At 32.2% G+C, this 125,985-nt stretch overlaps 13 protein-coding genes, 2 long non-coding RNA genes and 2 pseudogenes across 23 annotated transcripts; 6 read left to right on the forward strand and 11 right to left on the reverse strand.

The window, feature by feature from the left end:
• The first annotated feature begins 6,287 nt into the window (after positions 1 to 6,287).
• LOC106421236 (auxin-binding protein 1) lies at positions 6,288 to 7,873 on the forward strand. Its single transcript, XM_013862084.3, has 5 exons — positions 6,288 to 6,517; positions 6,657 to 6,763; positions 6,916 to 7,116; positions 7,345 to 7,409; positions 7,506 to 7,873. The coding sequence occupies exons 1-5, from the start codon at positions 6,400 to 6,402 to the stop codon at positions 7,609 to 7,611; spliced, it is 597 nt and encodes a 198-aa protein (XP_013717538.1). The 5' UTR covers positions 6,288 to 6,399; the 3' UTR covers positions 7,612 to 7,873.
• A 3,525-nt stretch (positions 7,874 to 11,398) lies between these two features.
• LOC111209014 lies at positions 11,399 to 14,195 on the reverse strand. The gene has a single exon (XM_022708726.2). The coding sequence runs from the start codon at positions 14,155 to 14,157 to the stop codon at positions 12,898 to 12,900; it is 1,260 nt and encodes a 419-aa protein (XP_022564447.1). The 5' UTR covers positions 14,158 to 14,195; the 3' UTR covers positions 11,399 to 12,897.
• A 9,342-nt stretch (positions 14,196 to 23,537) lies between these two features.
• Positions 23,538 to 23,984, reverse strand: LOC106421250 (ubiquitin domain-containing protein 7SL RNA1-like). Its single transcript, XM_013862101.1, has one exon. It carries the CDS (start codon positions 23,982 to 23,984, stop codon positions 23,538 to 23,540), a length of 447 nt encoding a protein of 148 aa, XP_013717555.1.
• Positions 23,985 to 26,925: 2,941 nt separating this feature from the next.
• Positions 26,926 to 29,680, forward strand: LOC106421375 (elongation factor Tu, mitochondrial). The gene is made up of 12 exons (XM_048751049.1): positions 26,926 to 27,210; positions 27,298 to 27,373; positions 27,469 to 27,561; positions 27,635 to 27,709; positions 28,007 to 28,111; positions 28,188 to 28,278; positions 28,360 to 28,565; positions 28,643 to 28,726; positions 28,813 to 28,878; positions 28,955 to 29,017; positions 29,096 to 29,336; positions 29,429 to 29,680. The coding sequence occupies exons 1-12, from the start codon at positions 27,020 to 27,022 to the stop codon at positions 29,497 to 29,499; spliced, it is 1,362 nt and encodes a 453-aa protein (XP_048607006.1). The 5' UTR covers positions 26,926 to 27,019; the 3' UTR covers positions 29,500 to 29,680.
• A 906-nt stretch (positions 29,681 to 30,586) lies between these two features.
• LOC106421358 lies at positions 30,587 to 33,344 on the reverse strand. 2 transcript variants are annotated; one of them, XM_013862202.2, is made up of 5 exons: positions 33,010 to 33,344; positions 32,312 to 32,489; positions 31,802 to 32,219; positions 31,662 to 31,712; positions 30,587 to 31,341 (listed from the first exon to the last, which is right to left on the reverse strand). In XM_013862202.2, exons 1-5 carry the CDS (start codon positions 33,100 to 33,102, stop codon positions 30,828 to 30,830), a joined length of 1,254 nt encoding a protein of 417 aa, XP_013717656.2. In that variant the 5' UTR covers positions 33,103 to 33,344; the 3' UTR covers positions 30,587 to 30,827. The 2 variants fall into 2 exon arrangements, with proteins under 2 accessions (XP_013717656.2, XP_048607007.1); XM_048751050.1 differs by having other exon boundaries at positions 32,306 to 32,489; positions 33,010 to 33,228.
• Positions 33,345 to 38,554: 5,210 nt separating this feature from the next.
• On the reverse strand, positions 38,555 to 42,804 carry LOC106421323 (CSC1-like protein At4g02900). Of its 2 annotated transcripts, none has more exons than XM_048751051.1 (11): positions 42,354 to 42,804; positions 41,780 to 41,929; positions 41,457 to 41,616; positions 41,272 to 41,373; positions 41,061 to 41,180; positions 40,908 to 40,988; positions 40,491 to 40,831; positions 40,175 to 40,420; positions 39,407 to 39,731; positions 39,085 to 39,318; positions 38,555 to 39,000 (listed from the first exon to the last, which is right to left on the reverse strand). In XM_048751051.1, exons 1-11 carry the CDS (start codon positions 42,665 to 42,667, stop codon positions 38,740 to 38,742), a joined length of 2,334 nt encoding a protein of 777 aa, XP_048607008.1. In that variant the 5' UTR covers positions 42,668 to 42,804; the 3' UTR covers positions 38,555 to 38,739. The 2 variants fall into 2 exon arrangements, with proteins under 2 accessions (XP_048607008.1, XP_013717615.1); XM_013862161.3 differs by having other exon boundaries at positions 41,457 to 41,592; positions 42,354 to 42,803.
• Positions 42,805 to 43,600: 796 nt separating this feature from the next.
• On the reverse strand, positions 43,601 to 46,011 carry LOC106421366 (bifunctional protein FolD 4, chloroplastic-like). The gene is made up of 4 exons (XM_048751052.1): positions 44,764 to 46,011; positions 44,446 to 44,682; positions 44,185 to 44,352; positions 43,601 to 44,108 (listed from the first exon to the last, which is right to left on the reverse strand). The coding sequence occupies exons 1-4, from the start codon at positions 45,232 to 45,234 to the stop codon at positions 43,938 to 43,940; spliced, it is 1,047 nt and encodes a 348-aa protein (XP_048607009.1). The 5' UTR covers positions 45,235 to 46,011; the 3' UTR covers positions 43,601 to 43,937.
• Positions 46,012 to 52,333: 6,322 nt separating this feature from the next.
• LOC106421365 lies at positions 52,334 to 55,346 on the reverse strand. 2 transcript variants are annotated; one of them, XM_013862212.3, is made up of 9 exons: positions 55,190 to 55,346; positions 54,906 to 54,974; positions 54,568 to 54,733; positions 53,866 to 54,434; positions 53,618 to 53,791; positions 53,422 to 53,538; positions 53,161 to 53,340; positions 53,034 to 53,080; positions 52,334 to 52,835 (listed from the first exon to the last, which is right to left on the reverse strand). In XM_013862212.3, exons 2-9 carry the CDS (start codon positions 54,951 to 54,953, stop codon positions 52,541 to 52,543), a joined length of 1,596 nt encoding a protein of 531 aa, XP_013717666.2. In that variant the 5' UTR covers positions 54,954 to 54,974; positions 55,190 to 55,346; the 3' UTR covers positions 52,334 to 52,540. The 2 variants fall into 2 exon arrangements, with proteins under 2 accessions (XP_013717666.2, XP_013717664.2); XM_013862210.3 differs by having other exon boundaries at positions 53,866 to 54,437.
• Positions 55,347 to 58,305: 2,959 nt separating this feature from the next.
• Positions 58,306 to 63,188, forward strand: LOC125583682. 5 transcript variants are annotated; one of them, XR_007320723.1, is made up of 10 exons: positions 58,307 to 58,442; positions 58,528 to 58,734; positions 59,228 to 60,657; positions 60,758 to 60,817; positions 60,918 to 61,053; positions 61,120 to 61,217; positions 61,586 to 61,708; positions 61,813 to 62,027; positions 62,211 to 62,470; positions 62,574 to 63,188. It is a non-coding gene; the product is annotated as an uncharacterized LOC125583682 (long non-coding RNA). The 5 variants fall into 5 exon arrangements; XR_007320725.1 differs by having other exon boundaries at positions 58,308 to 58,442; positions 62,211 to 62,655; positions 62,776 to 63,188; XR_007320724.1 differs by having other exon boundaries at positions 58,309 to 58,442; positions 62,211 to 62,857; positions 62,938 to 63,188.
• A 4,042-nt stretch (positions 63,189 to 67,230) lies between these two features.
• On the forward strand, positions 67,231 to 69,159 carry LOC106388588 (uncharacterized isomerase BH0283-like; the record flags this gene model as incomplete). The annotated part of the gene is made up of 6 exons (XM_048749462.1): positions 67,231 to 67,395; positions 67,500 to 67,706; positions 67,781 to 68,101; positions 68,427 to 68,588; positions 68,675 to 68,758; positions 68,850 to 69,159. Coding segments are annotated over 6 exons (1,047 nt in total), but the record flags the coding sequence as incomplete, so codon positions are not given.
• Positions 69,160 to 72,156: 2,997 nt separating this feature from the next.
• Positions 72,157 to 72,816, reverse strand: LOC125583683 (small nuclear ribonucleoprotein SmD1b-like). Its single transcript, XM_048751053.1, has 2 exons — positions 72,460 to 72,816; positions 72,157 to 72,347 (listed from the first exon to the last, which is right to left on the reverse strand). Exons 1-2 carry the CDS (start codon positions 72,635 to 72,637, stop codon positions 72,274 to 72,276), a joined length of 252 nt encoding a protein of 83 aa, XP_048607010.1. The 5' UTR covers positions 72,638 to 72,816; the 3' UTR covers positions 72,157 to 72,273.
• A 3,364-nt stretch (positions 72,817 to 76,180) lies between these two features.
• LOC106386285 lies at positions 76,181 to 77,790 on the reverse strand (annotated as a pseudogene).
• Positions 77,791 to 83,797: 6,007 nt separating this feature from the next.
• On the forward strand, positions 83,798 to 84,625 carry LOC106388589 (annotated as a pseudogene).
• A 1,211-nt stretch (positions 84,626 to 85,836) lies between these two features.
• On the reverse strand, positions 85,837 to 87,498 carry LOC106385591. Its single transcript, XM_013825502.3, has 5 exons — positions 87,302 to 87,498; positions 86,922 to 87,221; positions 86,622 to 86,837; positions 86,376 to 86,540; positions 85,837 to 86,280 (listed from the first exon to the last, which is right to left on the reverse strand). Exons 1-5 carry the CDS (start codon positions 87,344 to 87,346, stop codon positions 85,993 to 85,995), a joined length of 1,014 nt encoding a protein of 337 aa, XP_013680956.2. The 5' UTR covers positions 87,347 to 87,498; the 3' UTR covers positions 85,837 to 85,992.
• A 5,832-nt stretch (positions 87,499 to 93,330) lies between these two features.
• On the reverse strand, positions 93,331 to 95,767 carry LOC106388590 (DAR GTPase 3, chloroplastic). The gene is made up of 8 exons (XM_013828692.3): positions 95,503 to 95,767; positions 95,288 to 95,434; positions 95,092 to 95,208; positions 94,775 to 94,918; positions 94,598 to 94,684; positions 93,981 to 94,096; positions 93,655 to 93,894; positions 93,331 to 93,555 (listed from the first exon to the last, which is right to left on the reverse strand). Exons 1-8 carry the CDS (start codon positions 95,641 to 95,643, stop codon positions 93,432 to 93,434), a joined length of 1,116 nt encoding a protein of 371 aa, XP_013684146.2. The 5' UTR covers positions 95,644 to 95,767; the 3' UTR covers positions 93,331 to 93,431.
• Positions 95,768 to 98,005: 2,238 nt separating this feature from the next.
• On the reverse strand, positions 98,006 to 99,536 carry LOC125583684. The gene is made up of 2 exons (XR_007320726.1): positions 99,178 to 99,536; positions 98,006 to 98,338 (listed from the first exon to the last, which is right to left on the reverse strand). It is a non-coding gene; the product is annotated as an uncharacterized LOC125583684 (long non-coding RNA).
• Positions 99,537 to 103,544: 4,008 nt separating this feature from the next.
• On the forward strand, positions 103,545 to 125,061 carry LOC125583685 (ent-copalyl diphosphate synthase, chloroplastic-like). Of its 2 annotated transcripts, XM_048751054.1 has the most exons (15): positions 103,549 to 106,770; positions 110,102 to 110,173; positions 110,320 to 110,399; positions 110,678 to 110,984; positions 111,283 to 111,466; positions 112,984 to 113,198; positions 113,317 to 113,437; positions 113,518 to 113,630; positions 113,712 to 113,938; positions 114,116 to 114,231; positions 114,926 to 115,024; positions 115,211 to 115,453; positions 121,358 to 121,493; positions 123,262 to 123,438; positions 124,684 to 125,061. In XM_048751054.1, the coding sequence occupies exons 1-15, from the start codon at positions 106,683 to 106,685 to the stop codon at positions 124,891 to 124,893; spliced, it is 2,388 nt and encodes a 795-aa protein (XP_048607011.1). In that variant the 5' UTR covers positions 103,549 to 106,682; the 3' UTR covers positions 124,894 to 125,061. The 2 variants fall into 2 exon arrangements, with proteins under 2 accessions (XP_048607012.1, XP_048607011.1); XM_048751055.1 differs by lacking the exon at positions 114,926 to 115,024 and having other exon boundaries at positions 103,545 to 106,770.
• The last annotated feature ends 924 nt before the right edge of the window (positions 125,062 to 125,985 follow it).

A 125,985-nucleotide genomic window follows, 5' to 3' on the forward strand; every position in this document is an offset into this window, starting at 1 on the left:
CCCAAAATATTTCGGTTCGGATCGGATTAGGTTCCAGTTCTTCAAATACCAAAATTTTGAATAATTCGGATATTTAATCAATTCCGGTTCAGATTTAGTACTACTTATTCAGATTGTGATCGGTTTGATTCTTCGAATTCGAGTTTTTTGCCCAACTCTAAATAGTGACATAAAAAAAAATAGCATTATATTTTTTAAAAAAATACACCCGCACGAGCGTGCGGATCAAAATCTAGTATATATTATGTTTCCAAACCAATGCTTACCACTTTTATCATGATTCTTGACTTATATTCTTTTGTTTTCTTTGTTTTTAAACATGAATCCGGTCTAAATAAATGTTTGTTCTTTGATAACTACGCTATTGTTTAAAGTTTTAGGATCGAAACTAACTCTCTTTTTTTTTTTTTGCAAAATTGAATGTTCTAAAATGATAACTTTTGCCTATTCGATGGTTTAAAATGAGTTTTTTAGTGTGGATAAAGCTTACGTGGTTGTAGACTTGTGGTTGTTAGATTCTAAGACTAGTTACAATAGGCTTATTGAATATTAAATTCAATAGCTGAATTAAAGATTTAACAATTGAAACATTACAATAAGCATGTTGAAAAGATTTAGCATGTTAAATAAGAAGGATGTAGAGAGACCGACAAGCATCACATTCTAGAGTTTTTTAAATATTTTTATATGTTTCTAATTATTTAAATTCAATTACTTATTATAAATTAAATAATTTTATTTTTATATGAATTTTTTATTTTTATTCTCTATAAATTGATACTAGATTTATTAAATTTGGATATATCAAAAAATAATCAACTAGTAAAATAATATGTTGAATTTAATTCAACAAATTATTGTAGTGTGGAAAATTTAAAGTGTGTTAAATTATAAAGTAAAAAACGATGTTCGGAAATGGGGTTGGACACAGATCGGATATCATAATTATTGGAGGTATTTATGAACCTATATGTTTTGTCCGAATAATCAGTTATCCGATTCGATATGTAGCTATCCGGATATTTAATGTCCAAATATTTAGATTTTTAACCGGATATCTGATTTTATTCATATAAATATAATAATAATAATATAAAATAATAATATTTTATTACAAAATAAAAAGTTATTTACTTTTTAAAAGTTATAATAACTAATATAGTACTTTAATAAATAAAAATATTGCAAAACTTATATAAAATATAATATTTATATATGTTAAATATATAATTATTTACATATATGTATATATATGCATATAACGGATCTCCGATCCGTTCCGAAAAATATTAGTATATGTAGTTTGCTTTGTTTCTTACATATATTACATATTAGTATTTGCTTTGATTTGTAAAACTACGGATATTTTGGAATTTTTGTTTGAATAATGAATCATATCAAAATTTACGAATATTTTGTCCACCTATATTTGGAAGTGTTAAAAGGTGAAAAAAAGTTAGTTGGATCTCAAAGTACGTCGACAAAAACCAAAGTTGTTGGATCTCGAATAGTCTCAATAGTCTGAATGCAATTCTAAACATGTGCAAGCGATGTCCGCGACATGTCAGCTACTTGTGTTTTATATATTGTCTCCAAGCTAATTTCTTTTTCGCAATAAAACACACATATGAGTTCGACCGGAGATCATTCTGGAAACAAAAGGAACAAATATGAATGGTGACCAAAGAATGATGAGGAATAATGCATTTCCTAACGTTCCTATAAAAAATCACTATTCACAAGGAATAATAATTCTCTTTCATTCCATTTTTTTGTAGAGAATTAAAGAACAAAATCATTCCTCTTTAAATTTGAGAAATAATAACTATTCCTTTCCATTCCTGCTATTTTATTTCTATATATTCTTTTTCTATTCATTCCTCTTGTTTCCCGAATAGACCAGTCAGACCCATAGAAAACGAACGTAAAAGAATAAAATTGCAAGAATGAAAAAGAATGATTGTTCTTTCTTAAATTTAACAAGGAATACTTTTGTTCTTTATTTTTTTACAAAAAAAAAGAATGGTAGGAAATGAAAAAAAAAATTATTCCTTGTGAATGTTGATATTCTTCACCGTTCTCTGATCACCATAAACCTATTAATGAAATTTGGCCAATTTTATGTACGTTTCTGGACTTGTCATACATTTTTACGATAAACCCCAAATCATGTAATGTGCTTTGATCGCCGTAAACCTAATTAGATTTTATAGAATTTCTCTTAATTTCTCAAAATTTTATTTTATTTTTATTTTTTATATTCTTAAATACCTTTTTTGTTTTGTTTTGAATAGTAACTATATGAATGAAAAAGACATTAAGTTCTTTATCATTTCTAAGAAATAATACAATTTGTTAGGAATAGTTTTCCACTTTTGTGTAGAACATTATAAAAAAAATTATTTCTTACTAAATTTGTAAAAACAATCATTTATCTTCATACTTTTTGAACATAATTTTAATCATTTTTCTTCATACTTATTATTTTATTTGTATTCATTATTTCATACCTATGGATACCAGCTATAAAGCCTTTGTTCATTCTATTAGAATTTTGGGAAGCCAGTTAGGTGAAAAACACAATCGTTCAGAAAATATTATCTTTTATCTTTTTTTTTTTGTAACACATTGCACCATCCATTTCACTTTCATTGGGAAATACGTGACGTGGACCAGCATTTTTCTCTCTCTTTGATATAGACTAGATTTTGATCCGCGTTTTAAAGCACGAAATTATTACGTTGTGAAAAACCAAAAAAAAAATATCTACGTCACTTAGTCACAAATGTTAAAATAGATACATTTTTTTTATCATGAGTTAAAATAGATAAATCTCTCATATTTACACTCTTCTCATTTTTGACCGATTCTTTTTAAATTTCAAACCCGTTTAGATCCGTTTTTAATAGGATTAAGCATTTAGTTCTGTGTAAAAATATTTTTTACTGAAAACTTAAGTAGAAAAATGTCTAGGGGTGGGCGTTCGGGTACCCGAAAACCCGAATAGATCCGAACCGAACCCGAACGCCCACTCCTATCTCACAACATAAAATATTATGCGGTAACCGATACCTTTTGAACCGCAGAATATTTTATGTTTTGAGATAGGGGTGGACGTTCGGGTACCCATTCGGATTCGGTTCGGATCTATTCGGGTTTCGGGTTTTCAGAGTCAAAGATTTCAGCCTCATTCGGATATTTCTAAATTACGGTTCAGGTTCGGTTCGGGTTCGGATAACCCACTAAAATTATTTTTAAAATTTTAAAATTCATTATATACTTTAAATTTCTCAAAATCTATAAACAAAATATTATATTACATAAAAATTTGAATAATATATGTCAAAATACCTACACTTAACATATAATTTGATTTGGTTTGAATATTTGGATATATAATCAATCGATATTTCAAATATTTTTGGTGTTTTGAGTATATTTTAGCTATTTTAGACATTTACTTTTGACTATTTGTATATATTTTCAAGTATTTTGGACAATTTAAAAATATCTTATATATTTTGGATGTTTTTAATAGACATTAAATCTAAAATATATTTATATAAAGGGGGTATAGAAATCAATTTCGGATACATTCGGGTACCCGGAATACTTCGGTTTGGGTCGGATTCGGTTCGGTTTTTTAGATACCAAAATTTTGAACCCGTTCGGATATTTAATGAATTTCGGTTCGGGCTCGGTACTACTTTTTCGGGTCGGGTTCGGTTCGGTTCTTCGGATTCAGATTTTTTGCCCAGCCCTATTGTGAGAATTCAGAAAAAAAATATCTAGGACTGGGCTAAAAATCTGAACTCGGAGAACCGAACCGAATCCGATCCGAGAAAATAAAACTAAACGGGAACCAAAATTTGTTGGATATCCGAACGGATCTAAAATTTTGGTATCTAAAAAACCAGAACCAAACCAAAATATTTCGAGTATCCGAATATATACGAATTAGATTTATATACTTGAATATACTAGCTATTTTTATATTTAATATCCAAAAAAATATCCAAAATGTATAGAATATTTTGAAGTTGTTCAAAGTATTTGAAAAATATATAGAAATAGTCAAAAGTAAATATCTAAAGTAGTTTTTTTGTTCAAAATATCAAAAGTAGTGAAACTATACTTAAAACACCAAAATACTTAAAATATATATATTGATTCTCTAACCAAATATTCAATTCAAACCAATTTTTACGTTAGGTTTAGTTATCCTAGCATACAATACTCAAAATTTTATGTTATATATAATTTTAATTTTTACATTTAAAGAAATTTAAAGTGTATATAATTTTAAAATTTTTAAATAATTTAAACGGTTATCCGAAATCGCAAAGATCCGGACCGAACCCGAACCAAAATTTATAAAAATTTGAATGGGGCTAGAATCTCTTGCCCGAAAATCTGAAATTCAAATAGACCCGAACCGAACCCGAATGGGCATCCGAACTCCCACCCCTAAAAATGTATATATCACTTTTTCCTACATTTTAAATAAATCTATCATGATTAAACCCGTCTCTTTTTGACCTTTTAAATTTCAAACTCGTTTTGATCCATTTTTCCTAATAGGATTATCATTTAATTCTATATAAAAAATATTTTTTTACTGAATGTTTACATAGAAAAATGTTAGTACACAACGATTATTCATTTTTGTTTATTTTTGAAACATAATATTATAAAATAAAAATAAGTATATTGAAACAATAATTTTAATATTGTTAATAATAATATGGAATTAAAATAAATATATCTTTTAATATTTTTATAATAGGAAAACATATATTATTGAAAAATATATCATAAATGAAATTCTTAAGAAAAATATTTGTAATGACATATTTCTTAGATTACATGATAAAACATTTTTTGTAGAATATTTATGTTTCAATACGAAAATGAATTGTTTTAAAAAATACAAACGTTTATAATTAATATTTCAAAAAAACAATATTTTAAAATACATAAATCTGTCATGTACTTAAACCCGTTTCTTTTTTAACTGGCCTTTTTTAAAGCTCAAACCCGCATAATTTCATTTATTCTTTCTAATAGGATTAAATCATTTAGTTTATGTATAATTTTTTTTGCTGACGACCTAATTATTTAGTTAGGAAGATCTTTCTAATTTTTTTTTATGTTATTGTTAGTTAGCATTCCGAAACTGATGCATTCAATTGAATGCTATGAAAAATATGATTATTATAAATATCTTATCTACCATTTAATTAGGAAAATATTAATTGTTGTTAATGAATATTCCCGCACCTATTTCGCTCATATATTTCATATTTATTGTTTATATATTCGTTTCTTTAAGTGTGATATATCGGATGATGTTATTCATACCAACGTTGGTTTAGTTTTCTATAGAACATTTAGAACATTTGGATTGGTATCCTATAGGAATTGAAATGCTGTAAATTGTTTGTTAATACTTTTTCAAAAAAGTAAATTGTTTGTTTATAAACTTGATATCAAGCTAAAGATGTGTATTTATTATGTTGGTTTCGGCATTTAAATATATAGAATCATGTACTTTATAATTTATACTTCGATGGATTGAACCAGCACACCATTTTATTATATTGTTAAGTATGTTGGATGGTTTACGTTCGTTGGGTAAGTTGGTTTATTTATCCAGTTATGGTCGTCTTTAATAACATGTTGATTCATTATATGATTTTCTGTTGTATAAATAAAAGGAAATTCAGAATTTAATTAAAATAATAGGTTTTTAATATTTCAATGACAGACATCTGTAAATATTGGTGAAACAGAAGGGCACCTCAAAAAAAAAATCTTATGTTTTAATAGTATTGATAGAGTTTTCTTTTATTTACCAGACATACTAGCATTTTTTTTCTTTAATAATAATCCTTTGCTTATAAGAAATGTCATTTAAACACATTTCATACATAAGAAAATAATTAAAATATATTTGTATTTATATTAATTACATCTGTTTAACCAATACTATTTGATATAAAAAATTGTATTTATTAAAATTAATACATTTTGCAGTTAATATTAAAGTAAAAAATAAAAATAAATTGTATTGGAATTCTAAAATGACATGTTTGTATAACAAAAAAAATGATAATATAACACTTTTTAGAAAACATAAAAATGATAAAATGACACTTGACATGTACTGGATTTTAACTAATTCTTCGCAAGAATAGTACCGACGAATAATTCCTATTCGCTCCCGAGTTTTCACATGAAACCTAAATCATAGTTTTATATCGTTTGGCCTAATATAGTAACAACTTTAAATTCATTATACAACCAATATATTGCTTAGCTCAAATCAGTCCCAACCACTTTGGTTTAATATAAGAAGAGCTGTAAAAGAGTAAAAACGGTTACAAGAAGCATCTAGATATGATCCTCCTTTCGGTTGGTTCCTCTTCCTCATCTCAGATCGCCGCCATCTTCTCCGTCACGCTTCTTCTGTTCTACTTCTCTGAAGCTACTCTAGGATCTCCTTGTCCGATCGATGGTGAGTTTCCCGCTTTTCCTTCTTCTACTCGCCATAATAAAATTGTTTTCTCTCAATCTCTAGCAACTTCATCGATATGTAGCTTTATATAATTCTGATGTTAATACTTGTTTTTTTAACTATTGAATGGCGAATCCAGGCTTACCAATCGTGAGAAACATTAGTGAACTTCCTCAGGATAGCTATGGAATACCAGGTCTTACCCACATGACAGTTGCGGGGTCCGTATTGCACGGAATGAAAGAGGTGACGCATAAGCTGTTTACAAACTCTGTTTATATGTTTCTTATTACCAAACACTAAGGTTTCCTTTTCTTGTTGTTCTGTCATGATTGGAAATCGTGTTGATGGAGATTTTGCTGCAAGTTACCCACATTGGTATATGTTTGGTTTTTCAGGTTGAAATATGGCTTCAAACGTTTGCTCCAGGTGCAGCGACACCGATTCACAGGCACTCATGTGAAGAGGTTTTTGTTGTACTAAAGGGTAGTGGTACTCTGTATCTCGCTGAAACGCATGGAAGTTTCCCTGGCAAACCAGTTGAGTTTCCAATATTTGCCAACAGTACGCTTCATGTTCCAATCAATGATGCTCATCAGGTATGTCTTTAACTTCCCAAATAGTTTCAGATGATTTGGACCCTAAGTTTGTTACTATATATATTGTTATATTGATTAAATGTATTGGGAGTTTCGTATATATATATATCAGTTAATATCTAATACAATCCTACTACGGATATTCTTCCATGTGTATATAAATGTAACGTCTAAGTGAAAAAAGTTCTCATATGTTTAATTTAAATTCATCTGTTATTGTTCTTACAGGTCAAGAACACCGGTAATGAGGACCTGCAGGTGCTGGTCACTATATCTCGGCCGCCTATTAAAATGTATGTAACCGTCTGTTCACAAGAATTTGCTTATTGATATTATATGTGCATGTGTTCTTTTTTACTAATCACTGCTTCTTCTTTAATTTCTAACAGCTTCACCTATGATGACTGGTTTATGCCACACACTGCTGCAAAGTTGAAGTTTCCTTTCTTTTGGGATGAGCAATGCTTCCAAGAATCTCAAAAAGACGAGCTCTAGAGAAAAGTCCAAGGCCAAAACCAAGAACGATCTTTAAATAATAAAACCATATTTAAGTTTTTTTTTTTTTTTTTTTGTGTGTGTGTGTGGGTGGGACAGTTGATGCTGGTAAATTTGTAAGTGTTACATAAATGGTGTGAAGTTTAACGAGTGTTTTTAACTCTTAAGTCAAGTGAGTCTTGGTTTTGAAAATATGTAACAATGATTGAACACATCTTGATTGGAATTGTGGTTTAAATATATGTATACATATCTTAGCATATTTGCAGAAAGCTGTGAAATTAAAAAAAAAAACTTTGAACAAAGCTTGAAAACTTGAAGAATGACTAAAAAACTATATATTAAGGGAAAGATGAGACTCTCACTGGAATCTGGCAATGCCATTACTCTAAGATTCTTCAACGGTTTTTTTCTGCTCCTCTAAGGCGAATCTGTAATGTTAATGACCTCTCTGATCGGTGGAGAGTTCTCGGTTTGAAGCATTTTATTGCTACTCCCAGCCCTCGAAGGTAATTAGTGTTGATCCTCTGTTCTGTTCAGTTTGAGGTTACTGTAGACTACTCCTATTGAAACACTTGATTCTTGTCGATGATCTCTTCGGTTGTACTCGCTGGCTAGTAACTTTGAACGTTAGTGAAAAATGCTCGGTTGACAATGGAAGATCCTCACCAAACGAGAAATCTCCAAATGTGTTTGTCGTAGAAGGTATCCCTTTGAAGTAAATCTTGACCGTTGTCGATTCTCCTCGACTATTGTTAAACTTAACTTTTGATTGAGGGTTTAGCTTCTTGAAGATTGGTCCTGAACAAGTGCATTTATTAGGTCTGAACAATGTATCATGGATTCATGGGTTTTGTTCTATGTATAGATACATATCTTTTCTTGCATCCAAAATTTTGTGTGGCAATTAGAGCCACCAGAAACATTTTCGTTCAAGATTCTCAATTGTATCGAAGTGATCAACATGGTGCCACTAGAATGAACCGTCATCATCCTTCCATTACATTCTGTTTATATGTAAACTACCCTTCTCAAGGCAGACTTAAAGACGTTGGATAAGCTTGATAACACAAAATTGTGATGCTGATGCTCTAAGGCCATATGCGTTAGGCCACCATCTGTAAAGTACTCTACTTTTAAAGACCTTATTTTAAGAAATGTTTGATGGTGCATGTAGTGTCTACTAGAGAAATGGGAGAGTTCTTCACTTCTTCTTCTACTATTTTGGTGTACTTTCCATTAACATATTTGGTTTCTACGTATTTTCTTACTAATTTTTGGTCACATGTCTTATACTTACTCCATTTTACAAAAATATTATTTTCATTTTTTTCACACATATTAATAAAATAATTAAAATGCATTTATATTCTTAATAAATACATCAATTTCACCAATAAGTTTTAAAATAAATAAAACTATTATAAAATCAAAATATTTTGTAATTAATATTGAGCTCAAAATAGATATAAATTATAGTATTGATATTTTAAAATAACATTTTTATGCAACAAAGTTGGTCAAAATTACACTTTTTATAAAGAGTATTTTTTTCGGTTCACAAACCAATAATAGTTTGTCACTTCATATTCAGTTTTTGAAAAGAAAAAAAAAACAAAATAGTACGAATTTGCCAAATTATATCAATTCTATTAAAGGAGGAGCATGACCAATTGATAAATTATTAGTCCAACACCAAAATATGCACGTGAACTACTTAAAAAACTAACTAACTATGCATGTTACGAACCTTTGTTTTTTTTTTAAGTTTCTCTCTCTACCTTATCCCTTCGGTCGATAAAAAGTGAGCTCTCCTTCCTCCGGCCGGACGGCGCGTGGCGGCGCATACCGACGACCGAAGGTCTCTGATCCGTTTAGATTTCTCTCTCTCGTTTTGCTGCCGCTCCTCCTATCCGCTCTCCTCCAATATGCGTGTTGTCACGTGTTAGGGTTTCATGACGCCGGGGAGTACTCCGCTGTAGAGGGGTTTTCTTCTCCGGTGGTCTCTCAGCTCTCTCTAGGATTATGGCGAGGAGGTCGAGAGGTCGGTGGTCGCGGCAGTTGGCTTTTTGGGGTTCGATGGTGGTCGATTATTCTCTCTTAGATCACATCTATGTTTTCTTTGTTTGAGAGGAGGAGGAGCGCTGTGTTAAATCTGGATCTTCGGCGGTTCGCTGCTTCGGTTTCAGGGCGCCATTCGGCTTGGGAGGATGTATCTCGTCGGTTCATAGAGCATGGGTTTCTTCTCCTTAGCGCAGTGAGTGCTGGTGGGTCTCTCTTCCACGGCGGCGAGCTGTGGGCTTGAGCACACAGGCGGGTTGGTGCTTGAATTCAGTGGCCGGCTCGCATAGGTCTCGTCAGTGGTTTAAAGAGCGGTCGTCTATTCCGCTTAAGTGGCCTTCTTCTTGGCTCCCCATCTTCGGTCCTCTTCTTCGTGGTTCCTACTATGATTAGTATGCCATGGTTGTTTTCTCGTCTTTGCTGAGGCAAGTGACGGCTCTAGCAGCTCCAGTTTCAGTTAGTCGGTTCTCGGCGATTACGGGCGTGTGGTGGTTCGAGTCTTGACCGCCACTTTGAAACTTTCGGTCTTCGCTCACATCCCAGCATCACTTAGGTTTGCTTGAGCTTCTTGTGGTGGTGTGTGACAATTGTGTGCAGGTTGGGCTCGGGGCAGGGAGTACGGAGAATTCAACCCTTTTTACTCGTTGCGACATCGTGTGCAGGTCGTCTTCGGGCTAATAAATGCTCAGTTTTGGTTGTTGCGGGTTTGCTAGGCCTTTTATGTTGCTGTTTGTTCATGTAGGCGGGTGCTATGAAGCCTCGGCGAGCTGTTTTCGGATGGGTCATTATCTTTAAGAGCGGATCACCGAGGAGACTAAAATTACCGGGTTCTGACTCTTGGTTAAACTTGGCTCATTCTTTTGCGTCAAGTTGTTGTTGGTGCGGACTTGGTCGAGCTTCGGGAAAGCGGTTTTGGTTGTTGTGTATGCCATATCTTAACTAAATTGAGTTTGTGTTTAGTTTATTTTTTGTTCTCTGATTCTTGTCAACTAGGTGTTTTCCTGCACCATGTGCAGTAAGGAATTTTTTAAATCTAACTTATATTTAAAAATAAATTTTATTAAATATTAAAGATTTTACTATTTTCTTACTAATATTTAATATAGATTTGATATATATTAAATCAATTTGTATAAAACTAATAAAAATGATATAAAATTGTATAATTATCAAAAATTTAGCCTAAACAATATTTATAAAATTTGTAGATATATAAGAAACTAATGATCTTACGATTAGATATTTAAATTTTTAAAAAAATTGTAGAAATTTTTGAAAGCTTTAGTAATACAAATTGTATAATTAAACAAAATAATAATATTTCGAAATTTGAATTGTTATATATGAATATATTTATTTTATAGATGATGTATGAACTATTACCATATTTAAAAAAAATTACCAAAAAGAAATATCAATATTGAATGTAATATATGAATTATTACCATATTCTAATAAGTTTACCAAAAATATAAATCAACATTAAATGAAATTATTCATGTCATATTTTTCTAAAAGTTATGTCATCAATTTTAGTAGTCTTGTCATATTTATTTTGTTAAATTAATTATAGAGAGGACATGTGGCAAAATCACTTCGCAAATATAGTCTAAGGGATCTCTGTAATTTTGTCAAAATCCTAAAAGCCTAGTAATAATATCTTTACATTTTTAACCAAAAAAAAAACTGTGCACGTTTCAATATATATTTTGTAATCATTTTTTAGTTCCGAAATAATCGGGTCCCCTTCTTCCTCTAGATTTTTTTTTAACGACCTATACAGCTAAATCTCTGTATGTATCCTATATTTCTGCGTAGGTCGATTTTCTTTTTACCAAATCTATGCATCTATTCTATCAAATTAAATTAATATTAAACACAAATATGATTATAAAAGAAACAGAAAAATTAAATTTTTTTAAAAAAATTAAAACAAAAAATATACTCGTCGTTTCAGAGGACGGATCACAATCTAGTTATGTTTTGAAATAAATAAAAAAGTAAAAATAAATTAAAAATATTAATAGCTGCAGAAAAAAAAGAAATTATTGTTAACATGGTTAACACCTCCAGCAAAACACTAAACCTTAAATCCTAAACACTAAATCCTAAACTTTAAATACCAAACTCTAAACTCTTGCGTAAACTCTAAACCTTTGGGTAAAGTCTAAATTCTTGGATAAATCCCCTTGGATAAATCCCAAACCGTAGGGTTTAGTGTCTAGGGTTTATAGTTTGCTGGCGGCATTTAGGGTTTAGTGTTTAGTATTTAGTGTTTACGATTTAGGGTTTATGATTTATCCAATGATTTAGAGTTTACCCACAGGTTTAGTGTTTAGTATTTAGGATTTAGTGTTTTGGATTTAGAGTTTAGTGTTTTGTTGACGGCGTAAACAATATTAAAAAAAAAATTGAAGCTATTAATATTTTTATTTATTTTTATTCTTTTTTTTATTTTCAAACATAATTTAACTCGATAAATTCGAAATATTTTGTTTCTTTTTTCCCAAAACTAAATATGAAGTGGTAAACTATTATTGGTAGGGAGTGAACCCAAGAAAAACACTTTTATAAAGCAGAGAAAGTTTATTGTTTACTTAACAAGAGATTGTGTAATTCTGATTGTTCTCTTTGTTAATCAACTAAACAATAGTTGTTTAGTTGTTTGGTTAAACATAATCTTCAAGACAAAAATGTAAAGCTATAAGGAATTAGAGGAGACTGGAGAGAGTCGATCCTTGTTGATTAAAGATCAGTTTAAAGACAGTTTTTTTGTTTTTTATTTTAATATGAACCATAGTTTATGTTGTTGTACATGTGAATGTGTGATTCTACTAAACATCTTAACTCGTATTTTGTTTTTTTTGATATGATCTTCTCTTTACCTTTTGACCACAATATGATTCTACAGTATTGCCATTTGGTGTTGTAGGAGGAGAATTTTAATTTCTAAGTGTTCTTCTAGCGAAATTTGAAAGGTGCATCCTCCATTACACCACATAGGCTCCAAATGTCTTATCTAGCTTAGACCATCCAATAAAACACAGAACTTAAAGTGTTCAAAAACAATAACAACAAGTCATTCTTCTTTCAGCTCATTTTAGTACATGTCATTTAGCATATTTGAAGAAAACTATAAAACAGAAAATGCCAAAGGTTGAACAAAGCAAAAGAACTATGAAGAAAGACTTAAAAGCTTCAAAGACCAAATGTTCAATCCATTCCCTATGTATGGTAGTCCTCGATAACAGGTCCTGGAAAAATCTCAATGGTATCACCGTTAGCTACTCGGTTCATGCTGAAGGACTTATCATCGTCCAACACTCTCTCTTTGTGCAGAAGGAAATATCCTTCTGCAGGCAGGTCTAACAGATACTCCAGCTCTTTCTTCAGCTCTTCAACGTTATCACTCTCGTTCACATCAACCAGAAACTTACTCCCAGGTTTATCATACTGTGTCATGATAAGAGTCAGCTTCGGCGGTTGTGGAGACTTCTTGGTTTGAAACACTTGACTGCTGCTCTCTTCTGTTGAGATTGACTTTACTGAAGAATGCTCCGTTTCAAACACTTGGTTCTTGTTGATGATCTCGTCGAATGTACTCGCAGGCCAGTTACTATCGGTTAAAATATGACGATAGTCACCAAACGAGAAGTCTCCAAATGTGCTGGACTTATCCGTTCGAAACATATGGTTCTCGTTGGCGATAGCTCCATAAGTGTTAGACGGAAGATATGGCTCCTTCTGAAGAAAATCTTGATTCATCTTGTTTCTCCTCAATGATTCTTGAATCTTGTTGTTGTCTCCAAAGGTTGTCATCCCAGGCCAGAAACCTTGCTTCAGGCTGATATCTTGAGGCATCTCTGGAAACAGACGATCGTTGCTCACAAGCCTATCTTGATTATAGAAAGCTTCACTTGCATGTGACAGTGGTGGCACTTGGTTGCTCCTCGCCATCGTACGCGGATCTTGATTAAAGAAATATGCACTTGCATGTGACGGTGGCACTGGAGATATCTGCGTTTGATGAAGAACTTGATTGCTCCTCTGCATCATACGCAAATCTTGATTAAAGAAAGCTGCACTTGCATGTGACGGTGGTAGCACTTGGTTGCTCCTCGCCATCTTACGCGGATCTTGATTAAGGAAAGATGCACTTGCATGTGACGGTGGGACTTGATCGTAGCTGCTCCTACCCATGGAAGGGACGAACCCTTGGATTGCATATGGAGATTGATGGAGCATTTGATTGTTGACGTGATCATCACGTAAGAAAAGGATGAGGCGAGAGTTGTTGACGATACGATATACTCTGAGCTGATAATGATCTACAACAAGTTTCACGCCATTGAAGTAAAGGGTTTGCATGGAAACAGGGATACCTTGAGAGTTCTCGATACTCTTTTTGATATCAAACACTTTATTACGAGGATCAAGATCAAAAGAAAACGTTGAGCCAAACACAGTGCCTACGAACACCTTCATAACTGTATCATGGTTTTCTTGTTAGTACGCTGAGTATCCGGATTGAAAATTTCGAAACAAAACGTGATGGAAACGATAATATAAGGCCGTAAAAAGTTTGAAAAAAAAACATAAGGAAATAGACGAATACGCGGAGTCGAGATCTGATCTCTTTCTTTAACTCAACAAATCGTTCGTAGGTGAGATGGTTTCTGAATAATTTTTGAGTCATAGGATAAAACCATGTGAGACTGTTTTGAATCACCCAAACAGAATCTGTAAACTTAACATTTACTCAATAGTTTCGAGACTTACATTAGAAAACTTGAGGCACTGTTGGGACTTCTGTATATGGGAGATTATCTTGTGCAAGATTTTTATTCATGAGTGTATCTATGACGGCGAGGATAAGATGTCTATTTATACGAGTGATTTACAAAGCTTAGTCACGAAGTAATTTGGACATTTGTCACTAAGTTTACTAAGCTTTGGCCATTTGTCATCAAGTCATTTGTTAATTAAGCTTAGACATTAAAATAGCTTAGTCACCAAGTTTAATAAGATTAAGCTTAGTCATCAACTTAGGGTCTGACTGGTGTAACCGCAGCGATTAGAGATGCGGTTGCGGGCGGTTGTGAATGCTGGTGGTTGCGGTTTTAAGCGATTTGTACTACTGGTACAATGGTTAGAAATTGTTGCGTTTACAGGATACTTAGGACTCGTTAACTATCAAATGCATCAGCGATTAAATAATAAATTAACAATATTTACATTTTGTATAATGATAAAAGTATTAGAAACAAATTCTCCAACCTCTCTCTAGAAGAATCCACGCCTCCTTTCGTTTTCCGGCTCCGGCTGCTCTCATAGAGCCGGAGTCGGGTATAGATTCTCTATATTTTCTAGTTTTTTATAAAATCTTCAGATTTAACTTCTTTTACTCATCGATGGATTCCTTCTCTAGATCTCGATCTAGTTTTGATCTGTTTCGGAGTGACTGTTAGTGGTCTGTTGATCCAGTTCAAGCTCCATCTAAACATCTCCAGGTTAGACTTTGTTCCAGCCGTTAGATCTGATCCAGTTTATTTTGCCCTCCGTTGGATTGCATGTTGGATTTGGGTTCTCTTGGTTTCTTCACCGGTTTGATCTTCTGCCTCCTGTCTTTGTGCATGCGACAGTATCTGGTGTTGATTGCATTCGCTATAGAATCACAAACTATTTCAATAAGAAGTCCCTCTCTTATTAATCAATCACAATATCACAATAACTCAAATCGTAAATCACACTTATGCATCACAAGTTGCATTCCCTATATATAAGACTAGATAAATCCTAATCTTAATAGGATCACCACAAATCATATTTCCTAATCCTTTTTTAGATTTTTCATAACACAAAGAGAAAAGGAAACTTGGAAGTCAAGCTTATCCAACATTCTCCCGCCTAAGCTTGAACTCGGTTTCTCCCACGACCACCATGCCAATAAGAATTCTCATCGACACAAAATTAGTCCTAGCAAGTGACTTGGTAAGAATGCCAGCTCGTTGCTTTCCCGGAACGTGTTCAACCTCCACTTGATCATTCTCGACACATTCCCTTATGAAGTGAAAACGCCGGTGTATGTGTTTGCTTCGACCATGGAATACAAGATTTCTTGAAAGAGCAATGGCAGACTTGTTATCAACTTTGATTGTTACTCTCATACAAGCCTTCCCAATGATCTCTCCAAGCAACTCTTGTAGCCACACCGCCTGTTTAGCTGCTTCCGTAGCAGCCATAAACTCTGCTTCGCAAGAGGATAGAGCAACAATCTCTTGTTTCTGCGAACACCATGATATTGGACTGTCGTTGAGGTAGAAGATATGTCCCGTAGTACTTTTCCCATCATCATCATCAACATTGTGCGACGAGTCGCTATACCCAATGAGCTCCATCTTTTTTGACCTCCCAAATATGATTCCAAGAGAGACACTCCCGCGTAAGTACCTCAAGATTTGCTTCAAGGCGGCTCCGTGTGATACTTTTGGTTCCTGCATATACCTGCTTAACACCCCGACAGAGAACGAAAGATCTGGTCGTGTGTGTAGTAAATAACGTAAGCAACCAATCTGTCTGCGCTACTCTCGCTCGTCAATACTCTTTTCCTTTAGATCCTTGGACATCTTCACATTAAACTCCATAGGGATATGAGTTGAATTGCATTCACTTATCCCGCTCTCTTCAAGTATTTTTAATGCGTATCGGTTTTGCCTCAATGCAATGCCTCCATCGAACTGATCAACTTCAATACCTAGGTAATAAGTAAGCTTTCCCAAGTCACTCATCTCGAACTTCGTTGCCATATCCGCTTTAAACTCATTAATCATGGTTATAGATGATCCGGCCACAAGTAGATCGTCGACGTATACCACTACAACTAATAGACCGGACTTATTCTTTCTCTGATACAATGACGGTTCTTTAGAGCACCGATAAAACTTCAGACCAACTAGTATTTGATTTAACTTGACATTCCACGCTCTCGGTGCCTGTTTCAAACACTTCAGACCAACTAGTATTTGATTTAACTTGACATTCCACGCTCTCGGTGCTTGTTTCACACCATAGAGGGCTTTGTTTAGCTTATAAACTTTGGTTTCTTGCCCTGCGATCACAAAACCTTCCGGTTGACTGACATATACATCCTCTTTGAGCTCTCTGTGAAGGAAAGCAGTCTTTACGTCAAGATGATGAACTTGCCAACCTTTAGAAGCGGCTAAAGTATTAACAAGTCTAATGGTTTCTATACGCGTAACAGGAGCAAACACTTCGTCATAATCAATGCCGTGTTTCTGAACATAACCCTTTGCCACTAATCTTTCTTTATACTTGCTAATACTTCCATCTGCATTGCGCTTTATCTTGAAAATCCACTTTAGGCCGATCGGTTTTATGCCTTTAGGCAGATCAACAAGAGTCCAGGTGTTGTTCTTCTCGATGGAACTGATTTCTTCTCCACATGCATTAACCCAAACAGCCAGTTCTTTGGCATCATTGAAGTCCCACGGTTCATCATTGATCACCATCAGAAGTCTCTCACATTCGTATTCGGCAAGGATGATATAATCATCTAGGTAAGCGGGCTTTGTGATTACTCTGGTCGACCTTCTCAGTTGTGGTTCTTGTAGATCATCTTCTACTTCTTCATTACTTCCATCGCTTTCGTCGTTACCCTCTTCATCACTCTCCTCAACTTCAATGTCTTCATATGTTGCTTCATTGGTGGCGTCAAAGCCCTTTAGGTTGATAGAGAAGGTGTCAGAGCTTCTCTCACTTTCTGGTATCTCTTTTTCCCACTTCCAGCTTCTTGTCTCGTCAAAGACAATGTCACGGTTTACTATAACCTTGTTGGTCGTTGGCTCTAGAAGTCGAAAGCAGGTGCACTAATGTTCTTGACCGATCATCTAATTTTTTCGACCTGTACCGTTGGTTATAGCATAGCATACACATCTGAAGACCCTAAGATGTTCGATGTTAGGTTTCTTGTTTCTCAAGGCTTCATATGGAGTCTTCCCATCAAGCGATCGTGTGGCTACTATATTAATCAAATACGTCGAATGGCGTACTGCTTCTCCCCACAAGAGGTTAGGGACACTCATGTGTTTCAATATACTTCTCGTCATCTCCAGAAGAGTTCGATTTCGTCTCTCCACCACGCCATTCTGCTGCGGAGAGTATGGTGTGGTTAAGTGTCTTATAATGCCATTGAGATTGCAGAAAGTGTTGAACTCGTGTGAGTTGAATTCCCCACCTCTATCAGTCCGAAGAGTTTGTATCTCAGCTTTTGTTTCTTGTTCAACAAGATTTTTGAACCTTTTAAACTTTTCAAACGCCTCACTCTTCTGTTTCAGTAGAATTGTCCACATATAACGTGAATAGTCATCGATGAGCACAAAGACATACCGTTTGATACCTGGTGTGGTTGGAGTTATAGGACCACATAGGTCCGCATGTATGAGCTCAAGAGGGTGAGAAGCACGGTAGGAGGTAGCTTGCGGGAATGGTTGTCTTGTTTGTTTCCCTCGAAGACAGGATACACACGTTCCTTTATCTACTGCGATCTTCGATAAACCAACAGCCAAATCTCTTTTAATCATCAGCTTCATTGTTTCAAAATTGACGTGACCAAGTCGAGCATGCCACTTTTCAGTTTCTGTTGATCCTTAGACTTGAAGACATTGGGTATTATCGACACTCAGCGTCACTTTATATAACCTGTTTCTAGACCTCATGGTTTTGACCATTAGGCGTCCTTCTCGATCATATAACTTCAGTAGATCATCCTTCATTCTTATTTCACAGCCCGCCTCCGTTGCTTGTCCAAGGCTCACAATGTTACTCTTTAAAGCAGGTATATAGTACACGTCTTTTAATATTTTCTTCGCGCCACCAGAGAATGGACCCTTTGCCTCTTATATCAACACGCGAGTCATCTCCAAACCTAACTTTGCCCGTAATCTTCTCGTCAAGTGTATAGAAGAAGGTTCGATTACCACTCATGTGATTACTTGCACCATTGTCGAGATACCATAAGTTTTGTGTGTCTTGATCTGCCTCAAAGATAGTTGGGTTTATCTTCTTCTCGTTGAGATAGACCACCTCGTGCATCATCAACTCTTCAGCCTCCTGGGTATCCTCGTATTTCTTCTCGGTGTCCTCTTGTAGTTTGAGCACTTTGTCTGGACAATCGTTAGCGTAATGTCCAAGTTTATCACACTTGAAACATGTGATGTGTGAGAGGTCGCATTGAACTCCTTGTCGATAAGCTTCGCGTTGCTGTTTAAAGTTGCTAAACCTTCCACGACCTCGTCCTCTCCAGGAGTTGTATCGACCTCCACGTCCGCGTCCTCCACATCCTCCAGACTGGTCTTGGTGAGACTCTGTATTGGAATACAAGAGTTTACTTTTATCGTCATGCTCCCCTTCTTCCTCATCTTCTCCTATTCTTTCTTCATATGCCTTTAGTCTTCCAACTATATCTTCAAAGCTTGTGGAGTTTAGGTTAAGAACTTGTTCCAACGATGCAACAATGTGGATGTATCTCTTCCTCGGTAGGCTTTTAAGGAATTTTTTCACTAGCTTCGGTTCTTCGATGATCTCACCTAGCGAAGCTGACTTTGAAGTGATTTCAGCTAGTTTCCCAACAAACATATCAATTGTATCATCTTCTTTCATCTTAATCCTATCAAACTCTGCCATTAGAGTTTGTAGCCTTGCCTCTCTTACCCTCTCAGCTCTAACATGCCGTGCTTTGATCGCATCCCAAACTGCTTTTGCTGTATCTAAGTCACCAACTTGTAGTGTCAAGGCTTCAGAGATGGACTGAAAGATCAAGGCAATGGCCAAGTCGTTTTTTCCTTCAGTTTTGACAACAGGGTCTATTGCTTCCCATAGCTTGTTAACCTTAAGAGCTATCTTCATTCGCATAGCCCACACCGTGTAGTTCGTAGTGGTTAGCATTGGAAACTTTATGGAGGAGGAGCCGGCTTCTTTGTTCTTCATCACGAATTCTTCCTCTTTAGATTCACTCATCGCAACTGATCTTGTTTGTTAGTTCTTTGTTTGGCTTTGATACCAAACATAGAATCACAAACTATTTCAATAAGAAGTCCCTCTCTTATTAATCAATCGCAATATCACAATAACTCAAATCGTAAATCACACTTATGCATCACAAGTTGCATTCCCTATATATAAGACTAGATAAATCCTAATCTTAATAGGATCACCACAAATCATATTTTCTAATCCTTTTTTAGATTTTTCATAACACAAAGAGAAAAGGAAACTTGGAAGTCAAGCTTATCCAACATTCGCTCCTTGTCATTAACCTTTAGATCTGATCGAGATCTGTTCTTTCGTTAAGCTTGAAGTTGGCGTTTCCTGTCGTCTTTTCTACGACTTCGCCGTCTCCGGTTTGTAGACAGGAAAATAAACTGTTCCTTTGATCTCCCGGATCTTGCTGCTTTGGTTTATCAATTGTTTGGACCATTCACTATAGGAGGTTTGTAGGCTCGATGGTTTGATCAAGTTTGTCTCCATCGATATGTCTCGCCAAGGTTCTCAAGTCTACATGCAATCGGTTCTATCTCCCTTTTGGATCTGTTTTTTATTGTTCTTGATGGTTTTTTATTGTTCTTGATGTTTCTAGATGTTAGCTTGTGCGGTAGTTATCTCTTGGTCAGGTTTGATGTCTAATATTGTCTCCATCGTGTGGGCTTCTCTTTCCGGGGATGTAAGTCTAATCCACGGGACTTGTATACCGGGATTGCATGTAATCTCCGGTCTGTAACTTGGTGTTGATGTTAATATAATCATCTTTAGTGTGAAAAAAATAATTATAAAAGTATTAAAAAATCATTATATTATAATAAATATAAAAATTATATTTATAAAATATACTATTAAATTTTTAAAAGCTATAGAAAGTATTTGTGTTTTAAAGTTTTATAATATAAATTAAAATATAATATATATTTTTTATTATTTATATTATTTCAATTTAAAAGGTTTATTGAATATTTTTATTTTTATATTGTTTTTCTTTTTAAATTTTTTTTTTATCCTCCCGCAACCGCAACCGCTAGATGGAAGCAGTTTTTGAATTTCAGAGGTTTAAAACGGTTTGAAGCGATTTATAGTGTTTTATGTGATTATTACAAAACGCCAACAACCGCCATCAACCGCAAAAGCTGCGTTGCGGGTGGTAGAGGGGAAATGAGTCATGCCTTTAAGGCCCGACTGGTTCAAACACATCGGTTACATGTGCAGGAGTTTGCGGATGTGGGTGGTAGCGGTTTCAAGTGTTATTAAGCGTTTTGTATGACTGGCACAACGTTTAAAAATTGTTGCGTTTGCGGAATATTTGTGACTAGCTGATTATAAGATATTACAGCGGTTTAATAATAAATTACCAATATTAACATATTATAACATTATAAAAATTTAAAAATATACTATTGTAATAAAATATAATAATTATCAAATATAATATGACTAATAATAATATTATGTTTATTTATTTAACTTTTTAAATTAGTTAAAATTTATAATTTTAATTAAATTTTTTTGAAGATTTATATTTAAAATTTTAAAAGAATATTTTGTTTCGTTTTATATATGTGTATATCTTTATATATGTATGTATATTAATTTTTAAAAGTTCTAATGAATAGTTAGGTAGTTTAAAGTTTTTATAAAAAAAATTATGATACTGCTTGTGAATTTAAATTAATATATATTATATATGTATATATTTTTATTTATAATATTTCCATTTTTAATTTTTAATTTTAAAATATTTTTGAAAATTTTGTTATATTTATTTATCCGCCCACAACAGTCCGCAACTGCATCCAACCGCAAACACTAGATAGAACGAGCCATTGATTTTAGGAGGTCCGGAGCGGTTTGAAACGATTTGTAGTGATTTGTATGATTATTTCGAAACGTTGTGAACCGCAAAGCTGCGTTTACGGGTGGTAACAGAGAAACCAGTCAGACCTTTTTACTAAAAAGCTTTTACATTGTCCAAAGACAACTCAACATTGCCCATGGACTTGCAAAAATACGGTGGCCTTTCTCCATTTAAAGTGAAACATTTACTTTATACTAGATTATATTTTTACACTATTCATTAGACTTGTAAAAATTCTATTCAAACATCCGTACTTATTATACTAGGCCCAATCGACTTGTAAAAATTAGTATCCTCCACATCAATAAAATTAATCTAAACACATGTAAAGACTCGGAAAATTATGCAGACTCAACTAATTAGACATAACTAAGGTCATGTGCATCGGGCGTTTTGGGAAGGGTTTTTACCCAAAAAATAGTGGTGGGCCCACAAAACACAAAAAAATCGGTAACAAAAAGCTCACGACTATTGTTGAGGTTTTGGATTGTTTGCGGGTTCCACTGACGCATGGCGGTCCATGATTGGTGCATTTTTTAATATTTTTTTTAATCAGAAAAAAAAATAAAAAATAAAAATTTAAGAAACCCATTAAAGGTTTTATGGGATAAACATGATTAACCCGGAGTTCTAAGACTCCACGCGCAGACTTTTAGAGCATAAACGAAAACTAACTATATATGATGTTGTAGCATTTTTCACCCTTGAACTACACTGTTAGTATATGCCGAATTTAATGTCTTAAATCCTCCAAAATTTTACATCCGAATCAACAAATATAACACAGCTGTGGGTCACAATAGTTAGGGTTCCGTCTTGCTTTCCCATGCATCCGATTTCAAAGATAGATCCTTTTCTGAAGGTATCAGTAGGTGCTTGATAGAGTTATTGATTTGTATATAGACAACTGAAAACCTAATAATGGGTCAACTCATGTACAGCATGTTCCATTAAAAAAACTCATCAAACTAAGGAGGAAGTCCAGACTCGATCCATTACTCACCGTGTTGCCTTTTAATTGCTTGGAAACCTTTGATAATGTGATATTTGGTTTTATTTATGAAGAAAACATTAATCTTCAAGAAAAGAATGTAAAGCTATAAGGAATTAGAAAGACCGGAAGTAGATCCTTGTTGATAAAGATCAGATTAAAGACAATTTATTAGTTTATTAACAATGAACCATAGTTTTTGTTTTGTTCGATATGATCTGATCTTTAACTTCAGTCTACAGTATGGTTAAAGGTACATACACGCCAAATGTGTTCTTTAGCTTAGACCATCCTATCAAACACAGAACTCAAAGTCCTCAACAAAACAAAAACAGCAAGGAATTCTTCATTTAGATCATATTAGTAATTACATGTCTTTTAGCATATTAGCAGAAAATGCACAGAGTCAAAGACCAAATGATCCATTCCCTATGTATAGAAGTCCTTGATATCAGGTTCGGGCAAAATCTCAATTGTATCACCGTTAGCTACTCGGTTCATGCTGAAGGACTTATCATCGACCAACACTCTCTCTTTGTGCATAAAGAAGTAGCCTTCTGCAGGCAGATCTAACTGATACTTCTGTTGCATCTTCTCCAGCTCTTTCCTCAGCTCCCCAACGTTATCACTCGCGTTCACATCAACCAGAAAATCACTCCCAGGTTTATCATACTGCGTTATGATTACTGTCAGCTTATGCGGCGGTGGAGACAAATCTTGATTCTCGTTGTCTTTCCCAGACGATTCTTGAATGTTAACGTTGTCTCCGGTTGTCCCAGGCCAGGAACCATCCATTTTTCTGGTTTCTTGGGATGTCCAAGGCAATGGAGCTCTTTCAAGAAACTCGTCCATGGAAAATGACTCTAGTACATCGGGTTGATGAAGCACTTGACCGTCGTTGCTCACAAGCCGATCTTGATTATAGAAAGCTTCACTTGCATGTGACGGTGGCACTTAGTTGCTCCTCGCCATCGTACGCGGATCTTGATTATAGAAAGGTGCACTTGCATGTGACTGTGGCACTTGGTTGCTCTTCGCCATCGTATGCGGATCTTGATTAAAGAAAGATGAACTTGCATGGGACGGTGGCGCTTGATCGTAGTTGCGCATCGCCATGGAAGGGACGAAGCCTTGAGTTGCATATGGAGATTGATGGAGCATTTGATTGTTGACGTGATCATCACGTACTTCGAGGAGGAGGTGAGAGTTATTGACGATACGATACGTTGGGAGTTGATAATGATCTACAAGAAGTTCCACGCCATCGAAGAAGAGCTTTTGCGTGGAAACAGGGATACCATGAGAGTTCTCGATCCGCTTTTTGATATCTGACAGTTTATTGATGCGACTAAGATCAGAGGTGAACGTTGCGCCAAACTTAGTGTCCACGAACACCCTCATAACTGATGAACAAGAAAGAGAGAGCCAAGAGCGAGAGAGGGAACGTACGTGATGATAATCTGTAACGATAGTTTGATTTAAATCAAATTATTCACGTATCAAATGGATTACGTGTCCCTTAAGTTAAAGAATCTTAAGCGTCAACAACTAAATTGATCCCGCGGTTAATAATAAGCATTCTTTTGTGTACGATTTACAACCTGCAACTAGATAGTAATCTGGGCTATACGTGAAGTGAAATAGTTTATTAGATTATTTATTGTATGTTGTAATAAGAGATTTGTTGTATAGTTTTTTCTGGAGATAAACATATATTCATTCGAATTCAGTTAATTTATTCAGATTTCGGATTTTTACGGTTAGAAATTTAATCGCATTCGGATATTTACAATTTTTGGTTTGGATTTGGTTCGAATCATTGCGGGTTCAGTTGAGATTTGAGTTCAGATACCCATTTTAATTATGTATTTTTTAACAAAAATCCAAATATACTTAATATTAAAATAAAATAATATAAACATAAAAAATTGAATAATGTATTTAAATTTTCATAAAAATTAGTTCAATTTAAATATTTGGATGATGGAGAACAAATAAATATTTTCAGTATTTATTTAACATACATAATTATTGGACTATACTTTAATACCACTAAAAATGGTTGAGAATAATGTCGACAAAATTAACGTAGTCTAAAACCAATAACGTGTATTTTCTTATAATGTGATCTCTTCACCCAGCACCTGAATTCTGTTTTTTCAATCGATTTCACGAATTTTCTTCTTCTTTTTTAAACTTTTCTGATTTCTGATTTTTTTTACAATCTGATTATGTTTCTAATTTTTGGTCTGATATGAAAACTCCGTAAAGAAAAACAATATTTGGCTTAACTAAAGATCCAACTTTTTGTGTGATATTTTTTACCTCAATGTCTTTAACTCATAACCAGTCACAATTATTTTTTGCCTTCATGTACAGAAAGCCTCAACCATGGCTAAGTTCGGCAAGATATAAAACTTTCAATTTCTAAAAACATTCACATTCCATCATTTTAGTTGATGTGAATCTTAATCATTTAAAAAAAACTCTTTCAAAATGATATTATTCATTAGTTGTACGGAGAAAACTTCAGTTCACTAATACAAAGGTTAAAAATGCAAAAACTAAAAATGAGCTGATTAAAAAAAATTAGTGTGAACACATTAAATTGTCTGCAGTAGAATTAAAAAAAATAGTATGTGAACACATTAATTGTTAAATGATTGTGAGGCCAATAGGTCAGCTACTCAAATTGAAATCGATGTGAGGCTGACACTTGTCAAATATAGTGTGAAAGCATTAAATGACAATGTTTGTCTTTTAATATATATTGTCTTTTAATATATAGGGGATATATAGGGGATGTTTGAAATGCAACGTTTTCTCAGAACAAAAAATTAAATCTGACCCATCGTCCAGGCCCAACCAGTGTCTCATTCCGCTTACGACATATATCCAAACTGATACTTGAAACGCTAATCTCAAGAGTATGGATGATAGGTAGTCATGTGATCTGCTCGTAAGCTGATGTAACACTGTATCCCAGTCTGGACTAGCCTTCGATGCCATGTTACTTATATCCAAAGAGTAAAAGTGTATGAGTAAGCAAATACTAATGATCCCAAGATTCAACAGGTTCATAGTTCACTACAAGATCAAACAAGCTTGAATATGTCCCCAGTGTGGCATTCTTGTACCCGACTATAACATATCCTTTATTGCAATCCAAAGGGAACCCTGATAGACTATAGTTATCCCAAACTTTGTAAATCTCTGAATATTGATAGATTGATAGCTTGGAGTATGTAACAATTACAATCTTAAAGCGAGTAACTGAGTGATCGAGAGAGAAATCTCATAACAACTTACAACTACAACAGTCAAGCATAAGGAATCAATCTACAAATCTCTGTTTATTAATAGTTCTTCACTCTCCAGCTCACTGACTCATAACAACAAACCCTCCGAATGAGATAGAGTTGTTACTTGACTCTTCCTCTTGAGCTGAGACAACTTCCTCACTTGCCACGTCATTCCTTTCCTCTAAAGTTACTCCTCTTTTCCCTTTGCGATAGTAAATCTTCTTGTACCTATCAATACTCCCTCCAACGAAATCCAATTTACCCTTAAGTTGGTAAGAAGGAAAACTGTTGTGAGTGGCTGTAACTATTATGGTCGTAAGCTTTTTAAAAAATTGATTGACAAAAATTAGACTCTAAAAATTGATTATAGCTTTAAAAACCTATAATCACAAATTACTGGTTTCTTAAAAACATAAAACTTAAAAAGCAATAAAAAGAACAGTACAATTAATAAAATCTAAAAAAATCTGATTGGCTAAATACTGTAAAAACTTTGGAATGAGTAAATGTTTCAACAGCCTAATATAAACTACAAAACTCAAATAAAAATTATAAAATTTCGATTGCGTTAATCTGATTTGAACTAATATGAACATGGACAGTATTGGATATAAGTAATATAATGAAATATTTATCTTAGTCTCCAAAATTCAATAATTAATATGTATAAGTTTTATGACTTTTAAATTATAAAAAGTTAATTTTAATTATTAAAATTTTCCTTTAAAACATTTACAACCTCTAAAATTTCAGAGCCGCTGTAATTGGGTTTCGCTGTTTCCCTTTTCTCGGTTGGTTAAGTATAATATAGAAGTGTTTCTTTTTTACATCAGAACCAGAAGATTAAGTGTTGATTATGTGATTAATCCTGAGATAACAAAAAGTTTCACTTGGGGGGGTATTCTGATTTTGTTTTAACAAGTTCTTCTTCACAGAAACTTAAGGCCCAATAGTAGTTTATGAACTACTAAAATGGGCTTATTCTGACTCGGGTCGGGTTTAAAAGAAACCGGGGCGGGCATTTCAAGAGAAACCCTCAGGCAACTAAAACCCCATCTCGCCTGTTTAGCCGATTTATCTTTCTTCCTCTCTCTCTGTGGCTCTAGCCATTTCTCCCTTCGCGTAAAAGTCAAAATGGCCTCCGTCGCTCTTCGAAACCCAACCTCGAAGCGTCTACTTCCCTTCTCTACTCAGATCTACTCACGCTGCGGTGGTTCCATCTCTTCGTCTCCCTCGATCTCTCACTCGATCGGAGGAGGAGATGATCTCTCTCCCTCAAGCTTCGGAGCTTCCCTGTGGAGATCCATGGCCACCTTTACACGAAAGTGAGCTCCTTTTTCTTGATTTGGAATTGGTTGGTGTTGATTCGTACCGACATGAACTGTCCTCTGTTGTTGTTGTTGTTGTTGTAGTAAACCTCATGTTAATGTCGGAACGATCGGGCATGTGGATCACGGGAAGACCACTTTGACTGCTGCAATCACAAAGGTCTTTCCTTTATTCATTTTTTTTGTTTAATTTTTGTCAATCAATAGTGAAGCTCTCTTTTCAAGTTGATATAGGGATCTTTACTTGTTGTTTAGGTTCTTGCTGAGGAGGGCAAAGCTAAAGCTATTGCCTTTGATGAGATTGATAAAGCTCCTGAGGAGAAGAAGAGAGGAATTACCATTGCCACGGTTTGTGTTTATTTATCTTCTTTTCTCTCTGTTTTTCGTATCTTCAAGTCAGCATTTTTACTTGGTTGTGTAGGCTCATGTGGAGTATGAGACTGCTAAGCGTCACTATGCTCATGTTGATTGCCCTGGACACGCTGATTATGTTAAGGTAAGACGCCAACATTTCTTTCTACTTCATATACTAGCTTCCTTGGTATATTACATGTTATGCATTTTTGAAGCTAGTAACTCCAGTTAAGTGATCATGGCTTTGAAGTATGATTATTTGAAGAATTGTTATCTAGGGATGATGCATCATAATCTTAGTATATGTTAGCTGTTTAGTCGAGTAACATGCTTTCAGTATTTTGGGGTTTAGTAGAAATACTTTCATAAACGCTTGAGCTTCATTGCTTCTTTTTTTTTTTTTTTTTGCTTCATTGCTTCTTCATTTGCTAAATTTCAGAATATGATTACTGGAGCTGCACAAATGGATGGTGGGATTCTTGTGGTTTCAGGTCCAGATGGACCCATGCCTCAGACCAAGGAACATATCCTACTTGCCCGTCAGGTTCGCTTCTTTACAATCGTGAACACTTGAAGTTTACTCAAAGTGAATTAGATATTAATTATGGGATGTTCCACAGGTTGGTGTTCCATCACTTGTGTGTTTCCTGAACAAAGTCGATGTGGTGGATGATCCAGAGTTATTGGAGCTTGTAGAGATGGAACTACGTGGTTTGTAAATCTTTTATGTCACATATTTTATTTCTTTCAGTTAAGTTCAAGCATCTGAGATCAACTTTTGTCTTGATCCAGAACTCCTCAGCTTCTACAAGTTCCCTGGTGATGATATCCCAATCATCCGGGGATCTGCTCTGTGTGCACTTCAGGGCACAAACGATGAAATTGGAAGGCAAGCTATATTGAAGCTTATGGATGCTGTCGATGAGTACATACCTGACCCTGTTCGTGTGCTTGACAAGGCTTTCTTGATGCCTATTGAAGATGTTTTCTCAATCCAAGTATACTAATCTCTTACTCTTGGCGTTCATTTGTTTTTAAAAAAAAATCAGTTCTGATAGTTTTCTATATCTTGAAGGGACGTGGAACTGTTGCAACCGGACGTATTGAGCAAGGAGTCATCAAAGTTGGTGAAGAAGTTGAGATATTGGGTTTAAAAGACGTGAGTGTGCCTTTATTAAGCCAAAGTGGTGATTGATTACTGAAAGCTACTGTAACTTATAAGCATGTTCTTGATTTGATTTTCAGGGACCTCCAATGAAATCTACTGTAACTGGGGTTGAGATGTTCAAGAAGATTTTGGATAATGGACAGGTAAAAGGCAATACTGAGAGACTACAAAGACTAATGATACTTGTGATTAATTAAACTTTGGATTCCATTATGTTAGGCTGGTGACAATGTTGGACTTCTTCTGCGTGGGCTCAAGAGAGAAGACATTCAGCGTGGAATGGTAAAGCTTTAAGCATCCTTATAATGATAGCAAAGCCAACTTTACTGATGCTTTTCTCTCTCTCTCTCTCTCTGTTAGGTGATTGCTAAGCCTGGTTCATGCAAGACATACAAGAAGTTTGAAGCGGAGATCTATGTGCTCACAAAGGACGAAGGTGGACGTCACACTGCTTTTCTCTCCAACTACAGGCCTCAGTTCTACTTGAGGACTGCAGATATCACTGGGAGAGTAGAGTTACCAGATGACGTGAAGATGGTTATGCCTGGTGACAATGTCACTGCTGTTTTCGAGCTTATCATGCCTGTCCCACTCGAAATAGGTCAAGAATCTTTCAGTCACTCTACCTTTTTGTGATTCAACAATTTTAGTTTCTGACTTGCTAACATTTTTTTTTGCACTATTGTGAAACAGGTCAAAGATTTGCCCTGAGGGAAGGAGGTAGAACAGTTGGAGCTGGTGTTGTATCAAAAGTGATGACTTGAAGAGTTCTCAAAAGGCTCTAGGAACCCATCAATGATGTGATTTATTTCTTCTTTTTGTTCCTCTGCTTTGAGATTTCAGCTATATCAAATAACACAGAGAGAAGCATAATTTAAGTTTCCAACTCTTGATTTGTTGCTTCCTACTCTGAAAAAACTATAAAATAGTCTCTTTAAATTCTCACTTTCTGCATTGTTTCTAGCAATTGGATTTTGAATGATTCCAAATCTTCCTAGTGTGTTCATCAATGTTCAACAAGACGCTAAGCTATAATTAGAAGATAATTGATTATGCGGATGCCTAAACCATTTTGTTTAACACTCAAAACCAATTTTTTTTTACTCTGTCAAGACCTATGTTACATGGAAACGGAAACGGGTACGTGGAAGCGAAAGCGTATGGAAGCGTAGCGTGGAAACGAGATTTTTAAAATAATTAGGAAGCGGGTACGTGTAGGAAGCGTATTCACACATATATATATATATACATATATATAAGATTTTTAAAAATCTAGAACTAAAACTTATATGATTTAAATTTAAAATAAAGTGTTTATTCATTTATAATAATTTCGAAATGATTTCACATTAAAACTGTGAAAATACACATAAATTAAATTAAAATAAATTATTATATTAATTATTTTTAATACTTTATAATTAATTGACATAATATATTTGAATATATGATTATCTTTAATAAAAACCTCAATGCATAAAGATAATTTATATTGTTAATTTTTATACTTGTATATTTATATTCTCTCTATTCAATATTATTAAAATTTGGATTTTATATAAATTAAAAGCTATAATTTTATATTTTTATTGATATAAGACATTGTAGTTTTTTCTTTAAAAGAATGGAAGCGCGATTCCAAAACGGAATCGTAAGCTTCCAACGTGTTTTGAAGAGAATATTTTAGAAGCGTTTTGGAATCGAGATTCCGTAAGCTTCCACAAGGTTCCGATTCCGATTCCGGTTCCGAAGCGGGAAGCGGACCGATGAAGCTTCCGTGCAACGTAAGTCAAGAGAGCAACTTCCTCACTCTCTGCAATTTGATTTTGAATTATCCAAAACTTTATAGTGTATCCAGGAAAACAATTAATGATGAGATCTTGCTCATCAAACAAATGGAAGAGATTCTTACAAAACATTATTTCATTCTGCAAAATTCTTAGACCTCTTATATTAGGTTCTACAACAAACAATACCATCTTCACATTTATATGTTCAAGTACCAAACAAGTTTTAGTCATTTACAAACGACCTTAAAAGCTTTCCACTGAGTAGTAAAATCAAGATTCTGAAACCTTACACTGCTGAGTCCTCAACATGCAAACCTAAGTGCAAACACAGCGAGTACAGTAGCAGCTCTGAAGTACACCTCCTTGATGCTCCTCTCCACACTGTTCATGATTTCATCACCCTTCAAACTTGAGCAAGGCTTGTTTGCTTTCCTATTGACATGAACAATCACCTCCCTCAGTCTATTCACAGCCCAAGACAGTATCACCAAACTGAAACCAAGTCCAGTGTCGAAAAACTTGTTTGCGCAAAAGGGCACACGCCTTGAAGCAATGCTACAGACCACTGAGAAGAGCACAGCCATTCCGGTTCCAGCAGCGGTGATAGAGAACTGAGTGAGAAGCTCTGAGAGCTCTCCGCATGATCTCTGTAAAGTGAGTATTGTAGTCTGTTTGTTTTGATGATCATTGCCTATCATTAAAGAGAGAAGGCTCTCGTAAGCGTGGAGATGGTTTCTTTTGTAGAGGTCTCTCTCTTTGGCTTTCCGCTTTGTGTTTTGTTTCTTTGGTGAAGGCTTGAGCCTGGTTTTCTCAGGACTGTTGGAATCAAAAGAAACCATTGTTAAAATATGAGTAACACTATTACACAAAACGTAAAATGATATGAAAGCAAGTAAAAATGATAATCCATCCGTTCCATTTCCATAATAATTTACATAATATAAAAGATGTTTTGCTTCTTTTTTTGATAACTTTTAACTTTATTGAAAAATTAGTTGACCAATAATACTTTACTACATTATTTATGATTTGTTAACTCATTTTCAATTTATATTATTAATAATATTATTATTTTTTATGTAAGTTTTTTAGTTCTTGTGCTTTTAATCAAAACATCCATAAGTACTAGATTTTACCTCTTCAAAGGTGCTAATACTGTAACCGGTGTTAATACTTCACTGTCAAACCTGCTTGCATGAGACAGCAAAAGCCTTTTAAACACCAAGAATAGAATCACACACAACAAGAAAGTATAAACTGTGTGATGATCTATTACCTTTGGAAGTGTGGGATAAGTGGAGAGAGCTGTCTCCATTTAGTTGATTCTCTCAACAAACTGAACTCAGAAGCGATTGAAAGTATATCATTCAGCTCAGCGTTGCTACTTGAGGAGAAAAGAAGGTGACCACTCGATTTCAGAGGGAACTCTGGATTATCCATCATATCCCTGACGAGATCCAAAACCGGTTTCTCTAAGTCTTGATTGAAGTAAAGAACAGCGGAAGCGCCATATGGAAGCAGCTGAGAACTTGATTTCATAGCCTCTAGCTCCATCAGTTCGGAGAGCATATACATATCAAACCCTCTTTCCTTGAATTCCTCTGACCGAGAGAGGAGAAACTCCATCATTTTCTCTTGTCTCGCGTACTTCTCGGCGATTCCAAAGCTCAGAACCAGAGATTCTGGTGCCTTATCTGTACCCAACCACAAAGAAAGTTTATATAAATAACAAGAAAAGCTATTAACCAATTTGAGAGTAGTAGACGCAAATGAGCTTTACCCTTACCATGAACATCCATGAGAAGAGGTTTCATCATGGCTGAGTCAAGCTCTACGAATTGGCTAGATTTGTTCAATGAAGAAACCGGTTTCCATGGTTCCAAGTGGTCTGGATTCAGGTTGAAGGAGCTCGCGGGTATGATCTCTTGCTTTGCTCCAGGGTTCATCAGATAAGACCGGCTACTCTGCATCATTCATTGACAACGAACGTAATCAACAAGAGACATTCGAACACAACAAGATGCTAAGTTACAAATGAAAGACACCAACTTTGCACAAACCCATATAAACTGAATCATTCGAGATGTCGAATTCAACAAGATATACATGAAAGACACCAACTTTACACGAACCCATATAAATTGAATCAATCAAGATGTAAAACCCAACACAATACAGATGAAAGACACGAACTTTACACGAACCCAGATAGACTGAATCATTCAAGCTCTCAAAATCCAACAAGATAAAAGATGAAAGACACGAACTTTACACAAACCCATATAGACTGAATCATCAAAGCTCTCAAATCCAACACGATATAGATGAAAGACACCAACTTTACACGAACCAAGATAAACTTGATCATTAAAGCTATCAAATCCAATAAGATATAGATGAAAGGCACCAATTTTACCCGAACCCACATATATTGACTCTCTCAAATTCAACAAGATAAACTGAAGCAATAAATCAACTAGTTACCTTGATGATTTCGGTGTTACTGAGCTCGTGAGGAATACCAAGCCCACCAGGGATTGAATAGCCATGAGAAGTCATGAAGCAAAACTTCATCATTTTCTCCTTGTTGAAGAGAAACCAAAATTCAATTCCTTTGGAAGAAAACTCTCTTTTTCTTCTTCGTTAAAAATCCATAGGGGGGGGGGGGGGGGGGGGGGGGAGAAATACGCAAAAAGCTTATCTCTAAGACTCGCCTAAGCCGCAGAAACGAGATTTAAGAATCTTCTCGATTTTTGGCTGTGAGAGAAGAAGACAGGTTGAGTTTAGATTTTTTTTGCGGCCTACGTTTGTTCAACCAACAAACAAATTGTAAATACACAGCTAATTAATTATTTATGTCGACCACAAGACACACAAAATACTTTAGTTTTGACATCATAAATATATTTTTAACATCATTTTAATTTAAAAAATGTATTTAATTTTTGGTAAAATATAATAAATGAAAACAAATAAATAAAGAAAAAAAAAATTATTTTTTAATGAGATTAATATTTAGAATGTGTTTTGAAATTAATAAATTTTAAATATCATTATATATATTAACGTTTTAATTGAATTTTCAAGTTAAAAGATGCTTTCAGTTTTCATTGTAAAATATTAATGAGTTTTTTGCATAATTGACCTATAACTTAAAGTCACACACAAAACTAACCTCTTTTTTTTTTTTGAAAATTGGTTTTGCCCTATTCACCCCACAAGTTCATATAATTTACGAAAATGCCATCAATTTTTTTTTTTTTTTTCGAAAATGACATTTTTACTCTCTTACCCTCATCATCTTCAAGTAATTACAAAATTGTCATCATCATCAATACCACAACCACCATGAACAACCAATTTGAAGTTCTTAATGCTCCCAAAATCGATTTATCCTTCTTCTTTTTTCATTCTTGTGAACTAAACACAACATATCTCTCACTTTCTCTCCACAATGAGCTAAAAAACCCCAAGATTTTGATTCTAAATTTTTTATGGTTCATAGAGTCATAGAAGCTAACGATTCTGGGTGGGTTACTTTCGTTTGTGATTCTGTGTGCTTGGAGAAGCCTTATGTATGCTAAGGAACTTATCTCACCAATTTAAGGTATGACATAGAGTTTTTTTCCAGATCTGTTCGTCAGACGACTTACTTGGGAAGTCGTCTGGCTGTAGACAACTTACCTGGAAGTCGTCTGGTCAACGCATAAGTTATTTTTGCAATTGACTTTGAAATCTGTAACCTGAGACGACTGAAAGTTAAGTCGTCTGTTTTTGTTTGGTTTCAAAAAAAATTCCAAAGAACCTAGACGACTTACATTTCAGTCGTCATAGGTTAGTTTTGCATTTGACTGGATAATTTCAGAAGTTTGACTTCCCCAGACGACTTACATTTCAGTCGTCTGGCGAAAATTAAAATAATAATATTTTTTTAAAAGTAGACGACTTACAGTTAAGTCGTCATAGGTTAGTTTTGCAATTGAAAAAAAAAACTTCAAAATTTAATTATACACAGACGACTTATAATTCAGTCGTCCACGAGACGACTTACTTGTAAGTCGTCCAGGATTTTTTTCCGAGATTCTGGTCAAACCTCGTAAATCCTGGACGACTTACATTTCAGTCGTCTCGTGAATGACTGAATTATAAGTCGTCTGTATATAATTAAATCTTGAAGTTTTTTTTTCAATTGCAAAACTAACCTATGACGACTTAACTGTAAGTCGTCTACTTTTAAAAAAATATTATTATTTTAATTTTCACTAGATGACTGAAATGTAAGTCGTCCAGAAAAGTCAAACTTCTGAAATAATCCAGTCAAATGCAAAACTAACCTATGATGACTGAAATGAAAGTCGTCTAGCTTTTTTGGAGTTTTTTTTTTAGCCAAACAATAGTAGACGACTTATTTTTCAGTCGTCCGAAATAACAGATTTCAAAGTCAATTGCAAAAATAACCTCTGCGTTGACCAGACGACGTATAGTTTAGTCGTCTGGACAACTTAGATTGAAGTCGTCTGCGTCTTCTCCGCTAGTTTTTAAGTCTTCTACGTTAGTTTTTGAATAACTTGTATTTTTAAGAGTGATAAGTAACTTCAAGATATGTAAAACTCATATTTACAAAATATGTTCTCTCCCTTAGTTTTACTAAATTTGACTAAGTTTTTCAACGAAACTTATAATAAAATATGATATGCTTTGATTAGTTACTATTGTTTGTTTCCATCTCTTAAGTATTATTGTTATAGACAATAATGATGACTATTGTTATGAGTTGGAAGAAGGGTTAAAATGCTTCTTAAAATGTTGTATCAATATAAAGCTACCAACATTCTTGTTTATTAAGATGAGAAAAAGGTCATTGGAGTTTATTATTGCATATGAGAGATCCAAAGATAAGAAAAAGGCTACTGAAGTCTATTATTTTATTGATTTGTAAATGTGTAAACACATTGTTAGCACATTTAATACATCTTGGAAAACATTATTACTGATTTTACAAAAAATTCACAACTAAAAGAGTAGACATGCAATTCACAAAATAGACCACAAACAAAACTATTATAGATCATTCCTCGACAAAGACAAGCTTGGATTCCACTTGAGTAGACAAGACCACACGACTTTTAAGAAGTCCGGACGACTTCTAAGAAGTCCAGACGACTTCTAAGAAGTCCAGACGACTTCTAAGAAGTCCAGACGACTTCTAAGAAGTCCAGACGACTTCCAGGAAGTTCAGACGACTTTGTCAGAAGACTTTTAGGAAGTTCAGACGACTTCCAGACGACTTTACAGGAAGTCCAGACGACTTTGTCAGAAGACTTCCAAGAATTCCAGACGACTTCCAGACGACTAACATGTAAGTCGTCCCAGAAGTCTTCCAGATTTGAAAAACCTGCATATCCAAAAACGTTCAAATGGCTTAAAAACAGAAAAAATGAGTGAAAGATTAGATAAATCTACCTTTACAGAACACACAAAAATACATATCTAAAAATAATAGATCTACCTTTAAATTAGTGGAAGATAAGTACCATCTAATTAAAAACCTGCAAAAAAGATAGATTACTAAGAAAGACATGAGACAAAACTGGAAAATTCATATAAAGTTTGGTGTTTTCAAGTCAAAGAGATTAGAGTGGGTTTGGAGAGTTTTAGTTTGAGAAAAAAGTAAGAACTTTATACAACAAGAAGTTACCAAATGAAGAAAAATCAGACATAAGAACTTACCAAAACGCTCAGATCTATTATGAAAGGGAGACTTCGTCAGAAGACTTCCATGAAGTCCAGACGACTTCCTGGAAGTCCAGACGACTTCCTGGAAGTCCAGACGACTTCCTGGAAGTCCAGACGACTTCCTGGAAGTCCAGACGACTTCCTGGAAGTCCAGACGACTTTGTCAGAAGACTTCCAAGAAGTCCAGACGACTTCCAGACGACTTCGAGACGACTAACATGTAAGTCGTCCAAGAAGTCTTCCAGATCTGAAAAAGCTGCATATCAAATCCAGATCTGAAAAACCTGCATATCCAAAAACGTTCAAATGACTTAAAAATAGAGAAAATGAGTGGAAGATTAGATAAATCTACATTTATAGAACACACAAAAATACATATCTAAAATTAATAGATTTACCTTTAAATTAGTGGAAGATGAGTACCATTTGATTAAAAACCTGCAAAATAGATAGATTAGTAAGAAATACATGAGACAAAACTGAAAAATTCATATAAAGTTTGGTGTTTTCAAGTCAAAGAGATTAGAGAGAGGTTGGAGAGTTTTAGAATGATGAACATTACATTTTTGTTGCAGCCATTTGAGAGGAGGAGAGAGAATGTGTAAATTTTTCTTTATATAGGGAGACAAAAAATCCAATTAGGTTAAATATTTTTGACTCAGACGACTTCCTGGATGACTTACATTTTAGTCATCTGGTGAAGAAATTAAAACAGACGACTTACATGTAAGTCGTCCAGAAGAGTTTAATATTTTTAGCGGGAAATTAAATATTTTTAGCGGGAAACTAAAATAGAAAACTTTCCAGACGACTTACAAGTACGTCGTCTGGTTTAAATTATTTAAGCGGGAAAATAATTTTTTTTAAAAATTTTAGGCGGGAATATTTGGACGACTTACATGTAAGTCGTCTGTTTTAATTTCTTCACCAGACGACTGAAATGTAAGTCGTCCGAGTAAAATGATCCGGTTAGGTTAAAACGTACATTGGTAAAATTAAAGGTTCGGTACGATGTGGATGACTGAAATATACGTCGTCCGAGTAAATTATTCAACAGACGACTGAAATATAAGTCGTCCACACCCTAAACACAACCCCTAAACTTAATTATCTAATTAAAGACTTCATAAAATCAAATCAAACTTGAAAAGTGTTTACTATACACATAAATAAACACATATAGGTGAAAACTAATTTTTGAAAAAAAACATTTTAGTTTTCCAAAATCTAACCCTAACAATACATACAATACTACAATATATGTTTGTCAAACTCCTAAACCAAGTATTTCATGATTCACTACTTCCACTCATCTATCTTCAAAACAAATCAATTTTATCATATCTTAATTTATATCACTTAAAACTGTTTATAATTACTTGATTTTTTATTTTTCACGCATCAAAATATTTTTTTACAAGATTTATAAATTATTTTTAAAATAAACCGATACCAGACGACTTACACTTCAGTCGTCCAGACGACTTTCAACATCTCAGACGACTCAAACGATTTACTAGGACTATATTCGTAAAAATGGCTTCTGTTTTTTTGTTTGGTCACAAGGGGCTGAGCTGTAATTTCACTAGGCTTTTAGGTTAGTTTTGCATTTGATTCAAGTTTGGGTATAGGTTTGGGGTTAAAATCAAGTTGTGAGTTAGTTTTGGCAAAAACCCCAATATTAATTTTATGTCATATATTTTTTGTACTTTTAATTTATTTTATTATTAATTTTAGCAGAATTAAATAAATAATTAGTGATATTTTTTATCCAATTTTTTAACAATTCAACTAACTGAAAATGGAGAAAGTATAGATTTGTCAAAAAAATTAAAGTTTTGTAACTTAACTAGGTGTTTCGTCGGCACTTGCAGGCATAAGCATTTTATAATTACTTATTAATACATACATTATTAAATAAACTATTATAATGATAAGTTTTTTTTTGAAAATTCTTACTAATTATAATTTTTTTGAAATTGTATTTTGTATACAATATTCAACATTATTAGATAAATCTTAGAAATCAGTTATCTTTATCTTATCTTATATATATATAGGAATTATCGTTTATTTTAAAATAATTATCTTTTATTTTAAAATATATTTTTTAGACTTTGGATGATTCTTATTATTATTAATATTAATCACTTATATTATAAAAAAATAAATTCGTTTTTATTTTATCTAATTTATATATTTAATTAATTAAGGGTATAAACGATATTAACCGCTTTTACTTTTAACGTAAGAACTCCGTTGCGAAAAATCACTTCGCAAATAATAGTATAGATTGTAGGAAAAGTTAGAATCTTTGATAAAGCTGGCAATTAGTACACAACAAGCAAATGTCTTGACAGTTTAATTAATGTAATGAAACAACAATTATATATCCAAATGACCAAACTTCCTAAACATATCATCAAACAAAATTTAAAACTGTTACAATATCAACAATAGAGACACAACAGGAGCGCGTTACATTGTTCCAGGAGAGCCACTATGCTTGTTGGCTACAGGAGTGTTCGTAGTGCTACTAGCTTCTGAGTTGTATCTGGTCGTGGATTGAGAAGTCCTTCTTGTTGGTACAAGAGGATTGCTCTCTTCTTCATCTACTACTCGTGGTCGGTCAAGGTCCTTGCCTTTGAAAACCGGATGCACGTAAGCGTCTTTCAGATATTCCTTGAGGTTTAAGTTTGGTTCTGTCGCTTTTTCTAGTGTATCCTTCACCATTGCTTCCTGTTAATACAAAAATAAATCAGTTTAAGCAGTTACATATATATCTTTTGGACAGCTATTGTCTCAAGAGCCTTGACTTATCACCTGCAAAGGGAATCTTGAGAAGGCTGACTCAAACCGTCCTGCACAGTATCTGTAAAACCAGATGGTCAAGATAGGCTGAGGGAGTAGCAGAACTGTTACTTTAGCTAGTTTCTTTGTACTGAGCAAACCCATCATCAGAAGCTGTGATATTATTAAACATATGGTCAATCGTCTATGCACGTCTGGCCAGTATCTTGCACCACTCTCATATTTCTGATCATAGACATTTATAACCTTGAAACAAAAGAGAAAGAACAAAGAGCTTTAAGTATACAGTCTCAGGCGCATAATTAATAAAAATGCTCTCTAGATTTTAAGGTACCTGATGCCGGAACACAACATAGGAGAAGGCGAAGAAGACGATAATGAATGGAAGAAGGATGGGAGCAACAGCAGCATATACAAGGCCTAGCAAGAAATAAAACTGAATCCTAGGCTCAGATGTCGCAAAGTCCAGATGACCTGGATCCATTGCTTGCTGCCTGTCTTGTTCAGTCTTGACCAAAAAGGCGTTTTTCAGATGAAAAACAACTAATGGAACAAGTCTGAGTATCTCAGCTGCAATGCCAGCCCAACCATCAACCATGATATATGTGATGAAGAATGTGGCTTTCATTGGGATTGAAACACCAACTGTTTTAGGAATCCTGAAGTAAAACGAGAAAAAGGTAGACATCAATGTTTTGTGTAGGCATGCGGATTTTGTCTGAACCAAACCAGCCGAACCAAACCAATTTTTTTGGTTTTTAATTTGGTTACAATTTTGAGTTTGGTGGGATTTTGAAAATACGTTTTTGGTTCGGTTTCGTTTTTGATGTTGAGAAGAAAAAACCGAATTATCCAAAACTAGCCAAAATAACCGAACTGAATTGACCGAACTAACCACATTTAACCAAAAATATATGATTTTTTAGAAAATTATACTGAATTCTAACTGAAACCAAACAAATCAGTTATTTCGGAAATAAAATTAAAACCGAAACTAACCGAAAACCGAACCTAACTACCCAAGACCGAAACTACCCGACCCGAATAAACCGGCATGGCTAGTTTTATGTCTTACAATTCATGAACATTTCTAAGTACTTACTCTGTTGGTGGTTGCTCAAGGAAAGATTTAAGCTGCTGAAACGCTGTCCCTGTAATGATACTTCCAAGAAACACATTGACAATAATGAACCAGAAGTACTTCTCTGCTGATCTTCTATCTAAATAAGAAAGTGATGTATATCCTTCAATCTGAGACATAGTCATCAGAAGAGTTGGAAGTATGATGAGAAAGATCTTCAAGGCTATTCCTGGAAGAAGCCCTTGGATTACAGACTTCACAGTCTTCCTGCATATCAACAAAATGGTAAATAGAATACATGAAAATGTACTAAGCAGTGGATAACTGAATGACTTACATCTCTATAAGGGGCTTCAAGAAAGGGAGAACTTTTTGGATCCCTTCAAGATTAGCAAGAGACTGAACGAAAGCTATAGGAATCATGAAGCAGAAGATGAGAAAGAAGAGTGCAATAGTTGTGAGCAGTCTTCTTATTGAGAGCTCAACATATGGAATAGCAAGATTATCCCAGAACACATCTCTTGGTTCAGGAGCCCATTCTGTCAACCATATTGTGGGGTTATGACATTGTTGTGTCTGAGCACAAACAGCTGTTCCCCACCGTGATCTGAAAGAAACAAATGCCGCTGGAACTATAGCCATTGGATCGTTCATGATCTTTTCTCTTTCTACAGCCTCCTGTGAACCATTTACAAATTCACCTGATAAGCTTATCATCAACATGAAAATGTTAAGTAAAAGGTAGTGTACATACTTGCTCGGCTAGGTTCTGGAGCTTGGAAGTGTAGAAGTCAATTGCATCTACTGTAGTTCCCCAGAAGCCTCCGTAACCTGTCTATATAATACACTAAGTAACTAATGATGGTTGCAGTGTGGTCAAAAGAGGCTTGCAAGAGTCAGAGAGTACCTTTGTTGTTGGTCTACTTGATGGCTTCCTCTCGTATTTGTTCTCGTAATAAGTCACCCAGTTTTGCATGGCTTTTCTCTGTGCGACTAGTTTTGCAAGATCATTTGCATTGTACACTACCTAAGAACATGCATGACATAGTTTCTTTGATCTCTGTGTCAAGCAATGAATTACAAATGTTCATAAACCTAATCCAGTTAAAGAAACATACCTGATGACAAAGATAATGATCTGGATGATTCACACAGAAGAAATGCTCAACATGCTCGTTAACTGATTCATCAGGATCTGGAGGAACATTTCTCACAAGTACCTGCAAAAACATAAATTGCTAACACTTCAAAGAACAAAGCAAAAGGCATATAACATATAGATAAAAAAGATGGAATAACTCACGGTGAGTTGATCAGGACGACGAGTTTCAGATGCTAGATGTCTCAGTCTCATAGTAGCCACAGTCTTGTACTCCATATATAACACGTAACAAGCCCATACTGAGAAAACGTATGTCATACTTAAATGTGCCCAAAACCTGCAACCGATAAACTTTAGCCGTCTTAGTTGATAAAATACACAAAACCTGTTGCTAATACCTCAATGGAAATCAAATCCTTTTTTTTTAATGGGAATATATGTTAATGAAACTGTATATAACTTGCAGATAACAGTCCACCAGATATAACAAGATGGTAACACATGTGGAGATATGTATCTAATACCTCGGTGATCCTGGTGGAACATTTGATATTGACAACTTGTCTACATTACTAAATGTCAAGTCATCGATCTTATCCAATGTCTCTCCAGTCCAATTTACAGGAACCAACACTCCGAAAGCAAATACTGTTATAGGTACGAACATTTTCAACCTGCATTTCAACAAAAGAACAAAGAACCATCTAAAACACGTTCTAAGCCTCACTAGAAACTGTTCTTGGAATATAGTTACGTACCCAAGAAGGTAACAACAAAAAATTACAAAAATATCTAAATACTCTAAAATATCTAAACTACCTTAACACATATGTAAAAAAAGATTATTAGATTTAACTAACTTAGGATATTTTCGGAAAGTATCTAGCTCTAAGGCTCCGTTCCAGTATTTTTTTCATAACGACTCAGATCGGATTTCTGTTTTTCAGTATGGGTTTGGTTAAAAATGCCGCAGGCCTAGCGAAGACAATTCAGCTGAGAAACCAAAGGAGCATCTAAAACATGTTTCATACCTCAATACAAAGTGTTCTGTAACTATAAAAAAAAAAAGAAGGAAAGAACATATACTAGTTTACGTACCCAAGAAGGTAGATGCGGATATATACAGCAGAGTCAAGCCCTGCGTGTTCTATCAGCTCAGGCTCAGGCATTCTAAGAGCTGCAGGCATCCAGTTAAGAAACTTGACATAAGTAGTCCAATCTAAGTTAACGAATCTGTTCATGACTCCTCTGGAACGCGTGGGGCTTCCTCGTATCCCTTTGAGATACCATTTAGGGAAGTAGACTCTGTCGTTAACAGGTTGAAGCCTAAGCATAGCGAAGGCAAAGAGGAATGCAAATGCAGACATGAGGTTTATAGCTGCTGAGAAACCAATGTCTTGTAAAGAAGCCATCTCTTTGGTAAGATCAAGAAAACCAAAAGGTCGAGAGATTGGGATTCAACCAAAAAAATGGAGAAACTTGGTGATTGGGTTATGTTTTTCTCAGATATTTTCCCGAGAAAATGGCGTTTTGGGGAGAGAAAGAGTGTTGGAGAATGGATTCATGGGAGAAGAGGAGGAGACGAGAGAGAATTGCGCCTTTGAAAATGTTTAGGTTTGAAGATTTTTGTGGACCTCTCATCTTTGCTGAATCAACCAACGGTCTCGAGGAAGGAGATGATGACATGGCGTAAAACAAGACAATACAACAGTACATTCTCATTTGTTCTGTCCCGTCCTCCAACAGTCCAACATAATGCTTCATGTTTCTCCTTCGATCATCCCTCCGAGGATAAAAATCATGAAAAAGCAAAAAAAAAACGGTGTCGTTATAGTACCATTGTAAAAATTCTAGTATCAGTCTAAAAACAATTTCAATATTACCATTGTCAACTTAGAAAATCGAAAAAAAATTATGCTTGGTTAAATCGATGTCGTTGAGTTTCTCATCACTGATTTCATATGCGAACTAAAAATAGAAAAGGCAATTAACACAAGTACATAATAGTGATTGGTCGGCTCTATATCACAAAGTTGATAAATAAACTTAATATTAAGAGATTCATCAACATGTGCGATATAATAGTGATTTCTCATCACTGGACAATGTCTTAACAATCCTCATGTATGCAAGAAACATAAAAAGATAATTAGTAATTTGATTACAAACTAGCAAGGCTTTGTTTGCTACTTCCAATAAGAGTAACAAAAATAAAATAAAAAACAATGAATAAAATGCTCAACGATCCAAGTTTTGCTCTATAAAGTGAAGAACAAACGTATTTTTGGTTCGTATCTGATTTCACTCAAGGTCCTTGGAGATAGGCAAGGGCTAAATGCAGTCGAGATAGCTGCTGCTTACTGGTTACTGTCGTTTGGCGTAGGATACTATGTCAACTCTATAAACAAGCCAAAAGGTTTTGGCCCTTCTTTTAGATACCAACAAAAATAAGTCATCGTTAATGGTGTAATTTAAAATCTGAGTTTAGGATCAGTTCAAACTAGTTCTGAATCAAATGACAAAAACAAATCGACAAGAAGTAAACAAATGTAAAACAATAACAATTTTATATCCGACCTAAAACTCTGTTGGGGTGCATTTTATGAAAGACCAGATAAAATATTGGATCCAAAAGAGCAAAACTGGTTAATTAAAAAAAGTGCCATCAATCTTCCTCAAAGGTCACTCGAATTCGTGAATTCTCTTAGCCGATGTTAATGTGTTGGATAGAAGCATCGCTATGGTCATTGGTCCTACACCACCAGGAACTGGTGTGATGGCTGATGCAACTTTGCAAGCCTCCTGATAGCAAACGTCTCCAACCAATCGACGGCCACGCGGAGCACTTGGATCCTTCAGTTCATAGTATATTAATGTCACACACTACATTGATTTAAACCGCCACCGTATAACTGCTTTGTTCACTAACCTCAATGTGATTAATCCCAACATCAATGACGACTGCTCCCGGTTTAATCCAGCTTCCTCTAACCATGTTTGGTTGCCCAGCCGCTGCGATTAGGATATCAGCTTCCCGTGCGATTTCTTCAGGGTTCTTGGTTTTTGAATGGATAGTGGTAACAGTTGCATCCTCATTCTACACAATTTACCAAAAAAATGTAACAAATTAATTATCAAATATCCAAATGAAAACAATAACAATACCAATATTATGCATCATCTTAATTACCTGCAGTAAGTGAGCAACTGGCATACCAACAATGTTACTCCTTCCGATAACAACAGCTCTTTTTCCTTCCACCTCAACGTTGTATCTGTGCAATAACTCGATGCATCCCTTTGGAGTACACGGAACAAAATCGGGTTCACGTCCCCGCATGGCTAGAAGTCCCATATTTTGTGGGTGAAATCCATCAACGTCTTTCTTTGGATTAATCGCTTTCAAAATGTTGTGTTCATTCAAATGCTGCATATACATATAGCATTCCGTTTGACGAAAAAATTATGATGAAGATAAAAACAACAGGAATGAGAGGAAATATTGTACCGATGGTAGAGGCAACTGAACAAGGATTCCATGGATAGAAGGATCCTCGTTGAAGCTTAAGATATATTTCAACACATCTTCCTCGGAGGAATCTTCAGGTAGACAAACATCAACCGATTTGATCCCAGCAGATTCACAAGCTTTCTTTTTTTTGCTTACGTAACTTGCGGAATCTTGTCTGTCCCCAACGAGGATTACAGCTAATCCAGGAACCACATGTATTGATGCATCCATTCTTGAAACTTCGATTTTGATTTCATCTCTAATACTTTTTGCCTCTTTGTTTCCATCTATACGGGTAAATCCAGTATCCGGAGAAGAAGAGGAGCGAACGGAGAGAGTGCAGCCACGGATAGATGGAGTGGTGTGTAAGTGGATTTGGTCGATGCATCTGCGGGGCATGAAAGCATTGTTGCGGATGCTAGGATGGATGAGAGGAGACGTCGAAACGGTTAACATCAAAGACGCCATTATAGATTGCTCGGTACTTAGGTTAAAGAGAATGAGATACGAAGATCGTATAAACTAACAACGTAAGTCTCAAGCTATGTTTATGTTAAAAAGCAAATTATCCCTAGTCCAATTCCTTTAGGGCTTAACAAAAGCAAATAATTATCCTCGGATTTCCTCTGTCGTTTAAATTTGTAAACACGTTCGGTTGTGTGGTAAACACATATATACAAAAGATGAGATAATGATCCAAAAATATAATATAATATAAAATATTATAGAGCAGATCTCTTAGATATCACCAAATTTATAACAAAAATAATATACAAAATAAAAAATTCCTAACTACGATTCACTAAATAGTAAAATGCTTAAATTACTTTAGACTCTAAACCGTACCCTAATCCTACGCTACTCTCTACATATACTAAATTTTAATCCTTTATCAAAGAAGTCTTTTTAATTTTTAATAAATGTGATTTTAATTTGTGTTATGTTATTTTTCTAAACAAAATATATTTTATTTATCTATACTATTATTTGAGAAGTGAATTTGCTTATGTTCTCCATATTTTTAGCTAAGTCATTATTTATTTTCATTATTTAACTAATTAAAAAAATTAATATTTGAAAAATTATCGAAAAATAAATGGAAAACGTGAATAAAAATAAAAGATAATTTCATGTATTTATATTATGTTTATCTTCATTTTTATTTCTTATTCGTTAATTTTATAATTAGTAGTATATATGCACATATAATAATTAGATTTATCATTTTACTAAAATATTAAAATAGGTTTATAAAATAACTAAAAATTGATTTATATTTGTTTGTAAACCTAATATGTCATGGAACTTTTCTAAATAATTAAATTTACTTCAGTATTAAAATACTAAAAAGAGATATATAATCAATAACAATAAATTTGATTTATATTTGTTGTAAATTAACGTGATTTTGTCGTGGTATTTTAATTTTTATTCTTATTATTAAATCGCAAGAATAAAATTTATTTTTATTTAATTTTAAATTTAATATTTATTTGTTTTGGTTTTTATAAATATTTAAATGGAATTATCTTTAAAATTTTAAATTATCTGCCTCCAAAAGAGAATATTTTCAAAAACAAATTAATTTTTTTATTTACAACAAATATCTTATATACAGAAAAATTTTAAATTAACTATATTTACTTTTATTTTTTCAAGAATTCACATAATTATAACTTTTGTAAAATTAAATTTCTTTAAAAGACTATTAAGTAAAGAAAAATGTGATTGTATTTTTTTTATAAAATCCATATTTTAGAAAATGATTTTTTTGTTATAAATATTAAAGTTTGAAAGTTGAAAAACCTTTTGAAAATAAGAAATTATGATTTAATGATAAATAAATTATATTTTATAGGAAAATAAGAATCTGCGTTTTAAAGGAAAAAAAAAGATATTTACTATAGCATTTAGAAATAGATATAACAATAGATAGAAAATGTTCTTATCTTATATTATTATATATTAATGTTTTGTTTGTCGACATGTTTACTCTGTTTGAGTGTTTATTCAATTATAATGGTAGGTATTTCACAACATAATCATACATATGTCAATAGTTTTATTTACTTTGATAAATATAATATGTAAAGTTGGGTTCAGTTTAACATTTTTGTACTTTAATTTATTTTGAGATTTTGTAGGTTTTGGTAATTTCAAGAATTTGTTTTAATAACATCACTTTATATTAAAATTTATATTTTATTTAAACAATTGTTTATAAATCAATATGATAAAACTGGTCAAAGATAACAATATATTTTAATATAAAAATATCAAAGTTGTTTTTCAAATATAATGTTTTTAAATCAATATAAGTTTTAAAAAATTAAGAAACTGAAAGATTCATAAAAATAGAATAAATTATTGTTTGATTTAAAATTTTTGATCTTTAGATATTTAGTATACTTATTAATAAGTAGAGTTATTTTAATTGCATATCACTTTATGAGTTTATATTACATTATAGGTCACTTTCAGCTCCTAACCCACTTTTTCTAACATATTCCATTCTTTACTAACTAAAACATAACTAAAGCATAACTAATATGGCACATTTCTTTTACAGTTTTTTTTTTGAGTTATTTTCATTGCAGGTCACTTTATGAGTTTATATTACATTATAGGTCACTTTCAGCTCTTAACACACTTTTTCTAACATATTCCCTTCTTTACTAACTAAAACCCTTGTTCGGAAACTCGCTAGGCGCAACGCGTGCGGATGACCAGCGCCTAGTGATTTATCGAAAAATCGAAAATAAATGGGGGAGTAATCGGGGATTTTTTTATGGTTATAGTACTACTCACTAGTACAAATCTTCATTTGTGGATTCCAAATATTATTAAAACTTAGGTCAATTGTTTTGTTTAAACCTTTTGGACCTACTAAAATGTGGTTCTAACCCGTGTATGGTGGTATTTTATAGTTTTTTATTATTTACTTTGTTTTAATAAATATAAAAAGATAGGTATATCTTCATCTTCTTCCTTCTTTATTTGGTTCTGCGATTAAACTTTTGGCCATCCATGGTTCTTTCTTTATTCTTTTTTGTTTTCACTTGATTTCTTAATTTGTACACTATAATTGCATCAGATCTACAAATAGAATCATTTTCAGAGATTTTTGAGCTTTCCGGAAACAAAATTACGCGGCGGTAGTTTAAAAAAAAAACATTACGCGGCCGTGTAACCTTATACCACGCTCTGGGCGGTCGAAACTCAGGTTAGCGTGGAATGCATCTGAACTGGCCAAATTCGCCACGGTGACCCAACGCTTCACGATTTTGCGGACGATTACTGGCTAACCCGGCCGCCTTTTAGAACAAGGACTAAAACATAACTAAAGCATAACTAATAGGGCTCATTTCTTTTACAGTTTTTTTTATCAGATCTGGAACTCAGTTCACCGCAGAATGTTCTATGAGTTATCTTCTTCTTTTTTTTCAGATCTGGTGGTTCTGTATTTTCTTACGGACGATTGATTTTACAAACCCTAAAATTACTAGTTATCCAATTTTCCAACAATATTATCGTTTAAATTCTAGATTCTAAAAACTAATTATCATCTTGTGGCGAATCTGAGATCCATCTTCTATGCTTCTAATATCTCAGATTCCTTCCAATATTTGAATCATGCGTCTCCTGCTGCCTCTGTACTAAAAGGTCACATATCCACGTCGTGAAGACAATCGGCGACGTGGATATGTGACCTTTTAGTACAGAGGCAGCAGGAGACGCATGATTCAAATATTGGAAGGAATCTGAGATATTAGAAGCAGAGAAGATGGATCTCAGATTCGCCACAAGATGATAATTAGTTTTTAGAATCTAGAATTTAAATGATAATATTTTTGGAAAATTGGATAACTAGTGATTTTAGGGTTTGTAAAATCAATCGTCTGTAAGAAAATACAGAACCACCAGATCTGAAAAAAAAATAAGAAGATAACTCATAGAACATTCTACGGTGAAGTTCCAGATCTGAAAAAAAAGAGTTATTAACATAAATAGATACATTTAGTCTTTTTAATAGACACATTTAGTCTTTTTATTACACATGAGAACACAAATTGCTACTAAGGTATTTGGTATTGGTTGAATACTCATTTTCCCTCTGAAAAGCTTAACTAATAGTGGGTATCTAGGTAATTTGCCATTGTATTTTTGGTTGGGCTGGTTAGAAAATTTGAAATTTGAAATTGGATTGGTTTGTAGGTGTGGACGCAAAATTGAAGCTGATACTTGGTTTTTTATTTTTTTTATTTACCGAAGTCAAGTTTTTTTATCGTCCTAGGTTAATTTATTTTCCCTCGGTTTCGGTAAAATACAGAGAGGTTCCAGTGGAGAGAGCGACGAAAGAGATTTCCTGCAGATTACGTAGTGACGACGGAGGCTGATGGAGAAGAAGATGTCATCGCGAAAAAAGCGAGCTGTTAAGAGAGAAGATAAAGGTAGATTTGGGGGTAGGGTTGTAAATCATTTTTTCAGCTAGGGTTTCGATTTTGGGTTCCGATTACGAGTCAATATCAGATAGTTCCAAATTCGGGTTTTGCGGCTAGGTTTTCGAATTTGGGTGGGGTTGTAGATGTCTGCTGATCGGGTTCCGATTTGGTGGATTAGGGTTCCGATTTGGGGGTGTGTGTTCCGTTTTGGGAGATCGAAAAGATTTAATTTATTTTGGGTATGTGTGTGTTACAGAGATGGCGCCAACAGAGGAGGGAGCCATGTACGAGAGGTTACTGCCGCGTTTGTTCGCGACAGACCGTTATCCGAGCAAACAACACAACTGTAACTCATCGCTTGAGTACCTGCTTCTAGTGAAGGATGTGCTTGAAGGAACTGACGAGATGGAACAGCTACTGGGGTCGTGCTTTGGACACTTATTCAGGTTGCCAGTAAGGGGATGTGATTTCTCGGCGAAGATAGTGCATGAGATGCTGACAATGCAGGTTGTAACAAAGAAGAGGTTTGAATTGTGGCCTGTTTTTGGTCGCCAGCCGATGAGGTTCTCGCTGGCTGAATTTGGCTACGTAACGGGAGAGTTTGAAGTGGGTATGTAGTTGATGCGTACATGTGTACAATTATTTTTGTTGCATTTGTATGTTTCTTGTGTTGGATAGGTGCAAAGATTGAGTTTAAGTTTTCGTAATGGCATTTAAACATGTGTACATTTGTTTGTTAGTGTATACGTGTACAATGATTTGTCCATGTACATGCACACAATGGTTTGTTAGTGTACATCTGTGGGGGCCTTTTTTCGTGTACAAGTGTACAATTATTTTAGTTACATTGGTATACTGAGGTTCGTAGCCAAGTTCTGATATTTCTTGTGTTGTCTTTGCAGCTAATCGTGCATCCAATGATGGAACTCGTGGAGGATAAGGAGGCGGGGTGGGGAAAGTTTGACTGTGAGATTCACGATAGGAAAGTGGGTTACATGGTTGAGATATTGAAGGCAGGGCATAAATTCCAAAAATGTGGTTTGCTTGTATGATATGTACGGAACATAGTTGTAAGAATGATGTTTTTATTCTTAATATTGCTATGTTGGATCCAACTAATGTATGCATGTATTGGGTGTTTTAATCTTTTAGCAAATTTTAATCAATTTGATAATTTTTATTCCTAAATATTTCTAGGTTGGATCCAGCTAGTGTATGATGTTTGTTTATAAGATGTGTACATGCGGACAATGCGGGATAGTTGTACACATAGTGAAGCAGAGAAAGTATACATGCCATGGATTTTTAAAATCCAAAGCTGGGGGTTTGAAACATCATAATTGCGGGATAAAGAAGGTACTGAGCATCACAGAACATGAATATTTTTCCAGGCGAAGTCCATGTGTATGATAGTGGTTTGTGCACTTTGTACATGCGGAGAATGAAATAAAGTTGTACATATGGACACACCTAGAAGTATACATGCTACATTCGAATTGTGGGTGCTTGAATACGATCGAAGTATGGTTATGTGTTGTTTATTTTATACGATAATGTCAACATGCGGATAAAGAACCATGGTTGTACATATGGACAGACGGTTGTAATTGGTGTGGCGCTGTGGTGAACAAAGAGCTAAAGCAGTACAATTTTGATCACTGATGAGAAATCTATAGGCATAAACGTTTTTACAATTTGATAGTCTGATGGCTTGGGGTGTTGCCTTTTAATCGCATGCGTACATATAAGCGTGTTGTACAGATGGACAGAGTGATAAATGAAGTACATGTGTACGAGGTGCAGGGGGCCGGGTTGAACGGAGAGTAACGATCAAGGTCGGAGAGTAATGATCCTGAACATTTGTTGTTTATCGATTGAGAATGTCCAGTTGCCATCGTCGGACGTCTTCCATTCGCCGGCGACAACCATCTAGAGATCCGCCATGGAAGATACCTACAACAAGTTTCATGGTTGTTATTCAACGAGTGTTAAGATGTTGGGATTACAGAAAAAAAATTGTTAAACAAGATTAGCACACAAACTAGGGTTGAGAAATTTAGATTAATTAGCAAAGTTTCAGTTTTTTTCTCAGTGATGAACACAGAAAAAATCGACGCCGTAGGGAAGAGATGAAAGAGAATAATAGAAGAGAAAGTTGTTGATCTGGACCGTTAAAAATATGAGAGAAGATTGTTGATCCAATGGTTGTTGTTAAATGGAAAATATGTGTCTTTTCCAGTTCTGTCAAATTAAATCTGAAGCGTTGGAGCTAAAATAATATCAATGGTTGGGAGCTAATCCCGCCAAAGAGAAATCTAGTTAGTTTCTTTATGTTTGGGATCTAACGAAAAGGAAAAAAGAAAGTTGAGAAAAGTGTCTCAGTATAACAATGTGTCTTGGGATGTAATAAAAGATGAAGAAAGTGACCCATAGTGAAAATATTTCAAAAAGAGATGTAACTAGATGCAAGTTTAGTTAGGTGACTTTTTAAAAAAACGTAACTAGAGTGGTTAGAAAACAAAGAAAAGTTAAAAGAAAAGTGTGCTAGTAATAATAAATGTCTTATACTATAATAAAAAGATGAAATGTGACCTAGAGTGTAATTGTTTTAAATAAGTATGTACTATAAAAGAATTATGTCCGTATGTGCGGACAAAACACATAGTATTTAAGTATTTAACAATATTATATATATATATATATATTAATTAAATTACGGATTGATGACAAGTTTTTTTTTTTTGAATTATACAGAGGTATCCTGGCCCCACAGAAGTTATCCAGACTAGTCACGTGTTGTTACGTGTCGGTCATCTGTCCCTGGCGATGCCGAAATGTTAATTCTCCAGTGGCCGGGATTCGAACTCAGGTGGCAGTACTCACAGCTGTAAGCCTTTTACCACTAAAACTAGAAGCCCCGTTTTTTTTTATAATTATACAGAGGTATCCTGGCCCCACAGAAGTGATCCAGACTAGTCACATGTTGCCACGTGTCATTCTTCTGTCCCTGGTGATGCCAAAATGTTAATTTTCCAGTGGCTGAGATTCGAACCCAGGTGGCGGTACTCACAGCTGTAAGCCCTTTACCACTAGAGGTAGAAACCCCGGTCTGACAAGTTTGAGGATGAAGATTTTAACAGAAAATAACAGAATTATGCACAAGAAAAATTAAGCGGTTCTTGTTCCCCTTTTCACGTTATAGTTTTGCTCTGTAAAGTGGATAATAAACGTAGAACCCAAAACCCCTTTCACATCTCTTTTATTCTTAACGCCAGTTTATTTCTATAAAGAGACTGAATCTTCTTCTATGTAGGTAGATCCCAAAGCCCCATTTAGAGTTCTATCTCTTTGTCAAAGATGTCCCAGCCATCTTCCAGGAGCTCCTTACGTTCGTCCTCTTTTCCCTCGTTAACTGAAGCTTCTGCGCTCTTGTTGTTGCCTGAGGCTTCAGGTGCTTCATAAGATAGGTCAAGAGGCTTCTCCAGCAACAAGCTCTTCATGGATGATACAGAAGAAGCCAGTTTACAGCTTGTCTGGCTTGAGGTGATTGATTGGCTCAACGGCACACCATTGTCGAATTTCTCTTTCAAGAGCCGGATGTCTTTACAGATCACATAGATTTCTCCTCTGCTCGAAAGGAAGAACCAAGAGAGCAAAGACATGTTAAGACCATCAATATTCAGATAAGACTCACCATAAGAGACTGAGCATTTACTCTAACAGCACAATAGATAAACAGATTCTAGAGTTCAAAAGTTGCTAAAAATCTTAATGCTTCACAAGGCGATAAATGTAACTTATTAGTGATGAGTTAGGAGGACTTACTGTAAAGAATCAACAATCCGACCACGATCCATAAGGAACTCTCGCAGCTGCAGACACATAACAAGATATGTTATAATAAGTTGCGACTTCAAAATCATTCTATCAATCAAAAAGGTAGTGATGTTACCTTGGAGTTTTCCTCAGCCTCCTTCTGTAGAAGCTTTGATTCTTGGACAACTTTATCCATGATTGCTTCTTGCTCATCAAGCGCCTTTCGTGCAGAACCTTCTTTCTCTTGGATCTCTTTCTCAGCAGCATTTTTAATCTCCAGGGCTGCCGCTAGTCTCATTTCGAGAACTCCACGCATCTACAAGTAGAAAACAAACAACCAGCTAAGTCATCAAGCAAGGAATATTAGGATAACATAAAGGGTATGACTTGTACGGACCTCATCAAGAACAGAAAGAGACTTGTCACGTTCTTCTGATAAGCTGAGCAAGCGATTCTCAAGCTCGTTAACTTCAGTGGCTAAAACTGACCTCTCCCCATAAACTTCTCCAGCATCCTGTGTACATTAAAAATGATTAATTCCCCAATAAAAGTGTAAGCACATTAGCAAAGGCTTATCAGCTAAATGAAGTTACCATGTCATTCCCCTCCTTGGCATGTGCCAGGATCTTCTTCAGGTCCTCAACCTTTTTAAGGGTATCAAAGCCTCCTCTAGTAGCGTCTTCCTTCACCTTCTCTGCATCCTTCTCTTGAAGCTCAACTTCTCTCATCAGATTCATAATCGATTCCATCACAATGAACAAAGTTTTCTACACAATAACAAAATACAAATAAGAAACGATATTATATAATTTCGTCAAGGAAACACAATACCAAAACACACCTTGTTACTTTTGGCATCCTCAATGATCTGTTCGAGGTGATCGATTTTGCATCCCTGAGTTGATCTGCAAACACTAGAGCGAAAAGCACCAGCCAGCTCTGAATCGCCATTTTCAACTTCCAATGAACCCTTCGAAGTCTCTTCCACAAGAACTGAGCCACTCAACTCTGCATCACTCAATGAACCACTTGCAGCCTCTCCCACATCATCTGAACACTTGGGATGTTTCAGAGTAGATTTGGAAGTGTCTGCTAAAGGACAAATCAGCTTATCCCCAACATGTTTTGGAACTGCGCTTGTGCTTGACTCTGCTTGATTACCTGTCAAGTGAAAATCAATACCTTCCCAACAATCACTAGTCAACTTCGTTCCCGACAAAGAGAAGGTAGGGGGAGCTGAGGAAATCACTCCAGACTCAATCCCGATCAGCGCTTTGCTCTGGATATCAACATTGCCATTGGGCATCACTTTCAACAACTGGGTCCTTGTTTCTGACGAAGATACAGTTCCTGAAGAAGAGGAAGCACCAGTCTCTGAACCAGTCAAGGCACCATTTGGCATATCACGTCCTACAGCATTTACAACCGCCATTTTCATCAGCATATAGAAAAAATAACGGTGCAAATACAAAAGTAACTCAATCAAACTTTCAAATGTACCAAAAGGGTTTTTAATCTTAATTAATAGAAAAGAACCAAGTACCTTTGTTGTCTGGGACCTTCACTGCTGGTGTCTTGTTGTTCTCAGGTTGGGTGGAACTATCGTCAGGGAAAAACTTGGGAACAATCTCAGAGATAACAACAGCAGCAGCAAGATCAGCATCTTTAGGGTGCTCAATAGCAACAGCTTTTAAAATCCTCGCATCAATCTGCATCAATCACATTAAACGTTGGTTTTAAAAACAGACACCAAAAGATGACCCACAATCTACAAGTTAATTAAACATCATCTAGGAGGACGTGAGATTCAATCATAGCATAGTATATACAGAATCATCAAAATGAGATTATAAAAAAAAAAAGATGAGAGCTTTTTTCTACCTGGGGGAATAACTCGGTGAGAGATCGAAAGACGATTTTGGAACCCATCAGTGAATTATGAGATCAAATCTGCAATTATAAAGTTTTATGTTTTTAGGGTTGGCAACGAAACAATACAATTAAAAACCCTAATTTTTAAGGATGCGAGTGCTGATCAAAAAAGCAAGCAACCCTATATATTCCCATCTTTCTGGATTTATAATAGAGGCTGAAACTAGGAGCTGGTGATAACGAGATTTTGAACAAGAATCCGAGAAAAAGGCAGAGAAGAAGATGAAACGGACCTTCCCAGATTTTGACAGAGCAAAAAGGAGAACGGAAAAGGCGCAAATTCGGATTGAGTCCTTTTTTATTTTATTTTTTGAGAGTTGTGAGAAGTTATTTTTGAGAAGAAGACCGAACCCAAGTATAGGATTGGAGGTAACTTAGGCGGCTAAGAAACAGAGAGAGAGGCTAGTTTTGTTATTTGCTCGCAAAATATAAGGGTATTTTTGTCAACTTATTGAATTGAGACCGACGTCGATTATTATTAGCGGAGGCCTAACTTGATGCGGGCTTCGGCCCATTTATTGTTTTTTGGTGATTAATTTCTATTTCTTGTCGAAATAAAAAGTGGGAGAAGGGAAACAAGTTGTTAAAATAAAATAAAAGAATCCTCAGTATATTAAGAGCAATTCTTCGCATAGTTATTTTTTTAGTTTTTGTCACAAAAATAATTTTCAATGAAGAAAATGACCACCAAAATAGTCTTTTTTATTTTGAAATTTTTAATATTTATTTTTTACTTTTTAAAATTTGAAACCATATCTTCAAAACTACACCCCTTAACTCTAAACCCTAAAATCTAGATTATTTAACTCTAATGTATAAATGTATATTTACCCTTTAAAAAAATTATTTTGGTCATATTCCTCTTTAAGGACTATTTTTGTGACAAAAACTTAAAAAATGTTATCCCAGAGAGTTTTTCATATATTAATCCTGGAGCATTACAACATGTTTTCATAGACACGTGTCATCACTACGATGATTCTTAGAATCCTTAAAAAATAATTTGGTCTATATAAATATATATTATAATTTTTGTCAAACTAACTATCAAATTGATTAGCAGTGTACAAAGAATATTTTCAATACTTTCATTAAATAAAAGCTACGGAATACTCTAATATATATGGCAATTAATGATTATGAATAATACATATTTGATAATAATTTTTGTATTCTTTCTCTCTTGTTTAATTTTATATTATTAAAAGAAATTAAAAATCACATAAAGCATATAATAAAAAATTTGGATTTTTTTATATGTTATATCTTGAATTTTTTTAAAACGACTATAAATTAATAAAAACGGTAAAAGTCCCACATTGAATTTTTTTATGATCAATGGTTTAACTCTTTTTTGTTCAATCAAGATACTGATGATCGTGAATCGTATGAATATAAAGTGTCATTAATAGATATTTTTATATATATCATTTAAATTAAATTATATAATATACATATATATATGTTAATTTCAAATTTTGCATTGAAAAATTATTGAGATCTTAATATTTTAATTTTAAAATTTTATATTGAAAAATCTCACATTAAAAGTTTTGTGATTAACGGTTTAAAATTTTATACAGTAAATATACAAATGTTAATAAAAAATATATGAGTAGGAAGTGTCAATAATAAATATTTATATTAAAATATACTATATATCTATGTCAATATCACTAAAATTTAATTATATATCATATCAAGTAAATAAAATAATTATTTTGATTTATTTACCAAAAATATGATTATAAGTAAACAAAATGTATTGATTTATGTGATTACTCTAATGTATATAGTTTTATGTATACAAATTAATTTTTTAAATAGGCGGTTTCCAATATGTTATTTGATCCTCACAATCCCAGAAATACAATTTCTTCAAATCAAAGTGATTTTTAATATTGGAAGCACTATATATATATATATATATATATATTATTTCATTCAGATTAAATAATTTAGTCTTGATTTTTATTCCTAAAAAGCTTTTAATGTAATATCATGACAAGATTGTAATCACCTTTTTTTTAGTTTTTTCGAATGAGAGATTTGATCATTCATCTAATATTTGTTTCTTCCAATACTCTATCTAGCTATTATAATTGTAAGAATGAGTGATTTGAACTATTTATTATAAGTTTTTGGTTTATCGTTTAATAAATCAAACAGTTCTTAGTTTATACATAGTTTACATATAATAGAATGATAAAATATTATATATTTATTTTTATAGGTGTATTCTTAAGTAATCAAACCTCAAAAGCGTAGGTTAATAAAATAAGTAACTTGCTTTATTGTTCTAGAATTAGGTGATTTTTAGATCGGACTGGTGAATATATACTAGACATACATTTATATTTCGAGTCTACGCTTATATTTTATAACAATTTGATATATTAAATTTTAACGCTAGCCTTTGAATAGAGTTTTCCGGTGATTTTCTTCAAAAATTTGATTCTTAGATATGTATCTGGAGTGTAACTAATTTTTACCTATGTCCATCTTTTTAAAATTGACATTTATGTAATTCACTGAATTCACATACGAAGTTAAAATATTAATCCTTAACCCTTATTAAAATGTATAGCAAGTTTTTTGTATCACAAAATAGCACTTTAAAATATTATTTATTAAAGAGCAAAAATACTATTTTAGCATTAACATATAATACATTTTGTATAAATAAAAATTTCCAGTTATCTATTTAAAATAAATAAATAATAATACTCTTAATTCTACCCTAGATCCTAAACATTAAACAATAACTCATAAAACCATATCTTTTAAATCTAAACTCTAGTTCCTAGACATGTAACCTTTAGGATATGTGTATTTATATCTGAATGTTAATTTGTCATTTCTCTTTTTATATGCTATTTTTGGAACAAATACAAATTTTAGTGCTATCATATGACATTTTTAACAATGTATCATTATACATGCCTGTATATGTGTTCAAGATCATATTGATTTTGATATGAGAGATCAATAAGAATCAATGATGACGGATGTGTAACGACTGGTAAACTATGCATCTATAGCCTCACTTAGTTTTCAGTTTTCACTTAAGAGTAAAGAAGAGAATCATCCGAAAGAGGGTTGTTTCTTTTTCTTTTTATGCATCTATAGCCTCGATGTGTAACGACTGGCTAACTTTTGTTTCTTTTTAGGTGGAGATCTGTGGCGATGCATTTTTGGAACATAAATAATGGGTTGATGAGGGGAAGAAAACGTTACTTTACTCCTAAAACCAGGTATCAACCAGATTTAAAATGTTTTGAAGGCTATATAGGCCGAATCTTGCATGTTTTTTATAACAGAACTAAGCGGATTTGGATGCTCCTCTTTTCTTTAAAATATAGGCTACGTGATTCACGTTATTTCAAAAAGTTGTGTGAATTGCTGAATATAAGTAAACGTTGAGAGAGATTCAGAATTCATAGCAAGCAGAGGAAGATCATGAAGAGGCCTGTGAAATACTTTGTGGTAATTGTATTCTCTTCTTCTTTTGGTTTGAGTCTCTTTCCAAAGCTTTCTTCTTTTCCATTTCCAAAGAATGTTTGCTAAACAGGTTGATGCATTCACTGAGTCAGCTTTCAAGGGGAACCAAGCAGCAGTTTGCTTTCTTGAAGAAGACCATGAGAAAGACGACTCTTGGCTTCAGTCTCTTGCTGCTGAGTTTGAACTTCCCTTGACATGTTTTCTTATTCCCATCACCGGCTCTGATTGTCTACATTCACGACGCTTTCATCTCCGGTGGTTCACCTCCAAAGCCGAGGTATGTCTTTCGAACATTTGAATGTATTCACACATGATTCCTATATGGATTATGGTTTTCAGTTTAGTAACTCTTATTAGGCATAACCCGGGGTCCATTATTTTAGAATTTTCAGCTATTATTCTTCTTCTATATATATATTTGTGTTCTTTTAACCTAACGTAACCCAAAAAAATACATCTTTCCTCCAAATAATTAAATCTCTTTTTTCTCCTTGGACATAGCTAATTTGTAGCCAGTTTGTGAGTCAAGTTAAATATATGTATGGGTTACTTTATTGTTTATGGTTTTCTACGTTATCTTTTCACATTCCTTATAATAATTTACAGTAAATTTTTTATAAATTAATAATGTTAAGACTATGATATTTTATTAACTAGAGGCCGAGCCCCGCGCAAGCGCGGAGTTATTTGTGTATGCTGTTGTTGTTCAGATTTACTTAGTGTTAGCGTTGTTAGTTATGTTGTTCTTACACTTGTGTTGGTGTGTGCAGTTATTTGGCAAAGCAGAGGGTCGGAGGTGGTGGAATTAGTAGGGAGACAGCTGTTTATTGTTGATTACATGTAGGACGCTTTGTGAACGAAGACCAGTTGATACATATATATTTTTTGTATTTAGTTGTCTGCATCCCAATTCCCACCGAGGAACTTATGATGGTGTGCTTGTGTCACTTTTTCTGGGTTTTTTTTTGTTTTGGTGACTATTGGATTTTAGTTGGTTTCTTTGTTGCATTGTTTAACGTCGATGCCATGTAACTATCTGAACATGTTCTCATGCATGAAGCAAAAGACATGCTTATTTTCTCGAAATGCAAAGACCCATCAACGTTCCCCTATATTTAAAAACCAAGCAACTCTTCTCCTGGTGGGAGATAGTTTGAAGATAATTAAAGACAACCAAAGTTGAAAGTAGGAAAAAACATACGAAAATGGTTATTTCATTGACACATAAGCTAAGTGGGGATGACGGTTTGATGGACTTGAAACAATCACTCACGTGCCTCTTTTCTTCGTTTTCAAAGCTTGGCATTGCTTCATCAACTTCTTCGGCTCTCCTGGGCACGTGAACCGTGTAGCTAACAGTTGTTGCTGGTAGTATAGATTGGGAATCCACGTCTGGAGTTTTGTTTCTGCTGGCAGTCTGAAACACATTTGTACGTGTGTGTTATATTAGATGATGTTATTCTGTTAGATATATGCATGAAAGTACTATATTCAGCAGAAATTGTTTAGCATCAACATGTTTCTTGAGAAAAAATAGATGACTATCCCTAAATATTTTTGGGACTGACCGTGGTGACCACCATGACAAACTGGGTTATATCATCTGAGTTCATAAGACCCCTAAAGGGGCCGCATCATCGTCAGTCACACAAAGCAAGTACACGACCACCGTACTGGTGTATGAGATTATATAAGTTTTCTTAAAGCAGCACTACAAGAAAAAAGGGTATTGATAGCACTCCGGGATAGCACGAATTTTCAAACTGCTATAGTAGATTAATTTTTCGATTTGGGAACGTATTCATAGCATTAACTTAATGCTATCATGAAAAATTAGCAAGCGGGAAAAGAAAAACACAGATACCGCCTATACTTAGTAAAATTTCGACAACCGCGAAGAACTTAATTAGTTCCCTCCTTACTTTAAGACTTAGACTACATAAGGAGAAAAAAATCAGTCTTCACATAGAAAAAAAAATATTAGAGTCACGGAGAGAACTCTCTCTCGAGAACAAACCCTAATACCGTCACCGTTAACCTATCTCCCACTGACGAAACTCTCTGTCGACACCTTGAAGACCGATTTCGTGCTCTGTAACTCAAACTCAGTTGAAAAGAGGAGGATGACCTGAAGTTGTGAACAGATCCAAGCTCAGTTGAATCAGACGAGGAAAAAACCCGACTCTCCACCATCTGCGAGGTCCTCGCTCTCTCTCTCTCTATATATATATATATATATATATATATATCTATATCTCTCCCTCACTCCCTCTGTTTTGAATCTGACGGCATTTTGACAGAGGCGAACACAGTTCCGGCGGAGAAGACTGAGGAATAGGACGACGGCGGTGAAGATATAGGTTAGTTTCGTGTTATCTTTCTCCCACTCTATTAATTGGACTGAATATTTTCTAGGGTTTGTGATTTCTGATCTTTGTTTCCTCATATGTATCTGAGCAGATTGTGGTTGAGTATGTTCTAGAGCAGCCCGAGTTTGAAGATGGTTTTAACGTTGAGTTCAAGCAAATCTTTGAGAAGTTTAACTTCAGGGAACCTGTCTGATTATCTCTGTTTAAGAGACAGTTTTAGTATCGTGGTAGGCATTAGCTTATGATTATTAAAAGTGACTCTATTGTGTTAATAAAAAGTTCCTGTCTTGCAGGTTGAATTTTATAAGTTAAATGAAGAAGTTTTACGGTTGGAGCAGATGGTATCTTAATGGAGGATTTTCAGAATTTGAATATACTCCTTCTCTTTCTGGTATGACTTGCATATATCTCTGTTTCTTATTGATTTTCTTGTGTGCGGTTGTTTAGTACACCTTAATTAAGCCATTGGGAGATTGGGTTTTGTTTAGGACCTAACTATAGTTTCTCTCAGTTTTTTCTTTCTCCAGGTCAAGATTCTGAACCATCATTCACGCTATACTCTTTTTGCGTTGTCAATTTGAACTGAAGTTGATATCGTATATGTTTAAATATTATCTGAATGGAATATTTTGAAAACCACGTTAAGCTTTGTTTCTAGATTAATTTAATGTCCTCATGTTAGTGGAGTCTAGTTTATTAGAATATACAATATTGATAGGCTTGGATCACTGAAACTTAACCTCACATCCTTTTCTTCAGCTTGTGAGGTTTTGAGATGCATCGCTTTGTGTTAAGAGAAGATCTACACATCAGATCCAGACTCTCTGATTCATCATCTGCAATGACTCTTGGGTTACTTCAGATCCTGGTTATCAAGAAGAAGTAAGTACACATCTCTTAAACTTATAAACTATGAAGTGAATGTATTATCCATTCTTAATTCAGAAGCTTAGACAGCTGAACCTTTTTGATTTTTTTTTAAATAGTATTCATGATCGTTCAATCATTTTACCCGTGGTGTACATGATACTGCTCATTGGACACCAAACTCTGGAGACAAGACCCTTCAATACGATGAAGAGAAAATGCAGAAACGGCTGGAATCATGTTCCTCTAGCACAAGCGCAGTGACTGGTGAAATGGCTTTACATTTGGTAAATGGCACAGACTTATGTGATTTGTATTTCAGAATCCCGATCAGGTTTATGTTTTCTTCACTCTTACAATATTGATCATCTATTTTGGTTTATGTTAAAAAAGGATCATACTTTATGAACATAAGCAATTTGTTGGCATGTGTGATTATATAGTGGTGTTGTGAGAACATAATTGCTAGTAATGTTCCTTTCATCGTTGTTTATTGATTCCTTCTGGTCAATTACAGATGCTTCTTGGTCCCAATGGCTGTGTGGAAAATGGTACCCCTTCTAAAGGTCTGTCTCCTCTCTCTCTCATTAAAAGTCTATTAAAGTAATTTAGCTGATCTTAGTCAGGGAAAGGTCTGATCTTTCGATACTGCTTGTGTGTGTGTGACACCTCATTATATTTGCTTGCAAATTTTAGTCGGTGTACTGAATCCAAACCAGTGGAATTGTCTGTGTAAAAACCTTAAGAATTTTTGTATTTCTGAATCCTAATCATCAGGTTTATCTTTCTTCCTCTCATCTATTTTGGTTTTATGTTAAAAAAGGATCATATACTTTATGAACATAAGCAAAATTTGTTTTTGTCCCCACTGCTAAGACAGATCAGTTAACCGGAGTCTGGTTATCCTTTCCTCTCTGCCTTGCATAACGGGAGCCTAATTCCAGCTATCTTGCAGCGTTCTGGTATTATATATATTTTTTTTGTAAAAACATAAATGTTAATGGTACTCCGTTCTTCTTTTTTTGTTCATATTTTCGTAATCATGTCGTCTCACATACCTTTATTTGGATTCACGGCTCTAGCTATAGAAGATTTGTCTAATTCGATATGAATGCGTTGTTCGTGTGTATTTAGCTCTTTAGTTCTTGCTGATTCCAGTTGCAGGTAGGTATGAAGTGAATGTGGGTGATTCATTATTAATTCAAAAGCTCAGACAGCTGAACCCTTTTGATTGTTTTTTATAGCTTCTTGGATTACAACTTGGGATATTATTAAAGTGCATCCACTACGCTTTCTCTGAGAGACACATGCTAAGGCCAAAAAGGAAAATAGGAGCTCAAGGTTTTGATTTAGTTCCCATGTTTTCTTGTCTTTTTATATTTAGTTCTGATATTGTAACGATGTTTGTGTAAGATTTAATGAAAATGTTTACATGTTTGTGGTACTGATATAAAAGTACATTTTGGTTTATTAATGAAATATAAATTGAATATTATTTTTTTACGTAAATCTAATTTACAACAAAACATGTTTCTATGAACAGGTTCTAATAGCAGATAATCGATAATAGACATAGCACTGATACATTACTATGACAGAACATACGATAACGTTCAAAACAAAAGCCATCATAAGATTTGATTAACCATAGCAAGTTAAAAACAAAGCTATCATATGCTCTCTATATAATAGCGTTTAAAAAAATGCTATTATATATGGGGGACCTAAGATAGCTGGGGCAGACATAGCGGTTTCAATAACGCTAACAAAAACATATTATAGATGTTTTCTTACGCTAAGAAATGACATTTTTCTTGTAGTGCAGGAGCAAATGGATAAAAACATGAGAACTATGTGAAAGCGGGCTTGGGTCAATGAGATTAAAACATACCATAAGCCGAGTCATTGTTGAGGCGTTTTTGAGGTCAGTGCCTAGCAGAAAATGTTTTTGGCCAACAACATCTGAAAGTTAACAAATGGAATTAAGAATCAGTAGCTAATATGAATGTACGGCGTTGGAGAAATTTGACTGTGATATATAAAACTATACCGGGGGTTCTAAGTTTGTGTTTGCAAGAGCCTGGAGATGATCGAACCTCTGTCCATCTTCCAACTTCAAACCTATCATCTACGATCGCTGCCGTCTGTAAAGATTGTCGGTAAGAAGAGTTAAATACGTAGACCAATAGTTTTAGTTTTTATGAAATATGGAAGGAAGAAATCATTCATGTTAGAGTGAAGATGACGGTACCTTTTCTTCTAGCAAAAGGAGGGTGATTCCCATAAATTCACCATTTTTATTAATGTTACGGGGATCCCAGTAGCTGAGGAGACAGCCAACAACAAACTTGAGAAGACCGACAAAGGCGGAGAGCGTTGAAGGTGGTGGGGAAGACGTCAATAGGATCAGAGACAGACATGCTCAACAATTGAAAAAAAAAACAGTGCTGGTAGATATGAGAGGTTGGACTCCTGGATCTAGCATGACCTATATATAGCGAAGCCGTTCGTATTAGTTATGAGACGCTAGCGTTTTTTATGGTGTGCGTAAAGATGGGGAGATGAAGAGATAGAGGGAGACTAAGAGTTCCATGGATTTGATTGGAGAAGTTGAGAAAACCATAGGTCTCAGTCGAAGATGAAGAGCTGACGACTTGCAGGCTTTTTAGAGCCACTTTTATGGTTTATTAAGATAGGCTTAGGCTTTAATCCAATGTATAAGCTGATGTAATAGATGGCCTAGCGAGTTTAAAAAATAAGCCCACAAATCAATCAGTAAATAATAGAGAACGTGATTTGTAAATCATTTTATTTATTTGTGGGACATGATTAAACCGACCTTCATAAATATATATTAGTTTCGGCCATCAATGTACAAAGTATCATTTAGTCTAGTGGTATAAATGTTGGTGTTTATATGTTAATAACCCGGGTTTGAACCTTGAGCTTTACATTTTTTTACTTATTTTAAAGGTGGGGTCCACAAAATGCTGACGTGGCGCGCTGAGGAGCCTTGAAACTGGCTCATTATAATGTTGATTTATAGAATTGTTAATTTACAAAAAAAAATTATTTAAGAATTGTATATTTTATTTTAGTGTGAAAATATAACAATACTTGATTTTACTGTATATGTATTGATAAAAGTTTATAGAAATAAATTTTATGCTGTTTTTATTCGATTATTTTGATATATAAAAAGTATTTAGAGAATCAACTAATCATAGATGCATTTTTATAAAATGATAAAATGACATCAAAGTATTTTGAAGTGTTTAGAAAAATTTAAAAAAATAAACTATACAATATATTTTAGATTTATATAAAAGTTATATACATTAATTATTAATTTATTCGTAAATTTTTGATTCGATTTGTTATCCGTTTTGATTCGAACCGAAAAATCCGGATATTTGTAACACTACGAAGCAAATCAAATGCTAAAATGCAATATCTGTAAAAACGAAGCAAATCAAAAATATTAATATTTTTAGGAACGTATATCCGATTCGATCTGTAATATGCATTCATATATTTAAAGAATTATATAGATAAGTTATATATATATATATATTATAGTTTATATAATTCTTACAATATTTTTATGCATTAAATTTATTATATTAGGTAATTAGAATTTAAAAAGTTAAATAATAATTTTTTTTAATGAAATATTATTATATTATATTATATTTATATTTATTATTTATTTTTGAAATTTATTTACAGATCAAATCGGATATCCGTGAAAATTCTAAAATTATCCGGATATCCGAGACACCAAATATCCGGGTGGCTACGGATCGAATCGACACTAATACTTCCAAATACCTGAATATTCGATAAGCCACCCTTATTTACGGATACAATTTGAACAAAAATAAATATTGATTTAGAATTATAACTATATTTTAGGAGATTAAAAACCAAAAAAATAACCTTAAACCGAACTGATATCGAGATTAAATAGATTTAATATTTCTTTATTAAAAAGTAACAAAACTAATAATCACATCCCGCCTTGCGCGGGATCGACATTATATATAAAAATTATTTTATGTATTAAATATTTTTACATATTATGAAATAATTAAAGTTCAGTAACTATTAAATATATAATTAAATTGGTGCGAACATATAAAACAATTTTATTAATCCAAAATTATTTTTTATATTTGATTGGATATGTAATTAAATTTAAATGATACTAACATAAATAATATATTTTAGTATATTTTTAATATTAATGTCTATTAAATGATGATTTCTACTCATATAGTTTTTTGATCATTTATATCTTTTATAGAAAAAAATTTAAATTACTGATAACAAAATTTTCATTGTGAGATTAATAACTTTAGTAATTTATAATTTTTTAAAAAATAAGTTGTCAATTATTGTTCAAAAATTTTATCAAAAAAATTGTTCAAAGTAACTTTTGAAACTAAAATATTGTATTTTATATGGTTTATAGTTTAATTTAAAACGATATATATTAATCTTAATAATTAATTAAATTAGACTTTTTACTTATATAATTTTTGTAATCATTTGTATTTTGTTATAACAAAATTTTTAAACCATGGATCATAAAATTTGAATGTGGGACTCTTAATAGTTTTAGTAATTTATAGTCGTTTGTAAAAATTCAAAATATAACATATAAATAAAAATCTAAATTTTTATTATTGTAGTTGTTTAATTTATTTAATAGTTTAAAATTAAACAAATATGATAGAAGATACACTATTTTTTTATCAAATCTTTATTATTCAAAATCATTAATTGTCATATACACTTTAGCCACATTAGGCAATTCCATAAATTTTATTTAAGGAAATAATAAAGTACATTATGAATTTATTGTTAGTTTAATAAAAAGTTTATTATATTAGATAGACCAACATATTTCTCTAATGATCCTAAGAATCATCCTAGTGATGACATGTGGATACAAAAAGAAGTTGTAATGCTTCTCAAATAATATATAGGGGATGTATATGTACTTTTAGAACTCCAAAACTAAAACCGCTCATGGAGATGTCACTCTATTTATAGAGTAATCACTTTTTTGTTTCTTCATTACTCTATTTCCACTCCTTTTTGCAGTAAATTATCGAGTGTGGATGGAGATGGTGTCTTAGGGCATTTCCAACCTAACTCCAATTTTTACTCTAAAATAGAGTAAAAGTGGATATGAAGTAAGAAATGCTCCAATCCAACTTTGTATCTCATTCCGTAATAGAGTTTACTATATTTATGGAGTAATCTATTTTTTGTCTGTTCATTATTCTATTATATAGTGGAAATGAAGTGGGGTTGGAGCATTTTTACTCCATATTCATTCTTACTCTATTTTAGAAGAAAAAATGGAATTGATGCTATTAGATCTCTTTTGTTTATTTTCTTCCGAAACTATGATTTTAGGTCTCTATTATATTGTTTGTTTATGTTTACATTTGAGTTGGCATTCACAAAATTCTTTTAATAAAGAAACAGAAAATGATATTAAAAACATGTTTCTCATGTAAACGCAAACGCAGAACTTGCCTCTAAAACAATCAAGGTCTTATTTCTACATTTATGTTCTGATATATATAACTGTGTGCGAAAGTTGTAAAGAGGCAGGTATCAAAAGAAAGAAAGAAAGAAGAAGAGGTGTGATAAATATGATCATGAAGAAGCCTGTGAACTACTTTGTGGTAACTGATCTATCTTCTTCTTCTTTGTATTTTTTTTCTCTCTCTTTCTAATAAGGTGATAATGTTTTTTAAGCTTCTCAAGATTGATGATGGTTGATAAACAGGTTGATGCATTCACTGACTCAGCCTTCAAAGGGAACCCAGCAGTAGTGTGCTTTCTTGATGGGGAGAACAAGAGAGACGACTCTTGGCTTCAGTCCCTCGCCGCTGAGTTCAACCTTCCCATGACTTGTTTTCTTACTCCGATCACCGGATCCAATCCTCTTTATCCCCCACGTTTCATACTCCGGTGGTTCACACGCTTAGTCGAGGTCTTGCACCGTTTTTTGAATCACTTATGATTTGCATTCATTTAGATTATCAGTCACCATTTTTTTTTTGACAGATGGATATTTGTGCCCATGCAACATTAGCATCTGCTCACATTCTCTTCTCAAACGGTTTGGTTGGTTCCTCTGACATAGTCGAGTTTGCTACCCAATCTGGGATTCTTATTGCTAAAAAGGTTCCAGAAGAAGGATCCTTCTTGGTCGAACTGAGTTTACCTGAGATTCTTACATGTGAGTACAACTCAAATGATGTCTCCATCTTCTCCAAAGCCTTAAGCGGGGCTACCATTGTTGACATCAAAGGAACTACAACAGATAGCACCATCTCAAAAGCCTTGAATGGAGTTCCAAAGGCTGCTTCAACCGATAAAATCATCGTATGTACTTCAAGAACCTTTAAAAACCTATTTGCATTATTGTTTGAATATTTTAAGCATTATTACTGAGGACAAATCTAAAAAAAATAGCATTTTTCAAGTTTATAAAAAAACATATAAACTCTAATTCCACCTCTCAAATGCTAAATCATAAACCATGATCAGTAAAAAAATCCAAATCCAAACATAAAATATTTTAATTTTTAGTTAGTGCTATTTTGGAGATTTTTCCTTTTATAATTTTTTAAGAGAAGCGTTTTACAGTTATTCTATGGTATTTTCTATTAATAATCCTAATACAATATTATATATACTGATTACACAGGTTGTACTTCCATCTTGGGAATCTGTCAAAGAACTGCAGCCAATAAGGGATGATATCTTGAAATGTCCCGGTAAAATGTTAGTTGTTACTGCTGCTGCTCCTCCGGGATCTGCCTATGATTTCATTTCTCGTGTCTTCGGCCCCAAGATAGGAGTTGATGAGGTTAAAATATCAAATGTTCATCTGTATTTACATTTGTTAATGGATAGATTCTAGGAATCACACCTATGTTGCTTGTGTTAATTCAGAGCCCTGTCTGTGGAAGTGCACATTGTGCATTAGCAGATTATTGGAGCCTCAAGATGAACAAATGTGACTTCCTGGCTTACGCGGTCAGTACCCTCTCTCTAACAAGCATTTTAACGCTAAAATGTTTACTTGCCCTACTGATTGTGATTGAAATCTTGGAAACTTGGTTTTTAGGCTTCGCCTAGGAGTGGAACAGTCAAGATTCATTTTGATAAGGAGAAGCAGAGGGTCTTGCTTACTGGCAAAGCTGTGACTGTGATGAAAGGCTCTGTCTTAGTATAACCATTGACATGTTGCCAAAAGTTTGATCAGATTCTTGATAAAACAATGCATATGTTCGTTATAATAAAAGGCAGTGACTGTTGCAGAGTGTCGTTTCTATATCAGACTTGCAAGTTGCAACAACGTTGTGTCACAAAGCAAGTTCTTATAAAGATGAAATATAATAAAATCTATACCTTAGTGCTCCGGCCATTATTTGTTACAGCTGCTTCCTATACTTTGATTCGTCTCATATTTTAATATGTGATTTTTCTTCTGACTATTTACACGTGATATGTCTGTGTTTTATTAAAACAGTATTTGAAGATTTGGTTCTCCTTACGTAGTCAAGGGGGCAACCAAATCAGATCTCCGTTGCATCTTTTTCTATTATTTTAGTATTATCTTGTTGATTATGTGTAATTTAGTGCTAGTAGATCTGTCTAGTAGATGATGTGAATCAACAAGAAGATATGGTGCACCTTTCTGTGATGTAATAAATGGGACAACCAAATCAGATCTCCAATGCATATTTCATTATATTACATTCCCTGTTCGGGAACGCTCTAGGCGCTAGTCGGACGGTCGAGTTGGGCATAGCGCCTAAAAAGAAAATCGGGGATTAATCGGAAATTATGCGGGGCGGAATTTTTAGATGGTTTACTATATTATAAAACATGTTAATCTTTAATTGTGTATAGCATTAATACATTTTCATGTTTAAGATTGTATAAAACACACAAATAGAATATATAAACTTAATATAGTGTAATTTTCATCAAAATTATGAATATAAATGATATTTATAAAATTTTAGATCAAATAAATAAATAAAAATATTATTAAAAAAAATAAAAAAATAATAATAATAATAAAATAGATTAGGCGGCTAGGCGGTCATTTAGGCGGTCTAGGCGGAAAAAATCGGATATCCGATTTTTTTAACCGATTTGGCATAAATCAGGGCGGAAAAGTGACGCGTAACGCCGTAAACCGATTTGGCATAAATCAGGGCGGAAGAGTGACGCGTAGCGCCTAGACAGCCGACTTTTAGAACATGGATTAATACCAAGAGGTCTGTCTGGCTGCTTATGTATTGCTTGAGATCAATTGATTATGTTATGTGTATTGGTTGATACTCTGCTTCTTCATGTGTGCTCATCACTTGCTTAAAAGGAAAAAATCGTTATTTCTCTGTAAAAAAACAAAACAAATCATAAAAAAAAAATTTGGAGCAAATGCAAGAAGAAAAAACTAGGAGAAGCACCATAAAAACACCAAATGTAACTAGGAAAGAAAAAAAAATTCCCCATGTTACGATCCATCCATATCTCTGTGGAATACTATCATCATCTGTGGACTAAGCATCATCTGTGGTTTATTTGAAGATTTTCACAATTGATTTCTGTATACTTCAATAAGTACTGTCTTTAGTTGTTAGTTGTTCTTAATGCTACTAGCTTATGAATCTTTCAGCTTCTGAATGTTGTATACTCCTGCAATATAACATACTGAGAATTGCATCAGTAGCATCCAAACTTTCTTAAGACTTTCGATTCAGTCTCACATGCACTTGTTTGCAAGGTGCGCTTCCATCTTGGAACAACTAAGAATGGATTATATATATAAATGTTCAAGACCTCGCTGTGGAACTATGAATTTGGCATGAGCACATTACTGGAGCTTCAAGATGAATAAATGTGATTTCTTAGCCTACGTACCAAGTTAGCTCACTAAAATATCTTTAATTTTTTAAGTAGTATTGAGTTGCTTCCTAGAGAATCATTTTGAGTTCTTGAAAATATGCTTAGGTTTCGGTAGGAGAGAAACAATTAGTATTCATTCAGATGAATTAAGATCCATGACTGTAATTAGGAGAAGCACTACAGAGGCAGGCAAAGCCGTGACTGTAATTGAAGGCTGTTTCCGATCCTTTGTTTATGTGTGTGTGGCTAATTGGCTATTGTAGTTCAAGAGACGAGAGAACCCACCTGCCCCATTATTAAAATTACTACTTTTGTTTTTTCTTTTTCCTTTCTAGGAAAAAAAATTACATTTAGTTAAATCATGTTTTTTTTTTTATTGAATATCAAATTGATGAGAACTTAAAGAATATGGCCATTCACATGTGGGATAGAAAAACAATCAAACAAAAAAGAAACTGGAAAAGAATCGAAATAGATAAAGTTAGGAACAAAAAACTGGTAAGTTATGTTTGCATTTGCGTTCTACATTTACATTTACATTGGTATTTTTCCTTTTCAAATGAACCTAAACCTCGGGCATATTGATCAATTTTTGTTTGTCAGTTGCGAACCTAAACGCCATTCCATCTGTGTTTGACGTTAACGCATTTTACCAAACTATTTTTGTAAAACTGAACAAATGTTTGATATTTACTTTTTCTTTATCTTTTTGTTTCTCATGTAAACGCAAGAAATTGTTTTTGAAACAAACGAGGCCTTTTTGGACAATATTATGAAATGCGACACCCGAAGCATGCTCCACAGTAAGATGGTAAAGCAATAACGAAAAACATAACAACAAAGTGAAAGATAGAGCAAGGGGCGAGACCAGAGCGCATTTGCACTAAGCCCTTCATTTTTTGACAATTTTGTTTACAAAATTAGGATCCTATTTTATTAAAAACATATGATTAGGGTCCTAATTTCAAATTTACAATAGTATATCTACAGTTTGGAAAAAACTTTTTAATCTTAGTACAAGGTCCATCAGTTATTTCAGCCGGGCTTGGGTGAGACATGGTCAGTTGTGAAGAAACCCATGGAGAAGTTTAGTTCTACTTTAATCCCTAAAACGATTGTTCAGGACTCTGCATGTGGAAGTGCAGCCTATTCATTAGCCCATAATGGATCTCAAGATTAACAAATTTGATTTCATCATTTCATCACCTACGCGGTGACTCCTCTCTCTCTCTCTATGAAACTTGCTAACATTCTGAAAGCTAAGAAGCACCACACAGTTTAATGATTCAGCAAATGTTTTTGTAGGCTTTGCATAGGAGTGGAGAACTGAAGGTTTGTTATGATAAGGAGAAGCAGAGGGTCTTGCTCACTGGCAAAGCTGTGACTGTGATGACCGGCTCTGTCTTAGTTTAATCTTTGACTTTATCCAGATTCTTGGAAAAGGTAAAAAAACTCAATAATCCCGAACCTTTCGAGTCTTATCAAATTATGTAATAAAGTAATGAACTCAGTAATAAATGAAAGTGACTGTTTCCGTGTTTGATTAGTTTGGTAATAATGTATCAAATCTCAAAATCATGAAAAGTTATAAGATAACAAGATAGATCATACTTCGGATCACTGCATAGTGCTTAACGACCACCCCGGCCGCCACGTCCACGACCTCTTCCACGCCCACGTCCACGACCACCTGGTGGAACTTTTCCTGATACCAATGACAACAAAAAAAAAGATGATGAGAAGAGGCAAGCAATAAAACCAAAAGGCGTGGTTAAGAATGAACGGAGAAGTGGAGAAAGATGATGATTGTATGTTACCTGCAGTTGGTTTTTTCGGTTTGATTCTTGATGTGTCTTCGACCAGCAAAGTCTCGAGATTCAAGGAGTCCGGAAGAATATAATAGCGAATGTTGTTTCCCCTGACACTTAAGTGGTCTAATGCGACTGGATTCTTCCCTTTCAAAGTGAGTTTCACTGCTTTTAAGTGAGTGTTCATACTAACATCTACACCTGCATGATAAGTAGATATTAACCGCCTAGTGATGCTTGCATTCTAACCAAGATGACGGCATAAGAAACATTAACAGTAGAGACAACTTGTATTGCTTAAGGAAACCAATCAGTAAATGAGACTAAAAGAGATACAGAAATAAGAATTCAGAGATCATCTTTACAAGGAAAGAAAAAGAAGAGGGACTTTCAAGTTTCAAGTGCTAATCTCAGTACCACACAATGATCATGTTTCTTCTCGAATGGTGCTGCTTAAGGGGTGGTCAGATTGTAAAAGAAGAACTAAACATTCTCATAAACCATGATTTCAATACAGCTGACTCAAGAAGATGCACTCAGTTCTTGCAAACGACAATGCATTCTTCTACGTTAAAAATCAAGTTTAGCCTAAACTCAAAATTCGTTAGGCGTAACCGCTTGTAACAGAATAAACCTCAGAAACTGTGACACTACTACAATTGGTTGAAACTAAACTATCTCATGGGTGACCAAAGTTTGAAGAAGAACTATTTCATAGAATTGGTACACTACTGCTTACGAATAACTATACTCTGAAGAAGTACAAAACAACAACATCACAAATCTCGAATGTATAGCAAAATCTAGTGTGTCATCTTTGCTCGAGGTTTGATTCCTACAACAACGCATTTCTAGCTCAAAATCAAACCCTCTGGCTAAGCTCACAGACGGAGTGTTTGTAAAAGCAGAAGAAAAACTAACCTATCTGATCAGTGAGCACAAGAACTAGTGATACAGCAATGGCAAGAAGCGGGAGGAAGATAACAGATTTGGGGATTTTTAAGAAATTTAAAGACTCTGTCCAACACCGCCATGTCTCAAAATTCTTTAAATATTTGCAATTTTCTCCGATTTGTTTTGAATCTACCTACGTTGCACGGAAGCTTCGTCGGATGTCTTCAGAACCGGAATCGGAATCGGATCCTTGTGGAAGCTTACGGAATCTTGCTTCCAAAACGTTTCTAAAATATTTTCTTAAAAAACACGTTGGAAGCTTACGATTCCGTTTTGGAATCAAGCTTCCATTCATAAAAAAAATACAACGTCTTATATCAATAATAATATAGAATTATAGTTTTTAATTTTTTTATAAAATCTAAATTTTAATAGTATTGAGTAGAGAGAATAAAAATATAGAAATATTAAAATTAACACTATAAATTATCTTTATGCATTGAGGTTTTTATTAAATATAATCATATATTCAAATATATTATGTCAATTAATTATAAAGTATTAAAAATAATTAATATAATTAATTTATTTTTAAATTTAATTTATGTGTATTTTCACAGTTTTAATATGAAATCATTTTGAAATTATTATAAATGAATAAATACTTTATTTTAAATTTAGATCATATAATTTTTAGTTCTAGATTTTTAATCTTATATATGTATATATATATGGATACGCTTCCAACATGTACCCGCTTCCTGTTTTTTTTTTAAAATCTCGCTTCCGCGCTTCCACCCGCTTCCGCTTCTACGTACCCGATTCCGCTTCCACGTACCCGATTCCGTTTCCATGCAACATAGGAATCTACAGAAAACACGCATCTTAGTTTTAAATTATCCAAAACAACCCCGCTTAAGAAAATACACTTCTGCCATGTTCTTTTCTTGTTGGCAGGGGAGAAGCCCAATTAATTTCTAACTTCAGCTCATCCTCATTTTTAGGGGTGGGCGTTCGGATACCGGATTCCGGATTTTCGGGGTCAAAGAATTTAGCCTCATTCGGGTATTCCTAAATTTCGGTTCGGATTCAGTTCAGATCTTTGCAGGTTCGGTTCGGGTTCTGATAATCCATTTAATTTACTTTAAAAAATTTAAAATTTATTATACAGTAGATCATCTATAAATTAATAATGTTGGGACTTTAAAATTTTATTAATTTATAGAGATATTAATTTACAAAAATTTCCTTATTTAGATTTATTATTTTAAGATATATATATTCTAAGATAAGAAAAATATTTGATTCTAGTGAATAGACATTAATTGTTTTTTTTTTAATTTGACATTTATATTAATTTTATTATATTATTTTGTGTATATAATATATATTGCATAGAACTTAAATGTGGTTTTAGATAAAATATTACTAAATCTCATCAAAAATGTATTAAGTGTTGAGAAAATATAAAGATAATTCTATTGTGAATATAAACAAACCATATAATAATAGGTCCTTATTTATATGAAATATCTATACATAAAATTATTAATTTATAATTTTAATGAGACCATATATTTACATAGAATTTTCTAAAAAAAATATTATCTTATTATTTTATCTATTTGTATCAAATTTTGAACCAGTCCAAGTTAGGACAAACAAAATTTATTAATTTATCGAGATTATTAATTTATAGAGGTTCTACTGTATACTCTAAATTTCACAAAATCAATAAACGAAAAAATATATTACGTATAAATTTGAATAACAAATGTTGAAATATCTAAACTTAACATATAAATTCGTTTGGTTTGAATATTTGGATAAATAATCAATAGATATTTCAAGTATTTTTGGTGTTTTGAGTATATTTTAGCTATTTTAGACATTTACTTTTGACTATTTCTATATACTTTTAAGTATTTTTGGGACAACTTAAAAGTATCTCGTATGTTTTGGATGTTTTTAATATATATATACATAAAATCTAAAAATAACATATTTAAGTATATAAATCTATTTCGGATACATTCGGGTACCCGAAATATTTCGGTTCAGGTCGGGTTCGGTTTCGGTTCTAGAGATACCAAAATTTTGAATCCTTTGGGATATTTAATCAATTTCGGTTCAGGTTCGGTACTACTTTTTGGATCGGGTTCGGGTTTGGTACTAATTTTTCGGATCGGGTTCAGATTCAGATTTTTTGTACAGTCCTACTCATTTTTTTCATCTCTAAATATTAGAATAGACAAAATGTACTGCAAGACATCTTTATTTCTTCCTCTACTATCGAGTGTTATCTTTTTCTCTATTATAATTTTTTTCTTTTCAAGATATTTTTAAATTTTATAATTATATCCAAAAACCAAATATATATATATATATATATATTTTTTAACCAAATATTTTCTTGACGAACTACAGATTTTTTATGAAACCTAAAACATAACTCTATCTTCATCTCACCAAATATCATCAATTTAACTTTTGACAGAAATCAAATCCAAAACCAACAATTTATATATTGCACGAGTTAATTTTTACCACCATTTACCACTCTTAGTGTATTTTGCAATGTTCACTTGCAAATTTATTTTGACATTCAAAATTTTAGTCTTCCACAATTATACTGGTGTCACAATTAAATCATTTAATGAGATAAAATTAGAAGTGTATGCTTTATATTCAAATTATTTGCTTGTTCTTGTAGTATGTAACACTTATGAATTTTTCTCTTCTTACCAAGAAAAAGGTTTCATGTTAGAAGCCAAAAGTTTTGTGCCAAAAAAGAGGCCTAAAATAAGTTATATGTTTACTTTTGCATCAAATGAAGAAGTCTAATTCATTCTTGATTCGACCTTTTAACAAAATGAATATGCACAAGTCACAAACGGGTTGATCTTATTCGGGTATATTACACTAACCCAATGGCAAGCATACACGACACAAGAATCCACATTACAATCTTTCTTTATCTTTTTATTTGATTCTATTCATTCACATTAATAAGTAACATTGGCCATCAATAAATCCATTCCTCCGGGAGAAGATTCTCCGGCGAATCAATCAGAGTTTCGACTTCAATGTTCGCAGGTGTTTCCACCATCTCGCTCTTCTTCTTCGAATTATTCTCTGGCATTTTTACATTTAAAGAAAAAAATTGAGAAACTTGATGCATTAAACTGAGAAAAAAAATTTCTACATTTAAAACAAAATAAAGTATATATTTAAATATTGATTTTTTTTCTACTTAACGTGCTGCATTAGAAAAAAAAAGAGAAGGATGAACAGAAGGAAAAAAAAACCTGAACGGGGAGAAACATGAATACGCTTGTTGTGAACGTTGAGATTGAGAGCTTGAACTACACGCACCGGGAGAAGCACCGTTGAACAGGCTGTGGGCAAATATTTTTTTTTGTCATAACTAAAAAGTATAACATCAAATAAATTGATGAGTCTAGTTACTATAGAATTCCATTATAATAACCTGTTTTTTTGGTTGGCAGATGACAAGCGCTGGCTGGAAGAAAAACTCCGGTGCCAGAAGCTTTACGGGCCGGCGGAACCAAGAAAAATGCTTGCATTTGGTCCTCTCTTTTACTCATTTGCCACTTGTTTTGCTGCGTTTGTCAATGTATTATAGTTCTTCATAACATCAATTTCACAAACAGTAAGATAATTTTATTTTGGACAACAAAAAGTAAAATTAATTGAAGTATATAGTAATGCCTGAAAATATATTTCTAACCCCATCGATAAAAGATCTAAAAATCATTTTACAGAAATATTGAGAAAAAGTCATTTAAATAAATAAAAAATTTGATAAAGGGTTTGCTAAAATAAATAAATTACCCAAGGAAAAGTTTCTCTGAAGGAATTTGAAGGTGGTGCACCGGGTCGACGGAATCCCCCGCTGCCATGGTGGTTGTGGTTGATGAAGGAGTTATGCAACTATATGAGAGAAAATAATAAGGTAAGAACGATTTTGATATACAAAACGAGATCAAACTAACATGATGATAATAATCAATTAGTAAAACTTAGATAAAATTATATATAAACCTGATGTTTGTTAGAATGATCAAACAAGGGATCTTGGAGAACATGAGAGGGCAACCGTATCTCCCTATCATTGTGACCGATGATGTCACCCATTTTTTAAAAGTTAAATGACTTTGAATTAATCTTGTAAGAAGAAGAAGAACATCAAGAGAGGATCAATGGGAAGTTTTCTTGGTCCACAAAGAAAAAGAAAGAGGAGAAGAGGTTTGATTTTGCCCAACTTCTAACCTGAATCGTAACTATAAATATTACTCACGATGAGAGGGAGAGACGATGACGACAAACTTGGTATTATTATTTTTGGATAATACTATAAGGTTTTTAATGCCACCATTTAAGTTTTTTATTTTTTAGTTAAAAAGAATTATTTTTTCTGTTGACAACAGAAAAAGAACATCAATGGTTTCATTTTTGAATTTTTATTTTTAGTTATTAGAAGAGGATGAAACTAGAGTTACACACCCTTTTATTTCAATTTCCAATATAGACAAAAATAAAATAAAACAACTACCATTTACATCACATAATCTCCTTTTTGGTTAATTATTCACATAAACTGTGTGGTAATCATGAGGTAACGCCAACATTAATAAAAACTAATAGACTATAGTTTTGTTTCTATATAAATTTTATCATAGAAGTTTTTAATTCTTACGTACGACTCACATTGTTCATGTAACCAGATGTTAATTATGTGGTAAAGTTAACATTAATGAAACTATTAGACTATACTTTTGTTATTAATATAAATTGTAGAAAAATTCTTTAGAATAGTTTTTGTCACAAAAATAGTTTTCAATGAAAAAAATGACCAAAATTTTTTTTATTAAAGAGTAAAAATACATTTATACATTTTTAACGTTGGCGTACAAAAATAGTTTTCAATGAGAAAAATGACCAAAAAAAGTTTTATTAAAGAGTAAAAATACATTTATACAATTATGAGTACATTAAATTTGAAACTCTATCCTCAAAACCACCACATTTTTTGCCATAGGGTTAACTAATCTAGATTTAGGGTTTAGAGTTAAATGGTAAAGGTTTTGAGGATAAAGTTACAAATTTTAAAAAATAAAAAATAAATATTAAAATTTTCAAAATAAAAAATAGGTATTTTGATTATTTTCCTTATTGAAAGTTATTTTTGTGACAAAAACTAGTAGAATATAATTTTTCTTTTTATAAAAAAATTAATATCAAACAATTTCTGTTTTAACTTTTATTTAGATAAAAAAAATTATTTTTTAAAGTTTTACTTATGACTTAAGATGTTTATATGAATCGCGTAGTAATCGTGTGATAAAGCCAATAAATTATTAGACTATCACTTTTGTTTTTTACATAAATTCTACCATAGAAATATCTAGCTCTAACTATGTGTTCACATAAACTACATGAAAACATCAAATATCGATTTAAATTATATTGTAAATTTAGTTTTTTACTTCAAAACATTTGAGAAGTATCTACATTATATTGTTCTGTTTAGATATAAAATTAATTAATATTTATGTTGACAAAATAAAATTATATAGTTTCTTAGAAAGATTAAGGTAATCATGTCTGGGAGTGGGTTGAGTTGTATTGGGTAAACGCCTCCTTTTAATTATTTAATCAAGTTGTTTCAATGGAAAAATTAATCATACATAAACCAATTAGTAAGTAGTAAAAAGTATTTTCTATCATATTAGACTATAACTTTCCTATTCTTTTAGAATTCGAATTTTTGTTTCGCGTTACTTTTTTTTCTTGTTAATCTCATTCTCGTTTTTTGTTTTGTTGTTATGGTCACTTATTGAATATGCCATCTTATCCAAGGTTTATAAAAAAATCTTTGAGATCTTTGAGAAACATACACCAGATACAGATCTAACTTTTTTGTTGTAAAATTGTATTTGAGCTAGTTACGAATTTACGATACAAGAAATTACCAAAAGAAAATATGTTTTAATTAATATTAATTAGTCTATTATGCTTTACAGTATATGTATATTTAAAAGGAGAGAGAAAATAAAAACTAAAATCAAATGACCAACGGCGCCACTTCTTCTTAACAACCTTCACTAACCAACGCAAGTTCTTCAAAAAAAATTAGGAAGTTATATTAGTTGATCTTATTCTTACCCCAAGTGGGCTCTCAACATCAAACTTCAGTAGCGAGTCGAGCAGATAACTTTAGTGATTAGTTATTTCTTATTACGAAGTGTGTGATTAAACCTGCCAATTATAGTTTCACAATTAACCGTGTACTTAAAATTTAAATAAAAGGAAGAATAAGATTCAAACACATCCAATGTTTTATGAAAACCAAATATAGTTTACCTAACACCTTAGAAGGTTACAGTCTCCTATAATATTTGGTGACTAATAGAACCATGAAGACTATTCATATTTAAGTTTAAAACCACGATTCTAAAGAAAATATTTTATCATAGTCAGATTCAAATAAAAAATTTCAAGCAAAATTTTAATTGTTATTATAACCGAATATGAATTTCTAAATGATTTAATTAGAATTAAAATTTTAATACTAACAGGTGAAACTCTGAACACCTAATTTTTATTAAGATATGCAAATCAAAATATGCTGGATAATGGTTAAAATAGTTGACTAACTGTTGGAAGTGAACAAACCCACTTTGAACACAAGTCTTTGAAGCTTACATAAGCTTACACAAGTCATAACTACCCAACAAGAAGAGTAGAAGTAGGTTTTTCAGTTAGTCAACCTCTCAAGATCATTTGACATCATCATCATCATTCTATAGAGAGATAAGAACCAAATATAATTAAAAAAAAATCGATACCAACAACCAAAAAAAGAAAGAAAAAAACTCACAGGGATCTTTTCCAGCAATGTCATTCCTTTACATCTTTGGACAGATCACTCTCCTCGAGCTCTAATTGTTTCAAAGAAAAGTATTTCAGAACTCGAGAAAATTGATCATCACTCCTCTCTAAATATGACAAAAAGCTTCATGGATTTCCTCAAGCTACAACCTTCCCCTCCAGGCTAAGAAATGGTGGTCAAGATTTCAGTCACGACCAGTGGCTGAGCCAGCCACAAAACTCATCGGTAGGCTTGGGCGTTCGGGTATCCGTTGGCATTCAGATCGGGTTTTTTGGATTTTCGGATTTTCGGATTTACGCTTCTAGGTCTCATACTAAAATTTTATTAGTACGAATCGGGTTCGGATAATAACACTTCGGGTTCGGTTCAAAATTGTATTGCATCATAAAACCCATAAAGTAATCATATATCGTACGGATTCGGGTTATATCGGTTCGGTTCGGATATAACCAAAGTAAAAAATAAAATTTTTGAAGTAAAACATAAAGAAAAACATCTAAATTAAATAACAATTAATCTATCACATATAAAAATAACAATAAAATGTTAAATCAAGCATGAAAACAAACATCATTTATAAACAATATGTATTGCCTTATAGAGAGTAGACTTTTTATATCAATGAACAAATTATAAAATGCTTATTCATAATTAATTGTGTACTTAAAGTATTTATTAAAATTTTAATATTTATTATTATATATAATATTATCACAAATATTGAATTTAATAATTGGAATACTTATATATATTTCAAAATATTTATATTGACTATTAATTTTGGATTTTTCGGGTTACCCATTCGGATTCGGTTAATAACACTTCGGGTTCGGATATTTTTTGTACCACCCTACAAAACCTGTTCGGGTATTTTTATGTTTCGGGTCGGATAACAGATCGGGTTTTTCGGTTCAGATTCGGTTCGAATTTCGGGTTCCGGATTTTATGCCCAGGCCTACTCATCGGGGTCAACAAAAGTAAACCATAAGTTTAAGTTAGAACATCTCCGACCCACCTCTATAGTTGCCTCTATAATACTCTCTCTGTTTCAAAATAGTTGATGTTTTGGTTTAATGCACAAGAATTAAAAAATACAATTTTACCTAAAAAATAGCATTTATAATATAAACTAATATAAATTCAACCAATCATGAAAAAAACTATAAAACATCATTGGTCACACAGTTTTCAACAAAGCTAAAACTAATATAAAATATCAAAACATCAATTTTTTGAAACATCTAAAACTCTCCAAAACATCATCTATTTTAAAACGGAGGGAGTGTCATTTAGAGGTAAAATCACTCTAACCCTACTATATATCTTCCTCTAAAATAGAGATTGCTATTTTCACCTCTATATTTAGAAGAAAAAATAACATTCCTCTATAAGACCATCTCTATCCCACCTCTATTTCTATCTCTATATTTTCCCCTAAATTTGAGAAACTCTATTATAGATGTGAAAATGTTTCAATGTATATCTCTATAATAGAGTTCCTTTATTTATAGGGGGAAATATAGGGATATGCTATTTCCAACTCTAAATATAGAGGTAAAAAGTAACTTTCCTCTCTATTTTTCTCTAAAATAGAGAAACTCTATTATAGAGACATATATTGGAGCATTTTCACCTCTATTATAGAGATCTTTATTTCAGAAGTAATTATAGAGGTCTACATCGGAGATGCTAATAGAGACATATTTTTTATTCACAAAATGATCCTTTAATTTTTTACTTTAATAATTATAACCAAAATAAATATTTTTAGTGAAAATATACCGTTTATATAAATATATAATCATACTTTTATTTACATAATAGTTTCTATAAAAATATTCAGTGTAAATAATATCATAATTTTTATGAATGTTAAACTAAATTGGGTTGGTTTTCAACTTTCACAAATAAAAAGTACTATTTGTAAAACTAGAAAAGAATATATCAAGAATATTTCTTTTTAGAGGAAGAAATAGATAAATACATTGGAGACAAATCCATCTCTATTATAGAGTTTTTCTATTTTAGAGAAAAAAATAGGAAGATACATTGGAGATGGTAATGTTACCGGCGTCATTGTACTAACTTTTCAACATTTCACTATTTTTAACTCAGAAATAGAAGTAATTTTTGTCTGTAATAAAACTCATAGGGATCAAGTGACCCCCTCCCTAAAGCTACATCCGCCACTGGTCACGACTCACGCGCAGGGCCGGCCTTGAGATTTTGGAGGTTGTAGGGTCTACAGACCGATGTTTTATTTGGCTTGACCTAGAACTGGCCCCGCTCATGCGCTCTAGACTTGTTATACTTATGAGCTCCTTAGTTTCATCTAACTCTACATCGTCCTTTTTCATTCGCTCTTCAGCAATGAGTACCATTTCAACAGCTTTAACGTTAGGTAACAAGGAATTGAAGAGTTGAGTGTTAACATGGCCCAGCCTTTTGAAGGATTGTCGTAAGCTTCCCCGCTCCTCGATTTCCTTGCTCACTGCATTAAGCAAACTTCACGGCATCAATGGCTTTCCCGAAACAATCTAAAACTTCTCCATGTCAATTCATTTTCTTGAAAGATGATTTAAACTTCCTCCAGGTTAAGTTAACTCCATCTTCCCGTGCAGACAGACTTATGAGAGATGCATACACAACCCGTTTTCTTCTTGGAGACTAAGAGCATGATTATTGCAGTTTATTAAGAGGGTTTTTAAATAAATTACATCATTTAATTAAAGCAAAAGTAAATTAAACTATAATATCTGATCTTTAATATGGACTTTTGGTGATCAATCCTTAAATTGAGAAAGAGCGCATGTGTCATTGAAAGAGCACTCAGCCCTCAATTTTGTTTATCGGTTACTCTTTGTCTTCTCCGGAGACGATGGCTCTCGTTCCCTGCAATTGTTTGTTCAATTGGTTTCCCTTGGATGAAGATCTGAGCTGGGTTTGTCTATACTTGGAAGATTGGTTTCCCTTGGATGAAGATCTGAGCTGGGTTTGTCTATACTTGGAAGATGAGAGTCATCCATCCACTCTCTCTCTCTCTCTCTCTCTCTCTCTGTCTCTCCTCTCTCCTCAGAGAGGAGATCTCTCTCTCTCTCGAGAGAGAGATCTCTCTCTCTCTCCCTCTCTCTCTCGAGGAGAGGAGAGAGAGAGAGAGACGAGAAGAGAGAGAGAGAGAGAGAGAGAGAGCTCTCTCTCTCGCTCTCTCTCTCTCTCTCTCTCTCCTCTCAGATCTCCTCTCTCCTCTCTCCTCTCTCTCTCTCTCTCTAGAAGAGAGAGAGCTCTCTCTCTCTCTCTCTCCTCTCCCTCTCTCTCTCTCTCTCTCTCTCTCTCTTCTCTCTCCTCTCGTCTCTCTCTCTCTCCTCTCTCTCTCTCTCTCTCTCTCTCCTCTCTCTCTCTCTCTCTCTCTCTCTCTCTCTCTCTCTCTCTCTCTCTCTCTCTCTCTCTCTCTCTCTCTCTCTCTCTCTCTCTCTCTCTCTCTCTCTCTCTCTCTCTCTCTCTCTCTCTCTCTCTCTCTCTCTCTCTCTCTCAGATTGACAATACGAATCGAGAAAAAGTAATCAGGGTTCGCTTCTATTTCGATTGATTTGCTTGATTTCGCGCCACAGAGAGAGGTCTGATGAATGTGAACCACTTGAGAAGAGTTGTTTGACAGAAGAACATGAGAAATATTTGTCTGATGGTAGCCAAAGTAGTAAGAAGAGAATAAGGGACGCTTCTCCTTCTGTTGAGAGTAATATCAAAGGTTTGTGTTTATTATTCTCTTAACTAGATGAATTTCATTTTTAAAACTCTATTGTAATTTTCTGAAGATGGTTCATTTAATCATTTGCAGCTACGCCTGTAACTGGTAATCCTCTACGGATACGCTTTGTCTTCAAGAAGCTGAGGTTGTTGTTCCTCAAGTCCCTCAAGAGGATCGTGATGAGAATCTGCTCCCAGCTTCTCTTGATAGTGACAAGACTGCACTTCTTTCTGAATCAAAGAAGAAAAAGAAACATAAGACAAGCAAAGAATCCCGGTACAGTTCACTGTTTGATGAACCTGTTCTTCCTTGTCTCTCCATTGAAGAAGACAGTAGCAACAGCGATGACTGGCTTCTTGGTACTAGGTGGCAAGAGAATGTTTCTACCAAGTCTACTATGAATGAAGACATGGTCATGAACTTGCAGAAGCCGGGGGAATCCTGTTTTCCTAGTTCTCAGCTTTTGTCTGAAGTAGGAATTTTTTCATTGCCATACACAGTCCTGTTCTAGGTCCAACATAATTGTTTTGTTCTTTCTCAGCTTAGGCTAGGCCTTAACTTGTACAGTTCCACGAATTGTGTAACAACCACAAAGATAAGTAATACTTGAATAAGTAATACTTGAATGATCTCCCTATTTTGACACTAATCTTGTTCTACTTTTTTCAAAGTCTGGCAAACTTTAAAGAAAAAATTCCAACAACCGTGAACTCTAAAGGATTCACCAGCAAAGAGTAAAAGACACAACAACACAGCTTGTTTTAGCAACTATACAAAAAGCTACTGGAAAATGTCTCTCTTCACTGGTGGAATTGTCATATAGTAAAATGAGGACGAATCAAATAGTCGAGATCATCTTCTTCTTCCTTTTGTTTACTTCCTAGTCCTTAGAGATCACGCTACGGTTCTTGTTTCTTTTCTTCTTCTGCTTTGGTGGCTGAAGCACCACTTTTATGGCTGCATGAAACACTGCCTTCACATTCTGTACAATCCAAAAACCTTTAGTCAGAGTCTATGCAAACATAGGAACCAGGACAAGTGATTCTTATAATGTCTACCTGCTGTGTCTTGGAACTACATTCAATGTAGACCGAAAATCCAATCAGTTTATTCAGTTCCTCTCCCTGCTCAATTCTTAATAACATTAGACCCTTTTGTTTTCATCAAGAACATGGCATTCATGGCGAAACTATGCATTCTGAAGACAATACCTGATGTGTAGTTATTGGTAGTGCACCAGGATGATCTATGAAGAATTGCTTGTCATCTCGAAGGTCTGTAAATACCAATAATCTCCCATGTCATTCAAAATCATGTAAGAATAACTTGGAAAACCAAAGAACATATATAGTTTTATCTTTTAATATGTTTTATTTAATAAATAAATTTTACCTTTAATCAAACTAAATTTTTTTTTAAGAACACTTAGTTAAGAAACTACCATTGAACCACACAATCGAATAGTTTCTTAACTAGAGTTCTTAAGTAAATTTAAATACTTGAATAATTATTAAGAAACCCATTATCTGTCAGAGCATGATTATCCGGGGTACTTAGTGTGTTTCTTAGTGCGTGGACCCAAGGTTCGGTTACAAAAACTACTAATTAAGAACCGATCTTACTGAGTTTCTTACACTGTTCGTGGGCTCCACTGATTCGTGGCGGCCCGCGATTGGTTTGTTTTTCAATTTTTTTTTTTTTTTAAATATGAGTTTTTTATGGATAATCTCTCATGCTCTAATTTCCCCATCTAGTTTGGCCTTTTCGAGATTTTCAGTCTTGGTATAAATGCTTGGCGGCGCTTTAAGCAGCCGCTTAAAACTCTTAGAAGAACATTGCAAATATTAAGTATAAATGGTTATCATCTAAACTTATTACAAACTGCTCAAAAGCTTATGGCTTAATCCAGTTATTACGACAAACAGTGGAATGATATTACAGCATTATATCTTGGGACCAAGAAACTGCTAAAAAATGTCTTTATCAATCAGTGTTGTTCTTCTTCTGCTTTTTCAAAGCTTTCAATGAGAGATTTCGAGACATCAAGAGCTGTTGTTTCCTCTTCTTCTTGTCCATAATCGATTTCATCAAAAGGGGATGAGAAATCTAAGCATAAACCTTGGACGACTTGTTCATAAGAAGCAGAGAGATCTTCAGATGTGATCTGATGGTACTCCACCATCTGGCGCAGACACTGATTCTCTCTAACCAAATTCGCGTTTTCGTTGGCTAACCTAGCTTTCTCCGTAAGCAACACCTCTAATTGCAGCCTCACCTATAATCAAAAATCATCATCAGATAAAAAACAGAGCAGAAAACAGAACATGAAACAGAGCATGAAACAGAGCATTTTTGGAGGTTGTACGGTACCAGATCATCTTCTTCAGGTCTAACGCTTTTCACAAACCCATCTCTGAGTCTTTTGTTCTCTTCTTCAAGCAATCCACAACGTTCTTGGATGAAACTCAGGTCGGATTTTATGGATTTAAGCTCTCTTGCAAGCGAATTTGCTTTAGCTGCCATTGATATCGCAATCTGCATGAAACAAACATTCAATCTTTGTATAAAAGAAGTATAAGAAAACAGAGAGACTTTAAACAGTGAGTGAGTCTTTACGTTTTTAGCTCTTTTCATGATCTTCCTCTCCTTAGGTCTCTTCTCATCTTCATCCGATGAATCTTCTTTGAACTCAGCATCAGAGTCATGTTTCCTCTTCTTCCCTTTACTCTCTTCTTCTTCTTCCTCCTCTCTCTGTTGTTGTATCTGATCAGCTTTGAGATTGGAGTGGAATATCTCAGACAATGTAGGCGGCTTAGCTAGTTCTCTAACTCCCTGAGTTTACAGAAACACAATGTATCATCAAGAAATGAACAATCCTAGCTTGTTATCTAAATTGTAATGGGTTTTAAGTTTTACCTGAAGAGCATTGTCGAGATTACTCGAAAGCTGAGACAGAGTATGAGCAACAGAGTCAAACCCTTTAAGCAAAAGCATTGAATCACTCTTCAACCTCTTTGCTCTCTCTGACTCTCCAACAGTCTTTTGAGCTACCAATGGGGAACTGGTGATGGGTTTGTGGTCTTTGCTCTTTTCATCGAGAAGAACATCTATCCTGTTACGAAGACTGCTCCAGAGACGCTTGTCAGAGGATGGAGTAAGCGATTGAGGCGGAGACTCTAAAGAAGTTTCAGAAACCATTATCAAGCTTCCACTTTCCTGTTAAAAACAGAGATGATTTCATGAAACAATCTTCAATTTTGAATCATACCCAATTTTCATAACAGAGAAAAAATTACCTTGTTAGTATGATTAGGTGATGGAGTTTGTACAGAAGCAGCCATTGTGATGGAGGTAGAGAGAGAGAGATGTAACGGCTAGTTTATTGAAGATGAGGGAGAGATCAATCAAAGAAGAGAGATTTAAATGGGATCTCGAGAGTTGCCCCAACGTTCTGATTTTCTAACTCATTTTGTTTTTTTATCTATTTTATATATTTAAATAATCAATAAATGGACAAGAGTAGATGAGATCGAACAAGAAGTGGGGCTTGGTCGACGACTGACTTTCACAAAAAGTATCTACCTAGAGATGTATTGTGTAGGTCCTACTTTTCGAGTCCAACGGCTGTGTTTCTAGATTCTTTGCTCTATTTTTTACATGGTCGGGTCTAAACTAAACATCTACTGTTTGAGTCCAAAAATAGGTCTTTCAAACTGAATTCATTTGGACTTTACATATTTTGGGCCTAATTTGAGATAAGATGGATCCAAAAAACCTAAAACTTTACCTACTAGTTTAGAAAATGTCATTTTTTTAAGAATCATTCTTGTACTGATATACCCACATATAAAAATTTTAAAATTTAAATTATATATATTTTTTTTAGATTTTATTATTTTCTTACAATATTTAATTTCAAATTTTGATTTAATTATTTGTAGAAATTAAGATAAATAAATAGTTTTTGAAAAATTTAAATTTAATTTTAGTTTTAGAAAGATATTTTTATCTATTTTTTGTTAAAATGTATTAAATCAAATTTTATAAAATTAAAAGAAAATCTTGTAGGTTTATAATTTTTTTATACAACAGAAGGCTTTAGGTATATAACTATCATAAAACTAAATAATATTTTCAAAAATTGTAAATATTATAAAGAAACTAATGGTATTAGACTTAGAAAATTATATATTTTTTAAAAAAAACTGCATAAAATTTTGAAGAATGGTTCTGGTAATAAAAATTATATAGTTGCAAAAAATAATTAAATAATATTTCAAAAGAATGTAAAATATTATTATATTTCTACTATTATATTATTTATTGTTATATTAATGATGACACACAAATTATTATCATATTTTTTTAAAACTACTAAAATATAAATCCAGATTAAATATAAATGTTCATGTCACAGTTAATTTATGTGAGTTAGGCCTGGAACTTTTATCCGAGATCCGGATTCGATCCGTGATCCGATCCGGATCCGATCCGAAAATCTGGATATCCGAAGAGGCCGAATCCGGATCCGGATAGTAAAATGTTGGATCCATCAAAGCAGAATCCGGATCCGGATATCTTGATTTTTTAGTCCGGATATCCGGATCCGTAAATTTTATTAATAACTATTTCAAAAATAGTAATATCTATATATAAAAACTAATTTTATTTAATATATTTTCATTTTTATAATAGTATATATAAATTTTATGTAAATTTTGTAATATTATACATAGAAATAATTAAAAACATTATATATTTTTTATTTTTAAATTTTTGTTAATATTTTATATATATTAATATTATTTTTTCTTTATTTTAAGGATCCAAATCCGGATCCGGATATCCGCTGGATATTATAATTTTTAGAAGGATATCCGATACCCGGATATCCGCGAACCCCAGATCCGGATAAGGATAGTAAAATTATGGATCCGCCGGATAAGGATTCGGATCCGGATATCTTAAAATTGCCCGGATACCCGATCTGTCCCAGGCCTAATGTGAGTCATGTCATCATTATTAATATGTCATGCCATTTATTAAAAATCAATGCGGTGATAACTAGGCCTGGAACTTTTATCCGAGATCTGGATTCGATCTGTGATCCGATCCAGATCCGATTCGAAAATCTGGATATCCGAAGAGGCCGAATCCGGATCCGGATAGTAAAATGTTGGATCCATCAAAGCCGAATCCGGATCCGGATATCTTGATTTTTTAGTCCGGATATCCGGATCCGTAAATTTTATTAATAACTATTTCAAAAATAGTAATATCTATATATAAAAGCTAATTTTATTTAACATATTTTCATTTTTATAATAGTATATATAAATTTTATGTAAATTTTGTAATATTATACATAGAAATAATTAAAAACATTATATATTTTTTATTTTTAAATTTTTGTTAATATTTTATATATATTAATATTATTTTTTCTTTATTTTAAGGATCCAAATCCGGATCCGGATATCCGCTGGATATTACAATTTTTAGAAGGATATCCGATACCCGGATATCCGCGAACCCCGGATCCGGATAAGGATAGTAAAATTATGGATCCGCCGGATAAGGATCTGGATCCGGATATCTTAAAATTGCCCGGATATCCGATCCGTCCCAGGCCTAGTGATAACAAGCAAATGACGTTTCAAATAGTATCCAGGGGATTTTAATATTATGAGCCAAACTATAGCCAATCAAATATGGAAAATACGAAAATATTTTACTATTTGAATATTATAAGAGTCACATGATAAATGCATGGGGATTGGGGTCCTCTGTAGGCTCCGGGTCTGGTCATGTTGGATTCAGGCCCTTCACATCTTAGATATTTAAATCCAATAGAATAATTAGAATTTTTCGGTTCGGGCTCGGTTCGGGTCATGTCGGGTCCGGATCTTAGATAGTTGGACTCAATTAGGTAATTAAAATTTGTATGTTCGCGTTTGGCTCGGTTCCGGGTCGGGTTTCAGTTCGGGTCATGTCGGATCCGGCCCAAAAAAATACCCCAAACACATAAAAATACCTGAAAATATTCGAAAATATCCGAAATTTACCCAAAAATCTTACCCGAAATATTATCTGATTATCCGAATTATATTTTTGAAAATTTAAAATTTTACCTGAAATCCAAAACCATACCTGAAACCGCAAATCTGAAAATTTAAAAAATACCAATAATGCAAAAAATATATTGAAACACCATATATACCCCATGTTCGGGACTACGCTATGCGCTAGTTGGGCGGTCGGTATGGGCCTAGCGAGTTAGTGAAAAATCGGGGAGTAATCGGAGTACACGCGGGAATTAGTTTACGTTTATATATGTATAAATATTAAATATGAAAGAAAGGTACAATAGGATTAGTTAGCTTAGTTGGTAAGTCTTAGTGCCATACCTTAATTAACCCAAGTTTGAAGCCCGTGCACTCTTGCTTTTCTTATATTTTTCTTTCTTCTAAGTGAAAGGCAACTTTGTAATTTATTTTATCATCTTTCCTCTTAACCTATGAGGTTTCTTGCTCAGAAATGACATCTTTCACTCTTTTCTCTAGTTTTATATTCGTTTTGTTTAATAACTCATAGATTTAGGTTAGATTTGAAAAAAATGGAATTTAGTTACATAAACAAGTTGAAAATAGTCGCCGCGTTTCACTATTACGTGGAGTCTCTGTCGAAAACTCGGTTTCCCGCCTTGGTCCTCCGATTTGCTCCATATCATCGACCACCGCCTACTCGTCCGATTAACCGGCTACCCCCCCCCCCTCGCGTTTTCGAACAGGGCAAATACCTAATATATACTAGAAGTTTTGGGTATTTCGGGTATCCCATCAGGTTTCGAATTCGGGTTGGGTACAAGATCCGCGAGACCCATGGGTCCTCCACAACAAGACCTAATAGGGTAAAAATATCGGTTTTAGTTCCTACCCGAACCAGAATTTACCAGATAAAATGCCCATGCTTGTGATAAATTTGACAAGTGTGTCTTCTTTCTCATTTAAAACATGTTTTTTAAACATACGTGAAATGTTGACTGTGTTGACCACAAGTTTTTTTTCCTCTACAATTAATTTTAATTTACATTTGATTACTTAAATTTTGTTAAATTTGATTTGTTTATAATATGATTTTAAAGCATATGAAAAACACTCTTGTTAAAGAAAAATGTTTAACTAATTTTATATTTGAAGACGAAAAGCTCAAACCAATTTTTATGAAAATTTAGATGTTTTATAGTGGTGAACATGTCAAATATAACATTATAACTATTACTAGGTTAAGATATGCGCCTTGCGCAGGATCAACATTATATATATATATTATTTTATGTATTAAATATTTTTACATATTATTAAATAATAAATATATATTAAATAATTAAAAGTTAGTAACTATTAAATATATAATTAAATTGATGTGAACATATAAATCAATTTTATTAATCCAAAAAATATTTTTTTATATTTGATAGGATATGTTATTAAATTTAAATGATACTAACATAGATAATATATTTTAGTATATTTTTAATGTTAATGTCTATTAAATTATGATTTCCACTCATATAGTTTTTTTGATCATTTGTATCTTTTTTAGAAAAAAATTAAATTATTGATAACAAAATTTTCATTGTGGGATTAATAGTTTTAGTCATTTATAATTTAAAAACAAATAAGTTGTCAATGATCGTTCAAAAATTTTATCAAAAAAAATGTTCAAAGTAAATTTTGAAGCTAAAATATTGTATTTTATATGGTTTATAGTTTAATTTAAAACGATATATATATATATATATATATATTAATCTTAATAATTAATTAAATTAGAATTTTTACTTATATTATTTTTGTAATCATTTGTATTTTGTCATAATAAAAATTTTAAATCATGGATCATAAAATTTGAATGTGAGACTTTTAACAGTTTTAGTAATTTATAGCCGTTTGTAAAAATTCAAAATATAACATATACATAAAAATCTATATTTTTATTATATGGTTATTGTGGTTGTTTAATTTATTTAATAGTTTAAAATTAAACAAATATGATAGAAGATACGCTATTTTTTATCATATCTTTATTATTCAAAATCATTAATTGACATATATACTTTAGCCACATTAGACAATTCCGTAAATTTTATTTAAGGAAATAATAAAGTATATTAATGATGAATTTATTGCTAGTTTAATAAAATACTTATTATATAATTAGATGGACTAACATATTTCTCTAATGATTCTAAGAATCATTATAGTGATGACATGTGGCTACAAAAAAATATTGTAATGATTGTCAAATAATATATTGGGGATTTTGAAAAGACCAAAAAATTCTACCTATTCAGAGTCGGACCGAGCTTTGAAATATAGGCCTAATATTTTTACAAAACTTACTAGACCAGAATTAAATATCAATAAGTTTTGTGGGTTTTGGGTTGGGGTGGGCCAACCTAATTGATACCCCAAATCTAAACTTTTTCACCATATCAATTTAATTTTTTTGGTCATATGTTGAGTTAAATTAAAATATAGAAATCTCAGTTTAAAACTATATTAATATTTATTTTCTCAATTATTTCAATTATATTAATCTTAGTTTAGAACTATATTAATAAAGATCTCAATTATATTTTTTGCTAGCTTGCGTAAAATCTCAGTTTATTAATATTTATTACTTATATAACATATATTAATAATTTAATTATAAAATATTTTAAGAATTCTAAAAATTCAACAAAATTTCTCAAATAAAAATGTCGCCCTAGATTTTTCAAATTGTGAAATACTTTTCAACAGATATTTATTATCAATTTATATTTAAATTTTAAAATACAATATATTTTTTTGTTAAAAAGAAAACCTTCCAATTTAGATGTTATAAGCTTCTAAAATCGCACATTTAGTTTTTCATTTAGTTATATGTCAATATCTAATAAATAACTCAGAAAATATATGCAAGCTATATGAATATCATATAACCATGATATCAAACTCGCTTCTAAAATCACAAATATAATTTTTTTATTTAGTTACATGTCAATGTCTGATAAATGATTCAGAATATATGAATATCATATAACTATGATATCAAACTCTGAAATTTTGTTTGAAAGAAGATTTTTAATCCACTGGACTACAATAACATTTGCAAAAATATCACATCCTAATGCAATAGTTTTGAAATTGAGATACCTAAACATTATGATCAGCTATATTATGCAACTTCCTGATTTTACATTAAACAAATATGCTCATATTAGATTTTTTAACACGTTAAGTTAGCGACTAGTGTTGTTATACCCATTCACATCCAGTAGCCCAGTATATTTCTTTTATATCTAGGAATATAAAATACATCACATTTAGGCATTTTTAGTTCATAATTCTGAGCATTAAACGCTATACACAGTCTTGTTCACAGTGGAGGTCTCTCCAACGAGATATACCCAAATTTGCCCTTGCGAAAATCCGACAGTATTCTAAATGCAGCCTGATGACTATCCCCACCAAACAAATCAAGACCAAGCGTCTTCACAAATCTGCAAAAGAGAGAGAGCATAGAATCAAGAAAAAGCCATAATGAACATTAGTTACCAACAAAAGAAAATGAGATCTTGTTGTGAATAAGTTTTCATTACTTTTTACCGCAGCCTCCCTCCAGCTGAATCTTATACCGGTTGTAAAGAGCCCTTGAGCCTACTTCAGGAATCCGTGCTAGCATCTGCACAAGGATTCCAGCAACATCAATGAAGTCGTAAGCTTTCTCTCCAATGTCATCGCAAATAGCAAGCTTTATAGCAGCTGCTTGATCATCAATACGCATAGGAAGCATTCCTGGTGAATCTAACAGATCGAGACCATCCCCAAGCTTCACCCATCTGTTTTACAGTATGATATGAGAAACGACCAGTGACAAAAATTAAGACAGTGATCTTGAATATGTTAAAGACAGAGTGTTTATTACTTCATCTCTCTAGTTACACCTGGTCTTGGTGCTGCTGCGCAGATTTTGCGCTTTAATAGACGATTGATCAAAGATGACTTTCCAACATTTGGGTATCCAATGATTCCAGCTCTTACCTGCATAATATGAAGTATACTTAAAACCAATGTTCAGGAAATTGCTAGGCAATAGTTAGGTGTTCGAGAGAAGACAGAAAGATTATTCAGGGTTTAAATTATTTGTATATTGATTATATATCTTATATTTTATATTAGATATTTTAAGTTTTTGCGTTTTATTAAAAAAATTACTTTGATGAAATATTTAAAAATTAGATATACTAAAAAGATAAAAAAAAATGGAGGGGAAAAAATCATCCCTTGTTTAATGACAAATTGATAGTGAATATGATATACTTAAATTAGTCCTAATCCACTTTGATGTTACTTAATTTAACCGATTTAGATAGGTTTAAACCGATTTGAGCAACATAAATCATACTTTTTTTAAACCGTTTCAGTTATGATCGATTTGTCACTTAGGTGCTGCCAAGACCCATTTTAGAACATTGCATAAAACTAAAACTATATACATAGTGCAACAGAGAATAATAGATAAACAGAGGTACATTTACTCACTGGCCTAGGGAGAAGACCCTTCTCTCGTCGTTTCCCATTTACATCACCTGCTAAGCTTTTTGCTAACCGACCTAGCTTCATAGCTCCCTGTAACCATCACTCAAAGAGATATTATTAAACCAAACAGTTCCAAAAAAAAAAGCTAAAGTAAAAGATTAAACTTGTAGAAAAGCATACCATCCCAAGTTTGCCATTAGTGAAAATGACCTTTATCCCTTGCTTTGCAAAGTATCTAGCCCAATCATTTCGATCCTCAGTAGAGATCATATCTTCTCTGTTCAACACCAATATCCGTTTCCTATTCCCAAGCCACGCATCCATCTACAACAAACACACACCACGTAAATGATTTCCAAAAGGAGTATGTTAGCGACAGAAAGAAGTAGGTTCCACAAGACTTAACTTTCCACTACAGAACAGATGATTCAAAAAGAATCCAAAACTCATCTATATGTGTCTCTCTAGTCTGATGAAAGGCGGCTAAAGATACAAACCTTTGGATGAGTTGTGGATAAGGGTATTCTTGCATCTCTAACTTCAATCACAACATCCATTAGCTTAAGCTGTTCCCTAAGTTCCTTTTCAGTTTTCATTATGTGTCCTGGATACCACTGTAGTAAAAACACAACCCAACAAAGTTCATAACTTTACAAGAAAAAAAAAAAAAGAAAAATTTAATCAATCCATTACCTGAACAGGACGTAACGCTCTAGTCCATAGTCGAATATCAGATTCAAGATTCATCCAATCAATTTCCTCTTCATTTGCCTCTAACGTGAAACCCTTTGAATCATTCTTTCTTGTAACATCCAAAGTCGAATCCTTTCCTCCAATAATCTGATAAAAGCTGCGAAATTTAGATTGACAATTGAAGAGGAGAAAGTAGAGTTAATGAAGATGTTTGCCTGAATTGGTGGACGGGAGGAGTTGGCCGTGGGAGGAGAAGCGGAGACTGCGAGTGTGGAGTTTCGGAAGGTACGACGGTGAACGAAGTGGGTTAAGTTCGCCGGAGAAGGAGACGGCGATGGAGATAACTGTGCAAACATGGCTGACTATACATTACAGATTAACAAAAGGACAAAACTAAAACCTCTTATCCCCTTCAGACATCTCTTGGGCTTGATTCGAGACTATGGGCTTTGCCTATTTTAGGCTTTTTAGTATGTTAAGATAGGCCCATTTATTTACGAGCGTCGATTAGTCTGATCTCCATTTATATATCGAGACTCGAGTAATGGCCGACGAATGTTTTTTTTTTTTTGTAAAAAAAAAGTGATTTTACCTCATCGCCAAAAACTCAAACATTGTAAATACTCTTCCATTGTGAACTGAATCCAAATGACGATAATCGTTGGTTGGCCAACAAATGTTCTAAACATAAAATTAGGAAAAGTATAATATGCAAAAATTTAAACTAAAAAATATAGGCTCCATTGGTAACGACTTTCGCTTTAGACTTTCGATTTAGGATTATGGCGGTAGAGATTTTGGCTTTACAGACTTTGACTGTTAGATTAAGTGTATATATATAAAGAATATTAATAGATTGGAATATAGAATTTGTGAATATTGCGTTAGTATTTTTTTTAATGATGTTTAATTATATTAGTAATGAAAAAAAAAAATATATATATATATATATATATGTATATATATGACATCGAAGATAATGCAATATAGATCATAAAAGAACAAGAAAAAAAATTACTCACTAAAAATATTTATGATAAAATTAATATATATTTGTATAAAAGTTATATAGTTATCGAAGAATTAAAATTTTAGAAAAAAAGAAAAAAAAAATTGTCGTAAAAATCATGTTTAATTGGTTTTAGAGAATACAACATGAACAAGGAGAGATAAACCTAAAAAACAATTGCTGTGAAAAATCTGATTGGTAAAATTTATATTTTAAATACTTTATAGTTCTCTAAAGCCTTTGAAAACCCTAACGCCAATCGGATCCATAGAAGCGACTTCAAAAAATTGAAAATTAACATGGTTAGAAGTAAGAAATAAAACAAGTTTCTAAAATATTTGGGTAACATAAACTCATTCTTGGAAACCCACTAAAATCCTAGATTATCTGACGTGAGTTTAAAAGATAAGAAATTTAAATCTTGTTGAAAGATGTGTACTATTTAAATAAAAATTAATTTAACATAATACGAAATTTTCTTAGTGGATTTTCTCTAGCGGATGTATATATTTCTAATAACTATATAAATTGATTTAAAGGAGAACATTTTCAAAAATACTTTATTCATTAAATGGACTCTTATATTCTTATATATATAATAAATAATTATTTAAATAAATAAAAAAAATAAAATAAGAAAAATAATTTTTTTTAGATATTTTATGTTTTCGAATTATAATTTTTCAAATTCAAACTTTTTTATAAATTTTTTTTTTGCATTTTTTTTCAACGTTTTTTTTTTTGAAAATCAAAAATTATGTTTGAAACTATTTTTATATTTTTTAAGTATTTATTTATAGATTTATTAGAATCTTAAATTTTACCCCTCAACTCTAAATCCTAGGTCTAAATTAATTAACCATAAAGGTATAAATGTCTTTTACCTTTCATTAAAAATGAAGGTAAAAGTGGTACTATGAATGTGGTATTTTGTGACAATTTATATCTTTTATGTATTTTATAGATGTTCTTATAAATTTAATTTTTACATTTAAATTTAGATAAATATTTAAATAAAAACAAAGAAAAATATTTTAATAATATTAAAAATATTACAATTATACTTATTTTCAGGTAAACTTGATCCCCAACTTTCAATATCTCAAAATGGCAGTAACGAAAATATTTAGTTTCAACAATTTGTAGCTCGTAATCTACAAATAAAAGATAAAAAGTTCATTTATCACTTCAAATGCACTATTTGGTCATATATGGAATCATTATGAATAATAATAATAATAATAATTATTTATTTTAGAAAAGATGATTTTGTTTGTAAGTTTTTTATTTATATGTAGTTTTCTATTAAAAAAGCAATAATTTATTAATAAGTATTGTTTATAATATTTACCGTATGTCTTCGGTTGTTATAAAAGTTATATGATTTTATTTAATTTTTGTCTAAGTAAAGACTATAATGTAAAAAATTTAAGGTGTATTTTAAGATTTACTGGAGAAGAACATCTTCAAACCTGAAATATAAAGTTTAGTAAATTTCAGATATAAAGTTGTTCCTGGAGATGCTTACAGATGATTTTAGATTGATATCAAAATTAACCAAACGTACTTTACCAAAAAATAATAGAAAAAAATAACCTAACGTTTACACAATCTTGAAACATAGCCTGCGAGCCGAGCCACTATACTTCCAGAATCAAAGGCCGTAAGGTCTTTTTCCCTAGAGCAATCTTTAATCTAACTTAGCTTTTATGGCGAACATAATTTTTTTTTTTTGTAAAATGTTAAATTTTATACCGTTTTTGTTTGACGCAGAAATTATACAGAAACAAATAGCAGAAAATGAAATGGGACTACCACAACACCGAAAAGAAAAAAGAAAACACGATAGCAACAATCAGAAACTACACCACTAGAACCCATTCGATCAGAGCAAGTCTATCTTCGGGTTCAGATTGCGATGAACCATCACACAAGAGTCGCATTGTCGAGTCAATCAAAGTTGCCACGAGCTACAGAGATTTGGCCCATCCTCAAAACCCACTTTGCTCCTACAAATTCCTTAATGTTCTGACTTTGCTAACCTGCAAAATAGCACAAACACCACTAACTCCCGAGAAGGCACCAGTGAATGCATTCATAATGGATAACTCGGCCCGGTAAAAACCGGAGATCTTGGATAAAGGCGCAGCCGTATGCCTCAACTGCTCCGATCTAGCCACGACCTTTGCCGCATGGATAGCTACTCCGCACTACCGCACGAGGAATCCATTCATTCACCGGAGACACCCACGATTGAGAGTGACGCTGCTCACATAGGCACAAAATAAAGGCTACTGCTTACCAAAGAGACCAGACAACAGAGCTCCTCAAGCTGTAAACCGCTCTTATTTGGAAAAGAGAGAGACAACAGAGCTTGCCACATCACCGGACCATGAACGAGAGAATCGAGTCTGCAACCCTTCTGAGCAAATCCCAAGTAAACCGAAAAGGTAGACAGGGAAAGTCATAAAGAAGCAGATCAACTACACGCGCCGCCACCGAGTTCAAACATGCGCCTACTGAACCCAACTCGCCCCCGAATCAATCGCAGCAGACCCAACATCGCACATGTTGAGAAAGGCTTGACCACTTCCTGCAAAAAGCAGAGCCCAACCCCCGAGACTTCCAACAAGAGCTAGATCCGTAGACGACATCATAGCCACATGCCCCATAGATCTGACAGAGTTGAAGCCTTACCGACGACCACACGCTATCACTCTCAGAGCAGAACTCCCTAAGTCTTAGATGGCCACAGTAAGCTCCGAAAGCAGGGAGTCAACGAGCCAGACAGAGTAGTCCTCAAACTCGCCAAAGCTCACCTCCTCGCTGATGGAGCATTGGAGAACAGCCCCCAAGCCTAAACGAAAACAGAACTATTTACCTGGAAAATTTTGCAGAAACAGACGCCAGAGAATGGGAGGACAACCGCCGTGAGGACACTGCGAGAAACCAACCAACCATTGCGGACAGATCTGAGCCCGAGTAAGAAGAACTGCACTCGTCACACATCGAAGAAGAAACAGAGGGAGGAAACGACGACACATAAGAGAAAAAGGAGGAGACCAGCGGTGGAGCTGCGGTAGCCTCCCTAGCTGCCGGTCTCAGATCTAGGGTTTTGAGATGAGTTGTAACGGGAGATGTCGAGAGGGAGAGAAAAGAAGAGAGAAGCGTTTTTAACGTCCGAAATTTTTTCAAAATATTTCTTCAACAGAAATTATTTTGTTACCTTAAATCTTTATATCTAATACAATATGACTAGATTAAGATCCGCACCTTGCGCGGGATAAAAATTATATATATAAATTATTTTATGTATTATATGTTCTTACAAATTATGAAATAATAAATATATATTAAATAATTAAAATTCAGTAACTATTACATATATAAAATAAAATTGGTGCGAACGTATAAATCAATTTTATTAATACAAACAATTTTTTATAAAAATTTGATAGGATATGTAATTAAATTTAAATGATATTAACATACATAGTATATTTTTAATATTAATGTCTATTTTTTTTTAATGGTGTTTTCTACTCATATGTTTTTTTTGATCATGTGTATCTTTAATAGCAAAAACTTTAAATTACTGATAACAAAATATTCATTGTGGGACTAATAATTTTAGTAATTGATAATTTTAAAAAAAATTATCAATGTTAGTTCAAAATTTTTATCAAAAAAATTATTCAAAGTAAATTTTGAAACTAAAATATTTATTTATTCAATATGGTTTATAGTTTAATTTAGAATGATATATATATACATATATATTTTAAATCTTAATGATTAATTAAATTAGACTTTTACTTATATGATTTTGTAATCATTTGTATTTTGTCATAACAAAAATTTTAAACCATGGATCGCAAAATTTGAATGTGAGACTTTTAACAATTTTAGTAATTTATAGTTATTTTTTAAAATTCAAAATATAAAATATACAGAAAAATCTAAATTTTTATAATATGGTTATTTTGTTTTTTTAAAGTTATTTTAATAGCTTTAAATTAAACAAATTTGATAGAAGATACATTTTTTTTATTCAAAATCATTAATTGTCATATATACTTTACCCACATTAGGCAATTCCGTAATCTTTATTTAAGGAAATAATAATTGACATTAATAATGAATTTATGGTTAGTTTAATAAAAAGTTTATTATATAATTAGATGAACCAACCTATTTCTCTAGTAATTCTAAGAATCATCCTAGTGATAACATGTGGCTACAAAAAAAAATTGTAATGTTTCACAAATAATATATAGGGGATATGAATCATGTGATACGATTGACAGAAGTAAACCCACGTATGTGTCCTTGATTTCTAAGAAAAAGCCGAACTTGTGAATTATTAGTTTCTAAGAATTTTTCTTTTAGGAAAATCAATTTGTGTGATGGATAGAAGAACAGTGTTCTAAAATATTATGGGCGGTGTTTTTTTTTTTGACGTCGAAAGGCCATTCTATTATTCAATCTAGAGGTGGCCTCGGTAACCACACCGGAATAGAACAACCAATAAAAAGTAACTCCCTATGGAAGGATCTTGCAGTTTTAGCTAAAAAATCTGAAATCTGATTGCGCGTTCTTGGTACATGAGTAATGTTGAAGTCCGGGAAGCATATTTGAAGCGTCTCTATCCTCTCCAATTCCGTCGCAAAGCTTGGCCAAACATGAGGTTCCTTTATTATTGCTATCAGGTCCTTACAGTCTGTCACAAAGCTCTGACATGTCGAGTGTTGAAGCATATTCTCTATTGCCCATCGCAGTGCTTCTAGTTCCGAATGCAAGGCTGATTCGCGTCGAGTGATATTTCTGGTCCCCATAAGCTGTATGTTCCCCCCGCTGTCCATCCAAACCCATCCACATCCACTAAAGTTAGCAGCAAATGTCCAAGATCCATCGAACAAACAAATATTACCCAAGCTTAAGACTTGGGGTTCCTCAGTATTGTTTTCCTGTATCACTGGTTGTGGGACTTCATTCACATCAAACCAGGCTTACATTCACTTTCTGCATACCTAACCAATTATAACGGGTCTCTGTCTATCCCCCTGAAAAGTTTGTCATTCCTAGCCTTCCAGATATACCAGATTATCCAGGGCTAAGGATCTCTGTCTTGTTCTGGCTCAATGATGCCGTTTTTCCTCCAGAATAGGTAATCCATGTTTGTGTAGACGCTTGATACTGGGAACAAATTTGGACTTGTTGGAGTTGATGATAATGACCAGACATGCAAAGCTGGTGGACATTCAAAGATGGCATGGGTTACTGATTCTTCAAGTTCTCTGCATCTTGGGCAGTAGTTATCACACCTCATATTGCGTCTTGCTACGTTCCTTGTTACTGTCACATGACCAGTTAACAATTGTCATATAAGATGACATATCTTCTTCGGCGCCTTTAATTTCCATGCAAAGGCTTGAAGCTTAGTGATACTTGGCTCCAAAACTTCCTTTTCATCCTTTGTCGTTAATAAATTCTGAGCCACCCAGTAACCATATTTAACTGTGTATTGTCCATTCCTTGTGTAGTTGCAGCAGAATGTATCACGACGATGAGTTGAGCTTAAGGCCAAAGTTCTTATAAGTGGTATATCATCAGGATTGACATATTGTCCCAAGAGATTAACATCCCAATCCATCGATACCTGATTAATAAGATCGCTGACTCTCATATTAGGATGCATAACGGGCGCTATAGGAATGGCTGGTCTCGCAGGGGTCGTTGGGATCCACGGATCCTCCCATACCTTGACTTCATAGTCTGAATTGATCTTCTGCCTGATACCCAGTAATAGTAATTTTCTTGCAGCAGAAATACTAGTCCACACATATGATGGGCTACTGGTCGAGTTTACTCTCAGTGGAGAGCTCAATCGGTAATATCTTCCTCTCAAGACCCTGGCCACCAAAGAATCAGGAAATTGAACTAGCCTCCATAGTTGTTTTGCCAAAAGTGCCAGATTGAACTCATGAATCATACGGAAACTTATCCCACCCTACTCTCTCGGTAAACAGACTTTCTCCCATTTTGGCCAGTGTAATCCTCTTTTTGGTGGATTCGAACTCCACCAAAAATGAGCAATGGCACTCGCTAGATTTTCACATATCTCCAATGGGAGCAGGAATGTAGACATATTGTATGTCGGGAGAGCGAGCATGATGGATTTAATTAGCACTTCCTTTCCTCCTTTTGAGAGCCATCTGCTTGTCCATCCATTCACTCTATGCATCAATTTATCCTTTAGAAATGCAAAGAGCTTACACTTGGAGCCACTTATGTCCTCTGGGATACCTAAGTAGGTTCCCATTCCGCCTTCATTTTGTATTCCCAGTGCATCTTTAATCTCTTGTCTAGTGGCTGCATTGATCTGCTTACCAAAGAGTAAGGACGATTTATCAAAGTTGATGCATTGACCTGATGCTTTCCCATATTTCCTGACTACTTTCATTACTTCTTCACATTCATGGGGCTCTGCCTTACAGAAGAAAAGGCTATCATCAGCAAAGAGAAGGTAGGATACCGACGGACACACGCGTGTGACGCGCATCCCCGTTATCTTCCCTTGGTTATCTGCATGATTGAGAAGGCTAGCGAGCGCTTCCGTGCATAAAATAAAAATGAAAGGAGACAAAGGATCTCCTTGGCATAGACCTCTACCTGGAACAATATATCCTCTTGGCTCTCCATTCATGAGGACCTTATATTTCACCGACATAATGCATCGCATTATCCAGGTGATCCATGTTTCTGAGAAACCCATCTTGCGTATGACTGCTTCAATAAATGACCATTCCATCTTGTCATATGCTTTGCTCATGTCTGTCTTGATGGCCATCCTTTTATTGCGTCCACTTGGTTTGGTTCTTAGAGCGTGGAACATTTCTTGAGCGATCATAATATTGTCTGAAATCTATCTCCCAGCAACAAAAGCTGACTGGGTTTGACAATATTTGTTTTGAATAGTAGCAATTTAGCGATAGAGAATAAGAAGTTATGTTCAGTTCTAAAACGTTTTTCATATGCTCTGGTCGGTGCTAAAAAGCATTGTGACCACGTGTAACTAGTAATCGCCTAACGATTTCTTAGATACAATAAAAATTCTACAAATTAATATTTAATAAATTAATAAATATGTTAAATTAAGAAAAAATTTGGTTCCAAATTAAACAAGTTTTTTTTTTATAAACTCTATCGGCTGATCCGGTCGATCTCGGAAAAAATGCACTTAATGCTACATAGTGGACTGTCTAATACACTGCATAACTCGAGTTTATAATACCTTCTGACTAATAAGATAATAACTTCTTAAGAGATCCTATATAAATATGTAATACCATAAAAATCATAACTTAATAATTTATATATATATATATAATTTATATAAGTACAAAAAACATTATATTTTAATGTTTCACATTCACAATGAAGTTCATCTCTATTTTTTAACACTTCAATATATTTTGATTATATTTAGTAAAATTAGATCTAAAACTACATATAAATCCTATGAAAGATATTTCGTATACACCAAATAGTATTACAAAAATGATATAAAAATCAAATTTCTAAAAATTAATATATATATATATATATATAACAGAATTAATTATTTTCTTCCTTTATAAAAATATATTGTTAAAAATAATCTAAAAATGAAATTAATAATTTTATTAACTAATAAAAAGTTATAGTCTCAACATTATTAATTTATAGAGTTTTTTCTCTACTATACAAAAATATATTTATCTTATTAAATAGAAAAATATATTTTAGTTGACTTGTTAGTTTTGATTTTTGCCATTAAAATATTTGAATTCTTAAATATTCATTAAAGATATAATGTCAATTCTCACCAGTTTATTAATAATATTTTAATGTATTTTATATTAAATATAAATATATTTCATTTTATTACTCTTTATCTCTCTGTGATGGTGTTGGTAGGGCTATGTATAAGCAGGGCACTTGCTAGTTCAGGTATAGTTGATATTTGACTTACTTTATATGAGTAATAGAAATTTGAAATTGTATTTAACTTGTTAAAAATATGTCTTCAAGTATTTTGTCAAGAGATATCTCATGATATAGGAATATTATTTATTTTTCATAATAATAAAAATGCCTTCTCTAAAAAAATGGCGATTAATATCAAGTAATTGACAAGAATGAATTAGTTGCAAATTACTTGGTCCGCTTTATTACTTGTTACTTACGTAATAGTTGTGAATTACTTACAAGTATTTTTCAGTATTTAAAAAGTTACTTACTAAACAATATTTTACTAAAAATAGATATGAAAGATTGTTTTGTTTGCTGTACTAGAAAAAATATGAATAATTATAAAAAATATTTATTTATGTTACAAAGAAGAAAAATGAACAAAAACATGAATCTCTCAATATCTCTTGATATTGGAATATTGTTTATTTTTCGTAATAATAAAAATGTCTTCTCTAAACTTGATATTTGACTTATATGAGTATAAGCCAGACACTTACTATTTCAGGTATACTTGATATTTGACTTACTTTATATGAGTAATAGAAATTTGAAATTGTATTTAACTCGCTAAAAATATGTTTTCGAGTATTTTGTCAAGAGGTATCTCTTCATATAGGAATATTATTCAATTTTCATAATAATAAAAATGCCTTCTCTAAAAAATTGGCGATTAATATCAAGTAATTTGCAAGAATGAATTAGTTGCAAATTACTTGATCCGCTTTATTACTTGTTACTTACGTAATAGTTGTGAATTACTTACAAGTATTTTTCAGTATTTAAAAAGTTACTTACTAAACAATATTTTACTAAAAATAGATATGAAAGATTGTTTTGTTTACTGTACTAGAAAAAATATGAATAATTATAAAAAATATATATTTATTTATGTTACAACGAGGAAAAATGAACAAAAACATGAATCTCTCAATATCTCTTGATATTGGAATATTATTTATTTTTCATAATAATAAAAATGTCTTCTCTAAAAAATAGCGATTATTGTCAAGTCGGTAACAAATTGTTTTTATACTTGTTATTTGTTCTACATTTGAAAATATCTAAATTCTACTAATTGCTATCCGACTTGACAATGACAAGTACTTCAAATATCTAAATATCAATACTTAATACTTATACACAGAGAGTAACTAATATAAGGCCAATAATAAGTATTTGTGCATAGCCCTATAACTAAGTCAGTTCAGGGCGGCTCAACATTATCATGAGCTCTTGGGAAACTTTTTTTTGAAAACCCTAAAATTATTATGTTTCAATATTTTAATTATTATTAAAATTATTTCTAAACAGAAATTAATTTAAAAAAATTGTTGATTAAAATATTTTATATAATTACATTTATTAACAATATTTAAATTTAAAACTAATATATACTTCCTCTATTTTCTTAAAAAAAGTGTCAATTTAATAGTTTTTCTTGTTACATAAAAAATGATGTTTTATAATTTCAATGCAATCTATTATCTATACTTAATTTCAGCTAAATATTAATTACAAAATGCATTGATTTTATAAATAAAAATATTTATAATACTATTGGTTGAATAGATATAATTAATGAAAACATAAATACATCTCAATTATTTTTAATATGTATGAAAAGTGTCTTTTTATGAAATAAAATTAGTATATTTTAACAAAAGAAAAAATTGAAAGAGATTAAAAATTAAACCGGCTTTGGGCCACTTAGGGGCAGATGCAGCTTAGTAGGTAGGGGGTCAGCTGACCCCACTTTTTCAAAAAAAAGAAAAATTTAGATTAAATTTGTACAATCTTTGATTGACTCCACTTAAATAATAAATTTGACCCCACAAAAATAATTACAAAAAATTAAAGACAAAATTTAATTACAACTAATATATTTTTTTATTTTTAAAACTTTGGATTTATATTAGTTTTAATCTTATTTTTCTATAATTACAAAATTTTATTAATCACTAAACGTACTTTGTAATTTTAAACATTGTTAATAAGTTAGTTTAAGCCCAAATTGTACTATTAGATTTAGACCCAAATAATTTATAATATAGAAACATTATAAAATGAACAAACTTAAAAACAAAGTTTCAAGATACGAGTGAGCGTTGAGTACATTTGTAGTTTTTTTGGAGTAATACATTTGTAGTTTTTTGGTCGTTTATATATTATGATTTTGATTTTTTTTTGTTTGACCCCAGTACAGAAAAATTCTGGCTCCTTGAGCTCGGTTATGTCCTTATATAATCCCATCAGAACTTCTCCCTCTCTCACTATATCCATCTTTTCTCTCTAGTTTCTCAAATCTCATCACTTATTTTCTCTTCTTCACGAAGACTGGAAGAACAGAGGAAGACCAAAAGGCTTCTAGCCATGTCTTTTCAATACTATGCTCTTAACTCTGTTCAAAATAACAACTTTTTCAGCCCTAAAACAACAATATCTTTCCGTAAGATCTCAAGTGAGTGATCTCTCTATCTGCCTGGTCAGACACACACCATCACACAAACTGATTCTTTCATTTATATATCACCGTTCAATTCTCCGATTTTTTGGTATGCCTGTAAATGAAATTTTCTTGTGGGTTTCAAGATGACATTCTTATTTTGTTGGTGAACATGTTAAATAGATGATCCGTTCTTTCGTTAAGTTTTCGATGAAAAATTAAACTTTTTTGTTTGTTTTCGTTTTCCCTAGATAACTAACAATGCAAAAAAAAAAAACAGAGTGAAGACTCTGTTTATATTGTCTCTCAGTAGTCAGTACCCACGCGTGAAATATGTTCATCATCAACAATGACTGCAGATTTTTGATATTTATTTTTTTTGAAAAAGAGATTTTTGATATTTTCTACTTTACAAATGTATTTCGAATCATATTTTAATATCAACGTCCGTTTTTTAATTTGTATTTTTCGTTTCAAACAGTTGTTACTTCCTATTTTGATGCAAATATATGTGTGTATATATATATATATATATAGACATATATCAGTTTAAATTGTGAAGAAAAACCATAATACATATATATTAAATATTGTTTAAAATAAAAGGATTTAAATTTAATTTAAATATTAATAGTTCGTGGAGGTATATATTATATTAAAATAAGAAAATTTTCATTTTGAATCTATTTTACTAAAACATAAACATTGATTTTACTAAAACATAAACATTGAATAATACTAAATTTTAGTGACCTGTACTGTTATTTGTAATTTGTTCCACTATAGATTTTCTATTTTTATATTTTCATTAAAAATAGTAACATCAAACTAAATTAAATTAAGTAGTCAAAAACAAATTAACTCATAATACCTTTTTCAGTATTTGTTATATATATATATTATTTAATAAAAAGGCGCTATAAACATATTTTAATCTTTATTATTTCATAACTAATCTATTAAATCTTACAATATTAAATATAATTGAAATTGAAATTTTATTTTAAATAAAAATTAATTATATATATATTATATAAGTATATTATATAAGTATAATATAGTTTTTAAACCAAATAAAAATATTTACCTCGGAAGAATGTATATAATGGTTAAAATTTAATTATAAAATTAAGTGATATATATATATATATTACATTTACTATCAAAATTGTGAAATTATATAATATCGTCTACACCAAAAGATTGAAATTTGATTTTCACAAATAATGTATTTTATTAATATAAAACGCATAAATAAAAGTAAAAATATATTTCATTGTCTAAGTGCGTTAAAATTAGAAATTGTATTTTCGTTTATAATAAAAATAAATTGCTAACATATTGTCAGTTATTACCAGAAAATAATTTATATACATATATATATATATATATATAAATTAAAAACAAATATCATTCTATTTTTTTATCATCATATCATTCTATTTATTAAGCTAAAATTTAATAAAAGTTTAATTCTGCGAATTAAAATCTAGTCATACTGTTAACTGAGCATATGTTTAGTCAATCAAGTAATCATTAGCGAATAGATTGACATTGTATCGTATCTTACTATATTTGCCAACACACAAAGATCCCCTTTGAAACCTAATAAATTAATGTTTCTTTTAGCGACAAAATAACATTTTTTTATATTTGCGAAGTGATTTTACCAGATATGCTCTCTACAATCAATTTCACAAAACAAATATGACATGGCTACTGAAATTGATGACATGCCTTCCAAAAATATATGACATGGATAATTTCATTTAATGTTGATTTATATTTTTGGTAAACTTATTAGAATATGATAATAATTCATATATTACATTCAATATTGATATTTTTTTTTTGGTAAATTTTTTTAAATATGGTAATAGCTCATATATCATCTATAAAATAATAATATTCATATATAACATTTCAGATTTCGAAATATTATTATTTTTGTATAATTATACAATTTGTATTACTAAAACTTTCAAAAATTTCTACAGTTTTTTTAAAATTTAAATATCTAATCGTAAGATCGTTAGTTTCTTATATATCTACAAATTTTATAAATATTGTTTAGGCTAATTTTTTGATAATTATACATTTTTAAATCATTTTTATTAGTTTTATACAAATTGATTTAATATATATAAAATATATATTAAATAGTAGTAAGAAAATAGTAAAATCTATAATATTTAATAAAATTTATTTTTAAATAGAAGTTAGATTTAAAAAATTTCTTACTGCACATGGTGCAGGAAAACACCTAGTCAATGATTAATTGAGAAGCATTACAACTTCTTTTTATAACCACATGCATCACTAGAATGATTCTTAGAATCATTAGAGAAATATGTTGGTCCATCTAATTATATTATAAGATTTTTATTAAACTAACAATAAATTCATCATTAATGTACTTTATTATTTTCTTAAAGAAACTTTACGGATTTGTCTAATGTGGCTAACGTATATATGACAATTAATGATTTTGAAAAATAAAGATTTGATAAAAATAGTGTATCTTCTATCATATTTGTTTAATTTTAAACTATTAAATAAATTAAATAACCACAATAACCATATAATAAAAATTTAGATTTTTATGTATATGTTATATTTTGAATTTTTACAAACGGCTATAAATTAATAAAACTGTTAAAAATCTCACATTCAAATTTTATGATCTATGGTTTAAATTTTTTGTTATGACAAAATACAAATGATTACAAAAATTATATAAGTAAAAAGTCTAATGTAATTAATTATTAAGATTAATATATATATCATTTTAAATTAAACTATAAACCATATAAAATACGATATTTTTGTTTCAAAATTTACTTTGAATAACTTTTTTGATAAAAGTTTTGAATGATCATTGACAACTTATTTTTTTTTAAATTATAAATTACTAAAACTATTAATCCCACAATAAAAAATTTTGTTATCAGTAGTTTAATTTTTTTCTATAAAAGATGCAAATGATCAAAAAAACTATATGAGTAGAAATCATTATTTAATAGACAATAATATTAAAAATATTCTAAAATATATTATTTATGTTAGTATCATTTAAATTTAATAACATATCCTATCAAATATAAAAAAAAATATTTTTTGGATTAATAAAATTGATTTATATGTTCGCACCAATTTAATTTTATATTTAATAGTTACTGACTTTTAATTATTTAATATATATTTATTATTTTATAATATGTAAAAATATTTAATACATAAAATATTTTTTATATATAATGTTGATTCCGCGCAAGGCGCGTGGATCTAAACCTAGTTATACTCATTATTAATCAGTACTATATTTATAGTTTTCTTATTTTGATAGGATCTCCTTTCACTGTGGCGAAAAGCAAACCCAAAGGCTGCTCCATATCTTGTTCAAAGCTTCCAATTCAAGGTCTAATCTAATTTTCTTTCGTGTAAAGTCTAATCTAATTTTCTTTCGTGTAAAGTCTAATCTAATTTTCAACATTGAGTATAATATTAAAGTCCATATTTTTTTAAAAAATTTCGATGCTAAAGGTTTGATACTTCTATGTGCAGAATCCAAGAATTCTCAAGAAACTCAACATGATCTATCTCTTATCCAGTGGAAACATCTTCAAGGAGAAGATGCGCCTCAGGTGATTTTTCGAATAAGGTTTCTCTCTTTTTAAAGGCAGCTGTTTGTTAAAAATTTATAGTCAATTATAATCAACAAAAATCCACATTAATACATTTACTTTTTACATTGATTTGTAAATTTCTCCCTGGAATATATACGTTATATTCCATCAAAATAGATTGTATGTTCTTTGACAAAAATGCACAAAATATTTTTATACTGTATGATGTTTAGTTTCAATTCTTCTGGTGACTATATGTGCTATTTTTTTTAATTTATTTTGCATCTGAATTGTAGATTGGTATTGGAAGTAGTAATATTGCAATCGAAGAAGCAGTGAAGAGAGTGAAATCGATATTGAGAAACATAAGTGACGGTGAAATTACAATATCAGCTTATGACACAGCCTGGGTTGCATTGATCGACGCCGGAGATAAAACTCCAGCGTTTCCCTCCGCCGTGAAATGGATCGTTGATAATCAACTCTCCGATGGATCTTGGGGTGATGCACATCTTTTCTCTTATCATGATCGTCTCATCAACACACTTGCCTGCGTCGTTGCTCTAAGATCATGGAATCTCTTTCCTCATCAAAGCCAGAAAGGTTATTTATTTTTGTTTGTACATAAAAGTTCAGAAAAACATGGAAGTAAATCTTGTCTTTCTGCAGAATATTCAAAACATTTTTTCAAAAAGTGGGCTAAAAAGAGAGTATAAATTGTTTAATTTATGAGTTAGAACATCTCTTGAATACTTTGAATATTTTCTACATAATTATCTAAAGTTATATATACATTTCCGAACTAAAATCATTTGACATGTCTAACTTTATATATTTATGAAATATATGTGTTAATTATTATCACTGACTAATTCAGGAATTACGTTTTTTTGTAACTTAGGAATCACGTTTTTCCAAGAAAATATTGAAAAGCTAGAAGAAGAAAACCATGAGCATATGCCTATTGGATTCGAAGTAGCATTTCCTTCGTTACTTGAAATAGCTCGAGGAATAAACATAGATGTACCGTACGATACTCCGGTCTTGAAAGATATATTCGCCAAGAAAGAGCTAAAGCTAACAAGGTTCGTATGTTGGGACAAAAATATACACACAATTCAATATTCTATTCTTTTGTTACAATTTAATATTTTATTTTATAAAAATATGTTAGAAATATGTATATATCTATCTAGAGAAAATTACCCAGAATAACCCTAATCTTTTACTTAATTACTAGTCTAACTCTATATAATCAATATAATCTAAAATAGGTACAAAAAACTAATTAACCTCAATGGTTCCTCTTAACTACAATTTTGCCATTATACATTAGTTCCCCTAATTCATTATTAGATAATCTCTTTCTTCTTCCGCGACGTTTTTCTTTTTGTTTCTGAGTTCTTCATTTCTATTGTCAATCTTAGAATAAGAAGAAGTTGAAAATGTATCATCTTATGTGGTATTAATCATCAAAAAGAGAAGTTGAGAATTAACATGTAGTCTTTTCATTTTTTAGCTATTCTGATTGTTAAATCACGCACATCTAGTCTTTTCATTTTTAGCTACTCCAATTGTTAAATCACGCATTAGCTTTTAAGCATAATTATTGATGATTTTTAACAGAGTATAACACCAAGAACAATTTGAGAATCTTTAGCTTGTAAAGTTTCTAAAGTGGACATGAGACTAAATTACAGGGTATATGAAATAATTTCAAAATTAAATGGTTTAATCTGGTTTACCATTCTCGTTAAGTGGAATTAAAAAAAATCTATGGCCACATCATAAATAAATATGTGGCTTGGATTTAAACAAATCTGTCAAATTGTAACAATCTATGGCCAAATAAAAAAATAAATCTATAAAATCCTAACTAAATCTGTCAAACGGTAACAAATCTGTAGTCAAAGAATAAATAAATCTATCAAATCCTTACTAATTCTGTCAAAATTAAGTAAATTTGCGGCTAAAAAATAATAAATCAGTCAAATTGAAATTAAATCTGTCAAAAACAAGTAAGTCTGTGGCTAAAGAAAAATTAAATCTATTAATTCATATTTAAATCTGTTCAATTTAAATAAATTTGTCGCCAATTAAATTAAATCTAACAATTTCTAATTAAATCTGTCAATATTTAATATATTTGGGGCCAAATATGACAGATTTGCTATAACAAGTCTGTAGAAATCTTATTAAGTATATAGATATTTAAATAAATTTGTGACTAAAGAAAAATATATTTAAATTTGTGGCTACATAAAACATAGACAAAATAAGTCTGTCGGTGGCAAAATTATAAATATTTCGAAAATTCATTATGGCATTTTCGTAATTATTTTTTTGTTAACAAAGAAAAATAAGGGTAAATTAGGTATGAAATACAAACTAATAATTAAAATAAAATTAGAGTTAAACTAGTAATTAACAGATAAATAAGGGTTAAACTAGATTTATTCCCTATTATCTATATATATATATACATATATATATATGGGTCCAGTATACTTCACTCAAAGCCAAGAAAAAAGAGTTATACGATAGTATATATGCACATGTAGTATGAATAGAAGAAGATATGATTTAATGAGATTTTTTATAGGATACCAAAAGAGATAATGCACAAGATACCAACAACATTGCTACATAGTTTGGAAGGCATGCGTGATTTAGATTGGGAAAAACTTTTGAAACTTCAATGTCAAGACGGATCATTCCTCTTCTCTCCTTCCTCTACCGCTTTTGCATTCATGCATACCCGAGACAATAATTGTCTCAAGTATTTGCGCAATGCCGTTGAACGTTTCAATGGTGGAGGTTTGTTAGCTAGTAACCACTTGCCCTAGTATTATCTGTCGACTTATCTATTTTGTCTACTAACATTCGACGTATAAAATCTATTTTTTCAGTAACTTTGTTTAGTTCTACTTTTCAGTTCCCAGTGTCTTTCCTGTGGATCTTTTCGAACACATATGGATCGTGGATAGGCTACAACGGTTAGGGATATCGAGATACTTTGAAGAAGGGATTAAAGAGTGTCTTGACTATGTTCACAGGTTAAAAAACGTTATATTTATTAACTTCATTTGTGTAACAAAGTAGTTTTAGTCTAACGATGATGATGATAAAATATCAGATATTGGACAGACAAAGGCATATGTTGGGCTAGATGTTCCCATGTCCAAGACATTGACGACACAGCCATGGCATTTAGGCTATTAAGACTTCATGGATACCAAGTTTCAGCGGGTAAATATTAGTCATTTTCTTCTAGTAATATATTTTCACATTTTAACCAAAGTAAAAGTTTTTAAAATGGTTGAATTTTAGATGTATTCATGAACTTTGAGAAAGAAGGAGAGTTCTTCTGCTTTGCGGGGCAATCAAACCAAGCGTTGACCGGTATGTTCAATCTATACCGGGCATCGCAATTGGCGTTTCCAAAGGAAGAGATATTGAAAAACGCCAAAGAATTCTCTTCCAAGTATCTGAAACATAAACAAGAAAAAGACGAGTTGATTGATAAATGGATTATAATGAAAGACTTACCTGGCGAGGTACATTACATGTAGTATAAGACCATAACACACACAAATTACAAATGGTTCCAATACATTACATTTGCACTTAACTGCATGCCATTTTGGGGCCATCTGATGGTAACGACAAAGCGTGTTTGGCTCTTTTTGTGCTTATTTTTTCGGTTTTTGATATAATATTTTGCATGTTATTAGATTGGGTTTGCGTTAGAGATTCCATGGTACGCCAGCTTGCCTCGAGTGGAGACGAGATTCTATATTGAGCAATATGGTGGAGAAAACGACGTCTGGATTGGCAAGACCCTTTATAGGTACTTCTTATTTTTCAAATATATTTAATTATTTTGTGAGTTATTCTTAGGTTCACCCCTATAGTGAACACCTGGTTTACCAACCAATAGAATTTCGTTATTTCATATTCGATATCTTTTATGTTTTGCTGACTTAAAAATATTTTTTTTTATAACTACCATTATTATTATTATTTTTACCTTTTTATTTTAAAAACATAATATAATTTGAAAATATTTTGTCTTTTTTTTATAAAAGATATTGAATATGAATTAAAAAAGATATCTTTTTATAAAAGATACCCCTCTGTTCCTGAAAGAATGATTTTCTAGAGTATTCACGCATATTAAAAAAACAATTAATTTTTTACAATTGAATTTATTATTTATTTTACTATACATTTCCAATAAATATCAACCAATAGTATTCAACCAATTCAAATATTTTCAATTAATGTTTCTTAAAAGTATACAACTTTTCAACATTAACTACTAAAAGTACATTAAAATTTTAGAAAATCTATCATTTTAGAACAAAAAATAAATCTAGAAAATCTAACTTTTCAGGAACAAGGGAGTATTGGTTGGTATAACTCTTATTTTGTATTTTCCAATGAATGCAAAATAAATGCACCGCAGTAACTGTTAAAAAGGATGATCATTTAGTTTATTAATACGACCTAAATTGATCAACTAATGTTGGTGGGCAATCTAGGATGCCATATGTGAATAATAATGAATATCTGGAATTAGCAAAACAAGACTACAACAGTTGCCAAGCTCTGCATCAACTCGAATGGGACACCTTCCAAAAGTAATAGCATCTACACTCTTTTTCCAATAACTATGGCTTTGAATTAAATTGGCACTATAGTATTCGGTTAATAAGCTGAGAAAAAATATTTATTGGTTCCAGTTAAAGTGTTAAACCTACCTTTTAAATTTAATTTTCTTATTTCTCTATATGTAATAAATAATAAATTAATGATTTTGTATGCAGATGGTATGAAGAAAGTAGGTTACATGAGTGTGGTGTGTGCAGAAACGGGCTCCTCGAGTGCTTTTACCTAGCGGCTGCGACTATCTTCGAAGAAGATAGGTCAGATGAGAGAATGGCTTGGGCCAAATCAAGTGTATTGGTGAAAGCCATTTCTTCTTCTTTTGGGGAATCCTCTGATTCAAGAGTAAGCTTATTCGATCAGTTTCACAATGCTAGACGAAGTGATCATCACTTCAATGACAGGTAAACTACACTTATAAAACATATTAGAACTTGACCCGCACCCTCGCGCGGTTGTTTGATTTAATGTGTGTTCAACGTAAACTCATAAACCGTTGGTTTTATAAAAAATTCTATGTATATTTTTTTTATATTTTGTAATTTGGCGATTTAGTTAATCCCTCGAAAAGGTTATCTCCCTTTAATAGATGTGATTTAGTTAATATTCATACAATATTAATAAGGACAATTCTCAAATAGCCCTTTTGAAGTTTTGTCACAAAAACATCACTAAAAAATGACCAAAATAGCTTTTTTTTTTTATTTTGAAAATTTTAACTTTAATTTTTTCTTTATTTTTAAAAATTTAAAACTATATCCTCAAAACCTCACCCTTTAACTCTAAACCCTAAGTTTAGATTAGTTAACCCTACGGTACCCTTTAATCAAATTTATTTTAGTCATTTCTTCATTAAAAGCTATTTTTGTGACAAAAACTTAAAAAAGGCTATCTTAAAGAATTTCTCTATTAATAATGGTCAATATATGAATATTGATTCGGTTAGGTAGGCTTTGGAATTGTAATTAATTAATTTAAATTGATTTTAAAAATACAAAAAATACAAAAAGAAGTACTTAATTCATTGTAAATGCAATGACTAAATGTTCCAAACAATTCCATTTAAACTGTTATTTTTGTTTTCAAACAGTATCAAAATGTATTTCAGTTTAAATAATATAGATGTTACATGAGTTTTAAAAAATAAAAACATATGTTACATATTATTGTTTTAGTATAACTATATATATATATATATATATATATATATATATATATATATATATATATATATTATAAACTTCGTGTATACATCAACTGAAATTCCTATGATAGTAAAAATAGCATTTTAGTTTCAAAATAATAATATTCTGCTAATAACGTAAATTTACTATCATCAACTTACCGTCTCAGGCTTACATACTTGTGTGTTCAGACGACATGAGTATTTAACATTGCAAACAACCGGGTCTATCTATTGCCGATGGATAGGTTCCCAAAAAAATAGTCGGTTGAATTTTCACCCACCGGATACCCTCAATTATAAAAATATAAGAAAAAGTGGAGAAATCTTGACTTATACTGAAATTGAATAATTAAAATATAATATTTTGTATTTTATTTAGAGTAAATAAGAATTTTAATGCAATAACTTATGCAGTTTAAAATTTTATTACGAACAAAAATTAATTTTGAATTTTTAGAGTATATATCTAGAGTTTATTTGATTTAAGTGATGAACTTATAGCAATTTACAATTTGAATAAGTAACTTAAAATAACTGTTTTCTCTGAATTCTGCCATCAAATCTTTCACCATCAATTTTTTTTGCCATTTATTAATATTATTTTTTTGAAGCTGGTAGTGCTTTTACGTTAAACATAATTCAGTTAGATAAAGGCTCTAACGGCTGTTTGTTTGTTTTTTGCTTTTCTTTTGACTTTTGTTTTGTCAAAGACACCAAGCTGTATTTAATTTTAAAAGTTTTGTCCAATTAAATAGTATAAAGGATAAGTTTTTTTTTTTTGATAAAAAAAGAGTTAAAACTAGCGTTTTCGAGATTTGAACCCACAACTAAAGGATTAACAGGTATAAAGGATAAGTTCCTTCGGCCTAATTAGTTTTCTTAGAAACAAAACACTGCAGTTTCACCGATGATGTGCAGACAAAATAATTTATTAGAGCATGTCGATTAGCCAGAAAGCTATCAAAATATCTCACATAAAAATATTAATAATTCAATATAATTTATTATTATTTTAAAATTTTAAATATAAAAACCAAATTAAACAATTCTGGAGTGATAAAAATATATATTTGGAAAATTATCTTTAACATTTTTTGTTGAATTTCTTAAATGAAAACTCATGTCTTCTTTTTTCAGTATTTTCTTCATTAAAAACATTGTTTGAAATACTATAAGTTGGTTACCACTTTTAAAACAACACTCAATCAAAAATATTATAATATTTTGATTTAAAATTTATTGAATATTGTTATGGTTTTGTATTTAAGATTTGGATGGGTATATAAACTTTTATAAGTGATTATTAAACATTTATAAATGATTAAAAAGATTAGTTTAGTCTTTTTTTATCATAAATTCATTTTCAAGGTAAATTTAAAAACTATATCAAATTTGTAGTAAAATTAGGATTGCCAAAAGAAAAAAAAAATTATTGTTCTTTCTTCATTAATTTTAGCTTCTTTAAAAAATATATTAATTAGATCCATTTGTTAGATTTCTTTTAACATCAAAAATGTATTCTATTAGTTAAAGCAGAGGTAGTCTTGGAATCCATATATGAATATAACAACTAACAAAAAATAATTCACGACAAAAAGTACTACTCTATTCCTAAAAGATCAATGTTTTAGAATTTTCACATTTTTTAGTAAAGCATATTAAAACTTAGCTACGCATAGTCTTTTGTAATTTTATATTTTCTATATTTTTAAACTAATAAGATTTTATGAAATGCAATTAACACTACAAGAAAACATCGGCATACTGAGGGAAAAATCGTCGATATGTCGTCGGAATAACGCTATTCCGACGATATACCGACGAAAAAAATCATCGGAAATAACTCCTCGGAAATTCATCTTTCCTCGGAAATCCCTCGGAAATTTCCGACGGAATTCCGAGGAAACCCTATTTCCTCGGAATTTCCGAGGACCACAAGTTCGTCGGAAATTCCTCGGAATATTCCGAGAAAGATGTCGTCGGAATATTCCGAGGGATAAACTTCCTCGGAATATTTCCAAAATTAAAAAAAAATTAAAATTTAATTTTTTAAATTGAAATTCGAAAATATAAAATTAAAATTGAAATAGAAAACATATTTAAAATACAAAAAATAATAAAATAGTTTTTATAAATAAAAAAAATGTTTTATAAATACAAAATTAGTTTTAATAAATATGAAATCATCTTTTTATAAATACAAAATAGTTTTTATAAATACAAAAAATAATAAAATAGTGTTTATAAATCAAAAAATGTTTTATAAATACAAAATTAGTTTTATAAATATAAATATTTTTATAGATATGAAATCATCTTTTTATAAATACAAAATAGTTTTTATAAATACAAAAAATAATAAAATAGTGTTTATAAATCAAAAAAATATTTTATAAATACAAAATTAATTTCAAAATATGAAATCATCTTTTATAAATCCAAAAACGAATTTATATACAAAGAACGGTTTGTATATTTAAAAATAGTTTTGATAAATCAAAAAAATAAAAAAATAGTGTTTATAAATCAAAAAAATGTTTTATAAATACAAAATTAGTTTTAATCAATATAAATATTTTTATAAATATGAAATCATCTTTTATAAATCCAAAAATCGAATTTATATACAAAAAACGTTTTGTAAAATCGAATTTATATAGAAAAAACGTTTTGTAAATAAAAAAATAATGAACAATTTATAAAAAAAGTTCTAAATCAATTCAACACAACCAAATCACAATTCTAAACCTATTACACAACAAATCACAATCCTACCCAATCACTCTAACAAAAATCTATCAAAAACCTTCTAAAATCATCAAATCTACTTAAAAACCTAACAAATAGGACCTAAGAGAGTGGGATAGGGTCCTTACATGATTTGTAAGAGAATGGAAAGGATTCGCCGGAGAGATCGTCGCGAGAGAAGGTGGAGAACGCCGGAAGGAGAGAGAGATCGCCGGAGAGGAAGAAGAGAGAAATGAGGAAGAAGATGCGTTTCGAGTTTATAAAACCTTGGGTCCGACGGATATTTTCCGTCGGAATTCCCTCAGTATTTTCAATTTCAATTTTCGCGAAATATTTGGCGGCTTGTTTGCCCGGTTAAATGAAAATATTCCGAGGAAATTCCGACGGCCATTTAAATATCCGTCCGAATTTCCTTGGAATATTTTCATTAATTCGAGGAAAAAGAATATCATGTGCATGTATTTCTATTAATTTATATTGTTCCTCGGAATTTCCTCGGAATATTCCGAGGAAATACCGAGGAATCCGAGGAAATACCGAGGAACTAGTGTTTGGGGTTTCAAAACATCAATTTTTTTTTGCCGTATTTCATTTCTTATACAATTGTAATGCATACCATTGAGGATTCTTTGTATAGATGAGCATAAACCATGAAATAACAAATTTCAAAACGAATTGTAAGTATTTCCTTTACCGTTCATTAAAGTGTATAAGTGTTTCTCTTATGTTGTGGAGATTTCGTTCATACAATCGGAAAAGTGTTTATTATAGGGTAATGAACAAATTTTTGACTTCATAATGAACGTAAGACACTTAATAAGGGTTATATAGGTGTTATTCAAACCGCAAAACGTTGTTTTCGGTTTAAAAACCCTATTTCCTCGGAATTTCCTCGGAATATTCCGAGGGAATTCGGAGGAAACCCTTTTCTTCCTCGGAATTCCGTCGAAATATTCCGAGGAAATTCTGAGGAACTAGTGTTTGGGGTTTCAAAAAGTCAATTTTTTTTAAACGGATCGATCGATGAATATATGTCCAAAAACGCATCGATCGATCACTAAGATGGACCAAAGCGTAACAATGTGATCGATCGATGAGATTATCCCATCGATCGATCGAGGATATCAAGTGTTCCTCGGAATTTCCTCGGAATATTCCGAGGAAATTCCGAGGAACTAGTGTTTGGGGTTTCAAAATCTCGAATGTTTTTTATAAACGGATCGATCGATGGATTTATGTCCAAAAACGCATCGATCGATCACTAAGATGGACCAAAGCGTAACAATGTGATCGATCGATGAGATTATCCTATCGATCGATCGAGGATATCAAGTGTTCCTCGGAATTTCCTCGGAATATTCCGAGGAAATTCTAAGGAACTAGTGTTTGGGGTTTCAAAATATCGAATGTTTTTTTATAAACGGATTGATCGATGGATTTATGTCCAAAAACGCATCGATCGATCACTAAGATGGACAAAAGCGTAACAATGTGATCGATCGATGGGTATATGTCCAAAAACGCATCGATCGATCACTAGTTCGTCGGAATTTCCTCGGAATTTTGTAAAATCCCTATAATATTTCCTCGGAATTCATCGGTTTTTTCCGAGGAACACATTTTTCCTCGGAATTTCCTCGGAATATTCTGACGGATTGATATTTCCTCGGAATTCCGTCAGTATATTTCGAGGAAATTTCGAGGAAACCCAAAATTTGGGTGTCTTTGGAATTTCCGAGGAAATTCCTCGGGAAATTCCGAGGATTTCATTTTTCGTCGGAATGTCCGTCAAAATACCGCTGTTTTCTTGTAGTGTAATGTTCTTGAACTTTAAAATTTCTCTTGACAAAAATTATATTGGAAATATAAAATAAATATCCTTTTGAAACAAAATTTTTTTTTATAATATGAATCTTTTAGGAACGTATAGAGTAGTAGTCCTCGTTAAACCATCTGCTGTCCGATTTTTCATCCTCGGTACGTGGAACGTCTTAAAATCTGCAAATAATTTCGTAAATATCCCTTTGCTCATGCAATAGGGTTGCTTGTTATATACTATATGTTACTTTTTCCTCCGAACAAATATAATCTCATGCACTTTTATTTTAAAATATAATTAAATTGTAAATTTTTATTGTAACAAACGACAAAGTAAAAACTGGACTTACATACGTGTGTTTTTTATTTTATGTATTATATTTTTTTATGTATTCGATTAAGAATGTAAAAAAACTTAGCAGCGGTCAACACAAGACGAAAGACCTAGTAGAATCAGTTGTTCCCTATGATCATGTTACTGGTCTTGTTGAAAACCAGCATTGATTGACTAATTTGTCTATATTATTAAAATGCATGATGGGGATAAAAATTATAGGAGCATGATATTGGACCGACCAGGATCGGTTCAGCCGAGTCTGCTTGTCGGAATCTTAATCGGAACTTTGAATCAAATATCCTTCGACCTCTCCATGTCTGATGGGCGTGACGTTAAAAATCTCATCTATCAGTTGGTACGTTTCTCTCTCTCTTTCTCATGTTCTTAATTAGGTTAATATATATATACACTACAAGAAATAGTTTAATTTCACCTTCAATATCATTAGAAAATGGTCAGAAATACTCTGTTTTGACTATTTTATTACCAAATAAAACGGTCAAAAAACTCCGTCAAAAATTGGTTGTGGTTGGAAAGTGGTCAAAAAAATTTGACCTAATTAAATGGTCAGTAACGTCGTCAAAAAAAAACGTCAGAAAGTGATCAAAAATAATTATTCTTTTACTGATGGATTTTTGACCACTAATTGTGTTAAATTTTAGATTATTATTTCATAATTCATCATATTATTAGTTTAGATAAACAATAATTATAATAATAATAATCACACAAAAATAGTAAAATTTACTGAAAATTGAGTAATGATGAATTAATTGTTATTTGAAACATAAAAATTAAAGTTTAGCAATATAAGAGTAAGTGTTAGAAAGCAGCATAAGAATACACATATATTAAGAACAAATCTAGAAACGAAATAAAGTGCATTCATCATGTTGCCGTAACTTAATTCCTTTGTTCTTCTTAATCTTCTTATGTTCTTATTAGTCTTGTCTTTCTACTTGGTCTCGACGGATCTGTGTTTTGAAAAAAAATGATAAAATAAACTAGATTCAAAATTACACTTGCAAATATTCATGCTCAAAATACTCTAATTAAAAAGGTAAATCCGTTAATCTGAGATTCAAAAGAATCCATTTTGGTTGGTCATAAATATGGTCAGAATAAATACCTACATAGTTTGCATGTTAAATATGGTCATTTTCTAACCATCTATCATATTTATATATGCATTTTGGCTGGTCATATCTATATAACAAATAAATACCTACATAGTTTGTTGTACATAGTAAAAATAATTGACAAGTTTATTAGTTTTAAGAAGAAAGAAATTGAATATAGAACGTTATCTTTTATACAATAAATAATAAATTATCCTCAAATAATTAACGCATCTGTTGAAAATTATAAGTTTGGAACGAAATTGATGACTGATTTCTTGTTTATAAACTAGAGTCTGAGAAACATTGTACCTACTGGGTGTGGTTCAGAAACACTATATACGTGTAATTCCTAATGTTTTTTAAACATTAAAAACAATAAAAGTTGGAAAAATGTAGAAGATTATACAATTGCATGCAGTGCCGTGCCTACGTATTTAGGAGCCTAACGTGAACTAAAAAAATTATATGTAAATATGACTAAAATTTGACACTGAAATAAAATTCAAATTTAAAATTTTCATACTTTTGATGTTTAAAATACTATTTTATTAAAAATCATATACTATCATGCATTTGTGACATTTGTGTTTTATAACGACATTTTCAATAGATTTATAAATATACACATAATTTTACTATAGTTTGTAATTCTTATTTTAATGTATCTATTTATGCAGATATATTTTAGAAAGTATGAAATAAAGTTATAAAAAATGTAGAATAATCGTAAAAATAAAACAACAAAACTTGCAAAAGCTAAAGAAGACATTTTTTGCCTCTAAGAAAGATGAAAAAAAAATATGTATAGAAGTTACTTATATAAAATAAATACAAATATTTCTAAGTAAAACCTCTAAAACATAAGCAAATCAATTTTTTTTTTTTTTGTAAAAGCGGAGCCCTAAGATTTGATGTTTATATAAGGGCCTAAGGCCGTTGCATTTTTTTCATATGGGTAAGCTCGGCTTTGATTGCATGTGTCACTTATCAATGTATTTATAGTGGGAAGATTGGCTGGAGAAATGGAAATTAGATGGAGAAGGAGGAGAAGGAGAGCTCATGTTGAAGATGATACTTTTAATGAAGCACAATGACCTGACTAGCTTATTCTCTCATCCTCACTTTGTTCGTCTCTCAAAAATCATCAACCGAATCAATCTAATTTCCCAATATTCAAAGGTTAGTAATTTATTTGGTCATATTACTTATTAAACTGCAATTTTGGAAAATAACTCCAATCAATTCAGTTCATGTTTTTCCCAAGACTCAGTCCTATACTTATAACTAGTTTAAAATCCGCACCTTGAACATGATGAGAATTGTATATACAAATTACTATATGTATTTTACGTTTTTGAACATATTATGGTATACCAATAATATATATATATATATTGAATAATTGAGCAACCATTAACTATTACATATAATTAAATTGGTGCAAACACATAATTCAAAACAATCAATCTTGTTTATTTACAATCATTTTATGGTAATTACATCTAAACAATCATTTGTTTTTTATTTTGTATGGTGTATAATTAAATTTAAATATATTAACATATAAATATAGTATATTTAATATGGATAATAAATGAAACTTTCTAATTATATGGTTTTAGATTATTTGTATCTTTTTACAACAAAATTTTTAAATCATTGAAAACAAAATTTTCAATGTGAGACTTTTAATAATTTTAAAATTTACAAATATTCTTGAAAATTCATTGCAAATTTTGAAATAAAATATTAAATTCTCTTTTTTTTTTCTTATTCATAAGATTTTATGATCATGTATATCTTGTTATAATAAGAAAATTTAACCACTGATCGTAAATTTTTTGACATGAGATTTTTAATATTTTTAGAAATTTATAGTTGTTTTTAAAAATTCCAAATATAGCACATATGAAAATTATAATTTTTCTTATATGGTTAATTTGATTGTTTAATTTATTTTAATAATATAATTTAATTAAACAAAATGATGGAGAATACACAAATTATCATCAAATCTCTATTATTAAAATTATTAATTCATAGATATACTTTTATTATATTAGATAATTTTGTAGTTTTTATTTAAAGAAAGAAATAAAATAATAATTGTACACTATTAATAAAGTTTATGATTAATTTAATGATAAATAAAATATATGTTTAGATAAACCAATACATTTTTCTATGAATTTTAAAAATTATTATAGTTAAAACACGTGTAATAGTTAAACTGGTGCAATGTTTTTCAAATAATATAAAAGACTGATGTAAAGGCCAATAACTTCTTTGCATGTGTTGTGGACCACGCCTGCACATAATCATTTGAAATCGAGTGTTCCATCCGATGTTACCTATTCAAGCACAATCACCAGATCATACCTCGAATGAAACCTAAGTGATCAATTATCTTAAATCTTAATACAGGCAAGTAGAAACGTTGAGAAGGAGAAGACAACAAAAATAATGGAGAATGAGATGGAGCAAATGGTTGAGTTAGTATTGTCAGAGATTGACACATTCCGTGATGTCAGCATCACCTTTCTTGATGTAGCAAAGGCTTTTTACTATTATTTTTCATGTGGTGATCATCTCCAAAGTCACATCGTCAAAGTCTTATTTCAAAAAGTCTTATAGCCTCATCAGTGATGTGTTTTAATTAAGTAATTAATGTATCATCGATTCATAAATCTATGGATGCTTGTATATGGATAATATTAGACTGATGCATTTTTTTATCATAAAGTATTTTATTTGTATTTATTTTTATGTATCTTTAATTAAATATATAGGGATATACATGAATGGCCATAATCTAGGTGTGATTTTGCAGAAGAAACATAGGAGTGATGGATATGGGGTTTAGCATAATAAGAGCCAGAGACTGATCATGTAGTTGTCATGTCAAAACGACGTCTCACTTTTCTAGAGATCACTTTTTTTTTTTTTTCGGTGTGATTTTGTTTGTCGTGACTTGCCTTTGAAAAGTTATTTTGGTGTGGCAGAGAGATAAGCTCCACTTTAAAACACATGATCTTGATGACTAGGTTTTGTACTCTTTTGTTTGGATACCAAACACACAAGACCCAACTTATTAAGACACTATCATACTATCGTATCTATTTAGATTCTCCTTGTATAAACGTATATATAGACGACGATGAAATGAAATGATGGTATACTGGTTATTCCCTTTATTTTCATTTATTCAAATACATGGTTGGATTTTAATCTATATCCAATCAGGATGAAAGAGGTGATCACTCAGTAATTCTAGAAAATGAAAATTTTATCTGTGTTTATCTTATTTTCACCAGCTTTTTTATTCTACAAATATGGAAGGAGTAAACTAGAATAACTAAATAGATAAAATATTATTTCCTTTTTGATTATATTTACTCTATTTTATTCCCTATGCTACCAATCAAATCCAATGTTTTTGTAGCATTGTTTGATATGAGAGATGGAACAAACAAAAAATCCATAAATCTAAGATTTTGTGAACCATTTGTGATAAATGCTAAATAAGAAATCATGTCAAGCGAAATACTCGACAGTGCGGTAGATATGTTTGGTTTAAATTGGGAGGCTAAGAGACATAATCAGAAAAGGTTGGGCAATTCACAAAGATTGTGAATCAATTTGCACTTGATGGTCAAAATTAACAAAGAAATCACTAAAGACCAAGAGAAATATGTTTGAATTCCAAAATTTCTTCAACTGTAATAA

Source organism: Brassica napus, chromosome C3 (genome assembly GCF_020379485.1).
Source record: "Brassica napus cultivar Da-Ae chromosome C3, Da-Ae, whole genome shotgun sequence".
Lineage (NCBI taxonomy): Eukaryota > Viridiplantae > Streptophyta > Magnoliopsida > Brassicales > Brassicaceae > Brassica > Brassica napus.

Excerpts from the sequence above, each read along its gene's own strand:
- LOC106421366 (XM_048751052.1), bottom strand. The coding sequence starts at position 45,234 with ATGGCGTCTTTGATGTTAACCGTTTCGACGTCTCCTCTCATCCATCCT. Across the intron at positions 44,683-44,763 it reads TTCAGTTGCCTCTACCATCG|CATTTGAATGAACACAACAT; the intron begins GTACAATATTTC and ends ATGTATATGCAG. Across the intron at positions 44,109-44,184 it reads TTGGGATTAATCACATTGAG|GATCCAAGTGCTCCGCGTGG; the intron begins GTTAGTGAACAA and ends TATGAACTGAAG.
- LOC106421375 (XM_048751049.1), top strand. The coding sequence starts at position 27,020 with ATGGCCTCCGTCGCTCTTCGAAACCCAACCTCGAAGCGTCTACTTCCC. Across the intron at positions 27,562-27,634 it reads GAGGAATTACCATTGCCACG|GCTCATGTGGAGTATGAGAC; the intron begins GTTTGTGTTTAT and ends TTGGTTGTGTAG. Across the intron at positions 28,727-28,812 it reads AGATATTGGGTTTAAAAGAC|GGACCTCCAATGAAATCTAC; the intron begins GTGAGTGTGCCT and ends TTTGATTTTCAG.
- LOC106421250 (XM_013862101.1), bottom strand. The coding sequence starts at position 23,984 with ATGAGGGTGTTCGTGGACACTAAGTTTGGCGCAACGTTCACCTCTGAT.
- LOC125583683 (XM_048751053.1), bottom strand. The coding sequence starts at position 72,637 with ATGAACACTCACTTAAAAGCAGTGAAACTCACTTTGAAAGGGAAGAAT. Across the intron at positions 72,348-72,459 it reads ACCGAAAAAACCAACTGCAG|GAAAAGTTCCACCAGGTGGT; the intron begins GTAACATACAAT and ends CATTGGTATCAG.
- LOC106421236 (XM_013862084.3), top strand. The coding sequence starts at position 6,400 with ATGATCCTCCTTTCGGTTGGTTCCTCTTCCTCATCTCAGATCGCCGCC. Across the intron at positions 6,764-6,915 it reads TATTGCACGGAATGAAAGAG|GTTGAAATATGGCTTCAAAC; the intron begins GTGACGCATAAG and ends TTGGTTTTTCAG. Across the intron at positions 7,410-7,505 it reads TCTCGGCCGCCTATTAAAAT|CTTCACCTATGATGACTGGT; the intron begins GTATGTAACCGT and ends AATTTCTAACAG.
- LOC106421358 (XM_048751050.1), bottom strand. The coding sequence starts at position 33,102 with ATGATGAAGTTTTGCTTCATGACTTCTCATGGCTATTCAATCCCTGGT. Across the intron at positions 32,220-32,305 it reads CATGGATGTTCATGGTAAGG|ATAAGGCACCAGAATCTCTG; the intron begins GTAAAGCTCATT and ends GGTTGGGTACAG. Across the intron at positions 31,342-31,661 it reads GTATTAGCACCTTTGAAGAG|TCCTGAGAAAACCAGGCTCA; the intron begins GTAAAATCTAGT and ends TGATTCCAACAG.
- LOC125583685 (XM_048751054.1), top strand. The coding sequence starts at position 106,683 with ATGTCTTTTCAATACTATGCTCTTAACTCTGTTCAAAATAACAACTTT. Across the intron at positions 110,985-111,282 it reads TCCTCATCAAAGCCAGAAAG|GAATCACGTTTTTCCAAGAA; the intron begins GTTATTTATTTT and ends TTTGTAACTTAG. Across the intron at positions 114,232-114,925 it reads ATTGGCAAGACCCTTTATAG|GATGCCATATGTGAATAATA; the intron begins GTACTTCTTATT and ends TGGGCAATCTAG.
- LOC106421365 (XM_013862210.3), bottom strand. The coding sequence starts at position 54,953 with ATGGGTTCCAAAATCGTCTTTCGATCTCTCACCGAGTTATTCCCCCAG. Across the intron at positions 54,734-54,905 it reads TCACCGAGTTATTCCCCCAG|ATTGATGCGAGGATTTTAAA; the intron begins GTAGAAAAAAGC and ends TGATTGATGCAG. Across the intron at positions 54,438-54,567 it reads GAAGGTCCCAGACAACAAAG|TAGGACGTGATATGCCAAAT; the intron begins GTACTTGGTTCT and ends TTGTAAATGCTG.
- LOC106421323 (XM_048751051.1), bottom strand. The coding sequence starts at position 42,667 with ATGGCTTCTTTACAAGACATTGGTTTCTCAGCAGCTATAAACCTCATG. Across the intron at positions 39,732-40,174 it reads CTTGAGCAACCACCAACAGA|GATTCCTAAAACAGTTGGTG; the intron begins GTAAGTACTTAG and ends GTTTTACTTCAG. Across the intron at positions 39,319-39,406 it reads ATGTTGTGTTCCGGCATCAG|GTTATAAATGTCTATGATCA; the intron begins GTACCTTAAAAT and ends TTTTGTTTCAAG.
- LOC106385591 (XM_013825502.3), bottom strand. The coding sequence starts at position 87,346 with ATGGCTGCTTCTGTACAAACTCCATCACCTAATCATACTAACAAG. Across the intron at positions 86,541-86,621 it reads TCATGAAAAGAGCTAAAAAC|ATTGCGATATCAATGGCAGC; the intron begins GTAAAGACTCAC and ends TGTTTCATGCAG. Across the intron at positions 86,281-86,375 it reads GACCTGAAGAAGATGATCTG|GTGAGGCTGCAATTAGAGGT; the intron begins GTACCGTACAAC and ends TTTTGATTATAG.
- LOC106388590 (XM_013828692.3), bottom strand. The coding sequence starts at position 95,643 with ATGTTTGCACAGTTATCTCCATCGCCGTCTCCTTCTCCGGCGAACTTA. Across the intron at positions 95,209-95,287 it reads GAGCGTTACGTCCTGTTCAG|TGGTATCCAGGACACATAAT; the intron begins GTAATGGATTGA and ends TTTTTACTACAG. Across the intron at positions 94,919-95,091 it reads TATCCACAACTCATCCAAAG|ATGGATGCGTGGCTTGGGAA; the intron begins GTTTGTATCTTT and ends TGTTTGTTGTAG.
- LOC111209014 (XM_022708726.2), bottom strand. The coding sequence starts at position 14,157 with ATGAAGGTGTTCGTAGGCACTGTGTTTGGCTCAACGTTTTCTTTTGAT.